Source organism: Dermacentor variabilis, chromosome 1 (genome assembly GCF_050947875.1).
Source record: "Dermacentor variabilis isolate Ectoservices chromosome 1, ASM5094787v1, whole genome shotgun sequence".
NCBI classification, from domain to species: Eukaryota; Metazoa; Arthropoda; class Arachnida; order Ixodida; family Ixodidae; genus Dermacentor; species Dermacentor variabilis.
In genome coordinates, this window is record NC_134568.1 from 45,263,397 (window position 1) to 45,407,575 (window position 144,179).

At 47.2% G+C, this 144,179-nt stretch overlaps 1 protein-coding gene and 1 long non-coding RNA gene across 2 annotated transcripts; one reads left to right on the top strand and one right to left on the bottom strand.

Moving 5' to 3' along the window:
• Positions 1-15,940: 15,940 nt before the first annotated feature.
• Positions 15,941-90,390, top strand: LOC142576843 (nose resistant to fluoxetine protein 6-like). Its single transcript, XM_075687053.1, has 7 exons — positions 15,941-16,109; positions 18,259-18,341; positions 46,144-46,266; positions 51,212-51,332; positions 66,750-66,939; positions 88,516-88,658; positions 89,798-90,390. The coding sequence occupies exons 1-7, from the start codon at positions 15,942-15,944 to the stop codon at positions 90,086-90,088; spliced, it is 1,119 nt and encodes a 372-aa protein (XP_075543168.1). The 5' UTR covers position 15,941; the 3' UTR covers positions 90,089-90,390.
• Positions 90,391-103,849: 13,459 nt separating this feature from the next.
• Positions 103,850-108,953, bottom strand: LOC142571102 (uncharacterized). The gene is made up of 3 exons (XR_012825754.1): positions 108,892-108,953; positions 108,080-108,309; positions 103,850-104,250 (listed from the first exon to the last, which is right to left on the bottom strand). It is a non-coding gene; the product is annotated as an uncharacterized LOC142571102 (long non-coding RNA).
• Positions 108,954-144,179: the final 35,226 nt, after the last annotated feature.

The window sequence follows — 144,179 nt, forward strand, 5'->3', positions numbered from 1 at the left end:
GTCGGCAGCAGCGAAATTGACAAGGATACGTGACAGCGACCAAGGCGGTAGCAGCAAATCGTTCGAAACATTTTAACAATAACATTTTTGATGCAATGCAAATCATGTCATTCACAACCTTACGCGATTACAAAATAGCTCTTATGGTTAATAATATTATAAATACCAACTACCCCTTACCTCTTGGTGCATTCAGTATTCCCGTCCGCAACACTAGACAAGCCAGCAATGGCAATTTTAACCTTCCTATTTGCCATAATGCGTACGGAGAAAGACGAATAGAATTTACAGGAGCGAAAATTTGGAACTCGTTGCCAATTGAAGTAAAGCAAGCTAGGAATTTCAAACTGACATGCAAGAAACATTTTTTGGGAATGGAAGCAAGGCTATAAAGTTAGTTTTTCTTCAATGTGTTTGTGATTGCTGTCCTATATGTTATTTTGTATTGGACCGCTTACTAGCCTCATTGGCTATCGGTCCAAATATCTGTGTATACATTTTGTTTGTGTTACTCAATAAAGACTTCTTGATTAAAAAAAAAAAAAAACAACACAGTAGTTTTCCTCTGGTAAAGATGTGTCGGCAGCGGGGGCGAGAAGCGCGCTATTCAAAGTAATTTCGCCCGTGCAACAGTTAACGGATGCACAAAATCCTGAAGAAAGTGAATCCCGAGAATCACATCATGAGTGTACCGCGATAGTACGAGGAATTATGTTTTAAGATTGTCTCGTCCGAATAAAACACTTGCAACACAAATACCAAAGGGAACTAGGCACTCTCCACTGACACCACGAAACGCCACACCATCATTCCACGGAAACATAACTTTCCGACCCAGCGTCTCTTTGAAAGTCACACTCATGATGGAAATGGTAGCACCAGTATCCACTAATGCTGTTGCAAGTATACTATCAATTAACACGCGCACTTTGTTCTTCACCATCATAATAGACGGAGGAGTATTTCGCAAAGACTCGGACTGTCCGGCAACCTTACCTCCAACGGCCGCGCTGGCTAGTTTCCCGACGGTGGTGGCGACCTAGCACGTCGCCGTGGTGACGGTGAACGGCGTTGGCGACTGGTTGGGAGCGTCAGGCTGCTGTCTGAAGCTGGCGAGCCACTCCTACTACTATACTGACGGAAGGTATTCCGGGGTGGCGCGCCTGTGGTGTTTGCAGTATCAGGGTCTGTTGGCGAACGGCCGTCATAACTGTCACGTTCAAAATTAGGCCAAGCTGGCGGTGGGCCATATGTTGTTGTCTGTCGGCGCCGGCTACAAAAACGAGCAATGTGTCCTGAGGCGCCACAGCTGTAACACACAGGTGATGCGCGACCGACGTTGCAAGCCTCGGGGTCAACCCTGCGGCGCTGAGAATAATAAACGCGAGTTTCCTAATTCCGATTCGTGGTGGTAGCTCGACGAGTGCGTTGATAGTCCGTCATGTCATCGGGAAAGGAACGTCGGTGCTGCCGCAGCTGATCGACTCGACAGTCTGCAAAGCCTGGCATGGCAGACAATGCGGAAACAGCAGATGCATGTTCTTGAAGTTGGTTGGAAGCGCAACCAAGCTGTTCGACATCCGCCCCTTTGGTGTGTCGTTAAAGTTCTTCGCGGACAATTTGCTTTATAGTTGCCGCAAGGTCAAATTGAAAACTGTAGTTGTCGTTATCGTCAACGCTTGCCCCAGTTGTGACATTCGCTAAACTGCGGAACTTTGGCGTGATACGGCGCAGCTTCAAGGCCTCAAATGTGCGGCAATGCTTGATGAGGTCGGCGACCGAGGCGAGACTCTCCTTTCCGATTAAATAATTGTAGACATCCTCGGCTATGCCTCTGAGAAGGTGTCCAACTTTGTCCTCTTCGGACATTGGAGGATTGCCCGTTTTGCAAAGCGTCAGGATCGCCTCTATGTACGTAGTACAGGTCTCACCTGGGACTTGAGCGCGCTGAAGCAATGTCTGCTCCGCCCGCTTCCTTTTCGTGGTGAAATCGCCAAAGCACTCTGTGAGGTCAGTAACGAAGCTGTCCCACGTTGTGAAGGTATCTTCATGGTTCTCGAGCCATATTAGCGCAGTGTCTGTGAGGAACAGAACGGCATTGTCGAGCTGAGCCGTGGAGTTCCAGCCGTTGTACTTGCTCACACGCTTGTAGTGGGTGAGCCATTCCTCCACGTCCTCTCCCAATTTTCCTGAGAAAGGGCGGGGCTCCACCTGACGCATCTAGGCGCCGCTTGTTCACACTGGAGCAGCCAGAGAAGTCCGTCGGTTGCCGCTGTGGGATATCGGGATCTGAAGTGGTGTCGGAGGCAGTCTAGCGGAGCGTCTGCTCCGGCGTGGCACTTACTGCAGCAGCTCCGTCGTCTTAGTCGAAGTACTCCGCACATCCACCCCAAAACTGTTACAGTTAAGGTTGAACCGGCATTAATTAAAGGACGAGGTTGATGGTGAAGTCAAGATGGCGTCCCGAGGCTGTGCCAGCTAACGACTTCCTTCTCTTCTTCTCGCCCGGCTCATGCCGTAGCAATATATATAACGACATGCATAACCCCTCTAGCCATGTATCCAGCATTTCCAAGTAATTCTGCAACGACTGTTGTAGTGAGTTGTGGATGTAAAAAATTCGATATCGTCTGCATAAACACAAAGATGTAGTTCCAGAGACAAAGGAATTGTACTTTGGGAAATGTTAAATAATCTAGGGTAAAGAACGCCACCCTGTGGTAGACCTCTTTTCTGCTTGCGTTTAGATGTCGAAATACCGTGTTGATAACAATCAAACTCTCTAGCTCTCATAAATTAATAGATCCAAGCGGTTGTATGCTTCGGGAAATTCGTTGACTGAAGCTTATCGAATAGACTATAATATTCTACAGAGTCGTATGCTTTTGATACATCTGGCGTTACCAAAGCTACATACTCTCGTTTGCGAGAGAAAGTTTAATGTGGCTCTCTATACCTACATGGGTGCACCATATGGAGTGCCTGGGAGGAAATCCAATCTGACAAGGACTGAGAAGTGTATTATTCTGCATAAAATTTGTCATACGGCTGTGCACAACCCTTTGTAATAATTTGTCGACCTTGGAAGTAAGAGAAATTGGCTTATGTTATCTATGTCAAGCCCAGCTGCTATCTTTCTTCATCAGTGGGATAATTTTATCTACTCTCCACTCTCTTGGAACCCATGAATTTTTTAGAGAAAACTTTACTATATTCAGTAGCTCCTGAGGTGCATTATCAAACAAAACTTTTAGCATTCCTGTTGTAATGCCATTTGGACCTAGGTATGACGCCGATAATGATCTAATAATGCCCGCAAGCTCTGTCGCTGTTACTTCTACAAAGTAGTCTTCCGAGGGAGGTTTTGGCAGTACTATCGACGTTTTATGCATAAAACGTCAGGCTCACCCTTGAGCAATTTTCCGAAGTGACTCTGATAATTCTTTTGTTGATAGCACTACAGAGTCGGTATTCTCGGGCACCGGTATAACTTTGCGGGATTGGAGTAATCTGAGCAGGGCGTCTTTATTGCTTGACTTCGAAAGATATGTGTAGGGCATTGAATCATAATCGATCTTAGCTTTTGAGACTGCTCGCTTAAATGTTGTGGCTATATACGTATAATCAGGCCAATGAACAGGGCATTGGTTATACAAAAGTTTTTGTTCCGTGCAGCTTCTTGACGTGTAAAGTCTCGCACGAACTGTTAGTACTACAGTAAACAGTCTTCCAGGTGGTGACAGAAATGTTCGAGGTAGCAGACAGAATATCTAGGGCAGATCGCGACTGACCCCGAACGAAAGTATGTGCTCTCGAATTTAAACAAGAGAATTAGTTTGGTAAAACCCAATCTCACAAGCATTTGCCACAAGTGTCCGTTCAGAAACCCCATGATCAATCATGAGAATTAAAATCACCCACTAGTATGACCTTCTTCTGACTGCAATCGATAGAGGTATCAAGATAACGGGTATCTTGCACACCAGCGATGAAATACGTTTTAATAATAGAATAAGCCTTGCAACCAGGAAGTGTTATATCCAATGCTAACAGTTCACAGTCCGGGGACATTATCTGGTATGCTATTGTAGCTTTATGGCAGATCTTTGCTGATACAAAAAGAAAACTAAACCACCGCCTCGGGAAAGGTGATCCAATCGAAAGCATGGGAAATTTTCGAGATGATAAGTTTGACCGGCAGCAAGCCAAGTTTCCTGTAAAATAACAATAACTGGAAAATATTTCGAAGCAAGATATAATAAATCTCTTCCAGCGGAAAGTATGGAACGACAGTTCCACTGAATGACTGTTAAATTTCCTACGGTGAATAAATCCGAGCAGCACAGACTGCTTGGTCTAAAACGCTCTCTTTAAGGAGTCCTTCTTAGTCAGAATCTCTCTCACGTACTTTTTTGCCTTGGAGTTGGTGGGAGAGCTAGACTGTTGCCCTACCTGGGTCTTTGTACGTTTAAGAGTCGGAGGTCCATTTGTACATCTTCATTTTTCAACCCATCTGTGTCGGAGAGACAGATGTGGTCAACTTTTTCAGAAGTGGATGGCTTTGATAAATTGTTATTATTCAATGGCGGCGCCACTTCACTAGGTGGATTCGGTGGTAGACTCGGCACCTGATCCTCAATGTTGGCTTTATTTGTAAGTTGACACCACGGAGCGACTGGTGAAACCATCACCTGAACAAGGGAGTCGGTGAGATTTGTCACAACGCGCCCTATTGCTTTTTCCGACGCTTTTATACGCAAGCTGCAACAGCCTGAGAGATTGAGTGTTCCATACACGATGTTTGACAGGCTGTTATACCAGCATACCCTTGAATCTTGATCTGCATTTATTCAATGGCCGCGTCGAGAGCATCAACGTCCATCAATTACTTCAAAGATTTGCAGTTGTTTTGACCTTGCAGGACAGTTAGGCTCATTTACAGGCTGAAAAGCACTGCAAGGGCAGCAGGACTCATTACGGGAAGAACTGCCATTTGGATTATGGCCTTCTCCACAAATACGGCATATTGTATTGGACCTGCAACCTTTTATGGAGTGCCCAAACCGTCAACATTTTAGGCACTGAAGCACATGTGGTGATGAGGCCCAACTCGGTATATCAATGGCCATCCCTTGATTTCCGATGGACGGTTAATTCCAGCAAATGTAGCAATGACTGTTTCTGTGCACATGCGCCCATTCTCAACGACACGACTGCAAAGGTACACAAAAATCGCGCCTTCTGCTGAAAACATTTGCAAAATTTCTGCTGGACTTAGATTTATGTCGACATCCCAGACTAGGCATTTAGTACATGCAAGGAGCTGAGGAATGAGACTGCTCACCGGATGTGTCTCAAAAACATCATCATCTCCATCATCATCATCATCAGCCTGGTTACGCCCACTGCAGGGCAAAGGCCTCTCCCATACTTCTCCAACTACCCCGGTGATGTACTAATTGTGGCCATGTTGTCCCTGCAAACTTCTTAATCTCATCCGCCCACCTAACTTTCTGCCGCCCTCTGCTACGCTTCCCTTCCCTTGGAATCCATTCGGTAACTCTCAATGACCATCGGTTATCTTCCCTCCTCATTATGCGTCCAGCCTACGCCCCCCCCCATTTCTTTTTCTTGATTTCAACTGAGATATCATTAACTCGCGTTTGTTCCCTCACCCAATCTGCCCTATTCTTATTCGTTAACGTTACACCTATCATTCTTCTTTCCATAGCTCGTTGCGTGGTCCTCAATTTAAGCAGAACCCTTTTCGTAAGCCTCCAGGTCTCTGCCCCGTACGTGAGTACTGATAAGACACAGCTGTTATAAACCTTTCTCTTCAGGGATAATGGCAATCTGCTGTTCATGATCTGAGAATGCCTGCCAAACGCACCCCAGCCCATTGTTATTCTTCTGATTATTTCAGTCTCATGATCCGGATCCGCAGTCATTACCTGTCCTAAGTGGATGTATTCCCTTACCACTTCCAGTGCCTCACTACCTATCGTAAACTGCTGTAATGTTCCGAGACTGTTAAACATTACTTTAGTTTTCTGCAGATTAATTTTCAGACCCACCCTTCGGCTTTGCCTCTCCAGGTCAGTGAGCATGCATTGCAGTTGGTCCCCTGAGTTACTAAGCAAGGCAATATCATCAGCGAATCGCAAGTTACTAAGGTATTCTCCATTAACTCTTATCCCTAATTCTTCCCAATCCAGGTCTCTGAATACCTCCTGTAAACACGCTGTGAATAGCATTGGAGAGATCGTGTCTCCCTGCCTGACGCCTTTCTTTATTGGGATTTTGTTGCTTTCGTTATGGAGGACTACGGTGGTTGTGGAGCCGCTATAGATATCTTTCAGTATCTTTACATACGGCTCGTCTACACCCTGATTCCGCAATGCCTCCATGACTGTTGAGGTTTCGATTGAATCAAGCGCTTTCTCGTAATAAATGAAAGCTACGTTGGTTATATTCCGCACATTTTTCTATCACCTGATTGATAGTGTGAATATGGTCTATTGTTGAGTAGCCTTTACGGAATCCTGCTTGGCCCTTTGGTTGACGGAAGTCGAAGGTGTTCCTGATTCTATTTCCAATTACCTTAGTAAATACTTTGTAGGCAACGGACAGTAAGCTGATCGGTGTATAATTTTTCAAGTCTTTGGCATCCCCTTTCTTATGGATTACAATTATGTTAGAGTTTTTCCAAGATTCCGGTACGCTCGAAGTCATGAGGCCTTGCGTATACAGGGTGGCCAGTTTCTCTAGAACAATCTGCCCATCATCCTTCAACAAATCTGCTGTTGCCTGATCCTCCCCAGCTGCCTTCACCCTTCGCATAGCTCCCAAGGCTTTCTTTATTTCTTCCGGCGTTACCTGTGGGATTTCGAACTCCTCTAGACTATTCTCTCTTCCATTATCGTCGTGGGTGCCACTTGTACTGTATAGATCTCTATATAACTCCTCAGCCACTTGGACTATCTCATCCATATTACTAATGATATTGCCGGCTTTGTCTCTTAACGCATACATCTGATTCTTGGCAATTCTTAGTTTCTTCTTCGCTGCTTTTAGGCTTCCTCCGTTCCTGAGAGCCTTTTCAATTCTATCCATATTATACTTCCTTATGTCAGCTATCTTACGCTTGTTGATTAACTTCGAAAGTTCTGCCAGTTCTATTCTAGCTGTAGGGTTAGAGGCTTTCATACATTGGCGTTTCTTGATCAGTTCTTTCGTCTCCTGCGATAGCTTGCTGGTATCCTGTCTAACTGAGTTACCACCGACTTCTATTGCACACTCCTTAATGATGCCCACAAGACTGTCGTTCATTGCTTCAACACTAAGGTCTTCTTCCTGAATTAAAGCCGAATACCTGCTCTGTAGCTTGATCTGGAATTCGTCTATTTTCCCTCTTACCGCTAACTGATTTATCGGCTTCTTATACACCAGTTTCTTCCGTTCCCTCCTCAGGTCTAGGCTAATTCGAGTTCTTACCATCCTATGGTCACTGCAGCGCACCTCGCTGAGCACGTCAACATCATTTATGATACCAGGGTTCGCGCAGAGTATGAAGTCGATTTCATTTCTAGTCTCACCATTCGGGCTCCTCCACGTCCACTTTCGTCTAACCCGCTTGCGGAAAAAGGTGTTCATTATCCGCATATTATTCTGTTCTGCAAACTCTACTAATAACTCTCCCCTGCTATTCCTAGTTCCTATGCCATATTCCCCCACTGCCTTGTCTCCTTGTCTCCAGCCTGCTTCTTGCCTACCTTGGCATTGAAGTCGCCCATCAGTATAGTGTATTTTATTTTGACTTTACCCATCGCCGATTCCACGTGTTCATAGAAGCTTTCGACTTCCTGGTCATCATGACTGGATGTAGGGGCGTAGACCTGTATAACCTTCATTTTGTACCTCTTATTGAGTTTCACAACAAGACTTTCCACCCTCTCGTTAATGCTATAGAATTCCTGTATGTTACCAGCTATATTCTTATTAATCAGGAATCCGACTCCTAGTTCTCGTCTCTCCGCTAAGCACCGGTAGCACAGGACGTGCCCGCTTTTTAGCACTGTATATGTTTCTTTTGGCCTCCTAACTTCACTGAGCCCCATTATATCCCATTTACTGCCCTCTAATTCCTCCAATAGCACTGCTATACTCGCCTCACTAGATAACGTTCTAGCGTTAAACGTTGCCAGGTTCATATTCCAATGGCGGCCTGTCCGCACTTCAGTAAATCCTGAACACCAAGCCTGGTCTGACGAACAACAAAGTATGCCCCCTCGGCCAAACTGTCGAACTTCACTGATTTGTTGAAAAGTGGCTGAGGCCATCCGTAGTTGGTTTGGATTGCCTTGGAATTCGTCATGCGAATCAGTCCGGTACGTTGCTCGTCCCACTGAGTAAGAAAAGCTTCACCGGCAAATCAGGGGAGCTGACCAGGAAGGAGCCTCCTGGCCTGGCGATGAGAGAGGCATTGTAGATAAGTAGAAAATTATTCTAAAAAGGTAAGAGATTTTGGAACAAAAGGTCAAGATTAATTAGGTAAGAAACGAAAACCAAAAGAAAACCGCCTGCTATTTGACCAGAAACAGCGTTCCAAGCGGAGCAGAGCAAGAGTCGAACGAGCAGCTACGAGCAGCTTCGTGAGAGCTCAGGGTTTTGTGAGCCTTATGGTTTAGCCGCTTCGTTCTCGTTGAAGCCACCCTCTTACGTGAGAGACGGACGGTTTTTTCTCGTTGGGTAAGGATAGAACTGCTCATGCATTAAAAATAGAGGTTTTATTGAAGAGGAAATAATAAGGAAAGATAGCTCAGATAAGCAAAATACTAGACTGCAATAGTTGTTTGTGTATCTTAAACCTGTGCCAAAATTACAATGCAAATCTCCAACTCATTCAGCCAAAAGATTTGCGTCATTTTGTCTCAGATATAGCGAAAGGGTGGCACTTTTTGTTTGAAATGTGCGACATGATGTTATGCACATCGCTTGGTTTTTTGATACTGTGCATTTGTGTAAAAATTGCGTTTGTATGTGCATTCTGATATTCCTTTTTGTCTGTGCTCATATGCTTGTACTATTTGCCTTTTTTTTCGAAAAATCATGTGTATGTATCGGGGAGGCGAGAGCCCGTCAAGCTGGAAATCTAGCTTTTTCTCTCTGCCTCCTTAATCCTTGGGATGGAAAATAAAGGCATTATTATTATTATTATTATTATTATTATTATTATTATTATTATTATTATTATTATTACCACCATCATCATCATCTGAAGAGCTAACGCAGGCTAGTTGACTATGTGTCGTCGCCCCCTTTCAAAATAAATTCCAATAGAAATCATCATCTTTCTCGGGTAACGCGATGCAAAAGCTAGCTGCGCACAAACGAAGAACTGCGTTAAGATTTTCTCTTGGAGCGCAGCTATTAGGCGCCCGTTCCTGCAACGAAGTTCGGCATTGGCGTCTGTGTAAGCGAGCGAATGTGCACAGCGAAGGATGAAAGAGTGAACTCGAAGCGTAGGAGGAAGGAAAAAATCCGCGATAGCGAAGAGAGCGCAAGGAGGAGGGTATGTTAAAAGCATGAAAAGAAAAGCGTAGTGCGGCGACGATAACTACGAGATGGCGCCATAGTAGCGCGCGTCGTCTGGGAGGTCTGTGTGCGGCGGCGGCTGCTGTGAATCGCGCCCGCGTGTCTCCCAAGCGCTGCCTCTTGCGATCTCCGGATTGGCGAGACAGCCGCTCCACATTTCGCTCCGTTTGCAGCGTGCCGCACGAGATAGATTGTCTGCGCCAGTCAATATATCACGAAATGAAAACACGCATAGAGCTGCGCTCAAATTTAGTACTAGAGAGTATCGTAATTGTCGGTTATCTTCTGTTTCACCGCGAGTTCGCCAGCGAGATGTCTGCTTTCTCTAATGCAGCAATTAACGTTATTCATCGTTGCCGCCGTCCTGCACGCACAAGTAGTGGCCCAACAGCTATTGCAGTGTATTGTGAGCGCGTTGCCGCAGCACTTTCACGAAAGGTTGATAAGCCATGTGATTACTGATAGAAGTGAGCAGAGGTCGTATTTCGTAATGATCTATTTGATTTTCCATACTTATCATTTGTAGTGTCATTAGCCCCATCTTTGCTATAACAGCGGCTGCGGTTCGTCTGAGCCAGCGACAAAACGAGATAGGAATGTAAAATGAAATAGATACTATGCAACTTGGTCCCAGGAGGCAAAAGAATGACTGCGCATGTAGATTAGTTAATCGCGGTAGCGGTTAAACCACTTGAATTTTCGGGTTTTAGGTGGCAAAACCACGATTTGGTTATGAGGCACGCCGTAATGGGACTCCGCATTAATTTTGACCACCAGCGGACCACCACGAAGGCACGAGACACGGGCGTTCTTGCATTTCGCCCCAATCCAAACGTCGCCGCCACGACCGGGGTTTCATCCCACGACCTCGTGCTTAGCAGCTAAGCTACCGTGGCGGGAGGTTAGACCACTTGTGCCGATCGTATACAGGCTCTCTAAGATGCACCTTTCCTCCACGTGCCACAAGCCACTGCCTCCGCTCTCACGTTTCGTGTAGGCGTAAAAGTAGACGCGGTACACAACCTCCGACTCGAGAGACTAAGATGGAGCGTTTTGTGCGCACAGAGCGCCGAGGGGTGTGTCGCGAACGTCTGTCACTGTCATTTGACCCCCGTTTCTCAGAAAACCACTCACCTCACCTTGCCTCCACGTGGCGGTCATTGCACCTGCTCCTTCTTGAGAACTGAGGTGGCTGCCCGACAGGGGCGCCACCACTGCAACTCGGCAAACCTGTTTTACTGTGGAATGAAGCCAGTCTACTCTTCCTTCTCAACCTGTCGAAACGTGCGTTACTTGCTTCCGCTAAACCGAGCTCCCGACAAGTACATGCGTGAATCGGTTAAAACGGCGGAGTGCGGTGCGCAGCTGTAGCGATAGAGGGCACGCGTGGCCGCCGACTGGCACGAGGCCGGTTTGGCGCGTTGCCCGTCGACAGCTTGCGGGAGTTTCGAACAGCTGACTCAGATGAGTTTCAAGCAGCGTCAGGCATAACCGGAGTTCGGCGTAATCGGTGTAAAATGATGAGTAAATATTGATTGTTAAACCATACAATGTTTCTTATATTTATTCGAAGCAACAAAATTTTGCTTTGTTAAAAGATATTTTAGATGATTGTATTTCTATGAGCACTTCAAGGGGGAATTGCTGTCACTTTTTTTTTTACCGCATTTTCCCGAGCTGTGCCACAGGCTTCCGGATGCGAAGGAAATTATGTAATCGCCTGATATGGCGACATTTGGCTTGCTCGCATTAGTAGCCGTTTCTAACCCCTCTATCCCCTTCGCGTGAAGCGAATGGTGTTTCTAATCCCTGTTGTGATTTCGGGGTGTAGGACGAAAGACAGACTCGTTCCGTAGGCGAAGAAGAAACGAAAAGCTTTATACAATATTTACAGATCGTGGATTATATAGTACAGGTAGCAGTAGGAGCGCATCAGACCAACTGGGCGTCTGCAAGCGACTCTCTGTTCTGACAATGGGCCGGTTCCCCCTTAAATCCCTTCAGCGACCCTTCGTCGGCAGGAACCGGTTCGGGCGAGTTCTCGTCAGTCAGAGCCAGGTGGGGCAGGGTGATGATCTCGCTCGTGTCGAATTCTTGATTCGTCGCGGAGAAGTGGTAGCTCTCGTCGCCTCGTGGTTGCCACGTGGTGCTCGTAGTATGGCACAACGCCCCTTTACCCCTCGGCGGCAAAGTTTAGTAGTTACCTAGGCGGTCTTTCTGAGATCGGTTCCTGATATCGAAGGATTAAGGCCTAGTCTATGGTCGCACACAGGTAGTACACTGTAACACAGGCAGGTAGCGATGCTTCAGGTCATGATGATGATTATTTCTTATTGGCATCCCCTTTGAAACGGCGTGGTAACAAATAGTCACCTAGCCTACTTCAGTTACTCAGGTATGCTGCACATTTTTTTTTCATTCTCGCATTTATGTACACGTATCTTGAATATCTTCATCTTACTCAAAACTTGTGTGTCTACATTTTAAAGAAACCAATGCCTGTAACGGATCCGGTCGTGTCAATCTGTTCCCTGCTTTTTTTTTCACCAATACTCCAAAATTCCCTTGCTTATCTCGACTGCTGACCGGTTGATGCTTCCGTCTACTTTAACTCCAAGTGCTCCGCAAGTGAAGGGTGGCGCCATCCGTCACCGCTACTAAAATCGCCGAAACACGTCACGTGGTGACAGATGGCGCCACCTCCTTGTTGCGGATATAATACTATTGATACTATCTTTTCAGTCAATATTCACTTGACATTGCCTTGGATTAGCGTTTCTTCGTGCAGCATAAGCCTGCATATATGCGTCCCTCGTCCGTGCATCAAGACTCGGAGGCGTCTGATAGGTCTTATCAATATTTCATGAATCCTCAGCGCATCGGACATGCATAATCTTCTCGTGGCTAAACTTTATGCTTCAGTGACGCTTGCGACAAGCTCTCATGCATCCGTGAGCAGAGACGGATACATCGAAGAGAAAGAATTTAACGGAGTGCTCTAGGTTGCGGGGCCTTCCATAATGCAGCGGGGCCTTCCATAAGAGCAAGTAATGCTACAACCGGGATAGTGGCTCAAACTGTGCAGGTCGACTACCACGCGCTAATACACATTTCAATGTCATATATTTGCAAACCTATTTGTGACTACTTTCACTGTTCGTAAGTACCCCAGTGGTTGGGCGTTTCGACGCGGTCAGGCGCATCGCGCTTTTATTACTTTCCTAAACAAAACTAAGGTTCACTTTTGTAGCCTATATCTGTTTACGGTGACGGGACCTCAAACACAATTCTTCTATTTAGACGTTCTTTAGTGACGTGACCGGCAGTGACCTACTATGTGGGACCTGTACTGTGTGTTGTGCTTAATTCTTTGAGATTTGTCTTCTTGCTCTTTCTTTTCTCTTCCCTTCCCTTCTTCCCATCTTCCATATATATCTTTCTGCCTCCTCCTTTTTGAAGAGCAGACAGGCGTTCGGCCCCTTCGGGTGGCACTTGCCTGCCTGCTTCTCGCTTTCCCTTTCCTGTCTACAGTATAAATGATTTCAAAACAAATAACAATAATGTCAACCAGCGGCAGCAAGTTTCGCAGTAATTTATCTTGGTTCTAAAATCAAATGAATTCTGAGATTTTACGTACCAAAACCACGATCTCATTATGAGGCACACCGTAGTGGGGGACTCAGGAAATTGGGACCACCTGAGGTTCTTTACCATGCAAATAAATCTAAGTATACACCGCTACAGCTTTTGCTGCTACGCACCAAACATTCCACAAGCCCCAATGTCGTAAACGCGTTTGTTAAATGAATCTTCCGTTACGACGACCGATGGCTTTAACGGTGCCTTGGTCAACATGCTTGGTCAGAATATGGGAAGAACCAGTTGCTGAGGTAAACACAAGCTTCTGCGTGGTCTCACTCTGCGAGTGTATGCAAAATCTTCGCTAACACCGATTCATACAGTGCGTGCGACCTGCATAATTTTCCCACGGAAAGTCACCTCCGCCAGCAATATCAAAAGTAAATTTTCAGTGAACGACACTGCGTCTGCGCGATTTGTGCACGTCCGTCGTGACAAACGTTATTGCCGACGGTCAGGCGCACGACTTCCTCGCCTTGTGGTCTGCTCCGTTCTCCTCTGAGAGAGCTGCGTAGGCGCCGGTTCTGCACGTTGGCTTCTCTGATTGGCCCATACACTTCGTACCTTTCACTGCACTGCAAGTTCATTTTGAGACGGACAATAACCTTCCAAGGTGGGAAATATATATTAACTGGTGCACTCTAAACCGGATACTATCATTCTCTCTCATGCGTACTACAATACTCACTGTTGCCCATATCGTGGGCTTCCTGTATCGGCTAGCACTTCAAAAAACTGAAGCAATGCCGGTTAATGAACATGAGCGCTAATAACTAATCATTTCCTGTTGGTGGAGGATCCTGCTCTTCATTACTCGGATAAGCCAATTCAAAATCTTGGAGACGTTTGCTACTGTGCCACTTCAGCGGCTCGTTAAACGGACCCATCGAAAATGTTGCTTATGCACGAGCAGTTGTAAATTGCGCTGTGCAGGGACCGTTCTATCGCAATAATATTTATATAGAGTTTTGTAGTAGCCAACACAATTATAAGCTAACGAAGCGTTGCGAACGCTTCTCAGGAGCACCGCCCGTATGCGATTCCTCTGCTCTCTTTCTGCCATGTCTGGCAGACTGCCCACGTGACGTTTATGTCACACTCCGCCTCCTATTTCTTTCGTCTCCCTTCTCTTACAAAATGGCCGATTTCTGTCTCATTCGGATCAGTGACAAACCTTCCTTCGTGCGACAGTTGCGTCTGTCACAAGTATATCGAACAACATCTCTGCGTCTCTCCCCGCTATGACGAGCTGCGCCTTCTACTCCGTACCACGTTAGATTACCTGGTTTCAAGTCCGTTCACAGTTACGAAAGTACTTGGACCGTGGCCACAAGCCTCTCAAGCCCAGAAAGCGACACGCGCGTTACTACAGATCTTGAAGTCGATAGTTCTCAGTGAGCGGCTGTTCACTTCCGGATGACACGACCACTTCGTGTTTTCTACCAATTCTTTGTTTTCATCCTCTGACAGCGTTTTCCCTGCCTGGGGTAGCAAACCAGACTGTTTGACCTCCCTGCGTTTCACTTCCACGTTCTTAGGCTCTTCTCCTCTTGATTTGCGGAGTATTGGGAGAGGCGGTATTGCGCGCACTCGTTTCACGGGAGCTGGTCGCGCTGCAGCAGGCTATTTCTTTGGCGGTGCCATGCATGTGGCGTTAACTCTCTGGCCTCCTCCGTGAAAGATGTGCAGTGTGATCAATCTGCGAAAATCGTCACTGTCTGGTCTGGGCTTGAATTTCCCGAACTTAGTGAGATATCCATTAACGCCTACCTTCCTCGCGTGTGTCACCGTATGTTTTTAAAGCGAAGCATTCTTTCCCAAGAATGTGCCGTTGCTTGCCAGGTTACGTACGTAGGATCAAATTCTGGCCGGAAAGGTAGTGCCACTTAGTGCACCTCTTTTCTGCCTCATATAACAGCAAATCACGACAAAAAAGCTTCTATTATAATGTCACGTGGTGGTGACGTTGAAGAACACAGTAGCAATACTGTGAAAGACAAAACTAACTTTTATTGGGCGAACCTGTGCCCACGAAACAGGCTACACGTATAGCACAACGATAGCGGCGAACACGGTCGGCGATCATCGAAAATCTGATCTGCGGGTCAAGCGCGTCGGCTTTTATACATCAGTCGTCGAATGTTCCAGAGTAATCGCTGTGACCCGCGTGCCTTCCACAAAGTTCTACATTATTCGCGTCGCGCACACTTGCAATCAGATTATACAAGGTTCGGTCACAAACAGCAGATGGAGGCATCGATAGCATTCCAGAAACTTCCGATACATGCAGGCGCGTCCTGCGCTGTGCGATAACATTTGTTAGGCAGTGAAAGCTGTCGCCCGATCAAGACAAACAAGTACACGTGTCAATAATGTCCGCTGATAAAAATCTCCTAATTTAAGCACACAGCTAGGCCTCTTAATAGAATAGTGCATGATATTCGACGGTTTGTTGGATTGACTTAATCCCTTTTTATCTTTGGGCTACCTTGTTTAAGGGCTATTAAGTGCAACTGGGTATGCGCCCTTTAGGAGCAACGCAACAGAAAAAAGGCGCATAAACAATTTGTAGCGTTGTTTACGCAAAAAGCTTAGCTTCACCTAAATGCTAACACTGCATTGGGCGTGCATAGTATCTTTTTCGTTATTTCATAGTTTTCATAGATGCTGGTCTGACTATCAATGACAATTCACACTCTTCCAGAACCATGGTTCCAGTATTCTTTCTGCTCATGTGCTTATACCTACTGCCGCTCATCACGTCCGGACCGAACGCAAAGGCCTACTTTGAGAGTGTGCACGAAGACTTCCGAAACCAGTGGCTGTTTCTGCTGCTACAAGTGCAGAACTACCGCTTCGAAATTAACCCTGACACCGTAAGGGTCTTTTTTGCTGTGCCTGCTAAGTTGTTGCCGTTGCAACACTCGAACGTTTCCTTGTTTTCGTTATCATGGGTCTTTGAGTGATAGCTTTCATTTTCGTTCCCGCCGCGGTGACTTGGCTGCTATGACCTTGCGCTGCTAAGCACGATCTAGTGTATCTGAATCCTGGCCTCGCCAGCCGCATTGTGATGGGGGCGAAATACAATAACACACGAGTACCATACATTAATCCTAGGTCTCCCACTACGGCATGCAGCATAATCATATCGTGGTTTTGGCACGTGACGGATTGGAATTAAATTTCTTTACTCTTCGCCACAGAGGTCTCAAAAGAATCACTCAGAAAAAGGGTAACAATTTACGTCCCGGAAGCACGAAAATCGAATTCTGGAGTTTTACTTGTCGAAATTTCGACATGCTTACGAAGCATGCCGTAGCGGAGGACACCGGATTAATTTTCACCACCTGGGGTTCAGCACCCAATTCACGGTATATGGGAATTTTAGCTTTCGCACACACCGAAATGCGTACGTCGCAGTCGGGATTCAATCCCACGCCCTCGGACTTGGCAGCGCAACGCCAAATCCACCACCTGGGCTGTCCCAGAAATATGGCTTTCAATTGGGGATATCACTCGATTGTCGAATACATGGAGTCCTTTGGTCCTTGCTCACATGATCACCTTCAAAACGTCGGTGACTGTACGAGATTATCTTGAAAAATATGGGTAACAGCGCAAGCAGACGACCACAAGAAGGGTGTGTGTACGGGTCTCCCTTCTTGTGGTCAACTGTTTGCGCTGTTACCCATATGTTTCAAGACGAACCAACTCGCCCAAGAAGAAGTATTGGTGTACAAGATTAGCCCTGAGAGCCCGTATTTGCAACGCCCTTTTCAGAGCAGGTGACACGCAGTGCGTTACACCTGCACGGTTAGCAGCAAATGGTTCAGAAACTCTCATTTCCTACCTCGCGCCTATAAGGCTGCAGAATTCAGGGCCCTCGTTTACTGAATACCGAGGGCCCCCAGTTAGTAGTCTTGATGTCATGACCTTCAGTGAAGGAATGCGGAAAGCAGAAACAATCCGAAGATGCGCAAACCAATTGTTGCTGTGTACATTCATATCACAAAGGGCTTAATAAATTCTTCATTTTTATTTAGTTATGGCTCTTTTAATGTTACTATATATAACTTGCGCTAAATTTTCCGAATAATTGAAAAAGAAGCAATGTGCATAACAAATTCTAAACAAGTTGCAAATTCATGTTACATTCCCTAATAAATTTAGCTCCGAGTTTAGGACGGATGTCTATATCGTAGACGTGAAGCCTGTCATTTTACAAATGATATCATTTTGCAATATATACTGCTAGCGCAATTGCGAGTATATATATATATATATATATATATATATATATATATATATATATATATATATATAAAGAACACCCTGTTCTTTTTTAAAGAACAGGGTGTGTCGCGGCCCTTAATTGAGGTAATTCGTAGCAGCCATTTATTTTCAGCGCGCGCGCTCATGCAATCAATTGCATGTACATTAGTGGGCTTCAACTTTTCAAAACTTACTAACGATCCGCAAGCACTTATTACCCTGGCGTGCTATAGACGTATTGGCGCCAATAAATGGTTATATGGGACGGAAGAGTGGTGGAGGTGTTCCAAGTGTGTCATAAACAGCCATAAAAAAACAAGATGTGGAGTGAACTCGGCGAATAAGATCGCGCACATCTTTCGTACACAGGAGGATACAAGGGAGGACATTAAACGGTAATTATGCCGGTGCACTTATAAACTTCAGTAGAACGCAAGTATCTTCTTGCGCCATAGACGGGCGTTGTCAGGGTGAGAGAATATTATAAAATTGGCTAAAATCCAGCTAGTTTTAAGGATTCTGCAGAGATAGGTTCCGCACGTCTTACCGAAGAGAGGTATAAAGCGTGCCCGATGGTTTCGTCGCATATGTAGCAGAGCATGCAGTAACGCCTACAAGGTTACACGGTGAACATAGAGCGCTTCTAAAATTCATGAATTGCACTAAATACTCAGAACATACTGCCTGTAGAACGTGTAAATACTCGCGAAAATCGCGAGAAAATGTTGCCAGTGACTTGTTTTCCTATCGCAGCGAATGTTTCCCCACCTGTGGTACCTATCCGTAGACTTCCAATTATTCCTTCTGAGCCTGGCGATACTTCTGCTGCTGAAGAAGTAAGTAATTTTGTTGCGCAGTGCACAATTTTTGTTTGGCCCGCGTTCAGTCGGGACAACGCTCTTGTTTGCTCATTTGCGTAGAAGTTGTACCCAAGACGAATTGATGGTGAATAAAAGTACGTCTAGCGTTCCAGTTCGTTTCTTATTTTACAGCGAAGTTGTGTACTTCTTCCTTCCAAGGAAATTTTCGCGTCGTTGGTGTGGTAAGCAAAAAACTCCCCATACGTGGGCCTATCCTGAATATAGTGCAATAGTGGCCCGACTCGCGGCGGAGGTGAAGCAGGCGTTAAGCCCTCCCCATACGGGGGCCGATCCCGAATATAGTCCAATAGTGGCCTGACCTGTGGCGAAGGTGAAGCAGGCGTTAAGTCCTCCCATACGGGGCCGATCCCGAAGATAGTGCAATGGCGGTCCGACCCGCGGTGGAGGTGACGCAGGCGTTAGGCACTCCCCATACGTGGGCCGATCCCGAAGATTTAATTATTTATTTATTTATTTATTTATATATTTATTTATTTATTTATTAAGTACTGCTAGCCCGAATTCCAGGCCTTAAGCAGGAGTTGGTTGCACTTTGGTACAAATGTACTTGAACAACAAAAAGAGCACACACACAAGCAAATGGAGCTGGAGAAAGGCGACTGGTGTGTCAAGTACGGCACCGAATTATAGAATTTCAAATTTTAAAATAGTAGATATATGAACACATATCATATCGAAATGGCAGAAATATGAACGCACATCAAGACACATTAGACAAGAGCGTTGCTCAACAATTGGCAATGTGAAAAAAGAACAAGAAAGAAAAGTATTTGGTTCGATGCGTTAGACATGTCATTGCGATGCACAATATGAAGAAAACATAACTGTAAAAACATCAAAATAAAGAAAAGCAGGACATAAGTTCGACGCTTTCATGAAACGTCGCTAGACCATTGGTGATAAGACACTATCATTTCACATTTTGAAGTGCCGCAGTGAAAGCGGCAACAGAAGAGCTCTCGATTACTTCTCTGGGCAAACGATTCCAATCACGGATAGTACGGGGGAAGAAAGAATTCATGTAATTGTTAGTTCTGCAATAAATTTCGCTAACTTTTTTTGAATGGAAAGAACGAGTGGGACGCTGCGTAAGAGGTTCCAAGTACGTGCTTTTGTCGATCCCAAGGTTGTCATTGTAGATCATGTAGAATGTTTTTAGCCTTTCACGGTACCGTCTTTTTTGTAGGGATTCTAGATTTGCAGAAATTAATAGAGCAGTTGGCGACGTTTTGCTGCTGTACGAATTAAAAATGAATCTAGCTGCCTTTCGCTGAATGTTTTCTAGTTTCCTTATATTAGTATTTGTGTGCGGATCCCATACTGCCGCAGCGTATTCGAGTGTTGGCCTTATATACGTTTTATAGGCCAAAAGTTTTACATCGCTTGAAGCTTTGGGAAGTGTTCGCCGTAAGTAGCCTAGTTGTCTCGTGGATTTCTTGTGTATGTATGTGACGTGCTCATTCCATCGAAGATCAGATGTAATAGTTACCCCTAGGTATTAGTAACTTGAAACTACAGACAGATTGTCACCGCCGATACTATAAGTGAAAGTGAGTGGATTCATCTTACGCATAAGTCTCATTGCTACCGTTTTGCTGGTTTATTTGCATCTGCCACGAAGTGCACCAGTTTGTAATCTGGGCTAAAGATTTGTTAAGAGAAACCTGGTCATCAGAACTGTCGATTTCGTTATATAGGATGCAATCGTCCGCAAATAAGCGGATTTTTACCGCTATGTCTTGAGCAATGTCGTTTACGAAGATCAAAAAGAATAACGGCTCAAGAACAGAACCTTGGAGGATACCTAAATGAACGTAGGCAGAATCTGAATTGACATCGTCGATGGACACTGATTGCTGCCTAAAAGACAAGTATGTTGCGATCCATGCAAGGAGGGAATCGTTTTTAAGTAGAGGTCTTAGTTTCAAAAGAAGTTTAGGATGCGATACACGGTCAAAAGCTCTCTCGAAGTCGAGGAATGTGATGTTAACTTGACCGGATTTATCCAACGCTGCGGCAAAGTTGTGATTGCTCTCTAGTAGTTGCGTTTTTGTAGAAACTTCTCGTCGGAAACCATGCTGGCGACTTTCGATTATTTTATTTACTTCATTGAAGCTGGAAATGTGTTTAAAAATAATGTGTTCGAATACTTTGGCACAAATGCAGAGAAGAGAAATTGGTCTATAAGAGGTAACAATGGATGGATCACCCTTTTTTTTTGGTATTGCAGTTATTCTGGCGCATTTCTAATCACAGGGAATTTCGGTGTGTGACAGTGATTTCCTAAATATTAAACATAATAATTTTGCGCACAACTCAGCATATCGGTGTACGAAAGGGTTAGGGATTCCTCCGTCTATCCCAGATGGCTTTTTGACGTCTAGTTTAAGTAAAATTGATAGTATTCCCTCCTCACTGATAGTGAGGTCATCAATGGGTGGTACTTCTTCAAGCGTCAAAAAATGTGGAACGATACCATCGTCACCAGTGAACACCGAGCAGAAATAGTTGTTAAGCGCATCAGTACTAGCCATACCGCTAATTAGGAGACATATCCAGCTTTTCTGGACACGTACCAACTAGCGCCCCAAGCGGCCCCGGCACGAAGCTAGCGCGTTTTCAATGGAACGAGCGGGTTTTTCGCGAATAACAAAAGCTGCAGGTCGATTATCAAAAAACGCAGGTGACAGACGTGTTCTGGAAGACAAACCACACGAGCCAAGTGCAGTGATCACTCTATGGCACGTAAGAATTTTGTTCCCACAGCGGTTAAAGATTTAGCAATGGAAGCCTATGGAAACGACGACAATTTGTACTCCATTTTCGAGGCAAGAACCGCGGCTGTGATTACACTACGGCTTCTATCGCAATACGCAGTGCAGCGTATGTAGTCCGGAGACTCAGCTTTCGACTGATGCCTAGCTCGACTCTCCACACACGGCGTAACACTGTTCCCAAAAGCGTTTTTTGTAACACTGTCGTGAAAATTTACGTGGTGTCTATAAAAAGACGTTCGTACGCCTGCGCGAACCCTTGGAAGCCGTGGCCGAGCGGTAGAATTGCGCGCACCTTTAGTCACGCTTCGCGGTGGCCGCGGTTCGATTCTCGCTTCGGTCTTCTTTTTTTTTCCGCATAGGACCTAGTTTTGTAGTCTCTCACTAGATGGCAGAAACACAAAACCCAACATTTGCTTTCGGTTCTGGTTTTTCAGCGGCGCAGTTTTTTTTTACAGCCGCATAGGACTTAGTTTTATAGTCTCCCACCAGATGGAAGAAACACAAAACTCATGATTTGCTTTCGGTTCTGGTTTTCCAGTCGTTCTCTTGAAATATTATGTTTTCTATTTTTCCTTCCTAAAACACAGCAATGTCGTGTTCATTTGTTAGGTCATCGCATTTATGAAGGTTTTATTCATTGGACATCATAACTAGAAGCTTGCGCAAAGCTTTGTGCTACGCAAAAAAAAAAAAACTTTCGTGCTCTGTAGCGTGGCACCTGGGAGAACAAAATGGCCATTCTTATTGCGTCCTTCTGGAAGGTGCGTTTTCTTCGACTTTCCCATGTCTTTAATACTCCGAGCGAATGAGGTCAACCTGGGCCACAATGCCACCCGGTGGCCAGTGCCATTCCTACGCAACATTCGTGCGGAACAAAGTGTCTGCTAAGCTGAGTCGCTGCCCGAACGTTAATTATTTCTAAAGATTCATCCAATTAAGAAATGCACCAAATAGGAGATGTGCAGCGTGTGGATTAATAGCTACTGGTAATGTGTCCCCTACAGCCAAGTGGTATGAATCCGTAGGTGTGGCCGTAAAAAAACAATTTGAATAAATGTCCCGTGCGGTGTCTGCCCCGGTCGCTCTACAGAGAAGCTAGCTTGGCTAGCCGTCAGTATTTAGGATCAACATATGGCGTCACTCGTTCGGTGCAGTTGCTTTTAATGCGAAGCATTCTTTGGTGAGTGCCCCAGTGATCTGGTAGCAAAATCGTGCGAAATCGTGTCTGTAACGCCAAAAAACTTGACGCATTTCCCATATGAATACATAGGTCTTTATAAAAGGGGGTGTGGTGGCCAACTTGAAATTGGAAGTGGCGTCAGCACAAATTTGGCCGTGATACAGGGATTGGTCAAGTTGAATGTGGTAGTGATATGGGAGTGGCCCAACCTAAATTTGGGGTGAAATGGTAGTGAGCCAAGCTGAATGTGAGGCTGATATGGGGGTGGCTCAACCTAAATTTGAGGTGATATAGGGGTGGGTAAGCCTAAGTTTGGGGGAATATGGGGGGTGGGCCATCCTGGATTTGGGGAGGATACGGGGGTGGGAGAACCTAAATTTGGGAGAAATATGGGGGGTGGCCCACCCTAACCATGGGGCTGGTATGGGGCTGGGTGAAGCTGAATCGGGGATGATACGGGGGTGGGCTAAACTAAATGTGGGAGTGATTTGCGGTGGGCCATCCTAAATTTGAGGTGATAGAGGGCTGGGCTAGGCTAAGTTTGGGGCTGATATGGGGGTGGGCGAACCTGGATTTGGGGATGATATGGGGGTGGGCCAACCTAAATTTGGGGCTGACATGGGGTCGGGCTAACCTAACCATGGGGGTGATGCGCGGCTGGGCCAAGCTGAATTGGAGGGTAAAATATGGGTGGACTAACCTTAGTTGGTGGGCGATTTGCAGTGGGCCATCCTAAATTTGAGGTGATCGAGGGTTGCGCCAGCGTTAGTTTGGGGCTGATATGGGGATGGGCCAACCTAGATTTTCGGGTGGTATTGGAGTGGGCCAATCTAAATTTGGTGGTGTCGTGGAGGCGGGCCAATCTATATTTGGGGGTGATCCTACCTAAATGTGGGAGCAATCTCGGGGTCGGCCAATCTGAATTTGGGGCGATATAGGGGTGGGCCAACCTAAATTTTGGGATGCGTCGGCTCGAAATTTGGAGGACGATTTATGGAAATTCGTCTGTGGACCAACTTGAAAATTAGGGGTGGCCCAATTGAAATTCGGGTTTAAGCCAACTTGAGGTTTAAGGCTGGGCAAAAAGAAAATAGGGCGTGGCCGACTTTAAACTTGAGGATGGGCCAATTTAAATTTGATGGTGTGCCAACTTGAAATTTGGGGGTGGGCCTACTTATTGTTTGGGGTGGGCCAATTGAAATTTGGGGGCCTGTTTACGAATAGTTAGACAACACCAGTGGTGTTTCTGCATATTTTTCATCATCGCAAAGTACGTACGTCAATACTTGTTACCTATATCCCTCAAGGTGAGCTACCACTCGAGCCTTCCCAGCCCACTGAGCTAATGATGTCATGGGTGTGCTCTCATCGTGACGACTGCGAGTTCATTGTGGAGATCCACAAAAACAAATCGCAGACCGAGCTGACCATTTTCACACCAATGACATCGCTAACACTACTCGCTCGTGCTAGACGCAACACAAGCTTACAACGATCATAATTAAACTTTCAATCGCACGCTAGTCGACACGTTCTCAGTGCAGAATTTCGTCAATCATCTGGGTAGAAACCATGCTGGATGTTTTACTGTTATGTTGGGCCGTTTTTCACGAAAGCCTTTCCCACAAAGACAATACATTTTTGAGATTGACGAGGCAAGCTAGTACATAACTCATACGAAGCAAACGTATAAAGGGTTATAGCGATTTCTCAAAAAATATGTTAGGTAAATAAGATTTCAGATGGTATTATTTAGACCGGGCATGACAACGATTTCTTCCCGCCTGTCACAGCGCTTTCACCGAAAACCTAATCATTTTGCTCAAACGCGTTGCCCGAATACTACATGTGCTGAATGTAGAAAAGTGCGGTGCGTGGTCACAGCTTCAAAGCCAGTCTATTTTGTGTACTGTTGTTGATATTGTAGAAATGTGGAGTTTTCCTCTTCATAAGAGCACAAAAAGAAAAAAAATATTACAGATAGTAGCTGAGCGCAAAGTACATTGGAAGATCTGAAACCAGCAATTATTTTTAATTTGCGGGTTGGTCTTCCCTGCTGGTAGATTGCTGTCCGATCACTTCAACGAAGTTTGCTTGTGTGCAACTGCAGCAAAAACAAAGATACTACCATTTCATTGCGTGGACCTTTATGCCATTCACACGCACAATAAGGACACCAGATAATTGACACTGTCAGTTTATAAACTGATTTTGTTTTGCTAATTTCAGTGTAGCGTGGTGTCTGCGAACGGAGTATTTTCTTAGTATCAGTCCAGTGTTAGCAGTGCGAAGCAGTTCGGTCTATCATCTCCGTGAGGCCATACTAGCCATTGTAGCGCTTGACTCCAGGCCAAGTGCTAAAAACTTGGTGTGCTTCGTCCTATCCGCAGGTGGTCCATCCATTCTGTTATGGTGGCCTCCTCCTCATTTTAGCTTCACCATCGCGAGAGTGCCCAGAGAAAGGAAGCTTTCTTCACTATCAGCCCCAGCGGGGTTCCACCACTCGTAACTGCTGCAATTTGCAGCAGTTACGGCTGGGCATGCCAACTACATCCTTAGTTTCCCAATGGCTCATCATAATCATCATCAGCCTGGTTACGCCCACTGCAGGGCAAAGGTCTCACCCATACTTCTCCAACAACCCCGGTCATGTACTAATTGTGGCCATGCCGTGCCTGCAAACTTCTTAATCTTATCCGCCCACCTAACTTTCTGCCGCCCCCTGCTACACTTCCCTTCCCTTGGTATCCAGTCCGTAACCCTTAAGAGGAAGCTTTAGCTCGAGTGCTCCTATCTAAATACATGTAAAAGGAGAATTCGTTTTTTTCGGCAACCACTGCACCAAATTTGACGAGGTTTGTTGCATTTAAAAGAAAAACATAAAATCTAGTGACTGTTGGTTTCGAATTTTCGAGTTATCTCGTCAATTTTTTATTAAAAATTGGCGAAAATCGAAACTTTTCAAAAAACGAAACTATCAAGTTTACAACTCCGTAACTCAACCACTAAAAATGATAATACAATTCTGTGAATGCCATCTAGTAGTACATCCAAAGCGAACAAAATCGATATGTTGCACATGAATATAAAAATGTATTCATAGGGAAATACAACTTTTGCAAAACCGTTGTAACCAACGTAACAAATTCACGTAAGATGGAAAATGACATATTGAATTTGTCCGCTTTGAATGATCTAATGGATGCCGTTTACAGAACCACGATATAAATTCTTTATGCAGATCTCTGAATTTGTAAACTTCGTGCTTCTATTTTTTTCGAACGGTCAAATATTTTAAAATCGTTTAAAAAAAATTCAAGCCTTAAATCGAAATTCCGATTCCAACAGTCACTAGAATATAACTTTTTCTTTCAAATGCAACAAATTTCATCAAAATCGGTCCAGGGGTTATCTCATAAAAACGTTTTTGCGTTTTACATGTATTTGAATAGGCCGCGACGGAGTTGGGCCCGAGCTAAAGCTTCCTCTTAATGACCATCGGTTATCTTCCCTCCTCAATACATGTCCTGCCCATGCCCATTTCTTTTTCTTGATTTCAACTAAGATGTCATTAACTCGCGTTTGTTCCCTCACCCAATCTGCTCTTTTCTTATCCCTTAACGTTACACCTATCATTCTTCTTTCCATAGCTCGTTGCGTCGTCCTCAATTTGAGTAGAACCCTTTTCGTAAGCCTCCAGGTTTCTGCCCCGTAGGTGAGTACTGGTAAGACACAGCTATTATATACTTTTCTCTTGAGGGATAATGGCAACCTGCTGTTCATGATCTGAGAATGCCTGCCAAATGCACCCCAGCCCATTCTTATTCTTCTGATTATTTCCGTCTCATGATCTGGATCCGCCGTCACTACCTGCCCTAAGTAGATGTATTCCCTTACGACTTCCAGGGCCTCGCGGCCTATTGTAAATTGCTGTTCTCTTCCGAGACTGTTAAGCATTATTTTAGTTTTCTGCAAATTAATTTTTAGACCCACTCTTCTGCTTTGCCTCTCCAGGTCAGTGAGCATGCATTGCAATTGGTCCCCTGAGTTACTATGCAAGGCAATATCATCAGCGAATCGCAAGTTACTAAGGTATTCTCCATTAACCTTTATCCCGAATTCTTCCCAATCCAGGTCTCTGAATACCTCCTGTAAACACGCTGTGAATAGCATTGGAGATATCGTATCTCCCTGCCTGACGCCTTTCTTTATTGGGATTTTGTTGCTTGCTTTATGGAGGACTATGGTGGCTGTGGAGCCGCTATAGATATCTTTCAGTATTTTTACATACGGCTCGTCTACACCCTGATTCCGTAATGCCTCCATGACTGCTGAGGTTTCGACAGAATCAAACGCTTTCTCGTAATCAATGAAAGCTATATATAAGGGTTGGTTATATTCCGCACATTTCTCTATCACCTGATTGATAGTGTGAATATGATCTATTGTTGAGTGGCCTTTACGGAATCCTGCCTGGTCCTTTCTTGACAGAAGTCTAAGGTGCTCCTGATTCTATATGCAATTACCTTAGTAAATAGTTTGTACGCAACGGACAGTAAGCTGATCGGTCTATAATTTTTCAAGTCTTTGGCGTCCGCTTGCTTATGGATTAGGATTATGTTAGCGTTCTTCCAAGATTCCGGTACGCTCGAGGTCATGAGGCATTGCGTATTCAGGGTGGCCAGTTTCTCTAGAACAATCTGTCCACCATCCTTTAACAAATCTGCTGTTACCTGGTCCTCCCCAGCTGCCTTCCCCCTTTGCATATCTCCCAAGGCTTTCTTTACTTCTTCCGGCATTACCTTTGGGATTTCGAATTCGTCTAGACTATTTTCTCTTCCATTATCGTCGTGGGTGCCACTGGTACTGTATAAATCTCTATAGAACTCCTCAGCCACTTGAACTATCTCATCCATATTAGTAATGATATTGCCGGCTTTGTCTCTTAACGCATACATCTGATTCTTGCCAATTTCTAGTTTCTTTACTGTTTTTAGGCTTCTTCCGTTCCTGAGAGCATGTTCAATTCTATCCATATTATATTTCCTTATGTCAGCTGTCTTACGCTTGTTGATTAACTTCGATAGTTCTGCCAGTTCTGCGCGTGCTGCCACAATGGCTATCGCGCGCAGAAAAAGTAGAGCTGTGGTCGCTATCACTACCACGAACCCATGTCAATGCAGATGTAAGTACCTGGAGGGGCTGGGCATGCTAACTTCTGCGCTACGACCCGCCGGCGCCAGCTCAGATTTTCTATGCATACCAGCTTCTTGTTTCTATTGCACACGCATGCAGGACAAACGCGGATAAGTAATTGGATTAGATTGGGAAAACGTTTATTGAGCCTGCAGTAAAGCGCGAAGGCGCGCTTCGGACGTGACCTACGTCGTCATCGTGGTGGTGTTAGGAATGGCCGTACGGGGTGGCAACGTGCTAGCTTTCAGCCCGCAGCACCTGTTCCAATCCCACCAGACAGGGCGCACTTCAGAGAACTGCGGATGACCGGCAGCCACGTGGCGCGCGGTCAACTCAGGAATGTGGTACTCGGCTGCGCCACCCGAGACAAAGCAGAGTTCTACGAAGCCCTCTGACGTCGGCTCCGGACCCTTTTCCCCTGTGCGTGTGTGCGGCACGTGTTTGTGAGCCCTCCGCCAGAAGGGCTGGTCCACGGGGACATCGAACTATGACGTCGAGCGGAGAGCTTATAAGCAGAGTTTACCGGCTGCTAGAGCGTGCTCGTCGTCGGGAGCTGAGTGCTCGTTGTCATGCTAGAAATGTACTAGTGAGCTGTGTGCTCGTAAGCTGTTTGCTGTATGATAGTCTTGCGGGCTCCATATGGGAGTCGCGCTAAACTGCCAATGTATCTTCCTTAAAATGTTAATATGTAAATAAATCCTGCTCGCCTAGTCCTGTCGCCACAAGGTCCTCCCTACGGCTACGACTGCCGACTCTTACAGCGGGTGCTCTGCGAGGATCCCCGCTCGCCGTTGCCGGCTCACCAGGCTCCTGCCTAGCCATCGCCTCGATGACCTGCTCGACGGCCTGTAGTTGTATTTCTTGGTCTTCGCTCCACGTTGCTTCCTCAAGCTGCGGCGGTATATGTCCTGAGTTAGCTTGGCTTGGATGTTTGGAGCAATCCCATAGCATGTGCTCGAATGTGGCCTTCTCCCTGCAGCACGCTCTGCACTTGTCATGGTGGTGCGATTCTGGTTACATCCTATGCAATAGCGCCGGGCTTGGAAGTGTTCTCGTTTGTAGTTACCTGAACAGCACGGCCTGCGACCTGCTGAGCCCTTTGCAGGGCGGCGGGAGAAGTCTACGGGGCAGGCGAAAGCCTTCGTCAGTTCGTTATAGGTGGTCATCCGGTCTTTGGCGCTGAAACACAGCGGGCAGCCATTGCCTTGGGGGCGGTCGGTTAATCCTCGCGCTCGGGCGTGTGCCGTTTCGTTGCGATTGGCATGCTTCTCCGACGCTTGTCCTGCGTGCTCCGGGAACCACTTGATTCGAGTCCTCTTGTCGCGGTATGCCTGTCGGAGCAGGACGCGTGCCGACGTTGGGGCAATTCTTCCTTTGGCGTAGTTCTTCACCGCCTGTCTGGAGTCGCTGAGGATCATGTGGCATTCTCGGGTTACGATGGCCAGGGCGATGGCTATTTCTTCTGCTTCCTCCACTTGCTTGCTCGATGTGCTGGCAGTCGCCCGCACGGAGTCGACCACCGCGATCGCGAAGCAGTTGCGGCCGGCATATTCGGCTGCATCCACGTATCTGGCACCGGTGTCTTCCGCGTGCAGGTCCGTTAGTGCCTTGGCTATAGCGCGTCTTCTGCCTTCGTTGAATTCCGGATGCATGCTCTTCGGCAAGGGGTCAACCTGCGCGTTTCATCGTACGTGGTCGGGGACGGGGTATTTTGGTCCCTGCTGTTCATGATAACCGATGCCTAGACTGCACAGGATCTTTCTGCCGGCCTTTGTTGATGACAATCTTTCCAACTGAGCGGCTCTTTGCGCTTCGATGACCTCGTCGAGCGTGTTGTGTATGCCCAGCTGGAGGAGACGTTTCATGTTGGTAGTTTCAAGTAGACCGAGGGGTGTCTTGTAAGCCCTCCGGATTAGGATGTCTTTTCACCCACTTGTGGAAGGCTGCCACGTACACTGGCAGAGTACGAAGGAGTGTATAAGCCTGATGAAGTTTTCCTCCTTCATGACTCCCTTCTTGGTGGTAACGCGCTTGAGCAGTCTGCTGGCATTGGACGCCTCACCCATGCTGAGGGTGATGGTGTCTACGTTCCTGCCGAGCGCTTCGATCGTCATGCCCAGGACTCGGATCTTGCTGACCGTCAGTATTGTGTTACCATCCCTGGTGCGGATCTTGATCTTTTCGTGTTTCCTTTGCTTCTTGATTCTGTGCGTTTTGATCGGTTGGTAAAGCAGGAGCTCCAACTTACTTGGGGAGCAACGCAGTCCCGTACCTTCCAAGTTTTCTTCGATCGTGTCGACTGCTGTCTGTGGCGTGGATTTTGTGCGGGCATCACTGCCCCCGTCCACCCACAGCGTAATGTCGTCCGCGTATATCGTGTGCTTCAGTCCTTCAAGCTGGCGTAGTCTTTTGGGAACGAATCATAGCAAGAATAAATAGCATGGGTGAGATGACGGAGCCTTGGGAAGTGCCCTGGCTCCCTAATGTCTTCTCGTCCGTCTTCAAGTCGCCGAGTCTGAGCTCCGCCATCTGCCGGTGAGGGTGCCTTTGAAATATTCGTACGACCTCTCGCCTAGGTTTAGATGCGATACCTGCGCGAGGATGGCAGAGTGCGTAACTTTGTCGAAGGCGCTTTCTAGGTGGAGCCCGAGGACGGCTTTGGTGTCCCTAGTTTCGCCGTCGATGACCTGATGTTTGATAAGTAAAAAATCTCAGTGCCCTCCCACTCTCTGAAGAAATACGACCCGCAAAGCTGTGTATGTGGGCCCCTTAATGGCGAACTGCACCTCCGCCGTATGTCGGCACCGCGTTGCACTGTCTTCGGGATCGGCCCACGTATGGGGAGTGCTTAATGCCTGCTTCACCTCCGCCGCTGGTCGGCCTGGCATGGCGTTACATTCGGGATCAGCCCACGTATGGGGAGAGCTGAACGTTTGCTGCACCTCTGCTGCGGGTCAGGCCGGTATTATGCTATCTTCGGGATTTTTCTCTATACGCGGACGCGATAGTGGGGAAAGTAGCCCTTAAGAGGAACCTTTAGCTCTGGTGGTCCTGTATAAATACATGCAAAAGGAGAACTCGTTTTTCTCCACAACCACTGCATCAAATTTTACAAGGTTTGTTGTACTTGAAAGAAATACTGAAAATCTAGTGACTGTTGGTTTAAAATCTTTTATTTGGTTCATCATTAGTTTATTCAAAATTGGCAAAAATCAAAAATTTTCAGAAAACGAAACCAACTTTACAACTCTGTCTTTCGGCAATCAAAACTGATATCACAATTCTGTACATTGCATCTAACAGCACATCTAAAGCGGACAAAATTGATATAATACGCACGAATCTAAAAAAATTTAGTAATGTGGAAATGCAGCTTTTCCACAACCCTTGTTCACAACGTAACGACTTCACGTAAGATATAAATCGGCATATTGGATTTGTCCGCTTTGAATTGTCTAAAGGATTCTGTTTACATAACCGCGATATCAGTTCTTGATGCGGAGTTATTAATTTGTAAACTTCGTGCTTCTGTATTTTTCGCACTTTTGAATTTTTGAAAATCTTTTACCAGAATTCAAGCCCTAAATAGAAATTTGCGCTTCTAATAGTCACTAGAATTTACCTTTCTCTCCCGAATCCAGCAAAATTTATTAAAATCGACCCAGGGGTTATCTCAGAAAATCGTTTCGGCGTTTTACATTTATGTGAATAGGCCACGTCGGAATTGGGCCCGAGTTAAAGCATACTCTTAACGACTTCGTTGTAAAAAAAGTAATAAAAGAATAAAAGAAAAAAAAATCGCCTCAGCCGTCAATATCGCCGCCTCAGATTTTGTCATGATGGCACCGCCACCATCGGCACGGCTTCCTGAGCAGCTACCAAGCTGTTCCCTTTCGTTATCTTCCTTCGCTCGGCGGCAGTGCACTGTCTTGATGCCGACGACACGCTAAATCTGCACCATCATTCCGTCATGCATCGCTTCTGCGACCAAGCAAGCTTTCGGCGGCACACGTTCACTGCCGTATTGACACTAAAACTTTAAAATGCTTGCCTTCGAGAAAGCAGCGTGAATAAAAATGGAACGCAACTATGTGACCATGGGGAACATGTTCACGGGGCCATACTATTGATGACAGCACCACAAAAGGCTAGATGTGTTCAGGTTGACTTTACAGGTTTGGAAGGAAAGACTGACGGGCTAGTTGCTTCATTATCACATTAAGAACAGCACTTAATGTTAGCGCAGTTTGTGTGTGGTTCCCCCTGTGTGTGTCCCGTCGTGAAGTGCTGTTCTTTCTTTGACTTCACAGATGTTCTTTTTCTGCGTCAGTTACGTCTTCCAAGAGTGTTTACTTGGAAAATTTTTGTTCGCATTGCTCTTACAGAAGCATATTTAGTCGAAATTTGTTCGTTTGGCTGCTTAATCTCGAGGACGGGCTCCAAACTGCTCATTTTCTTTAACCACGTAAAAACCCTTACTGAAAATTTAATTACGTAGCTTTGTTAATTACGCAAACAACTTCTCAACTTACTCCGCATCTAGAGGTTACCAATCTGAACACTTGAATGATAAAATGATGTTAACATTGTTTGCATCGTTCGAATGGTTTTGTTTTGTGCAGTTAAAAGCAGCCGGCATATTGATAGTGCTGTAGACTTCTTATAAAGTAAGTGTGAAAGTTTGGACAGGTTATCTTGGCACAAATCAACTTCATGAGCTTAAGCACATGACCCAACCTTGCACGTCTGTCTTTACAACCGATTCTCATACATTATAGAAGAAGCACCTCAGCGCTACGGTACATCCCACAAGGTGTGCGAGAACATTGTGCGCGCTCCCGACTAGGTTTCTGAGCGTTGGTGGCATCAGACTCGGTTTCCTGGCATCATAAGGAATAAAACAGCTTCCTGGAGGAAAGCATTGGGTACATTTTCAGCACTTTGTAACATATGGATCAGCACGGATATGTACGTTAGAACGAAAAGTACTGAAATATTAAGGTGATGGTTTCGCTGCATGTATTTTGGCTGTCTAATGTTAATATCTAAAGAAAAAATGCTTTGATTTTGTGACAAATAATGCTGACATGAAATATGAGCTCCGACACAGTACCCGTGTTGGAACTGGCCCCTGGAATACAGGGCTACATTAAACCACGATATGCTGGTTTGATAAATACCAGTAATTGTAAAGTGGTTCGCTCTTGAATTTCCTGTATGTCAATCGGCGCCGCTGTGCAGTGTTGTGGGCCCTTTTTATACCACCAGCACTATGTTTCAGCTAATATTGAAAGCAACTGTATTCCTTCTTTTAAGGGGGGGGGGGGTTTAGCGTCTAACCACAGTTCCAATGTTATCAGTTAGCTCAAGATGCGCCTGCATGTGTTTCTAATATCCAGTATGTTGGCACGGATTCAATAGGGAAAGAGCGCTATCTTATCAGATTGCGCGCGTGAAGCGAATACTGGCGTACATTCTCCATCACATTTGCCGACCCGAGATTGCGCTGCGATGTACGAGCATTCCAATCTGACGAACCGACGCCTTGATCCGTAGATCGGAATCAGAGGAAGCACTTTGCGCGCAGCCATCGGTATCTTTGAGTGTTATTTTCTTTTCCAGCGCAAGCTCATCTTATAATGAGTAACATTCGTGACTGACTCTTTTGGAAGTGTTTTGTTCTTCACATCACTACAACGTGAGAGTATAGAGGTGCTCCATCTTCATTGAGAGAATACTAGGAAATGGACTAGGCCTTTTCTTGCGTATGCGTTTACACATTACCCACACCAATTTATTTTCCATAACTTACGTTTTAATTTAGGAGGCTGTAAAGCACAGCAACCTTTTACTAACAGGACGTTTTGTTAACAAAGAAAATTTAAATGCTTATTAGTCGGCTTTCACTTCATGGTAAAGAATTCCAATAAAGATCTACTTACGATAATTAAAAGCCTATCTGTTTGACAGCGTTTCATCTGAGTTCCCCTTTGCAAGGTAATACAGACTTGCAGATTGTTCGTATTGGGCACCCTCGACATATGTCCAACCGACAAAGAAAGGGTCATTCCGAATGTTTCATTTCAGGAAGGCGTGTTACCCTCCTGTCTTTCATTCCCGTTCGCAAACACGCATAAGACGAAAGTGCTGCGTGAAGAGCGTCGTTAGTCCAAGCCAACTAGCTACCGTAACTCACCTCGCCTATATCGCTGTCATTTAGGCTTAGATAAGAAATATTATTATTTTAAACCGACGCATCACGAATCCAAAAAGAGCTGCGCGCGACCAGCCCAGCTAGGTTTCTTTCATTTCGTACATCGTCGTAGCGGCTAATAGTAGCTCACGAAGCAGAGCACTGAGTGTGGATATGGCAGAGAAGGTGTTCTATATAATGTCTCGTCACCCACCGAAAATTGCCCGCCGTGCTACTGGCCTTTCCTAGAAAATTGTATATGTGACGCCCAGCCATTTGGAACACAGCAACTTTGTTTTGCGATGGGAGAGTCCAGGTGAGAGACGGGGTGGTTATGGAGATAAAGACACGCTATTTTCTGCAGTAACCTAGGCATGCATGAATGAATGCCTTTATTTATTGAGAAAAAGGAGGAGCAAGACTCAGTGGAAGCACGTCTCAGCAGACTGGGAAAGAAGCGGGGGACAAAGAGGAAAAGCTGGGGCCTGGGTGGCAGGCGAAGTCGCAGCTTAGAGGCGAGAGAATATAAGCAAGAGTTGGCGAAACCAGTTGAATTCCAGTGTAGATGTGTGATGTGCCGAGTAAATGATTGGAGTCACCGCCCAGCATCCGTCCTTCGCGGCAGTATAAGCTCCCACTGTTCTTGGTAACAAACCTTTACTGAAAACCAACCTTCGCAATTACTTATTCATCAGCCATGCCTAGCCACGTATTCCTTAGTGGCAGGGTCTGTGGATTACATCTACGCTGTCCCGACAAGTTACGACCATAACGTGGCACTTGCGGTTACGGATGCCATACTCGTGACTCTTACTATACTACTACTATACTGCGCGAATACTATAAACATGGGTTTACTGCACAAGTTAGTGAACAGACATTTTAGAACCGCGTTTTTCGCCTTACATACGCCCAACGCAAGCACCATTGTAGCATGTCACGGTGTGAGTCCCTTCAAGACAGAGACGCGAACGCAAACATAAGAACGTGTTAGAAGACAGGGTCTTGGGCCTCGTGCCAAACATATCCAAGCCAACAATATGTTAACAATCATGCCGTCGTTTCTATGCAAAGAGGTTGTGTATTTAAACTTCTGGAGTGACAGTCCAATCCGCCACCTACGGGAGCGCGTGAAGCCGCCGGGGGCCACATGGTTAGAGGAAAAGGAGTGCGGCCACAGTACGTGGCGGCGGTATACGCGCGACGCAACCTGTGCTTGCGGTTCTGCGATGAAAAAATAAAGTTAAACCCCTTTAGGAAGTATATCAGTCTGCCATTTGGTGTCGCAGTTGTCAAAAATAAAATGTCATGGTAGTGGCTGCCTAGTGTGCTGTGTACAATATTGTTACGAGGAGTTGCGAAGAAATGGTTTTATTTACAGGAGAATTGGACGATGATGGTAGCGTGATCGTAGTGCAGCCCGGCCTCTCTAACTCCTCGTTTTCTTCGTCCTCTCTTTCTTCTCTTCCTGTCCGTGCCTTTCGTATCTGTTAAATTTCCCCGCAAGCAGACGAAGCCCGTGGGGCGAGTCAGGAAGTACAAGCAGGGTAGAAAGGCTTCAGGCGAGCAATATGAGTCAGCTGAGTTCTGCTTGATCGCCGACCATTGAACAGGAGGCGAGCTATGACGTAAGTGAGTTCGCTCAGGCGGTCCACAACTACAAATGGGCCTGAATATTGTGACAAGAACTTTTGGTACAATCCACGCTTGCGTTGCGGTGTCCAAAGGAGGAATAAGTCACCTTTTTGCAGCGATACTTGTACGTGACGGTCGTCGTATCGCTCTTTCGAATGACTTTGCGAGGCTAGAGTACGAAGACGAGCTATTCGACGCGCTTCTTCAGCGAGACACAAAGTCTTCGATACAGAATCATCACTGTGCAGAACGAAGGGTAGGAAAGTGTCCAGAGGGCTTCGCAGTAACCTTGCATACAGGAGGCAAAATGGGCTATAATTCGTGGTTTCGTGCTTCGCAGTGTTGTATGCATAAGTGATGAAGGGCAGCACGTCGTCCCAGTTCTTATGATTGGAGGAGACGTACATAGCAAGCTTGTTAGTCAGCGTTCTGTTTGTCCTTTCAACGAGGCCATTGGTCTGTGGATGATATGGCATGGAATGACGGAACTGTGAAGTGCACAAACGAAGTAACTCTTCAATGGCATCAGCCGTGAACTGGCGACCACGGTGACCACGATCGCTGATGATGACACGTGGTGGGCCATGACGAAGGACCACGGAACGGAGAAGGAAGGCCGCCACGCAAGCAGCGGTGGAAGACGGTATGGCTGCAGTTTCTGCATACCGTGTAAGATGGTCTACGCAGACAATTATCCAGCGGTTCCTGTTGTTAGATGGCGGGAATGGACCCAGAAGGTCAATGCCTACTTGCTCAAACGGCGTACTGGGCGGTGTCAATGGCCGAAGGGGACCCGGGGCTGCGGTGGTCGGTCGCTTGTGACGTTGGCACGTTTCACAACTAGCGACATAGCGACATAGCGCTTGGTTGCTTCGTACATCTTGGGCCAGTAAAAGCGCTCCTGCGTGCGGTGCAGCGTTCGTACGAAGCCGAAATGGCCGGTTGTCACATCGTCATGCATGGCGCGTAGAACCTCGGAGCGGAGACTCTCGGGGACAAGAAGCAGAAAACGCGCTCCATGACCGGAGTAATTAGTTTTGTACAGCAATTTATCACGGACAGTAAAGCGACCGCTGCCTTTAGAAGTACGGGCGGCGACAAAAAGCGGATCAAGGGTAACATCATCCCGTTGTTCTCGCTGAAAGTCTGCCGCGTCAGGGAACGTAGGAGTAACAGCAGCGAGACAGTCGTCAAAATTCTCAGCATCGCAGTCGGTAGTCGCAAGAGGAATCCGAGAGAAGCAGTCTGCGTCAGCGTGACGACGGCCACTCTTGTACCCACAGAGTCGTATTCCTGGAGGCGCAGCGCCTAACGTGCGAGGCGACCTGAGGGATCACGCAAACCGACCAGCCAGCATAAAGAATGATGGTCGTTGATAATCTTGAATGGTCTACCGTAAAGATAACATCGAAACTTTTGTACGGCGAAAACGGCTGCCAGGCATTCCTGTTCCGTGACCGTATAATTGCGTTCAGGTTTGCTCAGACAACGGCTGACATATGCGACAACCTGTTCTGCACCACTGTGACGTTGTACAAGCACCGCTCCTATCCCGATTCTCCTCGCATCAGTGTGAACTTCAGTCGGGCAAGATGGATCGAAGTGACGCAAGAGGAGTGCTGACGTTAGTATAAACTTCGGTTGAGAGAATGATGCGTCACACTCTGGCGTCCAATTGAAGGATGCATTTTGTCGCAAAATACTTGTCAACGGGTAAACGATGTCGGCAAACCGGGGAAGAAAACGACGAAAATACGAACATAGGCCAATGAATGAGCGGAGTTCTCGTGTTGACTGCGGTGGCTTGAAGGAGCTCACTGCTTCAATCTTACCAGGATCGGGTCTGACGCCATCCTTGTCGACTAAGTGTCCCAGGACCAGTGTTTGACGTTCGTCGAACCGACACTTTTTTGAGTTTAGGACCAGTCCAGCTTTCTCAATGCAGTCGAGAACGAGGCTGAGGCGTTCGTTACGTTCTTCAAACGTGCGGCCAAAGATTACAACATCATCGAGGTAACACATGCATATCTCCCACTTTAGACCGCGTAGTACTGTGTCCATGAATCTTTCAAAGGTGGCAGGAGCATTGCAAAGGCCAAAAGGCATAACATTAAATTCGAATAGGCCATCTGGAGTCACGAAAGCGATCTTTTCCTTGTCGGCAGGGTCCATAGGTATTTGCCAGTACCCCAATCGCAAATCAAGTGTTGAGAAGTAAGAAGCAGCGTGTAAGCAATCACTGACGTCATCGATTCGCGGTAGTGGATAGACATCCTTCTTCGTCACTGCGTTTAGATGTCTGTAATCCACGCATAATCTCCAGGAGCCATCTTTTTTTCGGACCAGGATTACTGGGGCTGCCCATGGACTAGATTACTCTTGAACGACACTTTTGTTCACCATCTCCTTGTCTTGCTCGCCAATAACTTTGCGCTCGGACGATGACACTCGGTAGGGCTTCTGGCGGATGGGGTGTGCTGAGCCAGTATCTATTCTGTGCCGAGCGCAGGACGCGGTATGACGGTAAATGAAGGGGTGCATCTCCATGCGTGAAATCAAATTCGGCCTCATGCCTGGCAAGGACTTGTACCAGTGCTTGCCGTTCCGATGTACCGAGAGCCTTGCTGATCATGCCAAGCATTAGCTCTTCAGAATGGCGATTATCGCAAGGAAAGTAAGCTGTAGAAACGTCCGTAGTTAGTGCCGCTATTGAAGTACATGCGGCTTCATCGAAAAGAGCGATTTTCATACCGCGAGGAAGGACAACCGGCGTGGCGGAAGAGTTCAGCGCCCACAATGTGGCGACTCCTTTCGTCATTCACACGACAGAGCAGGGCACAAGTATATTTTTTAGCACCGTTTATGCGGAGAGGCCTAACTACAAGGTCAACACAATCAGTATCAACAGTAGTTGTAGAAACACGAACGGGCGTCAGGCACCACGATGGTACAATCACTTCATCAAGAACACTGACTGTGTCTGTGTCCTTGTCTTCACTACCCAAGCTTTGTTCAGAATGTGCTGATATAAATAACTTTTTCAATGAGATTTCGCCACAACCACAGTCCACGGAAGCGCCGCACTGTTCAAGAAAATCGATACCAAGAATAACGTCGTGCGAACAACGAGAAAGAACAAGGAATTCCGACACAAACACTTTCCCAGCCAACAAAACACTCACAGCACAAACACCAAGGGGATGAAACCACTCGCCGCCTACTCCACAAAAGGTAATACCGTCGTTCCAAGAAAACATAACTTTGTGGCCTTGCCGGTTTTTCAAAGCGAGGCTCATCACAGACACAGTCGCCCCAGTATCAACTAACGCCATGGTCGGTATTCCGTCAATCGAGACATTCACTGTGTTTTTGAACATCACAACAGGCAGAGGTATTTCTTGCAAAAACCGTCCGGCGACCACACATCCACTGGCCGCGGATGCTAGTTTCCCGGGGGCGGTCAGGAAGAACGGCGCCGAGGGGACGCAGAGCGACGGGGACGGCTATTTGGAGGCGTGAAACTCTGCTCAGATGCTGGCGAATCACTGCGTCTGGTCTCGTGTGAGAAGTGATCCCTTGGAAGCAAATCGGTCGTCCGAGGGTCATATGAAGTACGGGTTCTGGGTGGCGAGAACATCGATGGTGTCCTACGTGATTGACGGGCTTGGCGACAATACCGAACTATATGGCCTGTGGAACGACAGTTGTAGCACACGGGAGGGTCGCGGTTCACAGCGTCTACCTCGAAACGAATGGTAGACGGCTGCAGGCGGCGAGAAAGTTCGTGGTCATGTGGATAACGTGTCTCTGCTGCTTGCTGAAATCCGTTATATCTTTCATAAGTCGCGTCGTGGTAGTAGGGTCGGTGCTGTTCTTGTCGTGGCCTGACAGAAGTCGCAGGGCCTCGGGGGTAAAAACGCGGCTGCTCTTGTTGTGGCCGAGCGCCATAAGTAGGGCCTCTGTCGTAGAGACGTGACTGCTGTCGGGGCGCGAGTTCATAATCCTCAGTGCCCCTTGCCGCAGGATACGGGGAGAAGGATGCCACGTTTGGCTCAAAATCTGGTGGTAGGCGGAAGCTACGAGTGCCTGGATATGTCACTTGCGCGTGCAGGCTGAGTTCTTCCCGAACTATTTGTCGGATCGTTGATTCAAGATCAAGGGGCTGGTTGCTGTCCACGCTTGCAACTGTCGTTACATTGGCTAGCCTGCCAAACTTCGGCGTTATGCGCCTCGTCTTTAGTTGCTCGAAAGTACGACAGTGCCGAATGATGTAAGCGACGGAAGCCAGGCTGTCTTTTGCAATGAGGAAATTGTAAACATCCTCGGCAATTCCTTTTAGGATGTGCCCGACTTTGTCTTCCTCGGACATTCCAGAGTCCACCATCCTACACAGCTTTATTACTGCCTCAATGTAGGTCGTGCAGGTTTCGCCTGGTACTTGCGCACGTTGCAGTAGCGTCTGTTCTGCCCTTTTCTTTTTCGTCGCGGAGTCACCGAATCGCTCTTCGATTTCCGAAACAGGTCTTCCCCATGTTGTGAATGTTTCCTCGTGGTTGTCGAACCACACCAATGAAGTATCGGTTAGAAAGAACACGACGTTCGAAAGCTGAGAAGCGCTGTTCCACCTGTTGGCGGCACTCACCCGGTGATAATGGATGAGCCATTCCTCGACGTCTTCGTCCGATCTTCCGGCGAAGGGACGCGCATCTCTCAGTTGCAGAGCAGAACTTGGGGCAGCAGTCGGAATGGGCCGCTGTTCGTCTGCGTCGTGGGACATATTCAACTCCGGTAGATTCGGTGGGAGTCCAGCAAGGCGACGGCTCCGTCGAAGAACTTGTGGTTCAGCCTCCGTCTTCGGGTGTCGATTACGCAGCACCTTTCACCACAACTGTTACGAGGAGTTGCGAAGAAATGGTTTTATTTACAGGAGAATTGGACGATGATGGTAGCGTGATCGTAGCGCAGCCCGGCCTCTCTAACTCCTCGTTTTCTTCGTCCTCTCTTTCTTCTCTTCTTGTCCGTGCCTTTCGTGTCTGTTACAATGTGTTGCGAGAACTGAAAAACAGTCGCTTCCTGATTTCTTCATTCAGTAACCTGCCGCGTGCATCGGCATTGTGATGCCCTTTCGTCGATACGTGGTGCCGGCCCGTACTGACACAACGACATGACCCGAAATGTAGTATCCTTATGCCATTTCTTAAAAAGATCACTATTTGTGTAAATCAGCGTTTTTGGTTGAAACCAAGAAAAAAATATTCAACGGTAGGTATCATTTTTGTCCGGCATTTGAGTTCTAGCTGAAAAGAGTCGGTGAAAGCAAATTTACAATAAAGCTAAGGCGACCCACAATCTGCACACAGCCGCAAGCCTACATGCGCTCCACTGAGAATAACCTGCCAAAGTTAAGGTCATGTGTCAGCTGGCCGCTCAAGCAATCTTTACTTTTTTTTCGTTTCTGCATCCATTCTGCCTGCGTCTACGGCAAAAACGTGAAGTGGGATGGTGGTGGTGGTGGTGGTGAATTGTAGCAGCAGGCGGGTTTAGCCTGGCGAACAAGTCCGGCAATTGCTCCAGGCAGGTAGGTAAACAGAAATTGGTGGAGGCAGGTGGTAGCGTAATGGTTAGCGTGCCCATTTCCCAAATGCAAGATGGAGCATTTGGGAGATGGGCTCGAATCTCGGTGGTTTGTTTGTGAAGACAGCTTTCTGTGGTCTCTGGTGACTGCGAAGCTCAGAATGAGGCGGCATCCTGACGACAACGGTCGCCGTCAACGTAACAGAATAAGCGGGCGTGCAAGGTCACGTCTAAAGCCGAAAGCACATTCGGAGGAAATACACTATACTCTTGCCGACAAAAAAAAACGTGATGAGTAACGAGCGGTGTTGTTGAGCGAGGCTGTAGACGGATAATGTCACCATAGACAGGACAACGCTCCCATCCTGGTGCTCAGCGGAAATATACGTCGACAGTGTGTCAATTAGCGTGTAATTGATACTTCATTAAGGTCGTTGCGTGTTTGTGTTGTGTCTAGCAGGAGCTAGTAGCGTAAGAGAGGACACTGGAGAGAAGGCGGTGAGCGAAGTCCGCGAAAAGTAATTGAGGATAACCATATAGAACGTCGACGCCATGTTGAATAAAGCCTGCGACTTCAGTTGCTCAGCCGCCAGAAAGGCTTGTGTCGTAGCATACCGCTGGGCGTATTTGGTAACCACAGCGATAAACACACATTTTGCGGAAGTAAACAGAGGAAAGGGACGTAGTGAGTTGGCCGCCCTTTTCGAGCTCTGGCATAGTTTGAAAAATGAATGTGGGGAAGTATGACGCACAAAATAGTATATATCAACCCAAACGAATCAGCGTGGTCATACTTGCGCGACACGCCATGGTGGCCTGCCACCAATACATCATGAACTTGCAGTGATGAGAGTTTTCATTGCGTACTTGAGAATAAAAACGAGCACGTCAGAGACGTCCGAGGGACATTTCTAGGGTACAAGAGCACAACCCCCCTCCCCCCCCCAAAAAAAAATCACGAATTTAAGCTTACGAATATGGGCGTCGTAAGATCGAGCACTTCGGCGCTTGTTGATCTTCTTTAGGATCACGTCAGCATTACATTCAGCGTTTCTTTCTGAGAAAAAGAGTTGAAGGCGCCCGTTTATTTGCATCACAATGACAGGCGTAACCAGGCAAACATTGACAGCATTTCATTAGAGAGTGCCTGCGTACTCTGTGGAGATTACGCATGACAATGACATCAAACGCAGAAAGCTTTGCTTACATCGATTCGCACATATATAGGATTCGCATAATTTTTTCACTCATTGAATACAGTGCATTCTGCGGTGTCATTCTTCGACAAAACAGATGGTACCGATTTTCGCGTAATGAGGATTGGAACAAATTGTCTCACCTTCCGGCTGTCACCTTTCTCCTACTGCCAACATTCCTTCCCCTCCGTAGTTGCTTAGCTTTTATTGGGTTCGGCTGCTAATCACGAGGTCTCGAGATCGAATCCCAACCACGGCAGCGGTATTTCAATGGGTGTGAAATGCGAAAACCCGCGTACTTAGGGCTAGGCACACGTTAAAAAATCCCAAGTGGTCTAAATTATTCTCGAATCCTCCACTACGGTGTGCCTCCTAATGAAAGCGTGGTTTTGGCAAGTAAAACCTCATAATGTGTTATGTAACATTCGTTAAGGATGTCCTGGGCAGTAGCACAACTCTTGAGTACAATTAAGCGTCAGGAGTTGTGCGCGAGGTCTTTGAGTATGTGGATAGCCTTTATGGCGTTCGATAGCTGCTAGTCTACATTGCGGCTATATAATAAAGGCGGAACGGCAACATGGTAGAGAATGGGGAGAACACACAAATCCCGCATATATTACTGCACAATAATTTTAAATATCGTTATTGCTTCACGCACGTGGACAACCGCCATAGGAGACTACTTTGGAAACTAACTGCAAGTACTGTATATGTCGTACCCAATGGTGTACCTGGCCTGGTGGCCAGTAAATGGAGACGTAATATTGCGAACAGCTTCGGCTATAGCGTGCTAACGAACAACGACACAAACTGAAGTGACTAGTGCAAGAGTGGACAGGGAACACTAAAGACGCTACAAGGACAAGCGCCCAGTTGGATGTTTGCGCGCTTATCCTTGTCGCCTCTAGTGTCCCGTGTCCACTCTTGCGCTAGTCACTTTAGCATGGAATACCAACTAGCCCGGTCTCACAGCCTGCGACGACACAGGGACAGTTTGCTCAACTCTTGTATCGTGACTTTTGTGTTAAAGTGAAAAACCAACTTATCCATGCATATTTCTTAATGCTTAAGCACATCTAGATTTGCAGCTGCGGCGGTGGCCCATGTTTGCGCATTGCAATGTCGCTAGTGAAATAATTTTGTGCACCTTAACGAATTCGATAGTGGAAAATCAAAATCCGTCCACGACGGCGTCTCTAGTAGGCGCTGTGCGATGTTCGGACGTTAACAATGTATGCCGACTGAAGAAAGGCTGCCCCGAAGTACTTCTGACGATTAGGCTAGCTTCTTTACTCCGTAGAATGAAAAAAAGAAAAGGAACAGAAAAAAAAAAGAAGAAAAAAGAACCGCATCAAAAGCCCAGAATCAACCATTGCTCGTCGCGACTAAACGCTCTTAGGATGACGAGTAATTTCTAGGCGACGAGCGAATACGCTTGATCAAGAACACTGATAACACCGGCGGGACAAGCATTGTGGCGAAGTTCAATGCGCAGGGATAGCTTTTATTTTTTTTTTATTTTGTTTGGTTGACGTCATCACGCGTCACCGCGGGAAGTTTGAAAAGCTTAAGGTTAGTACGCCACGTGGTGGCACTCACGCGAACTAAACCCTCATGTCCAGAAAAGCTGGATACGACTCGCGATAGATTTCTTTTCCTTCAGAGATGGGCGTCGCAAGAAATTTTCCGGGGACGTAGAAAGAAAACGTTTTAAGGACACATTTTGATAATAGTGCAATGCCGGGCCTATCCACGGCGGAGGTGCAGTTCGCCATTAGGGGCCCACAAACAAAGCGTCGCTGGTCATCCTTCACAGAGTGGAGGGGCACTCGGATCTTTTTTTTTTTCATATGCTGCAGCATGAAAAGACCGACCGCGCCAAAAGGCTATAATTTGAAATAGTGTAAATATATAGCGTCTCTCAGAGCAAAACGTTACATATGAAATACGAGGGCATGTGTGACAAAAAACACGCAATATACGAGTTTCCGATGCGGAAACTGCAAAAAAACGCCGCCATTACTGCTCGCCAGAAATGATGCGCCACTCAGGATGTCAATAAGCAGCGTGGCTCCTTGGCATGAACTGCGAGATAAGGCGCTGGAAATTTCTGAGGCGGTAAGCTGGAAATTGTGTCGCATCAGCTAAACACGCGGTGCAAGCTTTGTCTGATAGTATCAACCTTTAAATAGCACCCTAAGAAAGAGCGGCACCTACTACCCCTATACTTTTGCCACGATTTCTTGAGTATTACACACACTATAACCAATTTAGTCAATGGGAAATTTGCTGAAGTTTATTTATGTATTTATTTATCTATTTATTTATTAACTTCATACAACCTTACAAAGAGGAATGGCGACTAAAAATACAAAATCAGAAAAACAGCAAATATACATATAAAAATAGAAGATACAGAGGACCAATTAATAAAGAAAAAGCTGGAACAAAAGTAAGCCTTATTTACAAAGTTAGCTGGTATTAAAAAAGTCAAATAAGTAAGGGCTGTACGATTAATACGGAAAAGTTTACAGTGACTTTAGCATACGCTGAAGAGGAAGGCGAGAGCCAGCGTGCTAACGAGGCATTTAATAAATTGCTTTGACAGTCGAATTCAAATGGGCTGTTACTTCCTATTACTTGTTTTCTCTTTACTTATTCTCTTTTTCCGTCGCCTAGACATAGCCAATGGTTGTGCGTGGTTAATGGCAGGTTAGAACTTCGTTGTAAGTCCGTGAAGACCATTAAGACACTTAGCATGCAGGTTCACTGAATGACCTTTTTTTGTTCTAGCACTTCAATCGACGAGTGTAGGTACATGAGGCTTGTGTAGATGGTGCCTTCTACTTTCTTGTAGCGCGGGCACCATGAGAGGAAGACGAAAAAGAAATTTTGTCAAACATCGTAAGACACGTGTACATTGCTTGGCAAATACGAATAAGACCGGGGAAACTACACGCAAACACTTTCGTGGCCACACTGATTATGTAGAAGGGTGTCCATTCAATGCTAACACAGATAATCGAGCTCTTTTATTCCTAAAGAAATTGATGGCTTACTGGCGCGTGCACTTGAATTTTCGTGCGATAACGCCGGACCGTTGTCGTATTTCTCGACCCATGAGCCATCTATGGCTTTGGCCTTAAAAATAAGCTGATACAGACACGAGTCTCATTCATACAATGTTACATAATTAAGACGTTCTTCAACTAGTTATGGTTTTGAATCGTAATTTCCGCAGGGAGGTGACGAGATTTGACCGGAACTGCAGAGGAACAGTCCCTAAGGCCCTATTTCGAGAACTTACAATTTATAAAGTTGATATTTCAATTTCAATCTCAATTTTTTTCACCAGATCGTACTGGATATTGTACGCAATAAAAACCACCAACTTCCAAATTCGCCTTATCATTCGCCTCTCTCACAAGGTGTGATTAAATCTGCACATGCCCACATTCTGACGCAGCAGTGGCACGAGCAACTACGCAATGACTAGATACATCTTGAAGGATCACTCATGCGCAATGTATTACATATGTGCCTCAGATAATCTTGACGAACAAGGCGTCACATAACATAATGTACATGCTCTTTGCATCAGCATTTCTTTTTTCCTATTGGGGAAGCAGGAAAGAGCCAGCAGCCACAGAAACAACAGGCTGCATCACAAGCACTCGCATTTCATGCTACGTAATGCACGCTGCAGGTGATGAGACGCTGGCAAACTGACTGGTAATGTGAGCGCCTCGCAAATGGACATCGGAAGGGTTCAATTGAAGATCGATGAATAGACAGACTATAAGCAGATCGTTAATGTTTATTACTGGCCCTTGGCGGACAAGCGAGTTTTAATTTCAGAGCCAACTAACCCGTAAGAGGCGTTTGTTCCAAAAGCCAGCAAATTCGATAATTTCTCAGGTGTTACTTATAGCCTTCCTGTTTACGTAATCTGCTAGGCAGCAGTTCAGCACTTCACCTTTTTTTCTTTTTCTTTCTTTTCTTACAGTCGCCCTAGGATTGCTGTCGCTATATTTGCACTGCTATCGCTGATAGGTTGTTCGATTGCAACGTGGCAAGTGGCCGGTAACGACATGACACCTTTCATAGTCGTGGTGACAGAGTCGCTATCGTGAGTACGAACCATTTTCTGTTTTCATTTCGCTTGTATCCCAAAGTCTTGTTTATTTGTGGGCTTAAAAGTGCAGGGGTGGCTTGTACGCACATTTAATAATGAAAATAGTAACAGATTTAAGAACGGGTTCTTAAATGTTCCACAGACAACGCCAAGTACGCACAAGAACGCGTTCTTAAATTCGTTAATAATTTCGGTATTAAATGTTCGTGCAAGCCGCCCCAAAAACTGCGCATTAGGTTGTGAGGGAATATTGAAGGGGCCCGGAATATATTTTGACCCCCAGGCACTTTAGCTATATAATGCAGCATTTTTTGAATTCCTTCTTTAATTATGTTTTGAACATCTGCTGTCGAAGCCTCACTCACATTTGTTCGTCACTCTTGAACGTTTTGCACTTATTAGTAAAAAAAATGGAAACGAAGGCTTAAGCCCACACACCTCATAGCGATTGCATCTACAATCGCAGTTGAATATACGACATGCCCCAGGTGAAGTGCACATGCCCAATGTGAAGCGTAGAGTAATGCAATTAAGGCGATTCTTAGCAGGGATTCATCGAGAACGTAAATTTTAGTCTTCTGACTGAAGTGCCAAAGGCGTGCCGCTTTGTTATTAGAAACAGCACTTGTTTAGGTTTGAGTTACGATATGTGGTAGCGAGTTCACGCGCATGCAACTATCTCAGTGTTAATCTAAACACTGTAGAGGTAATACACTGGAAAATAGAGGTGTGAAATGATCGACAGTGTTGCAGCCGGCAGCGCCTCAGACTTCAGTCGACGATTCGATCTCAGACTGGGGCCGACTGCTGTCCTGACGTTCACGAGTCACCGTCAGGACCGCAGTCGAAACATTTTTTGTTCTATTACCCTTGATTATCTCACTGGGAGTAACAGTTCTATGCAGCCAATAACTGGGGAAATGCTTCGCACCAGTGTATGTAGAAAAAGAATACGCGAAAGTCGTAGATGCCGTTCACGAAGACTTAGTAAATATCTACTGACACGTTCCATTTTCACGCACTTTGAACGGTGTGATATAATGCTGATGACGTCTGCTAACATAATACAAAAGCATTTAAACTTATACTATCGTAGTGTTCTATTCTGTAGCCAATAGAGCATAGAGAGCTTATACTTCTGAAGTGAGGTCATAGTACAAACTAATTATCATGTTATTCTCAATACACTCGTATTTAGAAGTGCCTTGAAATATTGTATGAAAATATCTGCTAAAATCTGTTGCTAACAAGTTTTTTTTATATTCCTGATCTTCTGCCATTTACACGCACTGTATTATTACGTGGAGTGTGATGGCAGAAAAATGTTCTTTTGCTCGTGAGAGAAAGAGACTGAAGCATTCTGTCTTACTTTTAATCCTGAGTATCAAGAATTACGGCACATACCTTCTTACAATGCAAGTCGATGTGAATGCGATTAGCACTGAAGCAATGTATAGCGACACGCCGTATTGCCAACGCCGACGCATGTATGCAGGCGGGCTCCTCAGTCACGCTTCCTACTGCACACGCTCCGAAAACTAGCGACGTTACTGTAAGGACGGCGCATGGCGCGGGTTCAATTCCGTCGAGTTTTAAAGAAATTTTAAAAATCATTTTTCTCATTGCAGAGCGACAAGTGCCAAGTGGCACATACCTAGCTACCAAATCAGGGCTCAAAGAGTTTCATTGAAGAGCTGCACACACCGACTGCAATGCACCCAACAACTGAAGTTGGCATCAGAGAGCTTAATTAAGCCAGTCCTCGAAGTTGGAGTCAAAAAGGCTCATTTGAGAGCGGCACATGCCCCCTGCCGCAAATTCGTTGCTGCATCCCCAGTAACCCATGTCGTCGTGAAAAAGAGTCGTTGAAGAGCGACATATAGTTACAGAGTGCCACATACTAAGTGATCCAAGTGTCTCCGGCTGTTGGTTTCGAATTCTGTTGCCTCGTAGTACAAAATGATGCCTGCGGCCTTTCTGACGGTAGTGTTGCCAGGTGGTGGGAACGGGCACGGGCAACGTGTCTAATGTGCACTCTCAACACTTCCACCGATATGTGTGTTTGTATAGGTTGGTCCCGGGCAATCAATATAGTCCCTGCTGTCGATGTGCATTTTGGCAAACCAAGACAAACCCTAAGAGCCTATTACACCTATTACACCTGCCTTCCATCAGGCTTCAACCCCAGCAACTAAGCCATCGATTCCTCCATGGTGTTTGGCGCGACCCGCAGTGCACCTCACCGTACCAGGAATCGGGAAAAAATCTGAGCTGTCATCACCTGCTCTTAAACAATTAACTGCTCCTTTTGCACGAGAGGTACGCCGAACACGTACATATTTATACTGATGGATCGGCAACTCTCCAGTGTTACTCTGGAGCCGCGGTCTTCCCAGAGAAAGCCACCACCATCAATTTCAAGACATGTCACCCAAGCACACCGATGGCTGCGGAACTTGAAGCTCTTCGCGCTGCATTTCGTCTCGTCAGCCAAAAACAACCTCGCAGATGGTCAATATTCAGTGACTCGAAGGCAGCACTGCAATCTTTGCTATCAGCCTTGTGGCGTGGACCACACGAACAACTGGTATTTGAGATTAGATAATTAATCCATGCCTTGACTGAGAAAGGACACCACGTGACATTTCAGTGGCTTCCAAGTCACTGCGGAGTCATGGGGAACGAACACGCCGATAACGCTGCTCGGTCAGCTCTTCAGGGGACGAAGAGGAACCGATACCGTTATCAAGGACAGATGCCGCTAGAAAACTTCGAATGCTCAGTCGTGACATCACGTTCTCCTTGTGGAACGTAGGAAGTTTTCGAAACAACCGACTCCACAATCTTGACTCCTCTCTACGCCTTTGCACTCCAGCTGGACTCTGCCCTCGCGAAGCTACCCTGCTTTGTCGAGTATGGCTAGGGGTGGCTTTCACCAAGTCTTTTGCTTTCCGAATCGGATGGGCCGACGACGCCTCATGTGATCACTGCGGTAACGAGGAGACTCTTCAACACCTTCTTTGTGACTGTCCTCGCTATAATTTACACAGACGATCACTACCAAACGTGATAGCGCCCTTTGACCGAAGTCTTCTCACAGAGGAACTTATTTTAAAATGCCGCCATCACAAGCCATCGCAGCAGAGGGCGACGAGGGCACTGTTGCCGTTTTTTGAGGGCGACAAAATTGGACAAGCGGCTGTAGCCTGAACAGATGTTTATAGTGCTGCAAGTACTACTGTGTTGTGCGGTGGCAGTATGCGGCAACAGTGACCGACTGTGATTGTATGTCTACGCTCCTTTCTTTCTTGATCTCTACTTTGTTACCACTTTATCTCCCCCTCCCGTCTCTCCCCAGCGTAGGGTAGCAAGCCGGATCTTCCCCTCTGGTTAACCTCCCTGCCTTTCCTCTTTCCTCTGTCTCTCTCTCTCTCTCTCTCTCTATCTCTGTTGCTTCAGCGCAGCAGCTCCGTGTGCTACCAATTCCACCATGTCTACCATTCTACCAGTCACACAGATTGGTGGGTAATCGGTTAGACACATAGCTGACAGGTCGCCCCTGAAAACTGCGTGAAGTACACAAAGAATTCGCATTGAATTATATTAACTTATAACAATATTGAGATATTGATACCTTTGATTTCCATACAGTCCGTCTGATCGTAGATAACATGATTCGAGGTGTGGGTCGTTCAACGATCCCATAGAGCCGTTGCTTTCCTGACCTGGCGCTTTATATGAAGTTAGGCGAAAACAATGTTAAAAATTATGGGGATTTTACGCGCCAAAACCACGATGTCATTATGAGGAACGCCGTAGTGGGGGAGTCAGGAAATTCGCACCACCTGGGGTTCTTTAACGTGCACCTAAATATAATTGCGCCAGTGTTGTAGTATTGCGCCCATATGGAAGTGCGGCCGCCGTGGTCGGGATTTGATCCCGCGACCTCGTGCTTAACAGCCCGACACCATAGCCACTAAGCAACCACAGCGATTACGCGAAAACAGTGTATCGGGTGCTTAAACGACCACGTCTGGGAATTCAAGTAAAATTCCCCCATTTCACCGTAACCGTGAGAACAAACATGTCGAGAGTGGTGTTGCTGTAAGAATTACAATGGCCACACCTTAACCCTTCATGAATGACAGACTTAATTTCCGCATGTGCCACTTATTTTCTAGACCAATTAATTTAAACTGATGTAATGAGTTTCATTAAAAAGATCAAATATCTAAATTCCTTCAGTGCGCGGGCACGAATACTGCGCCGTCGAAAAAAAAAGCAATTTATATTTACAGCGCCATTCTGACGTATCGCTTAATGCCGATAGTACGTTCGTGTCTGTTCCGCAGAATAATTTGTTCTAAGCAGGCTTCATGCGCATAAATCTTCTACCACTTAAATGTATTTCCAGAATGGCCAGTGTTCGGACACCCGTTACGCATGAGAGCGATATGTATGAGAACTAAGCGACCGCTGCGGTGATTGCCGATCATGGATGGCCCTGACGTAGGAGGAGCTTGATAATACCGGCCCCGAACCTCAAAGATGACATGCTCATACATACATCGTACGTGTCACCTCTGCAGTGATCATCAACTAAAGGTCTTTGTGTATTCTTGGCGCGCCGTCATTAACTCCGAGTCGTTTATAATGAGAACTGCCGGTGACTTCAACCACCTCCCTGCCCGCATCACTGCCGTCCGCGAGCTGTTCTTAAAATTCCCGTATGCATATATTGGCTCTTCCCTCTGCTTTCTGTGGAGTACTCGGAAGCTAGATAAAGTGGTGATAAGGATAAATTATCAATGAACCAATCATTTTTTAACACCTTCGTTGAAACACCTGGCATATGCAGCTCATTTATTGGAATACGTCATTCAATGCTTAAAATAATTTTTTCTGATATTTTCTTGATTTTTCCTTTCTATTCTTGCAGAACATTATTGAGGACTGGTTACCGCTACTACTACCACCCGTTCTACCATGCCGTGTGCTATTTTTCCGGGTGCATAACGTTTTACTTGGTTGCATGGTTCAGGGAAAGAAAGATACCTAAGGTGAGTTTGATATCAGATCGAGTACCGTACTTTTCCTTTGTAACGGGCAATGAATGGCGTAAAAATGTAATTGTGCTAATGCATAAATGACTCGTAGAGTTCATTTAAACATAAAATGACCTTGTGCACTAATGTGAGAGACTTCAAAGGAGTAATCCACAATCCAGCCAAAGCCAGTGTGAAAGCATCTACTTCCCTTGCCCTTTGCGATTCAAATGTTTTCTTGAAAGTCTCGCAACGTTGTTTTTTAGTAATTAGGCCTTATACGTTCGGCATTACTTAAGCTGCGTGATTTTAGTGCGCAAATAAATCAAGATATTTCTGCAGTATCACAAGTCCTTGCAGTTGGGTCATGTAGCAGATATTTGTATGACAGTGGCTGTATGTTCCCGCAGTGCTCAACCCCACATGACGGTATTTTAACAAAGGACGGTAATGAAGCGCCCAAACTGGAGGCACCACACCACAAGATATCCCTGAAATCGGGAAGATGCGGAGCGTTTGTTAGCAGATTGTAAGCGAAGGCCTCACGCGCTGGGACACCGCTACTTCTAGGAGAAAATGACCCACCCGCTTCCGACGTTCCCCCAAGAACGTCTCACAACACCTTCCTATAAACGGGACGTCTCACCACGTCGCATTCTCGTTTGCAGCGAGATATCACTAATTCCTGTTAGATGACTTTTTCCTGTCTCGTCCCTAAGGAAGAAATGTTTGAAAGTTACATGGTGTCTCAGAATAATAACATTAATTAAACTGTGATTGCACTTGAACAAGTAGATCCACCTGTTCTGCCATGGTGGTAACCGAAAGCTCAATTTATTTAATATTGGAACTGAACAGAGAAGCTCGGAGCACAGGTTAACGGAATAAGTCCATGCTATTTTCTGATTAAAAGCAACACCGCAAAAGCAAACTGAATCTGCTTGCTTAAGAGGAGTATTTCGGAAGGTGGAATTAGGTTTAGCGTCAAATATCTTTTTCCTTGCTCAATAAAAGTAGCAACCTGGACGAGTTCGTTGTGTACACATGTATTATGGGTGAATGATATTCCTTTTTAACTCCTTTGTTCAATTCAGCCAGACAATTGTATCTTTCATCATGGAGCCTATATTAGGTCCAGTGAATAAAACCCTTGTTTAACTTGCTTGCATTAAAAGACCCATCGACGATTACGATACTGGCTAATGTGAAATTTGCGTGCATCTCTATAGACCCTTTTCTCCGCTTTGTGCGTTCAGAACCCCAGACAACTTGACGTCCTGCATTTGTGGCAGTTAAGTTAGCAAAAAAAAAATGTGGGCAGTTTGCACTAGTGGTGTGTTGCGTTTCGCCTGCGACACGCGGTTTTGCCGGCGCGACTGCGGCGAGGCGGCAGACATTTTGGCCCGTTCGGCGTCGCCGCAACGCTCCCCGCCAGGCGTTTCCAGGCGTTTCCAGGCATGTTCCGATGCCACGTGTCTTCATGTGCGTGTGTGAGTGTATGTGCCATGGTGCCCGAACCAGGCGATGCGAAAGCAGGGGTCACCCTCTCCTTCCAGTCATTGTGCCCGAACCAGGCGATGCGAAAGCAAGGGGTCACCCTCTCCTTCCAGTCTTTGTGCCCGACCGGCGGCAGTGTGCGTCACCTTAGCCCATTGTACAATCACGTGCTCGTCTATTGAGGGGTTCCTTCTTGCCCTCAACTGCGAGAGTATAAAAACAGCTGCCCCCGGACGCCAAAAGGAGGGCTCCGATTTCTTCTGTTGAGTAAAGTGCTCTCCCGTCTCTCTACTTCGGTCAACCTGACCACCAACTCTTTGCGATGTTAAAATAAACAAGTTGTTTTGTTGTTACCAGTCGACTCATGCTTTGCCGGGACCTTCGGATGCTTCCAGTTGTACCCCAGGCCGCCAGGCCAACGCTACCCTTGGGGCTTGCGACCCAGGTACAACCACGGGCGTCAGCGCCGAGTTCCCAACAACCGATCGCGCCAGCGGTGCGTTCCAAATAACTGGTGGCAGCGGTCGGTGGGTTCCAAACATCTGGTTGGCAGCGGTGGGATCGCCTCCGACTTCAAACAACTGTCTGCCAGCGGTGAGATCGTGACAACGGAGGCCAGCAGCGAAGAGATGCAGTTGACTGTATACTGAGCAGCTCAGCATCGATCCGGGAGCAGTGCAACGAGCCCTGTGGGATGACTGGTTGCCTGCAGCGGAACGACTGCGCTGAACTCTTGACTGCGAGGTTTGGTGAGTGCGGGACTTTCTTCTTCTGAGCTTTGCCAGGCTTTTGTTAGTGTCAGAAACAGAGCTGGTAATTGTGGTTGTCGTTGCTGCCGGGTTAGTTTGCGGCAAGACAATAGTAAGCAGTAGAGAAAGCAGCATTCAGAGCAGCCATGGATTTGAAGTCGTTGCGCAAACCGAAATTGTTGGAGCTTGCAAGAGAGTTGGGTCTGGATGTCTCAGACAAACTAAGAAAACCTGAACTGCTAAAGGCTATACTTGAGTTAGAGGCTGACGATGACGAGCTGTCGGAATGCCTTGAGACCATTGAAGAGAGGGAGACTGCAAAAGAAAAAGAAGAGCGTGAACATAAAGAACAGAAAGAGCGAGAGCAACAAGAGCGTGACCGTCAACACGCTTTGGAAATGAAGCGTCTTGAGGTAGAGATGGAACGCGCTCGTAATGGAAGTCAGGCACACGGTGCAGGAGAACGCGTATTGTTCAAAATGACTGACCTGATGCGGCCGTTTAAGCTTGGAGAGGACATTGGTTTGTTCCTGGTTAACTTTGAGCGAACGTGCGAGAAGCAGGGGTTCTCTCGGGAAACGTGGCCACAGCGCTTGCTCACTTTGTTACCCGGCGAGGCGGCCGACGTAGTCGCTCGCTTGGATAGAGAGGAGGCAGAGGATTTCGACAAAGTAAAATCGAGTCTGCTAAAAAAGTACCGGCTGTCTGCGGAAGCGTTCCGTCGGAAGTTTCGGGAAAATGAGAAAGGCAAAAGTGAGTCATATACAGAGTTTGCGTATAGGCTTATGTCAAACATGCAGGAGTGGCTCAAAGAAGAAAAAGCATTTGGTGACCACGATAAAGTTCTGCAGTGCTTCGGGCTAGAACAGTTTTATAGTCGGTTACCGGAGAACGTGCGATACTGGGTCTTGGATAGGCCAGACGTTTGTACGGTGGCTAAAGCCGCTGAGCTAGCCGAGGAGTTTGTGACGCGTCGGGCTCGCGGAGCTAAGGACGGTCAAAAGGGTGAATTTGGCTCGAAGTTTGAGAGGCCGAAGTTCACACCTATGAGATTAAAGGGGGACACGCGTAGTGAGGATGCGAGTGAAAGCAGTCCGACCAAACGTAAAGAGACGGCGGCAGCCAAACGCAGAAAGCGGTTCGAGATGAGGCGAGCGCGCGTTTGTTATACGTGCCAGAAGCCGGGTCACTTTTCGGCGCAGTGTCCGGAAACAACACCAAAAGTTGTGTTTTTTTCAATAGGCAGCACTGACGAGGACATGAAGCTTCTCGAGCCTTACATGCGAGACCTCCTCGTGAACGGGAAAGAGTGCCGAGTGCTTCGCGATTCCGCAGCTACGATGGATGTAGTTCACCCGTCTTACGTAGAACCCCATATGTTCACGGGCGAGTGCGCGTGGATCAAGCAAGCCGTGGAAGCTCATAGCGTGTGTCTGCCGGTAGCAAAAGTGCTTATTGAAGGACCTTTCGGAGCGCTTGAGACGGAGGCGGCAGTGTCATCTATGCTGCCACCCCAGTACCCGTACCTATTTTCAAACAGGTCCGATCACCTCCTGCGCGAAAAGGGGCTTTTGTTTGGTGAAGCTAGTGTTCAGGCCTTAACCAGATCGAAGGTTCGGGAGCTCGCTGCAAAGGCGGTAGTTGCGGGGCCGACGTTATCAAACAACGAAAAAGGGTCAGAGGCGCAGCAAGCTGATATTCAGAGCACGCCCGAACTGAATAAAATTGAGTCTGTAGCGTTGAAGGCGCCAGATACTGGAGAGGAAATGCCCGATAAGGGAAAGTTAGAAGAGCTATCTACAGATTTGCTCATCGCGCCTACGTCAGACGGACTTAATAGGTTGCTAAAAGTCAGCCGGTCGGCTTTGATAGCCGAGCAAAAAAAGGATGGCAGCCTGGAAAACGTGCGCTGCAATGTCAAAGAAGGTATCGCCAGGAAAACTGCGCGTTTTGTGGAAAGAGGTGGAGTCCTGTACCGGAAGTATCTAGACCGCCGAGGAGTAGAGTTCGATCAGCTGATCGTGCCTCACTGCTATCGTCAGGATCTGTTGCGCTTGTCACACGGGGGTTCGTGGTCCGGACACCTTGGAGTTAAGAAAACTAAGGACCGTCTCTTGCAAGAGTACTATTGGCCAGGGTGTTTTCGGGACGCAGACCATTTCGTGAGGACATGTGACACTTGTCAGCGGGTGGGCAAACCAGGGGACAAATCAAGGGCGCCGTTGAAATTGGTACCTATCATAACGGAGCCTTTTAGACGGCTCGTTATTGATACAGTGGGACCTCTGCCGGTAACAGCCACGGGGTACAGACACATTTTGACTGTGATCTGCCCAGCGACAAAGTTCCCTGAAGCAGTGCCGCTTAAAGAACTCAGCTCAGTTGAGATAGTTAATGCACTACTGTCCATATTTGCGCGAGTTGGTTTCCCTGCGGAAATTCAATCAGATCAGGGCACAGTGTTTACTAGCGCTTTGACGACAACTTTTCTCGAAAGGTGTGGGGTAAAGCTGCTACACAGCTCAGTGTACCACCCACAGTCGAATTCCGTTGAGAAGCTCCACTCCGTCATGAAGCGCGTGTTGAGAGCGTTGTGTTTTGAACATCGAACTGAGTGGGAGCTGTGTCTGCCTGGGGTGATGTTTGCTTTAAGGACCGCGCCGCATGCGGCTACGGGGTTTTCGCCAGCTGAACTGGTGTACGGTCGCTCGCTTCGATCTCCGCTTCGCATGCTTCGAGAATCGTGGGAAGGTAGGGGCGACGACCCAGTCGTGGTGGAGTACGTACTTAAGCTCCTCGAACGCTTAAGAAGGGCACAGGAGTTGTCAGGTGAAGCAATGACAAAGGCCCAGCAGAGGGCCAAGGTTTATTATGATCGGACAGCCAGGGCCCGTCGTTTTGAGGTGGGCGATGAGGTCATGATATTGCGCACATCGCTAAACAACAAACTAGACGTGCAGTGGGAGGGCCCAGCACGAATTGTTCAGAAACTGTCGGACGTTAACTACGTGGTAAGTCTGCCAGGAAAGCGGAAAGCACAGCAAGTTTACCTCTGTAATCTGCTCAAACCTTATAGACAAAGGGAAGCAGTGGTGTGCATGATGGTAAACGTTCCTGAAGAGCTTCCGGTCGAGCTTCCGGGACTAGGCTCAGTGACGAACAGGGAAGACACCGGTCAAGTCATTAGTGACCTTATCAGTAAAGCACCGCTGTCGCCCGAACAGAAAACCGAACTACACCAGCTATTACAAGAGTTTCAAGGTCTGTTCTCTGAGAGGCCTGGTAGGACTTCTGTACTTACTCATGATATAGAACTTACCTCCCCAGAGCCAGTACGATCCAAGGCGTATCGGGTGTCACCCCGCCAGAGCGATATTATGGAGGCTGAGGTAAAGAAAATGCTACAGCTCGGTGTTATTGAGGCAGGTGAGAGTGATTATACCTCCCCTTTGATTTTAGTTGAGGTACCGGGCAAGGAACCTCGTCCTTGCGTCGACTACCGCAGGCTTAATTCCATCACTAAGGATCAAATTTATCCGATCACTAACATCGAGGAGCGCCTTGAGAAAGTTAGTAGCGCTCAGTTTATTTCCACCCTAGATCTTGTCAGGGGTTATTGGCAGGTTCCACTTACAGAAGAGGCTAGTAGGTATGCGGCGTTCATTTCACCAATGGGAACATTCCGTCCTAAAGTGTTGAGTTTTGGTTTGAAGAACGCGCCATACTGTTTTTCAAGCCTCATGGATAAAGTGTTGCGGGGACAGCAAGAATTCGCTTTACCGTATCTAGACGACGTAGCGATATTCTCCGCATCCTGGTCTGAGCATATGGCACACTTGCGGGCAGTGCTAACCCGCCTGCGCGAAGCGGGCTTGACAGTAAAGGCTCCTAAGTGCCAGTTAGCACAGGCCGAGGTTGTCTACCTCGGTCACGTGATTGGTCAGGGTCGTCGCCGCCCCTCTGAAATAAAAGTGGCCGCTGTGCGAGACTTTCCGCAACCGCGCACCAAGACCGATATTCGGTCGTTCTTGGGTGTCGCCGGCTACTATCAGAGGTACATCCCTAGGTACTCTGATATCGCGGCTCCCCTGACGGATGCTCTAAGAAAGACAGAGCCTCAAACAGTCGTCTGGGACGAGACAAAGGAAAGAGCTTTTAGCGCCCTAAAGAGTGCCCTAACAAGCCAGCCTGTGCTACGATCGCCAGACTATACAAAAGGGTTCGTTGTTCAGTGCGATGCTAGTGAGCGAGGCATGGGCGTTGTACTGTGCCAACGGGAAAATGGAGAAGTAGAACACCCCGTCCTGTATGCTAGTCGTAAGCTGACCAGTCGTGAGCAGGCGTATAGCGCCACCGAGAAAGAGTGTGCGTGTCTCGTGTGGGCCGTTCAGAAATTGTCATGCTATCTAGCCGGCTCGAGGTTTATCATTGAGACGGATCACTGCCCTCTCCAATGGCTGCAGACCATCTCTCCCAAAAATGGCCGCCTCCTGCGCTGGAGCCTCGCTTTACAACAATATTCCTTTGAGGTGCGTTACAAAAAGGGGAGTCTCAACGGTAACGCCGATGGCTTAAGTCGAAGCCCCTAACGTAGGAATCAGCCTCAAAATTGTTGGTTACTGATGTTTTTCTTCCTGAGGCAGGATTTTTTTTAACATATTGCTTTTGTTTAGTGTTTCAAAGTGATGATATGCTTTCTAGTGCAATTTTCCAATTTGTGGACGCGTTCTGAGTGATGCTAGACTACTGTAAGGAACTAGGCAGTGGTATAAAAAGGGGAAAGAGCCTGGCAGGGCTTAGTGAGGGTTGTGCCGTGCTTGCTGACTGAGCGGTTGAGTTTCAGCGTAGTTCTAACGCTTGCCGGGAACGAGAACAAAAATGTGAACTCTCCCGAAGTCACTTTGCAGTGTCCCGTGCGAACCTGAACGAGAGAACGAGGCCTTCTCTGTGCGCTGCGCTCAAGAAACGTCGAGGGACGCCCGACTTCGGTTATGAGCATCATCGAGCGACATCCCTCCGGACAGCGGATGCAGTCCCCTGTCCATCGGGATCTCCTTCCCCCGGCGGGGCGGTCTGTTGCGTTTCGCCTGCGACACGCGGTTTTGCCGGCGCGACTGCGGCGAGGCGGCAGACATTTTGGCCCGTTCGGCGTCGCCGCAACGCTCCCCGCCAGGCGTTTCCAGGCGTTTCCAGGCATGTTCCGATGCCACGTGTCTTCATGTGCGTGTGTGAGTGTATGTGCCATGGTGCCCGAACCAGGCGATGCGAAAGCAGGGGTCACCCTCTCCTTCCAGTCATTGTGCCCGAACCAGGCGATGCGAAAGCAAGGGGTCACCCTCTCCTTCCAGTCTTTGTGCCCGACCGGCGGCAGTGTGCGTCACCTTAGCCCATTGTACAATCACGTGCTCGTCTATTGAGGGGTTCCTTCTTGCCCTCAACTGCGAGAGTATAAAAACAGCTGCCCCCGGACGCCAAAAGGAGGGCTCCGATTTCTTCTGTTGAGTAAAGTGCTCTCCCGTCTCTCTACTTCGGTCAACCTGACCGCCAACTCTTTGCGATGTTAAAATAAACAAGTTGTTTTGTTGTTACCAGTCGACTCATGCTTTGCCGGGACCTTCGGATGCTTCCAGTTGTACCCCAGGCCGCCAGGCCAACGCTACCCTTGGGGCTTGCGACCCAGGTACAACCACGGGCGTCAGCGCCGAGTTCCCAACAACCGATCGCGCCAGCGGTGCGTTCCAAATAACTGGTGGCAGCGGTCGGTGGGTTCCAAACAGGTGCAAGGCTGGGTCACAGCGGAGCTAGTTCCGGCTTTGCCTAATTATTGCTAGGTTTTTTTTAAGTTTTGCGAGGGTATGCATGGCTCGGGTAGGTTCATACTAAGTTCATGTTGCTAGGTTTTGCTAAGTTTTGCGTAGTTATGCATGGCTTGGTTAGGCACATACAATCATTGCTACGTTTTGCTAAGTCTTACGAAGTTATGCATGGCTTAACTATGCTCATACTGATTGGCTAACTTTCGCGAAGTATTTGCGAAACCATACACGGCCAGTCCGGTAAGCCACACAAGCCGCAGCATGTTACATGTATACAAGCCACAGTACGTGCATCACAATTTATGATGTACAGTGCTTCAGTGCCAGTCGTCATCATCGTCGATCCGGTCCTCGTCCTCCAACCGTCGTTGTGGTTGGTGGCGTCGGGGAAGGCTTTGCGAAACACTTGCAAGACAGTGCTTCGCGAGGTTCAGTTCTGTTCTTCGCGAAGTTCTGCTTCGCAAAGTTCTTATGTTCAAAGTTCCGCACCGAGCTCACCATGGAGAGATTCACGTCGAACCAGAGCCAGTCACAGACGCGGCAGCATATGCCCGATCTCTCTGTCGAGGAATTCGCGCTGGAAGCGGCCGTTCGCACCTCCCATGGATTTGCGGGCTTGGCGTTGGAAGTGCTCGGTGACGCGCAGGCCCGGAAACGATTCCCGGCGGCGCCGAGCATTCAGTCGGCAGCGTTCGTTGTTTCTTGCCCGAAACTCTGGATCCTCGTCTCAGCGAAGGCATTTGCCGGCGGCGGCCTCGGCCCGATGGGCAGGATCAGCTCTCCTTTGATCGTAGTCCCCCTGAGCCGCGCGTCGTACTTCCTTGTAGGTCACAGACGCGACAGGTGTGCCCAAACTCCATGCCCACAAATTCGTGCGGGAATCGGCCGTTCGCGCCCGCCGTTTCTCGGTGGTCTTGACGCTGGAAGTTTTCGAGCAGTCGCAGGCTGGGATCGCTTTCTCGGCGACGTCGAGCGTTCAGGCACCGACTCTCGCGTTCCCCGGAATGAAACTCGGGATCCTCGACTCGGCGCCGCCTTTTCTCAGCCGCAGCTTCGGCGTGGTGTTACGGATCAGCTCGGCCTCAACCCATCGCTCCTCGCTTGGCAGTATGGCACTTTTCCTGGTAAGCCGCTTTTGCGTCGGGCGTCCGGACTTTCTGCGGTTTTCCAATGGCAACAGCACGTAGAGGGCAGAGTAGAGGAGGCAAGAGGTGTGCCGCCGCGCTGGCCCGAGCTTCTACTCGCCTGTGATGTCACTACTCCGCCCTACGCGCGTGGGGTGCGAGGAGGTTACGTGGCTCTGTGGACTCGCAGGTGGTTGCTAGGCAACGTGAGGGGGCGCCGAGCATGGCTGAGTTTTCTGGTAACGCTCAACAGCAGAACGAAAGCTGAAGCAGCTATTCTGTTAAAAGAAGTATTTTGTGGCATATTATACTATAGGCACATATTCTTGATGTGTTCAGATAAAAAGAATCTACGCCATGCGTCGAGCTCATGAATGGACTATTTTTCGCGGTACTTCACAACAAAATTCACTTGTCGAACACTCCAACTGTACAGCAGATCTGGTGCCAGCTGGAGAGCTATATAAGTTTAACAGCTATAAGCTGCAGTTGCCACGAAGCTTATGCAAGCCTAATCTTTACCGGGAAACACCTGCAGCGAACACTATGCGAGAAGGCGAGCTTTCTGGTTCTTTCTTTCTGCATTCTCCTGCTAGGCCGACGCCGCCGCTAACGTGGAAGAAGGCGAGCTGTCCGTTTTTCTCCCTTCCGTTCCCGGTCCTCCCGCCCACGATCACTTGGAGGTCCAGGAGTGATCATTACAAATAGTTCTGAACATATACGAAGGATATCTCATGTGTTTGTGATGACGAAGCAATTATGTCAAAATGAAATACATATTTGAAAATACTTTTTTCTCTTATTTGCAATGTATGCATAAAATAACTTCACTTGGGTTTTGCTCCTTTCACAGAAACACTGCGACATGTATGCGTAGTGTACTTCTCAGGACGAAACATTTTTCATATTGCTTGGCTCCCAGAAAAATGTTTCAATTGAAATACGTACATTTTCATGCAGCACTTTCATTCTTTCTTTTAAGAAAGCTGCGAGTACTTAGCTGTCCAAATTCTTCATTAGATAACTTACGCATAGAAAATGTAGCCTTACAGCAAGTTTAGGACGTGTGTGTGTCCTGTTCCTGATGTTGTACTTATCTGCTATTTTACACATTTTTGTTTATATGTAAAACTTTTTAATGCACAAGAAAACAGCGAAGTGAGAAGCCAAACTTTTGTTGGTCACAGCCGCAGGAAGTTCATGCAAGTTCATGCGTTATGCTTGTTTCACATTTTAAATGCTGTAGGCGCGAACACTGCCTGTCTGCGTTTGTATTTACTGATGCAGTTGGTCTTACTTTTTACTGTAAGGGCTTGGTATATAAGTTCTCATTCTGTCTGAAGAACCTTCAGTGAAACTATGCTGCACGCTTTGTTGTATTATAAATAAATCATTCTCATTTGAAAAATATGTTCTTTGTCTACAGACAGTTTTAATTTAGCCTACGCTATACCACTGCCTGCGCTATAAAATAGCGGGTCGTCACTGCGCATGCACAGAACGCTTAACTGCACACAACGTATAGCGCACCCACGCTATTTCTTAGATTTAGCGTTACCGCTTTCGTGCAATTTACGTAGTTTACGCAGTTTATGTAAAACATGGCGGCAGTCCCGGCTGCCCACTTCGAATTGAATTTAACATTACTTTTATAAAATTCACTTCGTTCGTAGCAAATGACTGTGTAAGCGGCTTTCGCTTAGTCTCAGGCGGCTTCGACGACAGACTATTATAGCTAACCTTGTGGAGTGGAGTAGCATAGCAGCAATACGTCGAGTAATAAGTCAAGTAATTACTCGACGTATTGCTGCTATGCTACTGAAGTCACTCTTTCAACTCATGTTCTTTTGTTTTTGTCTTTCGTGTTAATCGCGCACTGACCGCCTGACCGGCTCGTCTAATGCCACAAAAACATGCCGCCAACGACACCCCTGAATGCTTCCTAACCTCTCGCCTCCCCAACGCCCTCCCATGCCCCCGTCTTTCTTTTTTTTTCTTTCTTCTTCTTTCCATTTTTTTGGGGTCTTGGTGTCGACCTGGCTTTTTTTCTCTGCTTTTCTTTCTTTACTTTTCTCCCCGCGTTCCCACTCTCCCGCTCTTGTCCCCTCGTCTTGGGAACGAAGCTCACAGACGTCGGACGACAGCGCTCATTACCTCTGAAGTCACTCCCTTTAAAACCAGCCGCCAGCGACAACACCCGCACGTGATGTCATTGCACTAACCCTTTAAAACTAACATGCCGAGGATGACGAGGCCGCCATTGACGAAGATAGGTCCTCCTATCGAAACGTTGACTAGCCTTTCTGAGGCACCTTATCCCTGTTTACAAACTTTATACCACAGTGTGCTATTCCATCTGTCATCCCCTTTCTTGATTGTGTATATATGGAGCAGTTTATATAATTAAGGTAGAGGGATTCAACTAACACACGCGATACCTAAATCTTAATTTTATCTCCTTCTAGATAATTAGATATGCAAGTGTACAGCCCATCTGACCTTCTTGAAACCACTTACTGGCACACACCTTACTTTGCCTGACACTCAGTACAGTATAGCGTTGTGCCCGCTTGATACAGCGCGTGCACTTTTATAGAGTCGGTATGGTGCTTTCTATTTATGTTTACATAACTAAAGGTTGTTAGGGCATGAATACGGCTCGTCTTCCGCGCCGAGAATTCCTTGCATTCCAGATTGCAAAGCGCTCAATGCAGTGGTGCTGATCATATAAATGTAGTACAAGAAACAATGTGCAAATCGCTGTTATTCCAGGTTCACTTTTCTTCGAAGCCATTCACTTGCAAGGCTCGGAATGGAGCCCTTGTCAGCTTCGATACGCCGGCAAAATCCTGCCAGGTTGTACAACATTCTTCAACAGCTCAATCGTTCTTTCGACGACAGTCGCTCTTTATCAAGGTGGTTGTAGCGTTTCGGCAGAGCCTGTCACATTCCGGTGGAAATGCAAAAACCTTACTTTGAGTGCATGTTAAATAACTCCTGGTGGCAAGAATTAATCCGGAGCTCCCCATTACTGCGTCTCGTAATGCACAGCAGTTTCGGGATGCTAAGTCCGATAATATGAATTCCTTTACCACGCTTCGATTTCGTTGTTCTCTTTCTTCTTATAAAGTCGACTGTACTGCGGGCGTGGCAGCTTGTCTAGCCAGTGTGTCGCTGTGCTAATCTAGCACAGTGTGTCGCTGAGACAATTTGATCACAATGGGCCGACAACGACGCAACCAACGGGCGCGAGTTGTCGCACGATGGGCTTTCTTGTCGACGGCGCCAGTACAATCAGCGTGCCGACCTCGATCGCTCGATGGAACCCCGCGCGATCGGCCGTCAAACCGACAACGCGATATCCGCAGCGCATTCGCTTGTACATATATTTGTTCGTGCTCAAAATGCATCGACATTCCTTCGAAGTTGAAATGCGCGAGCTTCAGTCCTCCCAAGCCGTGCACGTTAAGTTTGAGCCTATATATATATATATATGTTGATCCTGTTTAGCGAAGCTTGGGCTAAGCCTGGCCCCGTCAAGTTCATGCACCCGCTACTAGTGGACCTGAACTTAAAAAATAGGCAGGTAGGACGAAGGAAACCGCTCTTATTGTTCAGTTGTGACCCTATAGCAATTCGATACCAACTACTCTACACTTCGCATGGCCCGTACACAATAAGTGGCAAGCGGCGACACTGCGCTGTGCCAACATCCTGTACTTCCGTCAACGTTCCGGAAGGCTGCCGGTCGCATTCGCTAAGTACAGGGTGGTTCTGTACTTATTGTTATGCTGGAACATTTCTTAACTCCAGAGAAGCACTATTTACCTCTGCGTCAAACAGGAAAGAAGAGACAGTGCATTCGGTACAGCAGCATATACTCGCTCAGTTACCAATGGTGTCAGCGATGGTATCCGCGCTTTCGCGCGAGAACTACACAGCCTATAAGTGAGGGCTAATACCAGGCACAGTTTTTCTAATAATATTTTATGGCACGACAAACTGAAAGTATGTGAAATTAAACAAAAGCGAGAATCAATAATAACAGCCCATAATATATGTGTCTGGATCACAGTTGTTGTTTAAGTGTCTCGGCCGCTCATATTGACTCGTCTCAGGGTGGAACAACGCGGCTCATATGCGCAGATTTGTATGTTTTGCCAGCGGCCGTGGTTTTGCTACGTTTTGACACTATTTCGTATCACTGACGCACCGTTTCACCAATATCCGAAAGTAACAGCGATTTGTGGCAGTAGATGTCGATGTAAACATATCCATCGTTTTGGCAAATCCGACGTGAAGTGCTGCGATAGAAAGCTTGAATATGCGAAATGTTTGATGAATGTGTAAAAGGAATACAAAATGCGAGGTGCTCTCAAGCGCACGCATCAGCGACAACAAATTCCAAGACAGCCGCGTCGGTAGACGGAACTCAGCGTGCCTTTATCGGCCGCAGTGTTAGCACAACAGTGCACTCGGGTCTGTTCACCCAGTAATCGATGGCTGAACGACATGCCGCCCAGGAGTAGCCATTGATAATTGATCGCAGTCCACGAAGGGCACAACCGACACACAGTCAACTTCGGCGCAGATACACAAATGCGTTGGGGGCAGAATTGAGCTGCGTCGACGGCTCTTAGCTTTGTGCGTGCTGTGTGTTCTCGGTGCTGAGTTTGCGTTGAAGCGATACACGGCACGAAGGTCATTGCTCGGTGCTGCTGCCGCGCTTGCTCACGCCAGCATTTCGACAGAGAGTATCCGCGGTCATCCAATGTAATGTGTTCAGGTTTGCCTTGCGCGCTGATAACATGTTTGTTGATTTAGTCATTAAGTGAATGTTTATAAGTTGACACGGCCGATGAAAATACTATCCTCACTTCGTATGGATGTCTGATAATTTGCTATGCCATTCGATGCTTCGCCTTTCTGGCGAAACTGCGACTTTTTTTATTCAGACGGATTGTGACCGAATATAAATTATCTGCAATATCCAATGGAATGACCCGTCTACCATATAACAGTAATTTACACTACGAAAGCTTTTAATTAACATACTTCATGCTTTTTTTTATATGGAGGAAAAGTCCAACGTTACGAGTTTGTTTTACATGTTCTTATTTCACATTTCGCTTGAACTAAAAGCATTTCATCAGATAGTTCCTTCTTTGAAACTAAGATGTAGCACTGTAAATGAACATTCGCGGTAATATTCGGCTTACATGTTCTTAGAGGATCTCGATTGCCGTCGACAATCTAAGTTGCTTTGAAGACAACTTTAAAAAATTGGGCAGAAATTCTGGACATCGACCACCAACGACTTCACAGCCATGAGCTGGAATGTAGCGATGGAACGGTACATTCCGCAAAGATCGAATCACAAAGCATAAAACTGGAATAGAGTCGGGGAAATGGATCCTACAGGGCAGAATACTACAGAAAGTTTTTACTTTATGATAAGTTTGTAAGGAGTCCTCGAGGCGAAAAGCTGCGAAATGCAGCCTAAGAGTGCCAAAAGGCTCTCATACGGCCGCAGTACACCTTCCATCGGCATACAACCTAGAAACTTTCGTCCTTTAACATGTACCAATACAGACAAGAAGGATAGATGGCGTACAATATTCATTATGAAAAACACTCGTCTCGTAACGTCTATAATTACAGCGTAGTTGTAAAAGAAAAATAAACGATACTACGCCATCAACACACCTACGAAGCATTAAGAGCGCATCCCCGTACTTACTAGCCACGCATTCCCCATGTGTCGGTACTGGTGTTTGCGTCCGTTTATTTTACTTTTAACAAAGCCCTCAAACTTTCAAACTTCAATGTTTACGCGTAACGATAAATCTTCTCCGAAGCAGATCTATTTGCTGGCACAGTAATGCATGAATTGCAATATAAAAGTGGATATATAAACTAGGTCCCTGGTTTAATTTCCTCCAAACAGCGCCTCTTCAAAATTCATGCATATCGAAGAAGCATGGGGAATCGAACTCGTGACCTTGGACTCCACTGCAGAGCACAACATATATGCCTATAGCCACCACGCTGCGTATGCGCATTAAATGTAAATCGTTATAGCGAAGAGAGACGGCGCCTCCAGGCACGCACATTCAATTACACATCAAAGTCTTTAAACAGAAAGTGCACACACAGCTCCGAGGGAGTACATAGACAGAATTTTCATGCTTTTGAACAACGAGAACAGCAGCGTTTTCTTTTTCATGCAACGACCTGCTTTTTCAGATGTTCCAGATAGCAGCCTGGCTTCTTGCCGTCGCAAGTGGGCTCACCTGCATCTTCGTGAAGACAGTATGGTACCGCACCGATGACCCCACTACCGAGTTCGGCAAACTATTCATGGCCTTTTTCGATCGCATCCTGTGGTCCATTTTCCTCATTTGGATCACCCTCGCTTGTGCCACTGGAAGAGGAGGTAATTATGAGAGGCCGTTTATTACGTAAAATATTTCAAACAAATCAGTTATTTTTTTAAGTGACGCTAGTACTGCGCTTATAAATGCTCTGAAGGATGTGCGCTTGAAAGTACGCTGCAAAAGACGAACAAGATTTATTGACATACACATTCGAAACAGCACAGTGAAGTTTTTAGGTGATTGTGGTACGTTTGTCAAGCTGGACAATGTTTTATTCCAACATTCAGAAGGGCAACCTGTATGTGTAAAGTAAATGTATGCACCTATATATGTCAATAATTATATGGTGAAAATGTTCGAAATGTGGTTTAAGCAAATAGCCTTTTAGAAATGTTCAAAACCAATAAATTATCTTTTAAGAACGCTTAGAATCAATAAATTACCGAAATACTGTTAATTCAACTTTGGAGCTTTGTAGAATATTCAAAAGTGCGCAGTTTCAGAACTACTGAGCGTATCAAGGAACATAGTTCGTAAGACGACAGGGCGTCTTAGGAGCAACGCGCTGGAGAAAGTGCGAAGTTGTCTTATTTTGTGGATACCTTGCGAAATTATGAAATTGGTACTAATTCAAGTTATTCCCGATGGTTCACGCAGGAGCACAACTTCAGCCGTTCGATAACTACCAGGGAAATGGGGATGAAACGTCGTAAAACTAAAACGCGTGCTCCTAGAGACGTGTTTCGCAGTTTTAAAATCTGTATGTTTATATTGGCCGCGCTGTAGCAAACTTCTAAAGAGCTGTCAATTAAATTTTAGAATGGTGGCTGCGAACAAAGCGGGACTGTGTATTTCTCCTTGAAACTTTGCACATATATACCGGATACATTCAGCACTGATAGCACCGACCATTGCAATTATGATCCAACTGTTACACGTATAGAATAAGATTTTATATAAGATCGTGGTGAATAATAGCCATTACACCATTACACAGATCAACGCTGCCGCCACCAGTGCCGCCATTGTAGCTTGAAGTAGCACGTGAATTTGGTGCACAAGGGCGTCGAATAAGTTCTACTGGAATCGGAGACGCCTCTTTTTCCGTGCTGTGGCACCAGTGTCTTTGTGACGCCAGAAAACGCTCGTTTCTTGGCAGAGTCCCGTAGTTGATTATAGGTACATGTTCTTGATGTGTTGAAAAATAGGTCAAACGCCGCATGCGTCGAGCGTGTGCATATAGCCTTCTTGTCTATTTATGAGTCAAATTTATTTAGGAAACAGTGTTTTAACCATGTAGCAAAACTGGCGCCAGCTGGAGCGTGCTATACGCCTCGTGCACCGCCTATAGAGGCGCCACTGATAGCCACCTAGCGAGCGCTTCCAACAGTACGCGGGGGAGCAGTAGCAGACGACAACCCTTTGCAGCAAGGATGGCTGAAGTTCGCGGCTGCGATTTCTCCTTTGTTCGGGCGCCAGACTACTTCTCCGGTGACAGCTGTAGGGAAGACGCTGACCTCTGTGGGAGCGGGTATGAACACGATGTTACCGGTTTTTGGGACAACATGGTCCTCATACGTGCCAGGTGCGTGCCGCAGACAAACGCCATGAACCCCATTTACACGAAGTGGAGCGCATGTTAACTTGGCGATAAGTTTTGATGAGTAATGCGATGTCTCGATCGTGTTTTTAGTTCTACCCTTGCCGTAATACTGCTTCTGTACATCAAGAATAAGCACCCATCATTAGTGGAGACATATCAAACGAATTCACATGGTGCGATGTCTGCATATGCCGTTGTGATTTTTCTGCCGATGAATACATGTGACATCGCCGAATAAGTGCAGTAATTGCGAATTTATTGATGGAAACGCGTACACTAGTCAACGAAGTCACCAAACGCACGGGTTAATAAAAGCGGGTGTTAGCGCTGTACCGCCGATGTAATTCGCTGCATACTCCGATGAACTGCCATTCCCGCTGCAGTTGTTGCAATTTTAAGTTCCCCAAGGGAGCTGCTTGGAAACGTACAAAGCTAAACTCTAACTTTTCAGTACTTTTATTAAATGTTACTAGAGAGAGGTGCCACATGATACATACTTAAAGGCAGAGCAGCGCCAGTCAAAGTAGACGAGCGCTGGCGGCAAGGCCGGGTTTAATCCTCTGCGGCATAAGCATAATAAGGAAGAATTCAATTGAGTACAAAATTCACATGCAACAAGAGACTACGTTGTGAAACAAACAAGTCACTCAGGCTGTTAAGTCTGCTCAGACAGCATCAAGGTGTGAAGACTTCCCAAACGCGACGCGAACTTTTCAGCAGAAAATGGAACAAAAATACCATATGCAGCAACTATTAGCAATTCTCGCCCTGTACTACCTATTTTCTAAACACATTTCCCAAAAAGCCACAATATGAAAGATGTCCTCGGGCGAAAAGAATAAAACCAGTAAGGAAGCACTTGCTTGGCATCATTTCGATAGGACACAGCGTAATTTATACCCTTTACAAATGAGGCAGGGAGAAAAACTCGCAGCTCAAAAGAATCAACAAGGGTTATGCATGAAGCAACTGGCAACAGTCAAACATGTGCGAAGCCACCCATAAAATAGATGTAAAAACATGAAGTGCACGACAGCTGCTACGAGGATTTACCGAGCCACATAAAACCAACAGTTTCAGTTCTTGCAAACTTCAGTAGCTTTAACATACAACACAATGCGCTGGTGCAGTCGTGCTGTCTAGCTAGCACAACGCGGTAAAGAAGCGGACAACAACATAGGCGGCAAATGGCATTCCGAACTTTAACGGAATGCCTTTAAACCGCATGCTGCACTGTAGACGAACTTCGTCGCTTACGTGTCTAACTATGATCGAGTACAAAAGAACACTGACGCCACAAAAGAAAGGATGAGAACAAGAAATTTCCCGCTGAAGCGACGATCCATTGCTACCGTTGCTCCCGCTGATGACACTTTGCGGGGAATGATTAGAACCGTATCGCCGGCACGTTTTCGCCGGTATTTGAGCCCCCCACCGTGCAACAATTCTTCTTCGACATTCCTTGAAGCTTTGGCCACCCCACACATGCGAACGGTGCTGCCCATTTTGCTCTGAAAATGTGAATAAGATGAAGACTACACAACTAACTACGGCGCGCGCCTGGCTCCTCTCCCGTGGGATCTGCGCAAGGCCACCACCAGTGGCGCTTCCATCGGCACGCACTACGCGTATATACTTGCACACTATTGCACCCTTGTATTGCTTGTATTCTCTTCATTCCACGAATAACATAGCAAGCTGTTAAAGAAGGCGAAACAGGAAGTATTTTGGATCCTACGTTTGCAAACATTTAAACTATAACATGAAAGCTCGCCGGGCCTCTGCATCTTGAGCTCTGCTTGCTTGAATGTTCGCTGTTATTCTGCATGTCCGCTCAAGTTAGCCTGCATAATATGTTCCTCCTCGCCGATAAATGCCACATTGCAAAATTCGGCAAGACGTCACGCGTTAACATATACTAAATTTCATGAAGCGAAATTGCTTAATACCTTGCGAGAATGAGTAAACCATGCTAAAATTATATTCGCCTCGTTTAACATGACCGCCACGAGTATGTTCAATTTATACACAACTCATTGGAGCGCAAAAATAAAACACACACGCACACACGCAAACGCACATTTTTTTTTAATTTTGCGCTCCGAAGAGTGGTGTATAGTTTCTTGGTTTCAAGTTTTCTTACTCAGTGACACCACTTTTATAGGAGCGGAAAAAAACCACATCAACATTTGCACTCCGGCCAACCTTCTTAAGGTACTGCGAGATGCCATGAAAATATGGAATAACTGCCTTCTTTGCGTTGTCCCGACTTTGTCCTTCTGGGAGCTGTGTCCGTGCATGACCATGTCTTAACTTTCTTTAGTATGCCTTCCGCGACACGAACGTGCAAAGTAACGCATATTCGGCTTCGCTGAGACGGAATAGCTGCGTCCGAAAGCTTTCTTCTGTCTTGTGGACACACTATTTCCTCAAGGCATTTGTGAGGCAGAGACAACAATATTTCTCTTCACCAGTTTAGAGCGTGCAGACCTAAATGGAAGCAAAGGCTTGTTCGCACTTGGCTCAAACATCCAGCACACGTGCTGTGTCAAAAACAAAAGGCACGGGTAAAATAAACATATTTGTTAAATGTGAGCGCTGTGTCTCCGTCAGTTCCCATGCTGTAGCCTTCCACCATTTATGTTTTACTAGTACAGCTATGGGAGTATTAGCCAGCGCCATCACTCACAAACCTTGACGGCGGATGGGAAACATTCCTTTTTCCGCAGGCCTCCGGAGTGCGTGATCTATTCGGGTGACGGCAACTGGTAAATAAACCCACACATGCTACCTGAAGGCATCAATGCTGCCGGATTACGGACCCTTGTAATGTAATGTAATGAATGAGAAGAGAGCGAACCGAGCGACCCGATCTTTATTAATCTTAAGAAGCCAACAAACAAAGACACCAAAAACAACGCAGGGGAAATTACTTGTACGTACTAATTCAGTTAAAGAAATGATAAACAAATGGAACTGAAAGTGGAGGAAAAAACAACTGGCAGCAGGTGGGATAAGAACCCACGTCTTCAGATTCCGCGTGCAATGCTCTTATCAATTCAGCTACCACGCCGTTTTCCCATCTACTTTCTGGGCTATTTATGTTTATCTGCAAGAACTAACCCTGGAAGTGCTAGCCAGCGCTACCACTCACAAACCTTGGCGGCGGATATGAAACATCCTTTCTGCTGCCAGCTTCACGACATCGTGATCTGTTTGGGTCGGCAGCTTTGAGGCCTTCAGGTAGCATGTGTTGGTATATTGTTCAGTTGCCTGCGCCTGCGGCAAAATGGATGTTCCACATCCATCGCCAAGGCCTGTGGATGGTGGCGCTGGCTAACGCTTTCAGGTTCAGTTCCAGTAGTAAAACATAAATATCCCAGAAAGTGGATGGGAAAACGGTGCCGTAGTAGTACAATTGGTAAGAGTTCAATTGGCAAGTTCAGTTGGCACGCGTAATGCGAAGATGTGGGTTCGTATCTCACCTGAAGCCAGTTGTTTAGTCATCCACTGTCATTCCATTTATTTATCAGTTCGTTACTACAAATTAAGAAGTGCATATAATTTACCCTGTGCAGTCCTCGGTGTCATTGTTTGCCGACTTCTTATGATATGGCTAATAAAAATAAGGCCCCTCGGTTTCCTTCCTGCTTGCTCATACATATATACATTACATTAGACATACATACACACACACACATATATATATATATATACATATATATATATACATACATAAAATCAGTGAAGTGGTTAAGCACAGAATCCGGAATTAAACGAAACAGGCCAAATAATAGAAAAATATCATGAGTTTACTGACGTTTCCGCCGGGGACCGGCCTTCCCTACTACGGTGGCCGGTCCTCGGCCGAAATGTCAGTAACATCCTGAAATTTTTTTACGTGCTCCTGTGCTTTGACACACACACACACAATATATATATATATATATATATATATATATATATATATATATATATATATATATATATATATATATATATAGCGCGCGACACCGGGGAACTTATTGCAATTAATAATTGAATTTGATAAATTAATGCAAAAGAAAAAGGGTTAAAAAAACTTGCCGCAACTGGGGAACGATCCCACGCCTTCGTATAACGCGTGCGATGCTCTACCAATTGAGCTACTTCGGTACCGCTTCCCCATCCACTTTCTTGGGTATTGTTTCTTACGAGAACCCTGATAGTGTTAGCCAGCGCTACCACTCACAAATCTTGGCGGCGGATGTGGAACATCGTTTCTGGCGCAGGCGTCACGAGTACGTGACCATTTTGAGTGAAGGCAACTGGCCAATAAACCCACGAATGCTACCTGAAGGCATCAATGTTGTCGGATTACATAACGTGGGTCTCAAATCTGTGAGTCTTGAAGCGACTGACCAGTTTCCGACATTTCATCTAATACCGAAGTTTCTGGCGACATTACGGTTACTGTTGACGGCCATCGAGTAACTGCTTTTTTCGACACCGGTACCGATGACTCTTTTATCAGTGGCACATTCGCAGCTGCACTGCGGAACGTTACGACGCCTTGGGAAGGTCCCCAGCTGCTGACCTTCCTGGTCATGCTGTAACACCAAGAGGGCGATGCACGGCCAGAATTCAAATCCACAATTCTACCTTTGTTGACCCTTTCGTCGTACTGCCTCATTGTTCGCGGGAAATAGACTTGGGGTTGGATTTCCTCGGGGAATATCAAGCCGTGATCTATCTGCGGGACCAATATACTCGTTACATTTTCCAGCCAACGCATCGTAACACCGTATGAATAACCCTCAGAGCGAACACCATTGCCTGCCGTTGATCGCACAGTTACAGTACCACCACGGAACAGCATGTTCGTTGTCGTCGAGTACGAGTCCGACCAAGATGTCCCCGGAATCGTCGAAGGGAACAGTTCCGTCCTACTTTGTCGGCAACTCTGCGTTGCAAGAGGTGTTGTTGAACTTCACCGCAAGCAAACAGAAATCATGGTGATGAATTTCAGTGGAGAGTTCCAGCATTTGTTTCAGCGCAGTGCTATAGCGCACTTCCAACCCCTGGATGCATCAGAAGGCTGCGCGTCTTTGACAGAACTATCGGTTAGCAGTACATATGACGCAAAGGCCGTCAGTGCCATTGATGTCAGCCCGCACCTAGTGCTGGCGCAGAAGGAGAGTCTCCTCAGCCTTCTGACTCGTCAAAGAATGTTTTGCGTCCATTTCCGAGTAAAACAGACTCCGCTCATGAAACAGCGCATCATCACCGAGTCGACTGTGAAGCCCGTGCACTAAGATGACTACCGAGTTTCCCAGAAGGACCATGATGCCATTTGTAGCCAAGTCAAAGAGATGCTCGAGGACTAAATTATCCATCCTTCCACTACTCCGCGGGTATCACCGATTGCATTGGTGAAAAATAAAGACGGCAGCCTACGTTTCTGCTTGGATTACCGCAAACTCAACCACGTGACGAAAAAAGACGTCTATTCATTGGGCCGCATTGATGACTCCTTAGATCGCCTCCGGTATGCCTACTATTTTTCGTTCATGGACTTGCGCAGTGCCTACTGGCAGATTGAAGTGGATGAGCGCGATCCTGAAAGGACTGCCTTTATTACACCGGATGGCCTGTACGAGTTTAGGGTTGTACTATTCGGCTTGTGTTCTGCGCCTGCAACTTTTCAATGAATGATGGACACTTTTTTCTGGCCTAACGTGTCAATTTTGTCTCGTGTACTTAGATGACGTCGTAGTCTTCTATACGACGTTTGAGCAACGCGTGGGACGACTTAAAACCGTCCTTCAGGCCATCCATACCGCTCGTCTCGCCCTTAAACCTGAAAAATGTCACATCGCCTATGACGAACTCAATGGCCATGTGGTCAGTAACGCGGGAATTCAACTTGACCCAGAGAAAAGTACGGCTTTTGCCTATTTGCTGATACCAATAAACAAGCGGGAAGTCCGGCGCTTTCTGGGGCTTTGCGACTACTACCGTCGCTTCGTTGAAAATTTTTCACACCTCGCTGAACCACTAACTTGACTTACGAAGGACGACGCCCCTTTTGTTTGAGCGCAAGAACAGCAAGACTTCTTTCGCAGGCTCCAGACCCGCCTCTAGTCGCCTCCAATCCTGTGCCACTCTGACGCGGATGCCGACACAGAACTACACACGGATGCAAGCAACGTTGGTATAGGTGCTGTTCTTGTGCAGCTACAACAAAGTGTGGAAGAAGCTACTGCGTACGCCAGCCGCACTTTATCGGCCGCGGTGAGAAATTATTATACAGTCGAAAAGGAGTGCTCAGAGGTCGTGTGGGCGATCACGAAGTTTTGCCTTACCTGTACGGCCGACCTTTCAGTGTATAAGATAACGCCATTCTCTGTGTTTGCTGGCGAACATAAAAGATTCTCCAGGACGCTCAGCTCGATTGAGTCTTCGATTGCAAGAGGTTGATGTAACGATTGTGCACATGTCGGGACAGAAACATAGCGACGCGAACTGTCTTGCTCTCCCATCAGCGCAGGCAGCATCGATCTCGAAGAGGACTGCGGTTTTCTAGCTGCTCTGGCAGTATCTGAAATAGCCCAACAGCAACGAGAAGACTTACAGCTGCGACCACTCATCGCTTACCTTGAGGGACGCACCTCATTGTCTTCTCGAGAATTCGCACGTCACGTGGCATCGTTCTGCCTCCGCAGCGAAGTACTGTACAAGTACAATTTCCAGTCAAATGACACCAGCTACCTCCTTGTGCCCTCAGGGCTCCGCGAGGAAATCCTACGCGCTTGTCACGACGACCCTTCCGGCCATTTGGGCTTTACACGCACATCGATCAGAATTCGCCAGAAGTACTGCTGGATTAAATAACCGAAGACTGCGAAGGTCCATGTGAAGACGTGCCGTGATTGTTAACGCCACAAGATTCCTCCTATGCGACCAGCCCGTTTTCTCCAGCCTGTTAGTTCTCCAAAGGTTCCCTTTGAACAGGTTGGTATGGACTTACTCCGTCCATTTCCGATGTCTTCTGCTGCGAACCGATGGATTGTGGTCGCCACGGACTATCTTACTCGGTACTGAGAAACCAAGGCAGCCACCGCCTTTGACATTGCGTTATTCTTTTAGAACATCTTTCTCCGCCATGGCGCGCCAGCCGTAGTCATCACGGATTGCGGCAAAGCCTTTGCAGCACAGCTTGTGCACGAAGTCATGCAACGAAGTGGCACTGCGTACCGAAAAGCTACTACGTACCATCCGTAAACCGGCTAAGTGAGCGCTTAAACAAGGTAATAGCTGACATGCTGTCATGTCTGACGGAAGGACAGCGCAACGGTTGAGCGAAACAATACGGCTTTATTTAGCCATCAACTTAACAACGGCGGGCGAACTACCCGGTTCTATGTTACAGGAATGAAAGCGCGCGCCAGCTTGAATATCGACACTTTTAAGCACAACCACAGAGAGATAACGTTAGCGCGGCTACTACAGCGCATGCCTAGTTGTGAAGCCTTGTCGCGTGGCATATCTCCCCCACACTTATTTACTGTCCCGAAGTAGGATTAGGTGCCGTAGCGGTCGGCAAGTCCGCGCTGACGTAGTGGGTAGCGGCGACCCGGTTCGGCGATTTCCCTGGGCGTCGTCGGCTGCTCCACAGGCTCAGTGGGGCTGCTAGCGCTAGTGCCAGCTGTGACGTGGTCTTCATCGTGGAAGTTGGTGGCTGTGATCACCGTGTCGTCAGAGTCCGGAGCACGTACGATGTGGTTACGGGGACGCACCCACTCACACACACCCCGGGGGTCACAACGCTAACACGATGCGACACTGGACCGGTGCGGGCGAGAACGGTAGCATTGGACCACCTGGCATGGTCCTCGCGAAAATTGCGGACACGCCCGAAGTCTCCTTCGCTGAACGTAGTCGCACGATGCCTGCGGCGAGGGGTGTTCTTAAACTGTTTGTGGGCGACCCGCTTCTCAACAGAGGGCCTGACGAGGTCTAGCCTAGACCTGAGGCGCCTTCCGAACATCAAAAGAGAGGGTGCCTCTGCAGTAGTCGCTTGCGGGTTGTTGCGGTGCGACAGGACGAAGTCTACGGGCTCCGACGGTGATGTGGGTCGGCTGGACTTTCAAAGTGCACCCTTCAGCGTCTGGACGAAACGGTCTGCCAGACCGTTGCTGCTGGGATGATACGGAGCTGGTCTCACGTGTCTGGTTCCTGCCCGCTGCAGGTACTCCTGGAAATCTGCAGAAGTGAACTGAGTGCCGTTGTCGGACACTAAAGTCTCGGGAAATCCGCATCTGCAAAACAGTTCATGTAGGCATGAAATCGTTGCTTCATTGGTGGTTGTCCCCATTGGGAACACTTCTGGCCATTTTGAATGTGCATCAACCACCACGAGGTACGTCACTCCGTTTATCGGGCCAGCAAAATCGACATGCAACCGTTGCCAAGGGCGCGTAGGCCATGCCCAAAGATGCAAGGGCGCTTTAGGCGGCAGATTGCGATTAGACGCGCAAGCGGTGCAAGACGAGGTGTAACGCTCTATGTCACTATCGATAGTAGGCCACCAAACATAGCTCCTTGTGAGTTCTTTGGTGCGAACAACACCTGGATGACCTTGGTGCAACTCGTCCAAACTGAACGTGCGGACTTTTTCGGGAACAAGTACGCCCATTCCCAGCATAATGCATCCTCGATGGAAGGACAGTTCTAGTCTTCTATGAAAGAATGGTTTGATTTCATCCGGGACACTACGAGGCCAGCCTGACAGGATATGATGAGTAACAGTACGCAAAGTACCATCACGTGAAATTTCACGCGCAGTATCATTGCTGTTTATCGGCATAGTGTCAAAGCGTAGGTCATAAAAGATTGTTATTGGCAGCCTAGACAAGCAATCTGCGTCAGCGTTCTCTGCAGAAGGCCGAAACTTTAATGAAAAGGAATAGGCCGACAAACCGATCTCCCATCGTTGTAGTCTTGCGGCTGCAACTGCTGGTATGCCATTCTTGGGACCAAGAAATGTAGCCAAAGGCGTGTGGTCCGTGATCAAAACAAGATGCCTTGCATATACGTAGTAAGGGAATTTTTCAATGCCGAACAAGAGAGCTAAAGCTTTTTCTAATTGACTATAGCCTTTCTCAGCACCACTCAAGGTGCGCGGGCCATATGCTACTGGCCTTATCTGACCATCGGAAAAATGTGACAATACTGCACCTACCCCGTAGGCGGACGCATCACACGATAACTGCAGGGACAGGCCTGGATCATAGTGCGCCAAGATCGGAGCTGACGCCAGCAGCTGCTTGTTCTGAAAGGTGCGGTCGCAAGCCGTGTTCCAATTGCAGGCGACGTCTTTCTGCAAGAGCCTGTTTCATGGGAAAAGAACGGCGGATAAGTTTGGAACGAACTTTCCATAGTAGTTGATGAGGCCCAGCCGCGATTGAAGTTGGTGCTTATCAGTTGGCGCCGGTGCCTGCCGGTGCCTTGGTTATAGCGGCCAATTTTTCGTCCGTTGGGTGGATGCCGTGTTTGTTGATTATATGGCCCAGATAAGTCAGCTCGTCGCGAAAGAATTCGCACTTCGATGGCTTGACGCGAATTCCACGTTCTGACAGCCTTTTGAGAACTGCGCCAAGGTTCTGCAAGTGTTCTTCCTTTGAGCGACCCGTAATTAGGATATCGTCAATGTATAAAAACACGTATATAGTTGAGGCCCTTCAAGATATTATCTATTATTTTTTTGGAATATTGCAGGTGCCGAAGCTACTCCAAAAAGTAGACGATTCACGGCGTAAAGACCATTGTGGGTGTTAAGCGTAAGGTACCGTTATGACTCTCGGCCCATTTCTAATTGCTGGTACGCCCTGTTAAGATCAATTTTAGAGAATTGCTGTCCGCCAGCGAGGGCTGCAAACAGCTCGTCGGGCTTAGGTAACGGGTAATGTTCTACGTCAAGTATGGGGTTCAGTGTCAGCTTGTAATCACCGCATACTCTTATTGACCCGTCCCGTTTCAAAACTGGCACCACCGGAGTGGCGTACTCGCTACCGGTGTTAATATGCCCATCTGTTGTTGTTTAGACAACTCTTGCTCAACAGTACCTTTTAGAGAAAACGGAACGCTTCGGAGCTTTCAAAAATTTTGGCGTCTGCCCATCTTTCAAAAAAAGAGTCGCCTTCTCACCGCGGATGGTGCCTAGCTCATTCCTAAAGTCCTTATGGCGGTCACGCAAGGATTGTAGCTCGGGAAGTCGTTAGTAATGTCTCCCCCTGTAGCTGATACAGGCCGCGAACTTGGTTCCGATCGACGCGCACTTGCTGAAGCCAGTTGCGCCCGAACAGTGCTAGCCGGCTCTGGGGAAGTACGTACAGCGGCAAGCGCTGGCACTGATTGTTGTGCTCAACTCTAAGAAAACAAACACCGCATGGCTTCACAGGTTTGCTCGTTTAAGCCCTGAGCGTCAACTTAGTTTGCCTCAGAACTACTGTGGGAAAAAGAGAGCGGAACTGACCCAGGGACAATACCCAAACGGCGGCTCCCGTATCAAGCTCCATTTGCAGGGAACACCCTCGACGATTAAGCTGAAAATGATGGGGTCTCCTGTCTCTACCTCTTTCGTTAGAACACCTTGCGGAGGTGTTCCCGATGCTTGTAACACCCGAACGTTCTGTAGTGGTCGCTTTCGCTTCGTCCGTAATTTTCCTTGCCGCCTTAGGCAGGCTTTCTGAATGTGCCCTTTCTTGTTACAGAAAAAACAAGTCGCATTGACATGCGGGCACGCATTGGAAGTGCGAGTTGAGTTACAGCGGAAACATTTCGTTGTTCCCTTGGCAGGCAACTGATGCACGCCGAACTTGGTTTCAGGCTTCGAATGAGCAGCTGTAGCTTTAGCAAGCGCAGCTTCCAAAGCTGTGGCGCGGTCAACGGCTCGTTGAAACGCTAGATTCCTGCCTTCCGAAAACAAGTGTCTTTGAATGTGGACTCTGAGCAAACCGCACACAAATCTGGCTAGAAGCGACTCGTCAAGAAACGCACCAAACTCGCATGCTTGCGCCAATGCCCGTAACTCCACCACGTGTTCCTTCTGTGTTCCTTCTGCCCTCGGCGATGAAACTTCGCTCGCTCACCTACGACTGACCGTTCAGGGGCAAAATGTTTACGAAGAAGCTCGCACAAGCTTTCCAGGGTCTTCGAGGACGGCTTATCTGGACCGGCGAGCGAATACATTTGCGGACCCAATATGCTGATGAACGCGTGTACCCTCCGGTCCTCCGGGACATTATCGGCTCGAAGGTACGCGTGCACGCATTCTTCGTAGCTAGTCCAACCGCTCGTAGAATTGTCGAAATGTTCTACTTGCCCCTGTTGCAGACTCGCGGTCGCCTTCACCATACTGTCCCAAGCGCCTGCTCCTCAGCTGTCCGTGCGTAATCCGTCATCCGGTGAATTCCGTTGCTGTCAGGCAGGAGCTTGTTCCTTGCTGGCAACGTCCCATCCTCGTCGCCAGTCTATGTCGTGTCTGACGGAAGGACAGCGCAACGGTTGAGCGAAACAATACGGCTTAATTTAGCCATCAACTTAACAACGGCAGGCGAACTGCCCGGTTCTATGTTACAGGAATGAAAGCGCGCGCCAGCTTGAATGCCGGCGCTTTTAAGCACAACCACAGAGTGATAACGTTTGCGCCGCTACCACGGCGCGTGCCTAGCTGTGACGCCTTGTCGCCTAGGCGCGCGACATATCACATGCTGTCCATGTAAATACGTCGCCAATGACCACAAGAAGTGGGACGATGTGCTTCCATTCATCACATTCGCTTACAATACGGCGTTTCAGGAAACCACAGGATTTAGCCCTGTTCGCCTGCTGTAGGGACGCGAAGTTACCACTACCTTGGACGCAATGCTATTGCCTGACACATGCACACCTGCTCTCCCGGACGCGGACTCCTTCGCCGAAATGGCCGAAGAAGCTCGTCAGCTTGCGCAGCTACGTATTCATCGTAAGCAAAGTTATGATGCCCACTGTTACAGCCTTCACCACATGGAAGTCATGTACAGCCCTGACAGTCACATCTGGGTGTAGCGTCCTATATGTCAAAGAGTTCGCTCCGAAAAACTCCTACACCGTTACTTTGGTCCACACGTGTTTTTACAACGCCTGAACGATGTCAACAAGACTAATCCCAGGAGACTTTTCACGGTGCTCCCACCGGTTCTTGTGGTTCTTGTGCCTGTGGCCGAAATTATGCACGTAGTCCAGATGAAGCCCTATTACTCGCGATGACTTACCTGTTCTTTACTCTCGTGTTGACACTACTGATATGTTTATTTCCGTAGTTTTTTTTTCTTGTCCATTTGACTTTTTTTCTAACCTGACTCAATCGTGTTTTAGCGTTGGGACGATGCATTTTCAGGGGAGGCAATACTGTCACGCTTGTTTCACATGCTTATTCACTAATCATCATGACCAGATAGGGCGCCCATTACAACGCGTGTTTTACAGGTTTATTTCATAAACATCATCATCAAATCGGGCGCCCAATGTCGAACTGATTGTGGGTAGAAGACAAAGTGAACGAGGTTGGTTTTTATGGCCATTTCAGTAAAGGCGCCGTTCGCTGCCGGTGGACGTCTCTTCCCTTTCCTCTCGCGACAATATAGACAATAAAAGTGGTCCTTAGTACAAGTACAGACTAAACACACTTGTCTGGAGTCTATGAGTGGCCAGCTGCAGACTGCGCCAGCGTCCGTAGCTCCTACCCCGTGGTAAATGCTAGGTTCCACATATGTTTCGCCTATAGCCTAATGATCCGACAAGAGGCATGACCATCCGTGGTTTCATTGCAGTGTCGGCCTGTGCTTTTTTTTTTTGCAATAGACCATGGGCAACTCGGCCTAAGTGCGATTCGGCCTGTACATGTATTCAGCATTCGTGTTCATCTTATGCTCATGTGTTTGTGTCATGTTGTGATTGTTGTACTTACAGTAATGTAAGCGTTTTTTGATATATTGCACCACAGTCATTTAACCGACTCGTGTTGAAACGTACACAATGTGACCATCCAGTAATGGCCATGATAGCCAACCGCATCGGAAAAAAATATGATGCAGATCGCATGCACTTGTTGGAATCGACATGAGGCGAATCGTTCACGCAACAGTCCAACTCTATAAATCTAATTGCAATGTCAACTATCCTCATTTTCATCCGATGCAACACAGACACCTATGCAATGTTTGCTTATGCATCACGCAGGTCATAAGTTTAATGTAATGTAATATAGTGTCATGAACTCGAGTCAGCTCACTAAGTCTTGGACCGAAACATGAGGCCGAGTTCGTGTGACCCCAGCTGAGTGGAGTTTTGGTGAATATGAGCCGGAGAAAATTCGGCTGAGTAAAATTTTACGGAGTCGGCACACTCATGCCATTAGATCACACCATGGAATAAATCAGCAAGCAGCTGCATCTTACAGTCTAGTAAAAAGAATGAAGGTATTGCGGCGCAAGGCACATTAACACACGGAAGAAAAAGGAGGTGACAAAAAGAGTGCCAGAAAAAACGTCTCGCGTTGTTTCTTCCGGCTGCCTTTTCTTCCGTATATTATTTAACATTGCGCAACATTACCTTTATTACTTATGCACCCACTCGCCTAGTACAGTACTCGGCTAAAATAAAAAAATGATTCCCACACGTAAATGTCATGCTGTCTTTGTATATCTCGGAAGTTGCTTGATATTTTAATTATAGAGGTAGCAACGACGGTATGTGGTTGCACGCGTGGTTGTAGTAATACGTCTAATCGCAGACTTATAAGAAACTTCTTTCTTGTTGGGCATGGCTTATGCCTTGTGGTACGTCTGCACAGGTGACTATCTGTGTACGTGGATGCACCGTGCGCACTTAAAAGGATGCTGTCATTCGCGGGAAGGGATGCAAGTGGCTGGCTTCACTGCACAATTTTGATTTACTTCTGTTTAATGTGTTATTTACTGTTTGTGAATTCAAGGCGCTTGCCTGCTTTTCACATTGCTGCATGTGTTTTACAGGAGCTAGAGAGAGAGAGAACCAAGGAAACGCAGGGATGTTTACGGTGAAGCAGATTTTTGGAGGACTCACTTTCACGTTGCTAGCAGTATTAACTAAACAAATCCAATGCACTGAAGTACATTAGTGATAAATAGCATCGCGTATAGCGCGACATGCATTGAAACATCTGATACTATGCTATCATGTCAACAGTCCTCGACACAGCATTTGATCGTAGTTACGCATTCTTTAAATTGCTCCGTCCGTAAAAAGCATGCCGCGCTACAACTATGGCATTTTTTGTATATCGCGAGTTGCTTCTACGCAATGAACCAGAAAATTGGTACGAGATCTGAGGGTCATGTCTTCTCGTGAGTGACACCTCGTAGTGTTTACAGCTAGCAGTCCCTGCAGTTAACTGAAAGGCACGCAAAAGCAAAAATACCTACTACCATCAAAAAAACACAACTTGAAAAAAAAACGCTTGATTAGCAACATAGTGCGTCAACAAACGCATAGCAGTCACTGAACGGTATTTGCCCTGCTAGTTTGAGAGCGCAGCTCTTAGGCGCCCATTTCTGCGGCGAGCGTCGGCGATTTCAGACGGCGTCACCGTAAACGAGCGAACGAGCACCGCAAAAATGAACGCAAACGCGGAGCGCTGCGGAAGATGAAAGAAAGGCGATAGCGCAGGGGGAGGGTGCAGCGGAACCATGAGGCGGAAAGCGGAGGTGGAGCGGAGGGAAGACGGCCTGCGCATGTGCTGAGTTGCCGGTGGTCTGGGCATCCGCAGTCGCGTGGGCGATCTCATCTGCGCTTCCGAGGTGGGGTCGCAGTGCCGTGAGGTGGGTAGGGCTGCGCTCGTCCGTCGCGTCAGTTGCTGAGGTCACTTAGCGGTACAAGCGTAAAGTGGATCACTGTTCATGCAAGGGGCGATGGCGAGCGGCTACGAGCAAGACTTGGGGTGCGATCGGAGATGATTGTTCGGCGCGTTAGTTCGGTTACCGGCGCGCGCGATTGGCCTACTCCGCGCCGACGTCGCCAGCCGCGGGGCGCGGCCACGTTTTTGGTGACGTCAAAATGACGACATGCTCTTGTCAATCATCCTCCCACCGAGCATTTCGTCTGCTAGGCGCCGAACCCGACGGGAGCTGGGAAGTTTGGAGCGATCATACGGCTTCGCATGGCGCGTCTGGTGGATTGGATTGGATCCAACAGGTGGCTGCGGCAATGGCGCTTCCGTTGGGAACTTAGGTCGTTGCGCTGGCGTTTCTAGAGGAAGGAGGGGAGCGGGTGGCGGTGCGAAACGCGTTTGAAGAAATGGCAGAAAGTGAATTCCGGCGTCGCTTTTGTTTCTCGAAACAAATAATTCGTTGGTAGTAGAGAGAAATCGACCCATCATCGGTGCCAGCGAGCCACTGGAATGTTGCAGCTGCCTCTTGAAAAGTGCGCCGCTCTTCCCGTCGTTTTTTTTTTCTTTTTTCTTCTCGCTGTGCGCGACACCACCTAGGGACGACGCAAAGAAACTAATAGTTATAAACTTCAGTAGTCACACGTACTACTATTTGAAAACGTTTTTGGGCTTGAGAAGAAAAAATACAATTTTTAGATAAAGACTTAATTCATTTGGAAGACGAGAAACATTTCGTTTTGTAGTATATTGTCTGCAAGCAGACGACAAACGACGGAAGCAAACTTCCTGAGTGGCTGCTCTCTCCGCCCCGCTGTCACAAATTTTGCATACTGCATCTTTGGGAAGTTCCAGCAACTGAACAGAACGCGTATCGAACGAAATATCTCCGATCGCGCCCTTGGGACGCTATTCCGGACATTCCGCCATTTTATGTCTACGTCGCCATTTTATGAATATGTCCTCATGACATATTCCTTCAGCCAATGAGCAAGCTGGCATGGCGCACATCTTGGATCGCCACCACATATTCGCGCAATTGCAGATGCATTGCACTGGCTTCTGCACGCTACCGCTCACATTCTTTTTGAAGCGCTAACATCACAATATATCTGCCAAGGACCAAAAAAATGTGTTAGTCCATAAAATTTGCAGCTCCACGTCACGTTTCGTCATCTTGATGAAAACGCAAAATGACATTTCGCAAGACTTCCGTTTCCCGGCACAAATTTCAATGCACGTGAGCTCTCCACAGCCAATCAGAGAGTCAACATGGCGGATAATGGCGGCCATGCATCCGCCATGCGTGTCGAGAATAGCACCCCTGGTGTGGCTGTGGCGACACACTCCGCGCACATTTCTGCGCGCCCTCCGTCGTCTTATCATCTGGCCCAGCATAACGCAGCTGCACGCTGGACTGCATGGTCGATAAAACATAGCGCCACCGCCACGTCACCCGAGGTATGCGTCACCGACGGTGGCTATAAAAACAGGCTGCCTGGCTGAGAAAGACCGCCTTCTACGTTCCGCTACTGGGACGAACGTAGCGTTTATGCCCGTCCGCTGCCATCGTTAGTCGAATAAAGAAGCGTTACGTTTTTATGTTGGGATTCGTCCTTCGGCAGGCACGACATCCCACATTGCGTTCCATGGGGTGTTATCGCCGCTGACACTGGTGGCACGACTTCCTGGCAACGAAGGGCCGCTCTCGTCGTTGGTGGAACGAAAGGGTGAGAAGAAAGGCTTAGTGCGGCGCAAGATGGGCTGTGCGGCGATGATGACTACGAAATGACGCCAGAGTGGCGCGCGTCGTCTCTATGGAAACAAAGCGCTGCATGAGCGGAGATCTCTCTGCGGCGGCTGCTGTGAATCGCACATACGCGTCACCCACGCACTGCTTCTCGTGATCTCCCGATTAGCGAGGCAGATACGCCACACTTCGCTCCGTTTGGAAATTTCCCCATGCGACAGATTGTCCGCGCCAGCCAACATATCGTGAATTGAAAACGCGTATGGAGCTGCGCTCAAATTTCGCATTAGGGAGTATCGTAATTGCCGGTGAATTTTTTTTATCTGCCTTTTTCGCGTGCGCTGATGAGGGCTTGATGAGCGACAGACGGCATTTCGCAAAAAAAAAAAAGACGCGAAATAGCACTCTGAATCTTTTGACGAAAAATCGGTGCGATCGCTACGACTTGCGAGCAACGTACCGCTTGGTCGCAGTCGCAGATTATGGGCTTCACACCTGATATTGTGATTTTCATTACATGCAATCGAAATCGTATTTCCGGTGCGATGACACTCGTATCGTGTGAAACATGCTTCACGAGTGCGATGCTCTTCGCCATATAACGGCGGACTGGTGGGCGTTCCAATTTCTGCCATGGCTGTGAGTGGCGCTCGCTAAACCTCCCAGAGCTATGCTATCAATACATCTACCGTACGCACAAGACTAGTGTATGGATGGACACCCATCGAAGTAGCTCAGCATATCGCACGTGCCATGCGTTGATTGTGAGTTTGGCTTCGTCGTTTGTCTTCTCTGGAACATTTATTATTCTTGTCTCTTATTAAGAATGTGAAGGCTATACCGGGTATTTCAGCGAACACTTTCAGAAGTTTTTAAATGTTTCCTGTGGCAGATAGGACAATTCTAGCTCATGAGCTGGTATACACGAAGAGGCGGACATTACTTGCAAAAAAATTGAAATGCATAATCGACTAATTAACAAAAATCACTAATTAAGTTTTTAACTAACCACCTTAGGCTCATATTTCAATTTACATATTCTAGCCTTGGAGCTCGCAAGGCGGATTCACTTGGAAGGAATTCTCAGGATGAAAACAGTGTCGAGACGTTAATTCCCGAACATTTCGGGGAAATGCATGGGCGTTCCAGTTACTTTCTTAACAATATGTCGTTTATGCACTCAAGCACAAAGGTAACTGGAACGCCAATGAATCAGTCACAAACCTTTCTAAATATGCCCGGGATGCTGCCCATTCAATCCTGACCGGCTAACGCCAATTTTAGCTTTGACAACGCTGCATGGTTTTCATGAGAGCAGGCGTGCTATTTGCGTGCGCGTGGGCATAAGTGGGAGCCAAGGGCCGCAGTTCTGTGGGCGCTTCCTTGCGATGGTAAACCTGTATTCATTATTCAAACCACGTCGGGCGAAGACGACTTCCTTTTGATGATGGTCGCCAGCCGCCACAGGGGTATACACGCTTATCAGGATGTAAAAGAGGCGACAATAATTTTTCCCGGCTCTCTGGAGGTCATCACTCGTTTTATTTATTTAGTTATTCTTTTAAAGTCAGAAGGCCAGGCGCATTTCCTTGCAACTGTTCCTTCCCGTTGTTATTGCTCGAGCGTCGCTGCACTTGAATAGGGGATGAGTTACAACTATAGTCTACTGCTATGCTATAACCTGCTTCACCCAGAACGAAGGTTTTCTTTTCCTGGTTTCTCTCCTCTTCTTTTAGCGTTAGCCATGGGCAGCAGCAAGCTTTCACGTTGCGTTTCAGAAAACTCGCTTATGTAAGTTTTAATCAGTATGCAGCTTCGGTTAAATTCATCCCTGTAATTTGCGTGAGGAAGCTTTGTCATTCTTTTCTGTTTTTTTAAATAGCCCCCTCAATTTCTGAATAATCACGACGTGCTTGCAGTGTGCCTTTCATTGGTACGCTGCGCCCGTTCTCTATAACAACGAAATATTGTGCCGTCGTGCTTCACTGGGAAAATGACGCCGCAGTCGATTACTTCTAGTGCAATAGACTGTATATGCGGCTTGACGATTCCTGGTGTCAGGAATCCGCTGCGGCTATGGTAGGAAACAAATGGGAAATAAAGTGAGATGCCTCCTTCTTCTTGGTACGCGTGAAAAGTCCGCGATGGGATGTGCTAAATAGAAGCAGTGCCGCGATCCTCTGATTATTCTTTACAACTGCTCCGCGTATTCTACTGACTACCAATCTTGAAGCAGCGCGTAAATATATACTCCATGGCATATGCAGTAATAACAAAGCACAAGCACATAAAGAAAGTCATAGTTTCCTCATAAAGGAAAAGCATCGATTGCGATAGCAAATTAGTCGACAGCTATTAAGAAGTAAGGATAGTAGCTTTATCGGCAGTATAAGCTTGTAAAGATAGGCATGCTACCCAAATTAACAAGCGTGGTGTGATGCGCGCACAAGCAAACATGAACACATCTTATTCGATGACCGCAGAAACTCGCTGTGAAAACGCTGGAGTGAGGAAGCGTGGCAGCAGCAGCGAGCGAATTGACCTTCGCGCTGCCTGCGCGACACAGCGCGCGGCGGACTCTGCCCATCGCAAATTGCTCTCAAGATACAGCGGCCCGGGTGGGCGCGCGCGGCCGCACGAGCCGCCGAGATTGTAACGCGCCCTCCCCCCTCTCTGCCTGACCCCGGAGCGTTGTGCGCGATGGAAGGCGGTGCGTTTGCTCTCCGACTTCCTCCCTTTCGTGCGCGAGATTGAGCCGCCATCGCCGGCTCACCCTCGCGCGCTTCCACTCGCTCATACAGCATACGGCGCGCCGCGCCACGATAATTTTATCGCCCTTGGACTTTATAAGGAACCGCACCGCGACGGCAGAAAAAAGCTTGGATGGTCCATATAACTGCTATCACAATAAAAAAAAGTGCCGTGTATGACGACCACCGTGGTGGCTTGACGGCTATGGTGTTGCGCTGCTAAGCACGAGGTCGCGCGATCGAATCGCGGCCGCGAAAGCCTCGTTCTTATGGGGGCGAAATGCAAAAACGCCCGTGTCCCGTGCACTGGGAGCACGTTAACGTTACCGCGATGCTCAAAATTAATCGTGAGTCCCCCACTACGGCATGCATCATCAAATCGGGGTTTTGGCACGTAAAACCCCAGAATTAAATTCAATTCAGTATAACCTATCATTACGGAAGTTCTGTATCTTGTGAGCTTGGATACCAAAGCTTTGTTGTAAAGAACTAGAAGCCTAAAGTAGCAGCTATGAGCAACAATTGCCAAAGGTTTACTCAGGCCTGTGGAGAGTTTGTTTATATTTTGTTTTTCTGATCACGCAGGCTTCCTGTGCACGTTCCTGTCATGGAGTGCCTTCACGCCCCTCAGCAGGCTGGCCTTCGGCGTGTACATTGTCCACTTACCCTTCGCACAGCTCATGATGTACATATCGCGGGAACGGATGCACTACTCGCATTTCTTCATTGTGAGTGAACAGCGTTAGTTTTCTTTAGCTTCAGGCGGAAGCAATATGCCACGGTTCGGTAGTAGTAGCTCTGATTATTCATGTAAAATATGGATATGCTATAACCCACACACTGACTCCACGCTCTGGAGCAAAGATCTGCAGCAAAGGCTAGTGTCAGCCGATCGGCGACGAGAGCCGGCTGCGTTTTCCAGAGAAGGGAGGAGCGTATCGCCCATTGTGCACGCCAAACGCTTCGGTGGCGCATTCATTCAGTCAGCGTCACGCACAGAGCGACTACAGGCGAACAATGAAAGAACGCTAGTTCTCGTTTGCTTTTATAGTTTGCAAGCGGCGCCCATAGCTTTTGCTGCAATACACAGATGAGGTGAGCCTACCTGTTTTTGTTTTCCTTTTTTGCTAATTCCGAGGCGTTTGCTATCTTCCCTAGCATTAATACTACGCTCAGAATTGCACTACGTGATACTTTTATATAGAAGTACTTGTTTAATATTTCGGCCAGCTGAGGAAATAAGACACCCTGTGTATCAAACAGCAGAACCGCACCCTCTTTTTGTTGGCGTGAAACGTCTTTAAAAAGTGTCAAAAGGGGCAACTTGCTGATACCTGTGTTGCAAAAACATGTGAGCACATATAATTTTGCAACCAGACTACCCACGCACCTTACCATGCATGGATTGTGGGCGCCGATGGTGCCGATGGTGCCGCCGTTGCGCCACGCATGACGCAGCCGGAGCCATATATTGTCTCAGACGCGGCGTTCAGAGAGGCGTAGCTGGGCAGTACGTTTGTCCATTTGAGCATGAACGGTCGCGTTTGACGGGGCTCACTATGCCATAGTCAATATAAATTGTCAAACTCAAAACTGACGTTCATCAGGCCTGCCAGTGCGGAATGTGCTGCAAAAATTTCACGTTTGCTCGGCTGTTGACGATATGTGACGCAAAGGTATGAAATTCAGTCCTCGCCTGTTTTACGTGTGTTGTGCACAGGACATACACTCCTTTCTTATAGAAAGGCTTACAGTCAACATGGAACGGGCTGTTTGAATAAACGGACTCTTACGAAAGTTTTTTTAACTGTATGTTTAATAGTCTTTATTATCTCACGTACTGTTGTCTATCCTGTTATTCTTGCAGGTTTCGTTCTTCTTCACCCTACTCGTTTGGAGCTTCCTAATCAGCTACTTCATGTTCATTTTCTGCGAAGCTCCAACGGGCAGACTGGACAAACTCATCTTCGAGGCTCGACGTGCGACAAAAAAGAAGGAACTCATGGACAAAGTTCCGAATGCCAACGTTGCGGAGGCAATGATGTCGCAAGTGGTCCCGACGTTACGAGATTCCAATGTCGTGCAAAACAGCAGCGGCAAGGAGACCTTAAATGGTTTGCATAACGATAATGGTAGGCCCACAACCTCTTATCTATAACATCAGTGCCAAAAGCCGCTTATTTCTGACAAGACCTTTTTATTTCCCAAATCACCAAGTCTATTCTATACCCGTTCTATGGGCACAGGAAAAAATGCTTTGTTTTCCCATCATTAGACGCAGAAGGGCCCTCGAGAAGTGTGTCCTTGTCGATGTTTCTGTAAGATTGGCCTCCTGTAGTCTCTGTATGTGAAAAGTGGTTATGGTACTACATCTGTCCGGACAGTTATAACAATTTTATTGTGGATAGCAAGCAGAATAAATTACGTCTATGAACCTACACTTGTCATATACATGTTCGATCGAGGTGTCGTGCTCCTCTTCTTCTACCTTTATCTCGAAGTTGGCTGAATGCTCAAATACGGAAATGAAGTGGCACACAATGTTGATTTTCTTGGCTGCTACGATGTGTTGACTCTATGCTGTCATTTGGTCTTCTTCATGAAGGTGTTCAGTGAAGCGCAATGAGCGCACTGACACCGAGGTGCGTGTGTGTCCTGTTTGTCATCTTTGTCCGTGTGCTGGTCGCGCTACATTGAACGCAACTTATGGCTTTGTGCGATAGCTGTTTCATCGGAGGAGGAGAAGGCAGGTAGGCTTCACAGGGTCCCTTTAGCGAAAGTGTCTGCGAAAGTGATCGGTCAATGTCGCCGGCCCCAGTCAACATGGTGGGTGTACACATACTCTAGAAGGCGTTGGCTATTGTGCAGCGTCCGTACCTCCGGCTTGTGGTGGTGTGTTTACCCGCCGTCGACGCATACTACTCTTCGCTACTGTGTTGTTTACGCTATACTTCTCGGCTCTCCACTCGATTCGCCTGGGCTGTACGCATAGTGGTCTATCTACAGCTTGCTGCACCGTTATCTGCTGATCGCATCCTCGGCTTCACAAAAGAAAAGACCACTAACGTAACGTATTTCTTGCGATATTTCTTACCCGCGGTGGTTGATTAGCGGCTATGGTGTTGGGCTGCTAAGCACGAGGTCGCGAGATCGAATCCCGGCCACGGCGGCCGCATTTTGATGGGGCGAAATGTGGAAACGCCTCCATACTTTGATTGACGTGCACGTTAGAGAACCTCGTGTGGTCCAAATTTGCGGAGTCCCCCACCACGCCGTGCCTCATAATCAGATAGTGCTTTTGGTACGTAAAACGCCATAATTCATTTTTTAACATACTTCTCTTTCTTATTTTTCTGCCACCTTTTTGTCTTCCCGCACTTCGGTCTGACATGTTGGGATTAGACAAAACGTGAAAATGCGCTAGGTGACAGTTTTTAACGCTGCTATAAGACGAAAAAAATATCTCTGCAGCTTTACTATATCCCTGACGTTTGTGCGCTAGCTTTGGCTTCACATGTGTTTACTTGCTTCCTCTATAGGGGCGGAGGTTGATCACGAGTAAGTGCCAGAAACACACGGCTCGTCGAGGACAGACGCGGGTAGCGATCGTGCAAGCGCGCCACACGACATGCAAAGGAAGGGCACCAACAACTTTTTTTTTTCGGTATAAGTGTTCCGCATCCGGTGCACTATAGAACGCACGCTACTGCAATGTCATCCATTTCTCGGTGTATCTGTTTTCAATTCCATTTCAAGCGAGCAAAGAGCCCAAAGCTGTGTCGTAGTAGAACGTGCGTGATTTTTCGATTAGGTGATTTCCACACAGTTCAAGCGCTCATATGAAGGAGGGGAGCCAGGCTTGTAATTTTCTCGCCGATGCGTCCAAGTCTTCTGGCCTTCGCTTCATCCGCTGGTTTCCCACGCCTCCAATCCAAGTTTGCGAAAATCCCTGAAAGCACTTCTCTGGGCTGTCAACTCAAACGAAGTGAACAGCGTTGAAGGTTCCGGTGGCCTGGGCTTGACGGGGCGTATTTTCCTCTGCTGCCATTCAACTGCAGGTGACACGCCCTTGCCTTCCTCTGGACATCACATAAGCGAAAACACAAATAAAATTGCAGCTCGATAGGTTCGAGTAGACCGTCTGACCTTCTGAGGGCGTTCATTCACCACCGCGCCCGCATGTCCACACGACCCTTCTATTGGGAAGGACGACGCAGATAATTACTCCCCCCCCCCTTTTTTTTTTTAAACACGGGCGGTTCGTATTCATGACGCCACTGTCGCTCTCCGCTCTGTTGTAATGACTTCAGGCTTGCTCTCTGCAGAGCACGGATGCCGCAAATGGCGCTACAGGAACAAATTGGTGTCACCACAGCGTTGGAAACTGTCGCTTCATGGTCGTTTTGCAGGTGTGCGGCAACGGTATAGCCCTCAGACAAAGATATATGTAAAGTTAAATTCCAAGCGAATCGCTTCGCCATTCGTCTCACCGGTACCTTATCGCTTACTATATTTAAACTAGTCGTGAAAGATTTGAAGCCTTTTTTAATCATACACTACGGTCCCCAGACCCGTCCTCGCATAAGAAGAGTTCTCACATGAAGAATGATAGGCGTAACGTTAAGAGACAAGAAGAGAGTGGTGCGGATCAGAGAGCAAACGGGGATAGCCGATATTCTAACTGGTATTAAGAGGAAGAAATCGAGCTGGGCAGGTCATGTAATGCGTAGGTTAGATAGCCGGTGGACCATTAGGGTTACAGAGCGGGCACCAAAAGAAGGAAAATGCAGTCGAGGACGGCAGAAGACTAGGTAGGGCGATGAACTTAAAAAATTCGCAGGCGCAAGTTGGAATCAGTTGACGCAGTACAGGGGCAATTCGGGATCTCAGGGAGAGGCCTTCGTTCTGCAGTGGGCTTAAAATAGGATGATGATGATGATGATGATGCATTTGCCTAAATTTCGGCCTATATCTTCAAACGACTCCGCAACTTTGTAAATTCGTCATTTTCAACAAAGTACTGTGTAATAAATAATTAAACATTATTAAAGCTGTCCGACGGCACGATTCGAGGACATAATTTCTAATACAGAAGCCGGACATTTAAACCATTACGCAACGGGCGCATGCATCGACAAGCGGCTTAGAACACCCTGATGAATTTCTCGCTGGCAAGCGAGTGCCTTAAGACGCTTTGTGCGTTTCGATTTGGCCACCTCGACAAACTGAACTATTGCAATCAGTAGCAATTGCGCATGTTTACAGATACTTCTGCACTTCGAAGACTATAGATTGCTCTGAAATTTACGACAATGAAGGCAGACAAAGCGTGTAATAAACAAAGCCATTTGAAGGCAGAAGGCCGAAGTTTAGGCAAATCCACGGGCTTCCCATAATTGCCATGCTGGTTCAACCGCTCTCATTTCAGCTCCCTTAGACATTAGCGCCAGAGTTCCCTCTATTAATTAGTATATGAAGCTGTATGGTTCATTAGGTGGACACCTGCAGAAAACTACGCACCACCCGCCCCCCCCCCTCCCCGCCCGTTCCTGGTGTCGATTATATGATACCGCTGTCATGTGGGAAAGCCCATATAGGGCAAACCGGGAGGTGAGCTAAAGAACGAGCACGGGAGCTAGAAATTGTCAACCATTAATAGAGGCAATGCGCATTTGCCCGCGCATTGACTGGCCTGCAAGGGTGAAGTACGGCTGCGTGAGCTCTGCTCTGGCTTCTGCTCTGGGCAGAAGAAGGGATACTACTGCTCGTGAAGCTTGGAAGCTTATCACATTAAAGGAAGAAGCAAGGATTGCGTCAACAACACGTCGATCTGCTTATTTGATAGCGAGACACGCCTTTTTTAATTGTCCTTTTTTTGTAAAAAAGAAGGTGTACGCATGCGCTATACTGTGTATATATATATATATTATCCTTTTCCGGAGCGACCCAATAAACCATTTGTGAGTTAGCGCCCGTGGTGTCCTGTCCTCTTCTTTTACAGCGAACCTGTTATGCGGACCCTGTGCCGTCGTTGTCGACTTCGCATAAAAGGGGCCACGTGACCTAGCGGCAGAGGAAAAGAAGAGCTCAAGAGAGAAAAGGGGTGGGAGTGACTCCTTTGCCCATGTGAGAATGCTATCTTACACGCGAATGTGTAGTGGTCGGTAGTCGGACCATCTTCCGTACTTACGAGCAAGGATCCTTGTGTCAAGTAGTTTTTGATCCATTGATATACTCGCCCTCCTAGTTCAATTGTCAGAAGTGCGTCTAGAATGGTTTGATGGGAAACGTTGTCGTAAGCGCCTTTCACGCCAAGAAAGAGTGCTACTGATAATCGCTTCCGCGAATTTTTGTTGTTCACGAGGTCGCGGGATCGAATCCCGGCCACGGCGGCCGCATTTCGATGGGGGCGAAATGCGAAAACACCCGTGTGCTTAGATTTAGGTGCACGTTAAAGAACCCCAGGTGGTAAAAATTTCCGGAGTCCTCCACTACGGCGTGCCTCATAATCAGAAAGTGGTTTTGGCACGTAAAACCCCAAATATTATTAATTTTGTTGTTCTGCAGATGATACTAGATCGATGACACTGTCAATCGATGAACGACCGCGTTGAAATCCCGCCAGAGAGTCAGGGTAAATTTTGTGGTGTTCAAGGTACCATTCGAGACGCATGAGGATCATACGTTCCATGAGCTTCCCGACGCAGCTGGCAAGAGCTATAGGCCGATACTATGCCAGTTCGAGTGGTGACTTTCCTGCTTTTAGAAGCGGTACCAGGCGGCTGCGTTTCCATTCCTGTGGGACGACACCATCTTGCCATCAACTATTAAAAAGGCTGAAAAGTTCTCTTCGAGCTTCTCGATTTAGGTGGCGCAAAGCAGTATATGTTATGCCATCGGGCCCTGGTGAAGACGAACACCTGCAGAGCGCCATAGCAGCTTCTAACGCTTCCATAGAGAATGGAGCCGCCATACTTGCATCTCGAGGGCTGGTGACGTTGCCTAAAGTCATGTCAGGGACCAAAACTGTGCCGCCGGTGACTTTCGCACAAAATTCCTCTGCGACGTCTATCTCACGGCGGTTTTGATAGAGGCGTTCCCCAAGGCGGTGTTCTGAGTCCAATTCTTTTCAACCTCGCGCTTCTTCAGCTGCCCGAATCCCTACCGGAAACAGTGAGTGTCTTAATCTACGCCGACGACATCTGCATCTAGACATCAGTGGTCACTCTCCTGCAGGTTCGCGCACGGCTACAGAAAGCAGCAACACAGGCATCTGACTACCTTCCCACACAAGGCCTTACCATCTCAACAGAAAAATGTGCCTTAGTCGCTTTTACGCGAAAAGCGATGACTCGTTATCCAGTATGCATCAATGGTCAGCCTATCTCCTACAGGAGAAATCACCGGTTTTTGGGCGTCATTGTAGACCGGGACCTCACTTGGAGCCCTCAGGTTGCCCACTTAAAGAAGAAGCTCACATCTATTGTTCACGTCTTCAAGTTCATCGCCGGCTAGACATGGGGATCGTCAGTGGCCTCCATGCTACAGTCATATCGAGCACTTTTCATCGGATTCCTACTCTATAGCTCTCCCGTGCTTGCTAAAACATGCAAGTCAAATCTTCGAGAACTTCAGAGCATGCAGGCGCAGGCACTACATGTTTGCCTAGGCCTTCCGCGGAGCGCCTCAACAGCAGGAACCATTATAATGGCTCAAGACCATCCGATCACGACTTACATTAGCACCGAAACGCTTAGAGCCCATATTCGTCATGTTTCACGGATGCAGTCAAGCTCTCTTGCGTGCCTGCCAGAACGACGACCACAGGCGTCCTTCTCCAACAACGTCAGCATCCATCGTGCCTCCTTACCATCGGGCTTCACACCCTCAGCACGTTCAACCTCAGCTTTGTGGTGTTTAAAACAACCTCAAGTGCGTCTTACGGTTCCAGGAATAAGAACGAAAACCGACCTGCCTACCTTGGCCTTGAAGCAAGCAGCTCTGGATTGTTTGCACACTTTCTACTTTGATCTAGTCCACATATATACGGATGGTTCTTCCACTCAGACCAGCTCCACCAGCGCAGTGGTTATACTATCACTATCACTAAGCATCCAAGCTTTCTCACTTGACAACATCGACCGGTTCTGAGCCTGTTGCCCTCCGAGGTGCGGCTGATTATATTAATAACCAACCGGCTAATCGGTGGGCAATATTCTGCGATTCAAAGGCGGCCTTACAATGTCTTCTGTCATCTCTTCGTCGCGGGTCATGTGAACAACTCGTGTCGGAGATACGAGAAACGCACCATCACATGATCACGAAAGGACACGACGTCGTGTTTCAGTAGCTGCCTGGTCATTGCGGTATCTCCGGCAACGACCTCGCTGACGAAGCTGCTTGGAAAGCACACGAAGGAGCAACCCTTGTTTCTATACCTTTATCACGGACCGACGCAGCCCAACACGTAGGCAAGCTAGCGCACTCTTTGACATTGGAGGAGTGGCAGACACCTGAATTGACTCAACATCGATTGCATTCCCTCGATCCCTCTATGCAACTGCGGCTGTTACCAGGTCTTCCACGCAATGAGGAAACAGTGCTGTGCCGCTTACGTTTGGGCGTCGCATTCACCAATGCATATGCATTTTTGATTGGAATGACTGATAGCGCCAAGTGCAATGTCTGCGATGTCGAGGAAACCATAGAACACCTACTGTGCTACCGCCCATCTTTTGAAGATGAAAGGCAAGACCTCTGCACAGCTCTCAATCAGCTAGATGGAAAGCCGTTCACCTTGAACAAGATCTTGGGACCATGGCCTCGCATATCGCAGCTACAAAAGGCCACGAAAGCGCTGCTGCGATATTTGAATGGTACCGGATTGAGTCAGCGTCTGTGATCCGGAGGGAGTGACCGACTGATATCCCCAGTGGACTTTCTCTTCTTTTAATCTTATCGCCTCCCTTTCCCTTTCCCAGTGTAGGGTAGCCAACCGGGCTCAGTCCTGGTTAACCTCCCTACCTATCATTTATCATTTTCTCTCTCTCTCTCTCTATACGCGAATGTGATACGTTGTCACACGGTGCATTTTCGACGATCGAGCTAGATCGGCATCGAATTTATCGACCATTGATTTCACCCTGCCGCGAAAGAAACAAATGGTGTAATCTTGCTGGCGATTTGCGTCCAACGAACACTGCTCAACAATTGAAGCTCGATACTAGGAGCACGTGGCTGACGGCGCTTCTTGCGCCAGCAAGAAGGGCGGGCAGGCACATCAATCGTTAAACCGATCCAACCAGTCGTCAAAGCCATTGCAGCGCCCGCATCTGCAGCGGTGAATGTTGCGCCCAGTATACGGAGCTTTGTATTAGTGGTTCCGCACATTCCATCCCAGCTACAACTACGGGAAGACTCCGAGTAGTGCGTACTCCTGATGGAGAAGCTACCTACCGCGAGCGTCAGCGAGAGTGGGCTCGTGAACGTGCTCGTCGTTGTAGGGCCGACCCTGAGCTGCGTGCCACAGATGTCGAGTTTAAACGGCAGCGCAAAAAAAAAGAATACTGGGAGAAACGCAAAAATGAAAAGCACTCCTAAAGCATGCTCGCCAAGTGAAGCCCGCAAAAGCGAAAATAAGGTGAAAGAATGGTGAAACAAAAGATTTACAATGTAGACTGCTTGCGAAGTTTGACTTTCATGGTGTAACACTCGGTGTAACTAACAGAGATTCGCTGTTCGACCATCTTCACTGACTGGAAGGGGTGATGATTTTTTCTGTGTTTATTCGCGCTAGAATGACCTCAATACATATTAAACAACTCGCCGAAGAATAAGTTGTAACATCGTGTTATCTGTGTGTCCGGATACCGAGAGTAATTCTGCGCTACGCCAGCCTATCTGCAGGAAATTAGAATCACAGAAAAGCAGGATTCGAGCGTTTGGACGGGCTGTTACTAGTTCGCTTATGGCGCTGTTAAGTTGACAACAAAAATCAGAAGTGGTGATGAGGGGGGTCGTCACAGACACCATGGGCATGATCGGCGATCTTTGTTCGAAACGCGTTCTGTTCAGTTGCTGCAACGTCTCAAAGTAGGCAGTATGGAAAATTTGTGAGAACAGGTGGTAGAGAGCAGCCACTCGGCAAGCGGTGAACTCACCGAAAGGTTACGTGCCTCGTTTGTCGTCTGCTTGCAGACAATATACTAGAAAACGAAATGCTTCTCGCCTTCCAATGTATTTTTTATAGGGTTTTACGTGTCAAAATCACTTTCTGATTATGAGGCACGCCATAGTGGAGGTCTCCGGAAATTTCGACCACCTGGGCTTCTTTTACGTGGACCTAAATCTAAGTACACGGGTGTTTTCGCATTTCGCCCCCATCGAAATGCGGCCGCCGTGGCCGGGATTCGATCCCGTGACCTCGTGCTCAGCAGCCCAACACCATAGCCACTGAGCAACAACGGCGGGTTCCTTCCAATGTATAAAATCTTTATATAAAAAAATGTACTTTTTCTTCTCAAGCCTAAATACCTTTTCAAATAGTAATACGTATGAGTACTACAATTTATAACTATTAGTTGATTGGCGTGGTCGCTAGGTGACGTCGCGCACAGCGACAAAAAAGAAATAAGAAATTACGGGAACAGCGGCGGGCGCTTTTCAAGAGGCAACAACGGCATGCCATCAACACGCTGGCACCCGATGATGGGGTCGAGTTCGCCGCAAAACCAACGCACGGTTCTTTTCTAGATACGAAAGCGACAACGGATTTCGCTTTCTTCCATCTCGATCTCCTATCGCGCGCCATGTAGCACTTATTTTTTTTTCTTTAGAGGCACGGATAATCACCCATAATATTTCAAGATCTGACGTAATGTTAATTAGCGAGCATAGTTCACAACTTCTTGTGAACTGCGACTAGTACACCACCACCACGGATTCCTGCGTGGTCGTTATGAGAGAGACAGAAACCCGGCAAGTCTGTCAAAAGTTCACTATCAGTAACGTCACTGCCAAGCCACGTTTCAGTTGGTAAAGGTATGTCGCTACCGGTTGATAAGACCATGTTGAGCACCAATTCGCGCTTTGACAGGAAACTGTGCATGTTCGTGTATATTATACAAAGCGAAGCGCTATTTGGAGCAAGTCTGTGTTTTATTTTTCTGTTTGTATTTATGTAACTGCTACGCTATTTTGAGGCGGCACTATTTGAGGCGGCTCTTTGAACCAATGAACAAGGTCTTAAAGTGGAGAGAAAACGTAACGCCGTTACCTTTCGCGAATACAACGAGATACTAATACTACTAATAAATAGATTCTTTATCTGTGTATTTACAGGGTACAAATGGGGGCCTGCCCAAGCCAACAGATGGCGTGTGGGGCAGTGCCTCGTCAGAGCATACGCCACTGTTGCTTTACATCGCGAAAGTAACTGAACTAAGCAGGAAGAAAAGGGAAAAAAGTCAAGCATGCAAATCAAAGATAACAGACTTCACGTCTTTCCCACTGCCTAAAGAGAACACACTAATTTGGAGCTCATTCGGAACACTTGGAACATAGAGAGCATGAACACGTTCCCCATATCCAGTCCACACTCTGGGAAAGATGAAATGATCTCGTGAACGCAAGGTTCGAGCAGGGATATATGGGAGGAAAATTTAATTATTCCACAGATACGTCAGAGTACCACTTTCTTTAAATAACAACCTGAACGGAGGCATACGTGTAGAATTCTACAGAGTAGAATAGTTGGGAATTGGAACACCCCACATCATGGCAAGAATTAGATTTTAGCGAGCAATGAACCTCATTGCGCCAAAAGCGCTGAACAAAAGTAAAAAGAACAAATTCCATAGCGCAGCACACTGTATCCCAATGCTTGGGCTATCATTTTCCTTAGATAAATTGGCCATAATGCTTTGATAGAGTATAGCAGCCACACTATTTTGCGCAGCTGTTCCCAAACGTTAGCCAAATGGTGGTCCCAAGAGATGCTGGAATCAAAACGAGCACCCAGATATTTGAGAATTGAAAGGTATAGAGTAGGAGAGCAGTTACAATTATTACACTGAGGAGAATTACGAAACAAGAGAATAAGGACAGGAATACGTTTCAGGGGATTGTAGAAACATACGAGTTTAGTTTCCTTTTTATTGATAGAAATTAAGTTATTACAGTACCAACTCATGACATTTACAGCGTCAATTTGTAGTTTGGTTACGGCTGATCATAATTGGAATGACGATACCTAGAAGCGTGTCGTCAGCCCGCTGAAAAACTCGGCAATGAAGAATATATTGAGTGAGATTGTTAACATATAAGTTAAAAGGGCTGCTAAAATCAATCCCTGAGGCACTCCACTGCACAACTGTGTGGGCCTACTTTTAATAATACAATTACTACGCGTACAACGTGACACGGACCATGCGAATTTTTCGCAAGGAAAAATAAAGGCCCTCGGAAGCCATAGGTATGAATTTTACAAAGTAGAACATCATAGTTCACGCAATCAAAAGCTTTCGATACATCTAAAAATAATGCGCAATAGAATTCGCTGTTTTCAAGCGCATTATTCAGGAAGTCAGTTAGTTAGCCTAACGCTAACATAGTGCCGCACCTGGAGGTAAATCCATATTGGTGGGGGTGATAGGAGATACTGTGCATCAACGAAGCTTTGCATTACATGAAAAATATGATTTTCAAGTATCAGAGCAATGCATAAAAGTATGGAAATAGGACTATAGTTGGCGACGGAATTAACCTGTCCGCTTTTGAAAAGGGGAACTACAAGAACTTCCTTGACGCCAGGTAGCATGATTTGTGCTGCTATGATGTCGGTCACGATTTCTAGCAGAACAGTCTTCGAGGCCTCAATGTTTCTGCGAAAAACGTCCGCAGATACGCCATCTAACCCCACTGACTTGCACTGTGTTAAGTTGAATAGGATAGAATGAATATCGTCTTCAGTGCACTCCGGCAGAAAGGCAGATTCCGCCGCCGATTGCGGCACAAGGCGACTGGTCGCATTAGGAGATAAGTTTGCTGCAGCAAAGGAGAAAAATTATTAAATAAGTCCCCTTGAAGAATAGACGGAGGCCCAAAATTTTTAGCAATGGTTTCATACACACCTTTACGGGGAGAACCCCTTATTTCGTTAACAACTGACCAAGCCTTACGTGAATTATCCCTAGCTTCAGGAAATTTATTTAGGAAGTGTTTTCGTCTTCCACCTCTGAGCACGGCAGTAACTTTATTGCGAGTCATAAGCTGCACGAAGAAGCTTATCTTTAGGGGAGGAACGGTAACACGCCCAAACCGATTCTTTTTCTGCTATGACGGATAAACCATTTTCATTTATCAATGGGCAACCCGGTTTTCGTTGTCTTATGACGACCACCCTTTTACATGTGTGTACTGTCGGTGCGTACACATTAGTAAAGAGTCATACAGTTTACTCGCGGGAACTTCCGCAAGGAAAGATCGCCAGTCGTAATGCTGTAGCGACAAGTCAAGCTTTCTGTTATCCACCACCTCTATTTCTGATATTGGTTTCTGGACGGTAATATGCTGTGAAGATAAAAAAGTACATCCCGCAAAGTGGTCTGACAGCTTTTGCTCAATAATAAACGGACAGACCTGGTCGTCCTTGTTACGCACATTCCCGTGATCTAGAAATGAAGACGCGAATGATGCGCCCAAAACTTCGACACCTGTTGGAAGGTTGATAACGGAAGGTTGATTCCAAAGTCAACAAGCCTATTCAAGTATTCAGCTACGACGTGCTGTTCTTTCTTCAGCACGCCAATGTTAGCGTCACCTATCATGCATATACTTGACCAGAGAGAAAAGTAAGTAGACGTAACTCATCCACAAACATTCTGACGCTTTGGTTTGGAGGCATATATATAGCAATCAAAGTGAATGGTAAGATAATATGTGTGAATACGAAGAGCTACCGATTCATCAGTTGTAAAGGTTATGCTCAGAGGACTCGAAATACAGCAATCCTTTATATATACAGCAACTCCACTACCCCCCCCCCCCCCCCACCACGGCCATCTTTTCGCGTAAAGAAAAATGATTGTGGCAACCTTGGAGGGAAAACAGACTAATATGATCTTGCCCAATACTGATTTCAGTTAAGAAAACATCAACTTTGTCACGCACAGCCCTTACTTGGAAACAAAATTCATTCCAATGCTTACGAATACTGAGCACGTTTACATAAAAAAACAGTGAAACTACTCCCGCCAACTTTTGAAAAGATATTTGACAGAGAAAGAAGATCACGGAATTGTTCGCACACAGCCATGAAACAAAGACAAAACTACAATAGACAAAGCAGAAAAACAAAAAGAAAAAGAAGCTGTCAAGCTAGCTCAGTCAAGTCAGAAGGACCCATTATACGCACACTAGGGTCACCCTCCCTCTTCCGAGCCTAAATCTTGCCATGTTTCACCAACACGAACTTGAAATTCACTTCCTTAGCCTTAGACTTCATCACCCAGAACAATTCTATGTCGTATTTTGTTAAGTTTTTGGGAAAGAAAATCAAGGGCTCATTTTCCTGCGCCAAAGCATGAATAATTTCCGCTTTTTCAGCTAGCTGTCCCGTATGTCTGCCGAAAGAAAGCGCACCAGAATTGCCGCTGGTTTCTTGCTCTGCCCAAGCAAACGGTGTAAGGCTACGACGAGACCTGGAAGGAATGAGTCAATAGAGACTTTTAGCTTGTACGCTATTCCGGTAAACGGGAGCGGTTTGGGAGGATTACCGGATGGTCGGGGCGTAAACGTGAGCGGTGAAGCCGCCTGGTGTTGTAGAGCTCAACCAGACAAACGCATAGCTAAAACTGCAGTAACTCACCATATCCTGCTTCGCCACTCGTGCAAATTTTTGGCAGCGCCGTAATTGTGAACACGATTACGCCACTGTCGAAAATTTACGCCAGCAGCTAAGCAGAATATAGTAATTAGCTCTGTGTATGTGTGGTTGAACTTTGCGCCACCAGCTGGCGCCACCAATCTGGCCGCTCACGTTGACGCCCCCGCTAAACCGGAAAACCGCCCGCGCTTGCCCGAATACCGGACACGCTAAAAGTCTCTAATGCCAAGCTTAGGGGCCAGTCCGGAGACAGCAGCAGTCAAGTACTCGCTGGGAGTTTGGGATAATCTATGAATTTCGAGGTTTGAGGACCTACTATACTGCTCAGAGGCGTTTATTTCACTTCGAAGGCTTTGAATCATAGCTGCTTGTGAAGCGACGTGAAACTTAAGTATCGCCACTCTCGACGACAATGCAGATACGTTTTTGTCACGAGTCTTGCAGCAAGTCGATTCTTGCAGCAAGCAATCATCTTTATTTGACAGGCATTTAACCCAGTCGTGTATTTCTTCCATTTTTGTATTATGAATAATAATAATATTTGGGGTTTTACGTGCCAAAACTTCTTTCTGATTATGAGGCACGCCGTAGTGGAGGACTCCGGAAATTTTGACCACCTGGGGTTCTTTAACGTGCACCTAAATCTAAGCACACGGGTGTTTTCGCATTTCGCCCCCATCGAAATGCGGCCGCCGTGGCCGGGTTTCGATCCCGATTGTATTATGAAGTCTGCCATCACAGACTTCAGTCGTAGCAACTCGTCTATCTTAGAGGGAATCAAGGAAAGAGACTCGACTTTCTCGCGAATGGAACCCAGCAACGATAGCTTTTCAGCAATGGCTGTTAACTGACTAGAACTACCTTGGGGCGCATCCACTGATCTGCATGTATTGCGTCGCCAGTTTTCTCTCCTTTACGCGACCATGGATGAAAAAGTGCCTTCAGCCACACCCGAGCAGTTATGACCGAGGTGATAAAACGATGCACAGCTAGAGCACTCCATATATCGGTCCTCATCAGCAAAATCATCTCCACACTGAATGCACTTCGTTTCCTTCATCACACAAAAATACAAAAATGCAAACACACAGTCGCACAATCAAAGGGCAGTTTTGCAGTCAGCGGCACAAGAGGGGCACAGAATTGCGGTGATAGCGAAACTAGCTCACCTGCAGTAACAAATGAATAGCTTAGTGCCGGCTTTGAACGTGCATCCAACTGCACTTATTGACACTGCTTGCTGCTTGAAAGGGACGCCATTTTAAAGGCAAGATGACGGTCTGGGTAGAGCAGGGCAACACCTTGCTCTGCGAACTGAAGTCACGAAGAACCGGAACAGTTCTCTGTATTTCCAGTAAAGCTGTCACGCCCACTCGTGCCGAAGGATATTCGTCGCCCGTAGCACCACTTGAAAATGTAGTGACGTATTGACGCACCTGCAGTAACAAAATGAATCGTTTAGTGCCGGATCTGGACATACTGCCAACTGTTCTCGGTCTGCCATTATTTGCAGCCATTTCTTCTTCTTCCTTTTTTATTGATACTATTAACCCTCGCTTGAGGGTTGTTAAAGGGAGGGAAAATAGTAGAAAACAAGCAAATGTGACATTTCATAGTATCATGTTGGGTGCCCACGACGCAAAATATCAATCGAGCATTCAAGTTTGCGCACATCTGTCAGATCTACAATAACAGCAGGTAAGGTATTCCACATTTCAATTAGATCCGGGAAAAAAGAGTAACGAAAAACATCAACACGCGTGTTATAAGGTTTGACCGCTGTGCTGTGGTTTATTCTCTCGCTAAGTTTTGCAGGGGACTGGGCGCATTTTTCCTTTTTTATCTTCAAAAGCCTTTGAAGTATCTGAAAAAAAAATCTTAAGTCTGGCTTTTTTCCTTCGGGTTTCCAGCAACTCAAGCCCACACGAACGCAGAATTGTTGTTACCGAGTCCGTCCTTCGGTACCTTGAAGCAATAAAACGAGCGGCCATTTTCTGAATTCTTTCTAGTTTGTCTATTAAAACTTTTTGGTGGGGGCTCCAGACAGCACAAGCGTATTCTAAAGATGGACGTATGAGAGTTCTGCAAGCAATTAATTTGGCATCCTTCGTTGCATGTTCCAGCTTTTTCTTCAGTGAATACAGTTTTTGTGAAGCTGTCGAGCACAGGTTATCGATATGTTTACGCCAGTCTAAATTATGTGAAATTGTGACCCCTACATACTTGAATTTATCTACATTTCTAAGTTTGTTACATGCAATGTTATAAAAGAATGGCGCCGGACTTTTTTTGTTAGTAACATGTGTAAAAGTCGATTTGTTGTAATTGATCTCCATGTCCCATTTTTCACACCAAAGGTGCAGAGAATGAAGGACCCGGTTAATTATGATTTGGTCCTCAGCGTGTGTTACCATAGAATAAATTAAACAATCGTCAGTAAAAAGCTTCAATTTTACAGGAAACTCGACAATCTCTGTAATGTCATTAATATAAACCAAGAACAGCAACGGGGCCAAAAAGGACCCCTGGGGGACGCCGAAAGCACTTCTAACGGAGGGGACAAGCACTCGTCCACACGCACAACCTGCCTGCGATTGTGTAGGTAGGCTTCAATCCATTTTAGAATCGTATCATTTATTCCTGCTTTATGCAACTTGAAAAGTAATTTATTGTGTGAAACTTTGTCGAAGGCTTTCGCAAAGTTGGCGCAGGTGATGCCAATTTGCTCTTGGGCGCACATAGCTGAATTAAAATCACGAATAGTTTCTATGAGCTGGATTACTGTAGACAGTCCCTCTCGGAAACCATGTTGGTGCTGATAAAGAAGTCGCTATTTTCAAGAAAAACGAGAATATGCTTACTTATGATATGCTCTAAAACTACAACAGACGCTACTCAGGGAAACTGGGCGATAATTATTTTATTACCGCTTTTAAAAGCAGGAGTTATGACTGCGCAACGCCACTCTCGTGGCGACAAGTGAGTTTGCAATGACTTCACAAAGATTATATTTAAGAAAAATGACACCCATCCGCGTATCGCGTTAGAAATTGGGTTGGTATTCCATCCGGCCCGCTAGCCTTCTTAGAATCTAGAAGTAGCAGTTGGTTAAACACGCCTGCTTGAGTGACAAGATTTTCCATTCCACATGAAAAGGAAGACGGCAGACAGGCGTCTGCGCAATTGCTGTTAGGCGCTGAGAAAACTGACTGGAAGAAATTATTAAAATGACTCGCAATATTTGCTTTTTGCGTTACTATTACATTGTTAACTTCGATCTTGGTTATTTGTTCTTTTTTGTCCTTCAGATAAAGCCAGAATTTTTGAGGTGATGTTTTGATAAAGATATTTAATATTTGGTTAAATAACCGCTCTTTTGATTCCTTCAGAGCCGTTTTGAATGCCCTTCGCGATTTCGACCCCTCAGCGGAGATACCTTGCCTTTTGCGTAAGCGCTTTATTTTGCGCTTAATATGAATGATATGTCAGTTAATCTAAGGGTTCCGTAGTTTTATATTTTTAATCGAGTTGGGATGAAACTGTCAACGCAATATCTTATGATTTTCTTGAGGCGCTGCCATAGTTCGTGAACCGACTCACAATCGCAGACAAGTTCAAACTGGTCAAATGACAATTCTAAGAAATCGAGAATAGATGTGTCGTCAGCCCGACTATAGTCCTTAACTTGCATAGGTATATACGGCTGAGAACGAGTGCTTGCGCTAGACACTATTCGTACAAGAACCATTTTATGATCGTATAGACCATCTTCCACAGACACTGTATAGTCACCTATTTTATTCGAAAGAAACTCCAAATCCAACAGTGACCGATATTTCGTGTTTGCTTTCATGATTTGCTTTAGATTGTGCGAGATCATTATTTGAAGCAGCTTTTCGCTACTAGAAATTTTTACGTGCCCAGGTAGTAAACTGTCCCAGTTAAAGTTAGGTAAATTGAAGCCCCCGGTCATTATTATTCCGGTGTTACGGTCCAAATTATTGCATAGGAAATCATTCAGCTTATCCAAAAACTCGGGCGCAGTGGCACGTGGCCTATATACTGTGCCAACAAGATATACAGTGTTCGCGTAAGTAATTTTGCACCACGCTGTCTCAGGGATAGTACATTCAATAATTACAACATCAATGTGCTGTTTAACAATAACCGCAACGCGTCCACCGCGACTGTCTCTATCCCATCTAAACATTCGGTAGTTTGATGGCACTATACAGTGACTAGGTACATTGCTGTTCAGCCATGTTTCGCTTACCACTAGCACATGAGGGGTCTCCGTCAGCAACATGTATTCTAACTCTGTTACCTTATTAACAATACTACGTGCATTTAGCGACAAGATTCGGAGCTATGAAAGGGTTGAAGTACACGGTAAATCGCTGGAACTGCCTGAAGGACCAGAATCATCATGCGTGTCATCTGCCCTTTGTGCGCGGTGCTTGTTCTTATCTCGGTGGCTTAGAAGTAGACGTGCGTTATTTTCGTGGTCATATACGTAAAGCTTATCGTTTAACTTGAGCTTGTCGTCGATTAAAAATACCTTCGCGTCCTTCGCCCTTTCGGTAGAAGCGCTCGCCCAGAACTTCCGTCGCACATCTACTGTTTCCTTTGCATAATGATTGCGGATACTAACTGATCTTCCTTTAAGTTTTTTTGCAGTTCTTCAGTATCTGATCCTTTTCTCTGGTATCATAAAACTTCATAATAACTGGTCTCGGTCGTTTACTGCTTTCTTTTTGCCAATGCCATGAATTCTTTCTACAGTTTTAACTTGAACCCCCAGTTTTTCATGAAACAGTTCATCAAGGACAGCTGCCCTCAAGTTCGCCTCTGAGTCACCGCTTTGCTCCGAGATTTCAAAAACCAACAAGTTGTTACACCGGCTGCGGTTTTCATACTCGATCCATTTTTCAGCCTGGTGCCGAACTGTAGCCTCAAGGTGTCCAATTTTCTTGTTCATTTCCCGTATCATGACAAGAAATTCAGTCAGTCGATCTGTTATTGCGTTTAACTGCACGACGCTCTCGCTTATTGAGCATAGCCGGCGATCAATCGCCGCCTGATTCTCTATAATTGTTTACAGCAGCTTGCCCGATTTAGGCCCGGGATTTTCTTCTATGTCTCCTGACACAGCAACACCATTGACCAACAGTCAACAACAATGCAACAAAATCTGCGAGGGCACGGCAGGATAACCAAAAATCTGGTGTCACTTCGGTAGGAACAATCAGTGCACTGATGACCAACCTGCACAAACAGCAGAAGCGGGTGAGCCATGCTGCCCGCCGGCCAGGTGCCGTGACCTCTGATCCGGTCGTAGCTGTGTCGCTCCGTTAGTACATCACACCTTGCAGTTCGTAGCTCACGAATGACAAGTTCATTGTCACGTGATCAGAGTGAAACACCAAAAACGGCATCATTCCAGTGCTAGTCGCCGTTATCGAGGCTGGCGTTTCATGCACGATCCACGGCAGTACCTGCACAAACAGCAGAAGCAGGTGAGCCATGCTGTCCGTAAGCCAGGTGCCGTGCCCTCTCGTACTGATACACCATCGTGCTGCCACGTGCTGCCAATGTTTCCAGGAATTCCGAATTGGCCTTGAAAAGTCTTCTCTAATGCTGTAATCGCTGCCCTTAAGACCCGCCGTGGTTGCGTAGGGGCTGTGGTGTTGGGCTGCCAAGCGCAAGGTCGAGGTAGCAGATCCCTGCCACAGCGGCCCCATTTCGATGGAGGCGAAATGCTAAAACATTCGTGTACTTAGATTTAGATGCACGGTCAAGCATCTCAAGTGATCAAAATTATTTGGAGGCATCAAACTAAGTCTCAGATTACGCTCAGCATACGTCAACTGGTCAGTTTTACACAAAATTTTTTTATGAACTTGCTCTACCACAATACACTTACCACCAAAGCCACGCACACACAAACGCATGGAGCTACGAAAAGGAGCGCTAACATCGCAATCAAAATTGTCGTAATATACCTTTCTACGTCTTCCTCCTTTCTTTTTCCCGCTTTTCTTCTTAGCAAATTTCGTTTGAATCAATGCAGTAGTTACCTTGTGTCCCTGTAGGAAAATTGTCAACGACTACACGGGCCGAGACTTCCTCTTGGGCGCACATTTGAATTACTTTTCGCTTCCGCCCCACGGTGGCCTTTTTAAATATGCATGGACAACGCTCCTGGCTTTCCGCCAGAGCCTCGCGCCAAAGCGCAAGGAAGTGACGTGCGCTTGTTAAATTTACTTCTTTTCTTTTTCGATCAGCTCGTGCATGTCAACGGGCACGTGTGGAGAACCAGGCAAATTATAAACAGCCTTTGGCAACATCCTTTGCATCTCGAAATAAAAGGTGCAGAGCTGTCGAGGTCGGAGCAGTCGAGGTCGATTCACAACATCTCCGAACGGGAAACATAGGCGCGAAGATAGTAGGCGTAGTTGCTGTGCAAGAGAAAGAAAGAAAATGATTAGGTCCCACGCACGCGAGAATGTTACGCGATAGGATGAATGGACGGACGGACGGACGGACGGATGGATGGATGGATGGATGTTATGAGCGTCCCCTTTAGAACGGGGTGGTGGGTTACGCCACCAAGCTCTTGCTATTATACTGCTTAATGTCCTACTTAGGTTTAAAAAAAGGAAGAAAGAAGAAAACCACGATGAACTCCCACAACCAAATTTTCTGACCCCGATCGGGAACTTTGCTTTTGTGCGTCTGTTTTTTTGTCGTTTCCCTACTTTTCTTCCACCAATCTTCCAATCGCCTCTTGCTTTACTCTATTGCGGACATGTTTACTTTTCCCCTGATCTCGCTGTACCAAAGGGCTTCAAGGAGGCCAGTGGTGCCTAAATCGACCGCTGGGCAGATGTCTTCACATTCTAATAAAACACGCTTCATCGTTTCCCTAGCTTTACCGAAGCCCAAGCACATCTTTCTTCTTCCTTCTTCCTTCTCGCTTTATAGATGCGTGTTCTAAGGCATCCTTATCTCGCTTCAGGAAGTAATGAGCTTGCCTTTGAGTTATCATAAGTTGTTTTTTTCCTGATCTGGTGGGCAGCTTTCTTTTGCATTGCCGCCCCCCGTAGCATTCGCGATGGGGGCACCCTCCCTTTACGCTGCATTCCACTTTGGAAACTTGTCCTGAATAAAGTGTTCTCTTGATTAGTTGTCGGCCCCGGAAGTCGAAGCAAGTTGTTTAACCTGCTTCTTAACATTCAATTTATTTTGCCCAGTCGCAACGCATACGTGCAACACATGTATCTTTCGCTACAGGCATACCTCCGGCAACGCTTCACTGCTACAGGAATTAACTCGTGCTGGTATGCCGCTGTCGTCATGCCGTAGTGGTGCCGTTGTCATCCATCACCTACGTGTCATTGTCGACAGGTCAAAGAATTCTGCAACCGGTGTCTTAGCCTACGCAGATTGTATCGCTAGAGCTCCGTTAGCGTAATCACATCCTTCAAAGGGGTCCTCGGCTATGGAAACGTGACATGCAATACTCGCCTTGTACTATGTATATAATACATCAAAATGCAGTTAAACGTCACAATTGACACTTGTCATTCAATGGTGCTAATAGTGGGCTATTAAATAATGCCGCCTGCTGCACTGGATATGTTGTTAAATTTTCGTGTATGGCATTTTGAGAAGCACGAAAGTGAGAATTTGATTGGAGACCGCGGTGGCAGAATTTCGGCAGGCTAAATACCGAACAGTATGAGTGCTTAACGTTCGGTGTGAGATTTGTAGGGCCCTTAGGCCCTCTCTGTAGCGCGCACGGGGGAAGCCTTTGAAACGCGCGCCACAACGGCACTCGTCGCATGGAGCATGCGCACCGATCGCGTTATCGTAAGAACTCGCGCAGGGACTGCCGGGGAGGGAGCTGCCCGATAAGAAGGCAGCGAAGACGGCACTCGAGGCTTTTTTGCGGGGCGCGGGCCTGGGGAGGCGCTAGTGGGGCGTGGCCCGTCTAGGTTTCTGTCCGAGCGTGCTACAGAGCAGGGGGAAAAGCGTCTTTGTATTGTGTCTGCATGAAAGAGTGCTCTTGTTGTTCGCTTTTGGGACTATCTGAGCGCCTGGTTCGGTGCTTGCTTGCTTTCTGCGCTTTATGCATTCTGCTATCGCCCGAAAGATTGTGTTGTTTGATGGTTTGTAGCGGCCGTTCTTTCGTCGCTCCCTTTGGCTTGTATATTTTGTTGCCTCGCTGTTTTGCTGCTTGCTTCCTTGCTTTTGCTGCTTTTTGCTGCTTTGCTTCTTTACTGCTTGCTTCTTTGCCTTGTTCTTTTCTGCTATTGGCCGCGAGGCTGCGGTAATTTTGAGTGTTACATTCTATCGTAAATTAAAGCGGTTCTTGTTCCTTGCGCCTTTGGTCCTTTGTCGTGCTGGTCGCGGCTCACGGACCTCCTGAGCGAAGGCGAGGGACCTTCAGATTCAAAGAAAGAAAGAAAGAAAGAAAGAAAGAAAGAAAGAAAAAAGAAAGGAAACGCAAGTAGTCGAACTGAATCGAAAGCCCTGCGTCACTGCCACGTACGGTAGGCGTAGGCTTTTAATGTGGTAAGCAAATATAATGATTACTGTATAAGTAACGCCAAAATCGCTGTAGAAATAGCATCATATACTGATACTAATTGATACACGCACAAATTAACAGCCATAATTTCATGCACACTTTAAATAAAAAGTACAAGAACCAGGGGCCGAATTCACTAAGTGCTTCGTTCGTAAACACTCTTGTCAATGGCTGGCCACCGTCAATGTGTCCACCATCATTACTGGATGCAATTCACTTTTTAGGAAAAATTCTAGCGTAAAGGCTTTTTGTGAATACGGGTCCAGGCCTGCCAAAAGCCGCATGGGATGTCATAGGTAAGGCCTGGTATGCAGCGAACACCTAGTAGACGCGAAACAGCCGGTATATAATACAGTGCACCTGATAACGTAAGAAATAACAGATAAACTAAAACAAAAGGCAACCAAAGGACTAAATGTAGTAGCCATTTATACAAAAAGTTCAGTACCCGTCTACTCTGTGAAGAAGCAGTGATGACCAGCGAAGCTGTGAATGTGGGCCCCTTAATGGCGAAGTGCACCTCCACCGCGGGTCCGCCCGGCATTGCACGATCTTCGGGATCGGCCCACGTATGGCGAGTGCTTAACGCCTGCTTCACCTCCACCGCGGGTCGGCCCGGCATGGCACTACCTTCGAAATCGGCCCACGTATGTGGAGTGCTTAACGCCTGCTTCACCTCCGCCGCAGACCCGCCGTGGTTCCTCAGCGGCTATGGTGTTGGGCTGCTGAGCACGAGGTCGCGAGATCGAATCCCGGCCACGGCGGCCGCATTTCGATGAGGGCGAAATGCAAACACACCCGTGTACTTAGATTTAGGTGCTCGTTAAAGAACCCCAGGTGGTCCAGATTTCCGGAGTCCTCCACTACGGCGTGCCTCATAATCAGAAAGTGGTTTTGGCACGTAAAACCACATAATTTAATAATAACCTCCGCCGCAGGACGGCCCGGTATTGCACTATCTTCGGGATCGGCCCACGTATGGGGAGTGCTTGAGGGCTGCTTCGCCTCCACCGCAGGCCGGCCCGGCATGGCACTACCTTCGTATGAAAAATTGTTGGTCGATGTTATAGTGAACTAGAACATATTCAAGTGGCACGAACGGCTCCGCGCAGGCGGCCCGTTTTCGCATGAATGCCGCGTGATGGCACCACTGCAATTTCCTACTGCTATGGCGAGGCGCCCTACGGTTTCTGGGGCTTTCGCGCGCGCAATAATTACAATTTTCAAAAATATCCGTGCTGTTATCTAAACACACTCATCTTACACGTGCAATTACTCAATATTTGCATATTTCTGGTTGTGAATATGCTGGTAAATCATTTAAGCCCGAACATCACGTTACGCATTTTCAACCCAGTACAAGCTAATCGTCGGCTGGAGGTAGAAAAAAAGTTCATTCGGTTGCCTTTCCACATCAGGTCGAATGGGTCACTTAATTACACTGTGCTGAACTAGTACAAGCTATTCTGAGGCCCTGTAGGCTGGAGACACCATGTGCAATGCTGGCTGCTGCAGCTCGGTGCTTTATCGTCAGAGAGTGGGAAATCTGACTGAAATCCTCAATGTTCATGGCTCATTGGCAAGCATAGCTTGCATGTGCATCTCTAAAGATATTTCTTGCCTCAGACACAAAATTTACTGCTTTTTCAGCACATAGCACATCTTTTATGTACACCTTCGCAGTAATTTCTCCTCCTGAGGTTGTAAAAACACAGCTTTTTCATGCCGAATCTTTAGTCTTTTCTCCATTTGGTCATACGTTACAAACATTACGGCCTTGAGACTCCCCAACTCAATTCGGCACCAATCCTTGGACGGAGCTTCCATCGTCCGGAGTTACTCTAGAGAGAATGAAGTACGGTCGGCTGCGAGCGAATCTTCATGCTCTGGCGCTCCAGCATCATCCTCGCCGCTGCAGGACCGGCCCCTATTTTGTTGGCACGCCCTCTTCTGCTGCACTTCAGTAGTTGGTAAAACTTTCTTCCTCTTCCTTTCTGGCCTTCGTCGCGGTGATGCGGTGGGAATGTAAGTTGGACAGCCTGGAAGTAGCGTTGGTACCGCATCCCGAGCAAGCGACGGCTTCCCTCGCGGAATCAACACTTCGTTGCCGTTTATCCCGTTCACATAGTCGCGCAGAACTAAGTGTGGTTCTAAGTGACGCTCACATACCGCCGAAGAAACGGTGAGAGCTTTATCCTGCCTGTGAAGGTTGCGCTCCCTCTTCTTGTGGAGGCCGTCGTGTTTCAGCACCGCGAACAGCGAAGCTTTGCGTCCACTTGAGTAGCCCGTGCCGCCGTGCGGAACGAAGCAGTGTGAATGTGTCCGCCTCTTCGCCACGTCGCGGGCTGCACGCGGCGAAGACAGGCACGGCACACGGTCCGCAACGAGAAGGCCCTTCGACAAGGCCAACAGGTGCACACAACACTCACGACAGCCTTGCCAAATGCAGGAGAGGCAGGCCGATGAATGCCTATCCGGGCCCTTGCAGGACGACGTCCGCGCCGCAGTATGAAAGAGAGCGGCAGCGCCTCTGGCGGCTTTCCAGAGTGTAACGGGACGCCGGAAAGCTAGGCGCGCCCCTGCGGTCGAGTCAGTATAACATTGTTAAGCTAACAAAGGATTGAGACTGCAGAGTATTTACAAAGTATATTTACAAAAGGTAACTGCAGCGCTGGCCAGTTCAGCCGACAGCTCGAGAGCCAGAGAGCGTTCGTCGCCTTCGTCGAGGCGCCCGCGTGCATCGGCCACAAGAAACACGCAATATGCATGTATCATTACCCCCGGCGGCAGAAACACCGTCCCGTGGCGTCCAAACATCGGGGATAACAGGAGAGAAATATGGATTGAGGCGTGCGACATGCACAACGTCAGTGGAATTTGGGGCAGATGAGGCACTGGTACTGACTGGGGTGATTTCGTAGGTAACTGGAGTTACGGCCCGCAGCATTCGATATGGGCCTGTGTACCAAAACAGGAGTTTTTCTTTGAGGCCAACGTGACGAGTCGCGGACCACAGGAGTACCAGAGATCGAGGCGAAATGTGGACGTGCCTGTGTTGGTGAGAGTACAAGCGCCGTTGCTTGTCTTGAGAGGTCAGGAGGCGAGCGCGGGCAATTTCACGTGCTTCACGTGCCCTGGTGATGGCATCAAGTGCGTACTCGCTGGTCTCTGCTGCAGCGGATGGAAGGAGGAAGAGGAGAAGTAGATTTTAATGAACATAAAGGAGGAGAGGTCGGCCTGGAGAGCGTGTCTCTAGCCTGCTACTCCTCACTGGGGAAAGGGGAAGTGGGGATGTGTCCAGTGACAATGTGGGTTCTGGCGGAATAGCAGAAAGATCTTGACGCGAAGAATTATATGCAAGAGTGACATAACGTAGAACAAGATCCCTATCAGTATGGTCGGACGAGACGCACTTTACAAGCATGTTTCTTAGGGTGTGATTCAGACGGGCCGTGAGACCATTAGTCTGTGGATGGTAAGATGTAGTCAGCTTGTCTTTGGTTGAGCAGTTCAGCAGGACTGCAGGATGTCGGCGATGACTCGAGAAAGAAATGTCCGACCACGGTCTGTGAGCAGTTGGTGTGGAGCACCATGCTGCAGAATCACGTCGCGTAAAAGAAAATCGGTGACAACTGTGACGCAGCTTGTTCGAAGCGCTCTGGTGATGGCATAGCGCGTGGCGTAATCTGTTACCACAGCAACCCATTTGTTGCCAGACGTGGATAACCGGAAAGGGCCAAGTAAGTCCAAGCCAACGCGAAAAAACGGATCCGAAGGAATGTCGAGTGCTTGCAGGCACCCGGCCGGGAGCGTCGCTGGTGTTTCTCGGCGCTGACATTTTTCGCACGCCGCAACGTATTTCCGGACGAAGCGGGCATGGCCTGGCCAAAAGAAGCGTCCGCGGATCCGATCGTAGGTGCAGGAGACGCCAAGGTGACCGGCCGTTAGTAAATCTTGAAGTTCTTGGAGAACAGCTGACCGGGGCTGCTTAGGAACGATGAGGAGTAGAGCAGGACCGTCGGGGCGTACATTGTGGCGGTATAATACACCATCCCTGAGAACAAACAGGGGAAAGGACGAATCAGGAGGCGAATATTCCAAGCCATCAATGATGGCGCGCAAGGTGGCATCACGGCGTTGGTCGTCGACAATGTGTACCAGCTGAGAAACGGAGAAACCGCAAGCGTCGGTATCGGGGTTGAGGTCGGCGGGTGGTTCGTCCACTGGATAGCGTGATAAAAAGTCTGCGTCTTGATGTAATCGGCCCGACTTGTACACTACTGCATAGGAATATTCTTGCAGCCGCAGAGCCCAGCGACCAAGATGGCCGGTAGGATCCTTGAGTGAGGAAAGCCAGCAGAGCACGGGGTGGTCCGTGATTAGAGAGAAGTGCGTGCGATACAAGTACGGGCGGAATTTGGAAACCGCCGGACGAGAGCCAAGCGTTCACGATCTGTAATCGAATAGTTGCGCTCCGCTGCTGTGAGGAGGCGGCTAGTGTATGCGATAACGCGATCTCGACCCTGTTGGTGCTGGGCTAAGACGGCTCCGATACCGTGACCATTGGCATGGGTGGGCACCTCTGTAGGAGAGGACATGTCAAACTGGGCCAGTATAGGTGGCGTGGTGATAATGTTGGTGAGGTGGCTAAACGCGGCCGTTTGAGCGTGGCCCCACATAAACGGCACGTCCTTCTTCAGAAGATCAGTAAGAGGTCGGGCAATCGCTGCGAAGTCTGACGAAGCGTCGGAAGTAGGAGCAGATACCTACAAAACCTCGGACGTCTTTGACAGACTGAGGTACAGGAAAAGACGTGATAGCACGAATTTATTCCGGGTCTGGTTGAATACCGGAAGCGTCGACGAGGTGGCCCAGTACTGTAATCTGGCAACGACCGAAGTGACACTTCGAGGAATTTAATTGGAGCCCAGCCTCGCGGAAGACTTAAAGAACAGCTGATAGGCGCACAAGGTGCGTCTAAAATGTTGGCGAAAATACGAGCATGTCATCTAGGTAGCAGAGGCATGTTGACCATTTGAACCCTTGAAGAGTCCTTCATACGTTCGGACGTTGCTGGGGCGTTGCATAGACCGAATGGCATATGATTGAATTGATATAGATCATCAGGAGTTACAAACGCGGTCTTCTCTTGGTCTTTTTCATCCACAGAAATCTGCCAATAACCAGACGGTCTATTGGTGAAACCAATAACCAGTCTATTGGTGAAAAGTAGTTAGTACCGTGGAGACAATCGAGGGCGTCGTCAATGCGAGGCAACGGGTAATGCGGTTTAAATGGCGATAATCTGCGCAGAAACGCCATGGTGACATCTTTCTTTTAACAAGCACCACGGGCGATGCCCAAGGGCTCGACGAAGGTTCAACAGTGCCCTTGGCAAGCATCTTGTTCACTTCATCTTGAATTACCTTACGCTCTGAAGCAGAAACTCGATAAGGCCTGCGATGAATAGGAATGGCATCATCAGTATTTATGTGATGCTTAACAATTGAAGTCTGGCCCACTTAGCGATTGCTGAGGTCGAATATGTCGTGGTATGAAACCAAAAGCCGACACAGAGGTGCGGCTTGTTCAGGCAGTAGGTCCGCAGCAACGACGGGACGAAATTTTGCGTCAAGGCAAATAACATCCTGTGGACATGGTGAAGAATGTGAGCAGACGTCTACGGAAAACGTCCTGACGTGATCATCTCCGACAGCACGGAGCGTTGCAACCGATATGCCTTTGGGTAGAACTTTGTCAGGCAAAATTAACGACAGGGAGGCATGTCCGGTTATCGGCGACGGTGATGATGGAGTGGGGCACAGTGATATTGTGGATCAAAAGGACATCAGGAACTGGTGTGGCGACGTAATCACCATCGGGCACAGGAAAAGATTATAGCAAATCGACGAAATTCAAGGCTTTAAGTGGCAGGCGGACGAAGGCGGTCGTTCTAAAGTTGTTCGGCAGTTCGGCACGAATATGGGCGAGTAGAGGAAGGGTACCGGCAGAACAGTCGATCAAAGCTGAATGCGCCATCAGAAAGTCGAGTGCGAGGATTAGGTCACGTGGACAATTTGTCAGCACTGTAAAAAGAACAGGAACGTGGCGGTCGGCAATACTTATATAAGAAGTACACATTCCAGTGACGTAAACAGTGCCGCCATCGGCCACGCGTACGGCTCGAGTAGTAGGAGGCGTGAGAACATTCCTCAGTCGTTGACGGAGGTTACAACTCATTATGGATACCTGGGCTCTAGTATCTACTAACGCCGTCAAAGGGACACCGTCGACGTGAGCATCAAGTAAGTTCTGGTTCGTTTGGAGCGTCAATGGAGGATTTAGACACGACGAAGATAATGCAGCACTACATCCAGGAGCTGCATGGTCTAGTTTTCTGTCCGGGAGGGTCCATAATTGGTCGGCGACGAATAGCGGCGTGGCTGGGGCGACGGGGACCGACGACGCTGAGTTGACGGCGAGCGAGCAGGACGACTGACATCGACGAATACGTCAAAGGTAGGAGCCATACGGCGAGGCGAGTAACGGCGCGGGTCGGCATGTGGGCGAGGAGACGGGGAAAAGGAGCTCGAATACGGCGACGTCCAGGAGGTGCGGCTGTGGCGAGCGATGTGGCCAATGCGGAGGCAACGGAAGCAAATGGGCTTGTCGTCCGGAGTTCTCCACTCGGTAGGCTAGCGGTATCTGGGAGGGGAATACAGATCGCCGTGAGGCGGAGCAGTCGGCACCGGTCGTCTGTCAGGTCGGGAGACGGAGCAGGCAGCAGGAAAACCTAGGTTTGCAAATTCTTGCCGTACAACTGGCTGAATGAGAGAGATCGCAGGGGCTGGTTGGTCAATGGTGGGTTCAAGTGGGCGTGAATGAAACGAAAATTACTTGTGACGTGCTTATTTAAGGGTGGTGAAGCGGTACGGTCAACGCAAGACGACGTCGAAGCCGTGTTAAGCAGCCGGGAGAACTGTGGAATGACGCGGCGACTTTTGACGAGCTCAAAGTGGCGGCATTCCTTGACAATGACGTCGATGGTGGACACATTGTTGAAAACCAACAAGTTGAAGGCGTAGTCCGCGATCTCTTTGAGTACGTGGCCGACTTTGACAACCTCGGCCATTTTCTCGTCAACTTTCCGGAAAAGAGCGAGCACGTCTTGTATGTACGAGACATACAATTCAGTAGAAGACTGAACTCGGGTAGCATGCTCTTTTCTAGCAGCCAGCTGCCGACCGGTGGGATTTCCAAAGAGGTCAACGAGCTTCTCCTTGAAAGCATCCCAGCTAGAGATCTCGTCCTCGTGTGTCCGGGACCAGACACAAGGAGTTCCACTCAAGTAGAATAGGACATTGGCTAGCATAATGGTTGGGTCCCAGTGGTTGTTTTGGCTAACACGCTCATACAGGTTAAGCCAGTCCTCAACGTCGACATTATCTTGGCCGGGGAATATGCCAAGATCGCGGAGATTGGTAACCGTAACGTACGTTGTTGTCGAGGTCGCAGGAGTAGAAGGAGACGAGGTGTCGTCACCGGGAGCCATGTCGGAAAGCCGGACGGTGCGGCCGCTGCGGAGCTCCGTGGCGAGGACGGGGAACGGCACCCTCCACCAAAATGTTAGGTAACCAAAGGATTAAGACTGGAGACTATTCACAAAGCATATTTACAAAGGGTAACTGCAGCGCTGGCCAGTTCAGCCGACAGCTTGAGAGCCAGAGAGTGCTCGTCGTCTTCGTCGGAGCGCCTGCGTGCATCGGCCACAAAACACAAGCAATGTGCGTGTATCAATATATTCTAGTTTCCTATAGTCTATGTCTGCGGAGACGAGATCCGCGAGAACCTAGCCGTTAACAGGTTCACTGCAAAAGTAACAGGCCTGCGTGGCGCAGGCAGCGCATCCAAATCCTAAGCCGGAAGAGCTGCTTCATAGGAGCTCCATTTTCGGCAACCTGCAAAAGTGGGTCTTCTCGGCGAAGTCTCCTGCGTCTTTTTCGAGAGAACGCACTGAACTGTCCGCCCACCGTCGACGGCGATCTATGCCTTGTGTTGCTCTCTGCACAGCGGTCTGCTGAGCACGACTTTGCCTGGTTGCAGCCGCGGGTGCAGCTCTACGATTCGCTTCTTCAGCTGCGGTCAGTACTTTGTGAAGTGGGGCCATAGTCTGTACCGAAGAGTAAACACAGGTATGGAGACTAGGTGGCGCAGATGCCACATCCCTTGACACGTGGCACGATGCGATGCAACTGTTACATGTCGTGACACCTGTTGGAATGGAACACAGCTGCAAACAAAGTTTGCACGTATCGAAGCTGCGCCGCGTGCACCTCGCATCGCGTGACAAGTGACCCGATACGATGCTGCTGCTGTTGCTGACAATTTATTAGCATCCGTTTGAAAAGAGGCGGTGGCAAATAGTCACCTAGCCTGTTTGATTTAATCAGGTATGCGGTATGCGTTTTTCATTCTAACGTTCTTGCATACATTTCCTTAATCTTCTTTTTCTTCCCAAAACCTTCTCTATCTGCCTTGTGCCACTACCTATGCAAATGCTACATGGCGTGGCACTTGATACAATAATGTGCAACTGCAATGCAAAGTGCGCACTTATCGACGCTACGCGGCTTGCATCTCACGCAAAGTAGATACAAATAGGTCGCGAAACTTCCGTCGAAAAGCGGTTCAGAACAAATTGTCAACGAGGTCAGTAAGGGTGGTTATGGGAGGAACGATTGAAGCGCCACTATGTGAGGAGGGAACAAACATTGGGAAAGAAGAAAACCGTTCTTTAATTATAACGAGACACACAATAATTCAATAAAAATAAAATTCCTAATCAATCATAAGGGCGCGTGACGACAAAAGAAAAGTCAGCCCTGGTTTAGTTTATCATTATAAATAAACCACTTTTTTCAGTGCCTCCATAAGAGGCACTGAAAACGTTGACGTCGTTGACGTCGCTAACACTTACAATGCAATGCAGCTCTTGAAGCGTGGAGAAAGGCGCGCTCGTAACGTTCACGTGTTACAATACAACCCCACCACATGTTGTGTTGTTTCGCTTGTCGATGCTTGTCTGAATTTGATGACGCGGGTAACTTCATCGTTTCTTAACCTGGTTAGTAAAAAGTAGTGAGTTACGACCACCAGATAATTTTTACTTTAGCTGTTTTCGTGCGACTGCGCTGTCTGACGGGCTCAGTGTCCGACGATGGGACCAACACTCTACACCGAAAGCTTTCCTCGGCCTCCAAAGAAAGTATGTTCTGTACAGGGGCGCGATTTCGACACCCGTAAAGCTGACATGTCGCTGCATCGCTTCCGCGCTGAAAGCTCGAGACGCCCATCAAGCCGAATGGTGGGGCATTTGAATATATAACTCTAATGGCAGGCCACCAAAACAAAATGACGTCACTTCTATTTATAATGGATATGGCGTCACATTATTTTGTCTTTCGCCGGAAGTGTTCCGTCCTCAAACAGACGGCGCTAAGCCCCATGCACCGCCGATGAACCGCCATGTTTTGAACGTATGGGCTTCTGTTGAAGCTTCGCCACCAGGTAAATTTAGCTTGTCTCACATCGCGTGGCTCCTCGCGCGCTATAGGATGAGTGTATAGGGCAGGTTTCTGCAGCTAAATTCCCTCAATAATTTCAAAGTATCGACAGGCATTGATCCAGCCGACGACGCCAGTGATAGGCTGAACGGTGACATGTGACCTTGCTCCGCCCCTTTGCCGCCATGAAAGTTCCTGCGCGCCGGGCGAAGTGCGCGCGTTTCGCCTGTTGTGCTATGCACATTACTGCGATAATTTTGTTCCGGGAGGGCCGAAATGCCTTGTTGCTGTGCGGTTGAGTGCCGAAACCGGACGAAGGATGGCAAGAAGTTATTTTGCATCCCGCGCGGCAACCAGAACCTAACCAGAAGAAAAGTATGGTTCCACAGAATTTAACGGAAAGACTTTGAACCGTCGCTAACTGCACGACTATGCGAGGCAATTGATTAAGTAATGTAGGGCGATACGAAGGTGCGATAGAAAATACACACGTGCGTGTGTCGAGCTGTGATAATATTTCACTCGCGTGTATGAATGTTGATGGCCAAAGTTTGTAGTGAATATTTATTTTAGTTCGTTATGGAGCCCGCTGAATAGCTCAGTATGATCTAGGATGCGAACGACCGAAATGCCTTGTTGATGTGAGGGTGGGTGCCGAGATTAGACGGAGGACGGCAAGAAGGTATTTTGCATCCCACGCAGCAAAAAAAAAAAAAAAGAAACCTAACCAGAAGATAAATGTGGTCGCATAGAATTGGACGGAAAGACTGAACCGTCGGTAACTGCACGACTATGCTAGGAAAGTAACGTAGAGCGATACGAAGGTGCGAGAGAAACTATACACGTGTGTCTGCAGAGCTGCGATTGTATTTCATTCGCGCGCATGAATGCTGACGGCTGAAGTTTGTGGAGATTATTGATTTTAGTGCATTATGAGCCCGTTGACTTAGCAAGTGCAGCATGACCTAGCATACAAGTAAATAGTGTGGCAGAAGTCCATTAACTCGCTGACAAATATCCGCATTGCGTTACGTGCGCAATTTCAGCAAATTTCAGCAGCGAATTCTACTTTTATACTTTCCTATGTTTGTGCGCGCGGTATTACCTGCGCTTCACAATATGTCCAAAAAGTCATCCAACTCTGCATATCCTAATCGTATTTGGTGCTTTGCATATGTGAATAAATATATTCCTAAGTGCCTGCATTACTCTGCTTTTGAAAACAAATTCTGCATAGCCACTGCTATCGGCCATCAAATAATAAAGTGTAATACAATATATCAAAGTAGATTACATACAGCTGTGAGCTCGTTCCTTCCACGTTTCTCTCACACTCGAAGATGTTTCAATAATCGGCGAAGCCATTTTACTGATGAAAAACACACAATTGCAAATTAACATAAGAAAAACGCCAGAACCGATAGAAGGATTGCCAGCAAAACACAGTGCAGTAATAGCTAGGCCAATCCGCGTGCGTTTCGTATAGGGGACCTCTAATTCTTACGGGGCTTTAGCGGTGCACGGAGGCGAAAAGGCATAAACACAACAATGCACGTCATGATTCAAGTTTACGTGGCGACGTCGCACGGTTCACGAGAGCAGTCAACCGCATTCACACACGCGCACACACTACGCTCGATGTCGGTGTGCCGCGAAATTACATCGCTCTGGCAGCCCGAACATGATCGAGGAGACTCGCTGACACGATACCACCGCTTCAGAATGTCATGACAGTTGCACTGCCTCGTAGCATTGAACCGCAAGACACAACAGTCGTCTGTAATCGTTACACGTGTCGTCGTGTAATCGCTACACGACAGACACACTCAGCGCCAAGAAGACTGTTGGCGCACTCGTTTCCATACACACACAAACACATGCACAAGATGCTTAGTTACCGTGAGGGTCGCACGTTTCAGCGACGTTATGTTGAAAGTTTTTCGGTCCAAGCGACTGTCAGCCTTCTTTTTTACACGAATTCTTCGTTCAAAGTAACCGCTATGCGTACGCAGCACACTTACAAGCAAAATAATTAACAGAGCAAACGGGATTAAGCGCAAGCAATCACCAAAGCTCGCGCGGTGGTTGAGCGCAAACGAATGAAATGTAAACATGCGGAATCGAGGCGATTAAGCCCTCATTCAGCTCTCTTGAGCGTTTTTCTTTCATCGCTCATTTGAAATTAAAGGACTAGATTTAGCAGTTCGGGCCCTTCTTTCGTTTTTCGCCACAGTCAGGCAGCAGTAGGTTTTATTTCCGCGCTTGTGCAGATATTTTTTCACCTCACGAATGCCTCGGCGCCGCAGTTTAGAGTGGGCGCCGTCTATTACAGGAACTTCCTAGGTGGCGCGCGCGGCAGATGTCGCTACCTTAAAAATTATAGAGGGACCTTATCCGCAGCAGTTAGCAAGCGCCTCCCCTACCGCTGATGATGATGATGACTTATTCTATCCCTTTTGAAACATGGTGGTGACAAATGGTCACATAGCCTCTTTGATTTAATAAGGTATGCTATGCATGTTTTTCAATCGCTCATTTTTATACATCTCCATAATCTTTTGCTATTTCAAAACTTCTCTGACCACCTTGTACCGCTACCTAAGCAACTCCTACATGGGGTGCCACCTGGTGAACTAATGTGCAGCTGCAATGAAAAGTGTGCACGTATCGACACTACGCGGCGCGCATCTGATATCGCGTGAGTCCTCGCGCGCTAGGACGCGTGTATGGAGCTTGTTTCCGCAGCAGCTAGCAAGCGCTGGCGTGGAACAGTGATAGCTGACTCCCACACGTAGTGCTCGGATTCGATCCCGGCTGGAACTGTCTTTTTCCCCCTCATTTTTGGCGACAGGCGTGACGGATAACGGCGGCGGCGGTGGTGCACAACATCGCCAACCAAAACGGCTATTGGAGTGTTCCCATAACAGTTTCCGTTATCAAAATCAAATACAACTCTGTGAAGCTGAAATTGGACGTGTTGATAGCATATAGAGATCTGACTAAAAGGCCTGATAGGAAATACAAACTGTAGCGAAAGCAAAATCAATCATAGACGTGTAATATTGGAGCAGTATACCTCAAATAGTGAACGAGGAGGGGTTTGCTTTGAAATAGAGGCGGTCGGGTAGTTCTTGCATTCTTGTTAAATCTTTCAGCGCAAAGTGATAGACAGAAACAAGCGAAAAACAGAGAAGGACGAGTGATCATCCTGGCTTGTTTAGTTTCTTGTGCCTGTCTGATATTTTGGTGCTCATATATACCACAATCGAAGTTTTATTGTCTGGCTATAAAATAGACGGCAGCATCAAATAGTTAATGTCCAGCCATCACCGCGACCTAAGCGGCTATGGCGCTCTGCTGGTGAGTACAAGGTTGGATGGAGGATGGCGGACTTTGATAGAGGAGGAAGGCAAGATCACTAGGGGACCAAAAGTTTTGTGCAATAAAAGTACTGCAGCTGGTTAAAATTTATCTGCAGCGTCTACTAAGGCGTCCCTCTTTAGCGCCCAGCGCATGTAGTGTTCGCACGTGAAAGTCCCGCATTTCTTGTTGTATTGATATCCCTATACCATCTGTTTTCTTTTTTTAATAGCCTAACACATCTTTAATTACCTGTGCCAGGTTAAGCCGTTGCGCATTTTATGGTTGATTTACGGAAAAGATTTACAAAATATAATTATCAGGTTTTCCGTGCCAAAAGCACGATTGATTATGAGGCACGCCGTAGTGGGGGACTCCGGAAATTTGGACCATCTGGGCTTCTTTAACGGGCACCTAAATCTAAGTAGGCTGGTGTTTTCGCATTTCTCTCCCACTGAAATGCGGTCGCCGCGATTCGATCCCGCGACCTCGTGCTTAGCAGCCCAACACCATAGCCACTAAGCAACCACGAAGGGTACGGAAAAGATGGACGTTGCTCAAGTGACAAATCACAATTACCAGGTACCTAATGAAAAATGTTCACTAATTTACTTTAGTACAATCTTGAAATCACAAACTTGAAGCCAAGCAGCAAGGAAGTCATGTTTGCTTAGAATAAATGGTTAGTCTGCCACCACTTTCCAGATCACTATTTCAGTACACACTAAACAGCATTTTTCTTGCTTCGGTCTGTGAATACAAATACTTAGGAATATTACTAACCTCTGACCTTAGATGGGATGCTCACGTTAACAAAGTCACGGCAACCGCACTAAAACAGTTATTTCTTTATTAATAGACGCCTCAGACTAGCACCATCTGATATAAAGCTATAGAAAACATTTGTCAGACCGGTACTAGAGTATGCAAATGTCGCTTGGTTTCCTTTCACTAACAAGCTGATTAAAAAACTTGAAGGTGTTCACAGAAAGGCGCTCAGGTACATTTTTAACAAACGTAGGCTAACAGACTCGCCGACAGAACTACTCAAACAAGCCGGGATGCTAACTCTTCAAAACAGAGCAAAACTAGCACGCCTTAAAACCATTTACCAACTCGTAAACAACCAATTAAATCTGGATACCTCATGATACATAACAAAATCTCAAACGAGGAAAACACGTCATAACCCCTCCCGCACACTAAACGAGTATTCATTCGGTACTGACACTTTTAGGTATTCTTTCTTTCCACAGACTTTACGCGATTGGAACGCTTTGGACGCGAGCTCTGTTAATAGTTCATCACTAACTGCCTTTATCACACTTGTTGAAAACGATCTGCTTACTCAGTAATTATTGTTGCTTATTGTCAGTATCACTTTGTTACTACCTTTGTTTTTCGCATTTTGTGGCACAATTATTCTGCCCAACCCAAATCCTGCAGCATGAACCTCATTATATATATATATATATATATATTTTTACTCCTGCTGATGTATAAGCTTATTCTATGTATTAATGTGTATTTCTAAACCGTTTTAGATTGTCATGTTTGTATGTCCATATACTTTTTGAATGCCCTTTCTGTTACGATCCCTGACGGGATTGGCAGTATTGCATAAATAAAAATGAATAAATAAATATCCGGCCTTAAGCTGTGCTAAGAAAAACCTGGGCGTACTACGTAATACCTTCGCACAGGCGTGTCTTGTGGAGTTCGAGATGATGTGAACTAGAATGTCGATGCATTGTTTAACAAATGTTGGTGGCGAATATCTCAAAAATGACGCCTACACCGTAGGCCGAGAGTTTTCATACATCCGGGGGGGGGGGGCGACCTGCCTTCCGAAATCCATATATATATATATATATATATATATATATATATATATATATATATATATATATATATATATATATATATATATATATATATATATATATATATATATATATATATATATATATATATATATATAATTTTGCATTTGAAGAAACTTCGTGTGACCTCGAAGAATTGGGTGCTGAAGGGGCGGCGTTATATGAGTTTATACAAGGCCTCGTAGCAGGAGACAGTTCAATTTCATAGCCTAAGTCCTCTCGGTGGTGTAATCTTCCTTCGTGTAATTGTCGCATACTTACGTATCTCTAACACTGCTTCCATAAAGAAATCAACAAAATCCCAATAAAGAAAGGCGTCAGGCAGGGAGATACGGTCTGTGCAATGCTATTCACAGCATGTTTACAGGAGGTATTCAGAGACCTGGATTGGGAAGAATTGAGGATAAGAGTTAATGGAGGATACCTTAGTAACTTGCGATTCGTTGATGATATTGCCTTTCTTAGCAACTCAGGGGACAAATTGCAAAGCACACTCACTGACCTGGAGAGGCAAAGCAGAAGGGTGGGTCTAAAAATTAATCTGCAGAAAACTAAAGTAATGTTTAACAATCTCGGAAGAGAACAGCAGTTTACGATAGGTAGCGAGGCACTGGAAGTGGTAAGGGAATACATCTACTTAGGGCAGGTAGTGACCGCGGATCCGAATCATGAGACTGAAATAATCAGAAGAATTAGAATGTGCTGGGGTGCGTTTGGCAGGAATTTTCAGATCATGAACAGCAGGTTGCCATTATCCCCCAAGAGAACAGTGTATAACAGCTGTTTCTTACCAATACTCACGTACGGGGCAGAAACCTGGAGGCTTACGAAAAGGGTTCTACTTAAATTGAGGACGACGCAACGAGCTATGGAAAGAAGAATGATGCGTGTAACGTTAAGGAATAAGAAAAGAGCAGATTGGGTGAGGGAACAAACGCGAATTAATGGCATCTTAGTTGAAATCAAGAAAGAGAAATGGGGGGGGGGGGCATGGGCTGGACTTGTAATGAGGAGGGAAGATGGTGAACCGATGGTCATTAAGGGTTACGGACTGGATTCCAAGGGAAGGGAAGCGTTGCAGGGGACGGCAGAAAGCTAGGTGGGCGGATGAGATTAAGAAGTTTGCAGGCCACAACATGGCCACAATTAGTACATGACCGAGGTAGTTGGAGAAGTATGGAAGAGGCCTTTGCCCTGCAGTGGGCGTAACCAGGCTGATGATGATGATGAAAACTGCTTCAGCTTTCCGGCGAAAGTGCAGCCTCTCTCTCTCTCTCTCTCTCTCTCTTTGAGTTTGAGTATAAGCACTGCTTCGAATGACTGCTGTGGATTCTGATTTCGAGTGAATCCGGCTTGGCATTATTTCGGTTACTGGGGTAAATATACAGTGTTTCCCAACTCTAATGCACTGAGACTTTAAAGAAGATCAGTTGCGTTACTCGAAGAAAACCTAGTGCACATTGTTTACAGTACAGTGGAGTAGCCGCCTGTAATTCTTTCGTTATTGTGATATAATGCAGTAATTGCAATTAAGTATCTAACTCGAGAAGTACTGCCCTAATTTTCAAAGTGTCAATGAGGCACTTGTCAACACCCCAAAATGACATCTAAATGCGGTGTTTTCTGCGACGTACTAATTGCCTATAGTTTTTTCCGACTGGCTAAGAAACCTCGCGAAAAATGAAAAATGCAACGTGACTGCGCTCTCATCCGCATCGTAAAGCAGCGCTCTCAAATAAGCTGATCGAAAGCAACTGCATTGCCTGTCGCAAACCCGAAGGGAGAGCGCATCATCTTGATAATGGTATGGAAGGCGCACCAAAGCAGGTTTCGCGACTTCGCAGCTATTATTTCCTCTCTTTTCTACGTCACACTTATGATCCGTCTCTAAAGACCGACTGATCACATTGATAACAAAGCCCCTTGTCAATGCGGCCGAACCGCCGCTCTGACCACGCACGAAACGCGAAAAGCAATGGAATAGGCTAGGAATGTTTCAAAATGCGGGCATTTCTCGCACAGCATGTAAAAAGTCCGCACGAAGCTATATTTCGAGCCAGAAACTTGCTTCGTAACAAAGCCAAATAACGTGACCGTTTCATTTTTTATGAATGTGTATACGTGCTGAAAAAACAGGTTCGTACGTGTCATAAAATAAAAGCGAAATAAAAAGACCGGGAAGCGAAAAACATGTAGATAAAAGGCAAAGCCGATGCGTCGAAGAAAGCAAATATACCTCTTCTAATCGAGCCGAATTGGCATTCAGAATGTCAGCACAAGCAAAAAAATAACGAAGAAAGAAAAAAATGAACAATCAGAAGCATCAGATCTCAGTGTGCCCTTATTATCTATGAATTAGTAAGCTCCGTTGAACAGTAGCCTAGAGGACGTGTTCGAATAGGTCTTCTTTTGGACCCACACCAGTACTGTGCCTGTTTTATCACAACTTCAGTGGCTTTCTTGATGACCAACGCCGGAATTCCACGGGAAACATCTGTTATCCTTGCCTTGAACTAATTGGATGTCCGTCTCGATTCTGTAAGGCAGGATCTTTCACATAATAACCCCAAAGGAGGAAATCGAACGGAGAGAGGTACGGAAGCCGGCCAATTTACAGGCCCGTGACTTCCAATCTACTGCACATGAAAAGTCGCATCCAGCCAATTTCGTGCTCGGCGGCTGCTGTGTGCGGGTGCCCCATCTTGCTGATACCACAGAAGTGGAACACGTGACCGCGGGACTTCGCTGAGAAACTAATCCACCACTCCTTCAACGATTTCATTCACGTAACGCTGCCCAGTCAGTGTGTGATGGAAGAAGATGGGATCGATTATAGCACCGGCGTAAATTCCCAACCACACATTAAGCGACCACTGGTACTGGTGCCGATCACGCTTTACCCAGTGTAGTTTGGAGTCCCTCCAATAGTGTGCATTATGTAAATTTACCTAGGCGTTTCTGCGAAAATTGGCTTCATCTGTGCACATGATCTTGCTCAAACAGTCCGGTGACTCATCGGCTTTTTTGCGGACCTAATCTGAGAAATCTAGACGATTCTACAAGTCCCTATCTCCCAACCAATGGGATGGTTAAGGTGGTACGGGTGAAAAGCTGCCATTTAGAATCCTCCAAACTAATGACTTGGAAATTGGTACCTGAGCGGCCACGTCCCGCACGCTAGCCCGAGGGTTTGAGGCCGTAAATGCTAGAACGTCCATGCTTAGGCTAGGACTCATAGATGGAGTCCTATGCCGCTGCTTTTTGATGCTGCCGGTTTGTCTTAGGTTCTTATAATTTGTGATTATATATATATATATATATATATATATATATATATATATATATATATATATATATATATATATATATATATATATATATATATATATATATATATACATATATACACCGTATTTTCGCGATTCTAAGCACCCCCCCCCTCTATTTTCGCGAAATAGTTAGGAAAAAAGGTTGCATGCGAATCTAAGCATCCCCCTGTTTGCTAGGAAGCGCGCGTAGCCAAGGCCGCCAAACGCGCTTGCTCACTCCGGATTCATTGCTCGGCGGACCTGCAGGCACGCGGTCGATGCTTCTGTTGGACGCGTTTCGCGGCCACCTGACCCCGGAGGTAAAGACAAAGCTTCGGAACATCAATAGCGACGTGATTGTGATTCCTGATGGCATCACGCCAGTGCTGCAACCCCTCGACGTTTCAGTCAACAAGCCCTTCAAAGCCAATCTCCGACAGGAGTACGAAGAGTGCGTGCGAAACCCTGACCGGAAGAAGACGCCGACGCGAAAGCTGCAGAAAGCGTCCCCATCAACCATCGCAAAGTGGATTTCGGACGCGTGGAAGAGGGTCCAAGTGGACGTTGTCGTCAAATCATTTAAGTGCTCGATCACAAACAAATTCGACGGAACGGAGGACGACCTGCTGTGGGATACCGAAAGCAGCGGTTCAAGCGGTGCGACGAACTCGAGTGGCAGTGATAGTGACTGAGCAACCTACACAAGCGGTGGGTTCACTGTCTGCACCGATTTTTCTTTTGAATGTTTGCAAAATAAAATGTTTTTTCTCGCACCCATCTCGTCGTGATGTCGCAGCGAAAAGATGGAGGGGGGGGGGGGGGGCATTCTAGATTTTTCGAATCTAAGCACCCCCCTCACTCTGGGCACTGCGATCGTGAAAAAAAAAGAGGTGCTTAGAATCGAGTAAATACGGTGTATATATATACCATGGCCTTCCTCTTGTTTTCATTTGCAGATCCCAAGGCAAAGATCATGTTTGCCTTCTGCGGATTAGAGAAACGCATGGCGAATGAGACGAAACAAAACGCCCCTTTAAACCTTTGCATTGACGTTGTCAATTCGATTTTGTGGTGATAGATTTTGTGCCCCCACCAAAAAATCATCCGTGCACTTTATCTACGATACGACAACAGTTATCACAACTTCTTTCCAACTAACACCAAACGCGTGCCCGCCGTGGTTGCTCAGTGGCTATGGTGTTGGGCTGCTGAGCACGAGGTCGCGGGATTGAATCCCGGCCACGGCGGCCGCATTTAGATGGAGGCGAAATGCGAAAACACCCGTGTGCTTAGATTTAGGTGCACGTTAAAGAACCCCAGGTGGTCAAAATTTCCGGAGTCCTCATAATCTGATTCTGATTATGAGTGCCTCATAATCAGAAAGTGGTTTTGGCACGTAAAACCCCAAATATTATTATTAACACCAAACGCGACGTGTACTTCGGCCGGGGCGCGGCAGATAAGGCACCAGCTCGATCACGATCATCATCAGCCTAGTTACGCCCACTGCAGGGCAAAGGCCTCTCCCATACTTCTCCAACTACCCCGGTCATGTACTAATTGTGGCCATGTTGTCCCTGCAAACGTCTTAATTTCATCCGCCCACCTAACTTTCTGCCGCCCCCTGCTACGCTTCCCTTCCCTTGGAAACCAGTCCGTAACCCTTAATGACCATCGGTTATCTTCCCTCCTCATTACATGTCCTGCCCATGCCCATTTCTTTTTCTTGATTTCAACTAAGATGTCGTTTACCCGCGTTTGTTGCCTCACCCAATCTGCTCTTTTCTTATCCCTTAACGTCACACCCATCATTCTTCTTTCCATAGCTCGTTGCGTCGTCCTCAATTTCAGCAGAACCCTTTTCGTAAGCCTCCAGGTTTCTGCCCCATATGTGAGTACTGGTAACACACAGCTGTTATACACTTTCCTTTTGAGGGATAGTGGCAACCTGCTGTTCATGATTTGAGAATGCCTGCCAAACGCACCCCAGCCCATTCTTATTCTTCTGGTTATTTCAGTCTCATGATCCGGATCCGTGGTCACTACCTGCCCTAAGTAGATGTATTCCCTTACCCCTTCCAGTGCTGCGCTACCTATCGTAAACTGCTGTTCTCTTCCGAGCCTGTTAAACAATACTTTAGTTTTCTGCAGATTAATTTTCAGACCCACCCTTCTGCTTTGCCTCTCCAGGTCAGTGAGCATGCATTGCAATTGGTCTCCTGAGTTACTAAGCAAGGCAATATCATCAGCGAATCGCAAGTTGCTAAGGTATTCTCCATCAACTTTTATCCCTAATTCTTCCCACTCCAGGCCTCTGAATACCTCCTGTAAACATGCTGTGAATAGCATTGGAGATATGGTATCTCCCTGTCGGACGCCTGGAGTCGGATCACGATAGTTTCCATTAATTCCTTTATTTCGTTTTGGATAACTTGGAAGGAGCCTGTCTGAGGGCGCTGCTTTGTGATCAGAATGGGAGCGCAGTCACGTGGTATTCTCCATATTACGCTGGGTTTATTTATCAGTCGGAAAAGATTTGTGTGCGATTAGTACGTCGATCGCTGAAAATACCGCAGTTAGACGTCCTGTGGCTTTGCCTTCAAATGCCTCATAGACACTTTGATAATTAGGGTAGTACATCTCGAGTTGCATAATTACAATTACATAATTAAATCCTAATAACGAAACAATTACTAACAGCTACTCCAGTGTACTGTAAATAATATGCACTAGGTTTTCTTCGAGTAACGCATTGCTCTTTCTTTTAATCTTGGTGTATGATAGTTAATTGGGACCCCGCGTATATAATGACCTTTGGATGCTACTGACGATGTTTCTATCCCTAATAAATGTTGTAAATTGTTAGAAATATTTTTTTCAGGAGTCATTAGCATTGACTGGAAAGAGAAGCAATAGTAAGACGCACAACCTTCACGTGCATTTCACACACCATTGATAAAAGACTTCTGAAGGGGTCACTGAAGTCTTTGGGTGTTTTTTTTCGTGGTCAAGAAATCACGCGAAGCAATTGGAAGCGCCGTGAACATACAGAAACACATCAATTCTCTAGAGATAGGTTATCCATAAATTTAGAAATAAATTTTATTTGCCTACCTCCATATCTTTCAAACCTGTAATAACATTTGGCCTGTGGGCATACTTAAGAATATTGTTTGTGTGCAAGCTGTTTACAGAGGAAATTTAGAACAATGTTGAAGTGAGAAAATACGGATGAGGCAGCCGCCGCTAGAGCTTCTAATGCGCGTGTCCTGCTATTGTGAGTATTTGCAGAAATAAAGCGAAGCAATGAATTAAAAGCCGTGGACGTCCACTTCAACACTGATGCAGAAAGCTATTTGCCCCAGGAAAATTTCAAGTGAAAAGGCCGAGCAAAGTCAAAAGAAACCTCAAATAATCTTCGTGACAATACTCTGGTAATGGCGCTTTAGGTGTGTATGGGGAGGGGGCTCCGGCATCGCCCGGGGGAGGGGACCGGAAAACTTCGGAGGGGGCTCGAGCCCTGGAGCCCACACGTAGTCGGCGCCTATGGCCTATACCGTCTTATGATTTTTGTTCAGCAGAAATCATAACTAAGATATATATATATATATATATATATATATATATATCATACTACCGCTCGGCTGCTAAAGCGTGTTTCTTTTTTCAATTTTTTAGCTGTACCAAATTTTTTAAAACGGTCTTTGGCAGACGAAAATAGTACAGTTATAACCCATGATTTAAATTTCTCGATGCGGCGATAACTACTTCTACGAGAAATGAAAATTCTTAATTGAATATTTATTATAATTACACCAATTATCTTTTTTAATTATCGCGTTACGGCACATATTTCAATATACGAATTGTAGGCAGTGAGTATGCAAGACATACCGACTAAGAACGAATTCTGGGGATGGCACTGGTTTTGATATATGCGCCGTCAAACTTGCAGTAAAATTGCACTGGTGTTCCACTTACTGCTTTAGGAAAGCGCTGTTTTATGCAATCTCCATTGCATAAAATCTCCATTGCATTAGAGCAATTGGAACGCCAGTGTATTTAGTGGGACACCTTGAAAGTTATTATCTTGGTACTGGCGTAGTCCTGATAATTCGTTCTAAGATGACATGCCTTGCGTACTTACTATGGCTGCAATTCTTAGACGGAAATATGCGCTGTGTCGTAATTAACTGACAATTTAATTACCGTAATTATGTTAATTATTCAGCTAGGCATTCTGAGTTCTCGTAGAAGTAATGGGAGGATCATCAAGTAATTTAGACCAAGGGGTAGAATCGTTATTTGCCTCAGACAATTCTTAATATTTTGGTGCTGCTGAAAAAGCCCTGTATTTCGCAGTTGGCATACATACTTTAACGGGAATAATTTTATATAATTATCAGGGAATATTCGAAGTTAGCTACTTGGATACTGCGACTTGTACCGCAAATGTCTGCCTCTTCAGGTAATCCACCTCAATACGCTGAATTACGCTATGTACCCCGGGCGATATTTAAAAAAAATTTTAAAACAAAAAACAGTAAAAACGGTAATAATTATTCAACTACATTTGTTCATTTAGTTGTTATCGTGGTTACGTGCTCACGGACACCGGTCAACGCCAGTGGCTGTATAACGCAAAACTATTCCATTCTGACTTTATTTGATGCTAGATCCTATTGCTCATAGCATTGAAGACACGCATTTGCCTAACACGTCATGAAGATATTTGGAGCGTGCCGTATTCCGGTACGTCTTATGGTACGCAGATTCTTCGACACTCTCTCCCTGTTCTTCTAAATTATCTGCATGAGAACGAGACTGAAGTAGAAAATGTGAATAAACAAAACTTCATGAGCATCTTTGCTTATGTAACTGTAGGACACCTCGTATTTATGTTGCGTATATTTTTTGTAGTTCTCTCAAATAACACTCATTCACATTCACGTTGTTATATGCTTCATATTCTCGTTTACATCCCATTAGCTTACTCATATCTGTGCTTGTATCACACTTGTATGATAATTGCGACCGAATTGTATTGCTTAGTGCATTTTGTTTCCTTGGTCACCTTAGCTGTCTGTCATGTAAACGGGGGCCAGAACCTTCGTCAAGTGAACTAGTTTTCACTTTTTGTTCAGGCCTCCCTCCATTTCTTTATACAAAAATAAACTTGATTTGATTTGATTCGATAGTTCTGACGCCAAATTTACGTAACTGTCGACGCAAGCTGTTGTCGTCAGCTCTCCCCAGTCCCTCGCTAGTGTTTGACTATGGGACCTCCTAGAGTTAATTTTTCTGTAAAACATTTCAATCGCATCAATAAACTGAAACTTAAACTTAAACGGAAGCATCCGGCAGTGAACCGCGGCGTTGTTTGAACAGCCCAATCAAACTCTCTCCTTGTTAATGGGAGATCACTTTTGTTTTCTTTGAAAGCAACTAGCAGTTGCTTAACTTGACAGGTTTTTCTTACGAAATGGGCTGTCAAGAGATGAGGAGCATGCTGATATGGAAAGGGTTGCGGCAGGGCCGAGCTAGCGCAGTGAATCTAGATAACTGGATGAGGAGGGTGGTGCCGGCGTCTGAGGTCGGTCCGTTTTTGCTTAGTTTGCGGTGGCTTGTCGAAAATGGAATATGAACCTGGCAACGTTTAACGCTAGAGCGTTATCTAGTGAGGAGAGTCTAGCAGTACTATTGGAGGAATTAGAGGGCAGTAAATTGGATATAATAGGGCTCATAGAAGTTAGGAGGCCAAAAGAAGCATATACAGTGCTAAAAAGCGGGCACGAATTGTGCTACAGGGGCTTAGCGGAGAGACGAGAACTAGGAGTAGGATTCCTGATTAATAAGAATATAGCTGGTTACACAGGAATTCTATAGCATAACGGAGAGCGTGGCAGGTCTCGTTGTGAAACTTAATAAGTGGTACAAAATGGAGGTTGTACAGGTCTAGCTCCTACATGCAGTCATGTTGACCAGGAAGTCGAAAGCTTCTATGAAGACGTGGAATCGGCGGTGGGTAAAGTCAAAACAAAATACACTATACTGATGGGTGACTTCAATGCCAAGGTAGGCAAGAAGCAGGCTGGAGACAAGGCAGTGAGGGAATACGGCATAGGCACTAGGAATAGCAGGGGAGAGTTATTAGTAGAGTTTGCGGAACAGAATATTATGCGGATAATGAATACCTTCTTCCGCAAGCGGGATAGCCGAAAGTGGACGTGGAGGAGCCCAAACGGCGAGACTAGAAATGAAATAGACTTCGTACTCTGCGCTAACCCTGGCATCATACAAGATGTGGACGTGCTCGGCAAGGTGCGCTGCAGTGACCACAGGATGGTAAGAACTCGAATTAGCCTAGACCTGAGGAGGGAACGGAAGAAACTGGTACATAAGAAGCCGATCAATGAGTTAGCGGTAAGAGGGAAAATAGACGAATTCCAGATCAAGCTACAGAACAGGTAATTGGCTTTAAATCAGGAAGAGGACCTTAGTGTTGAATCAATGAACGACAATCTTGTGGGCATTATTAAGGAGTGTGCAATAGAAGTCGGTGGTACTTCCGTTAGACAGGATACCAGTAAGCAATCCCAGGAGGAAAAAGATCTGATTAAGAAACGCCAATGTATGAAAACCTCTAACCCTACAGCTAGAATAAAACTGGCAGAACTTTCGAAGTTAATCAACAAGCGTAAGACAGCTGACATAAGGAAGTATAATATGGATAGAATTGAACATGCTCTCAGGAACGCAGGAAGCCTAAAGCAGTGAAGAATAAACTAGGAATTGGCAAGAATCATATGTATGCGTTAAGAGACAAAGCCGGCAATATCAATACTGTCACGTGGTCGTGGCGTCAAAAAACACAGGAGCAATACTGTGAAAGGCAAAACTAGCTTTTATTAGGCGAACCTGTGCCCACAAAACAGGCTACACTTAAAGCACAACGAGAGCAGCGAACACAGTCGGCGATCGTCGAAAATCTGATCAGCGGGTCAAGCGCGTCGGCTTTTATACAGCAGTCGTCGAATGTTCCAGACTAATCGTTCGGACCCGCGTGCCTTCCACAAAGTTCTACACCATTCGCGTCACGCGATGAAATCAGATAACACAAGGTTCGGCGACAACAGACAGCCGGGTAGGAGCATTGATAACTTTATCTATCCATGCGATCCTTCTTTGTAAGCACCGAGGAAGGCCATACTTCTCTACATTATAGCTACCGCGGCGTCCCCCAGGGCGGTGTACTTAGCCCCGTGTTATTTAATCTAACACTAATTGCTCTCCTTGAGCACGTGCCAACCACAGTCAGGCTATCAATGTACGCGGATGACATCTGCATATGGACATCTGCAGTAACACGCCTTCAGCTGCGAGCGAGGATTCAGAAAGCCGCGACACAAACTGCTATCTACCTCCGTAATCGAGGCCTGGAAATTTCCTCCGAGAAATGCGCACTTGTGCCATTTACGCGCAAACCCATGGCAAACTACAGTGTAACGATAAATGGCCAAATAATAAGACGGGTCCGATCGTACAAGTTTCTAGGTGTCATAATCGACAGGGACTTGTCATGGAGCCCACACATATCTTACGTGAAAAAACGGTTGACAGGCATTTGCCACCTGTTCAAGTTTTTCGGTGGCAAGACCTGGGGAATGTCGCCTAGTGCCATGTTACAACTGTACAGGGTACTTTTTCTGGGATTTCTGCGATACAGCTTGCCAGCAATAAACAACACAGGCAAAACGAATCTACGCACAATACAAAGTCTTCAGGGTCAAGCGCTCCGGATCTGTCTAGGCCTGCCTCAGAGTGCTTCAACAGTGGCGACGATAGCAATCGCTAGAGACCACCTTGTCAAGACCCACATTGAAATTGAAGTACTCAGGACCCATATAAGGCATCTAGCCAGGACTCCTTATCACCATTTAGCCTCTCTACCAGCGGACAGGCCACACACATCTTTCAGCCAAACGATAACTGCATATGATGAATCATTGCCAGCTTGTTTCACTCCGGCTGCGAGACCTTCGATCCCTCCATGGTGCCTCGCTCATCCAAAAGTCAACCTCGCAATACCTGGTATCTCGAAAAAAGCTGATCTGTCATCACCAGCCCTTAGACAGCTCACGCTACTATATTTGTACGAGACCTACCGTGACTCTACGCATATTTACACTGATGGATCTGTCCTTCCAAGCAGCTCCGCGGCGGCAATCGTCATACCAGCGAAAGCTACAACAATCAAATTTAAGACGACCCACGCGACAACATCGACGGCAGCGGAGCTCGCAGCGCTCTTTACTGCTCTTCATCACATTGGTGATGAACCGCCACACAAATGGACAATATTCTGCGATTCGAAGGCGGCACTGCAGTCTCTACTGTCACCTTTACGACGCGGACCGCACGAACAACTGATATTCCATATTACAGAGACATTACACCATATAAGTGATGCAGACCACGAAATAACCTTTCAGTGGCTTCCAAGTCGCTGCGGGATCAGCGGCAATGAACGTGCAGATCACGCTGCCCGCTCAGCCCATACTGAGGAGTGCCATGTCCCAATTCCTCTTTCTAGAACTGACGCGGCACGGAAGCTCCGCCTACTTGCTCGGCAGTGCACCGCGTCGCAATGGAATGAGCCACATTTAAGAAATCCGCGACTGTACTCACTTGATCCAACATTAAGTCTTCGAGCACCCTCACAGCTTCGCCGTAGAGAAGCCACGCTTTTATATCGACTTTGGTTGGGCGTTGCCTTTACTAAAGCCTATGCCTTCCGCATAGGGATGACCGACACCCCAACCTGTGACCACTGCGGCCATGAAGAATCAATTGGTCATATTTTGTGCACCTGCCCGCAGTACAGTCCACAGAGGGCATGCCTTAGCCACGAACTTGAACAACTGGACGACCAACCGCTATCCGAAAAAAGAATTCTGCAACATCGAAAGGACCTACCGTCACAGAAGAAGGCCGTGCAAGCGCTTTTGCGCTTCTTGCGATCTACCGGCCTGTGTGAACGACTTTAACTGGAACGCCTTTTGTGTGTGTGTCTCCAGGTGTGCGCGTTCGTTTTTTTTTTGCGTTTTCCTCTCTGTCATCTTTCTAACCCCTATCCCCCATCCCCAGTGTAGGGTAGCAAACCGGAGACTCATATCTGGTTAAGCTCCCTGCCTTTCCTCTTCATTCTCTCTCTCTCTCTTCCAGAAACTTCGGGTACATGCAGGCGCGTCCTGCGCTGTGCGATTACATTTGTTAGGCGGCGAAACGTGGTCGCCCGATAAAGATAAGTACACGTGTCAATACCCCCCTCTTAAGAAGCATCGACCCGATGCTGCATACAAACGAAAGTAATAAAGAAAAACACCCGTAGCAAAGAAAACAACAAAATAAGGAAGTTCGTCAGCGTCCGTAAAAGGCTTTCAGACGCACCACGTGGACCACTTCAGATCGTGCGCGGCGCCGCTGTGAATGCGAAATTCCGTCTGGCACGACCTCATAGTCCATATATATATATATATATATATATATATATATATATATATATATATATATATATATATATATATATATATATATATATATATATATATATATTTATATTTGGGGTTTTACGTGCCAAAACCACTTTCTGATTATGAGGCACGCCGTAGTGGAGGACTCCGGAAATTTTGACCACCTAGGGTTCTTTAACGTGCACCTAAATCTAAGCACACGGGTGTTTTCGCATTTCGCCCCCATCGAAATGCGGCCGCCGTGGCCGGGATTCGATCCCGCGACCTCGTGCTCAGCAGCCCAACACCATAGCCACTGAGCAACCACGGCGGGTCCCTCATAGTCCAGTGCGCCAATACGTCGAATGACCTTGTAGGGTCCGAAATAGCGCCGCAATAGTTTCTCACTCAGTCCTCGTCGGCGTATCGGTGTCCAAACCCAAACACGGTCGTCGGGCTGGTACTCGACGAAGCGTCGTCGGAGGTTGTAGTGTCGGCTGTCGGTCCTCTGTTCGTTCTTGATCCGTAGGTGAGCGAGCTGTCGGGCCTCTTCGGCGCGCTGGAGATAGCTAGCGACGTCAGCATTCTCTTCGTCAGTGACGTGCGGCAGCATGGCGTCGAGCGTCGTCGTCGGGTTCCTGCCGTAAATTAGCTTAAACGGCGTTATCTGGGTTGTTTCTTGCACCGCCGTGTTGTAAGCGAAGGTTACATACGATAGGACCGCGTCCCACGTCTTGTGCTCGACGTCGACGTACATTCCTGGCATGTCGGCGAGGGTCTTGTTCAGGCGCTCCGTGGGATCATTCGTTCGCGGATGGTAGGCAGTTGTCCTCCTGTGGCTTGTCTGGCTGTACTGCAGAATGGCTTGGGTGAGCTCTGCTGTAAAAGTCGTTCCTCTATCGGTGATGAGGACTTCTGGGGCACCATGTCGCAGCAGGATGTTCTCGACGAAAAATTTCCCCACTTCGGCTGCGCTGCCTTTTGATAGAGCTTTAGTTTCAGCAAAGAGGGTGAGATAATCCGTCGCCACGACGATCCACTTATTCCCGGATGTTGACATCGCAAACGGCCCCAAGAAATCCATCCCAATCTGCTGGAATGGTCGGCGAGAAGGTTCGATCGGCTGTAGTAATCCTGCTGGCCTTGTCGGTGGTGTCTTGCGTCGTTGACAGTCTCGGCATGTCTTGACGTAACGGGCGACGTCGGCGGTTAGACGCGGCCAGTAATACCTTTCCTGTATTCTCGACAGCGTCCGGGCGAATCCGAGGTGCCCACCGGTTGAATCGTCGTGTAGGGCGTGCAGTATATCTGGACGCAGCGCTGACGGTACAACAAGAAGGTAGCTGGCGCGGACTGGTGAGAAGTTGTTCACGAGCAGGTTGTTTTGTAGCGTGAACGAAGACAACTCGCGCTTAAATGACCTAGGTACAACGTCGGTGTTCCCTTCCAAATACTCGACGAGGACTTTTAGCTCCGGGTCTGCTCGTTGCTGTTTAGTGAAGTCTTCCGCGCTTATTATCCCAAGGAAGGCGTCGTCGTCCTCGTCGTCTTGCGGCGGGGGATCGATGGGGGCGCGTGATAAGCAGTCGGCGTCGGAGTGTTTTCTTCCGGATTTGTATATTACCGTGACGTATTATTCTTTCAGTCTGAGGCTCCACCGCGCCAGCCGTCCTGAAGGGTCCTTTGGATTAGCTATCCAACACAACGCGTGATGGTCGCTGACGACTTTGAATGGCCTGCCATAGAGGTAAGGGTGGAATTTAGCTGTAGCCCAAATGATGGCGAGGCATTCCTTTGCAGTCGTAGAATAATTGCTTTCCGCTTTTGACAGCGACCGGCTAGCATACGATATCACCCGTTCAAGGCCTTCTTTCCTCTGGACTAGGACGGCACCGAGGCTTAGGCTACTGGCGTCAGTGTGGATTTCGGTATCGGCGTCCTCGTCGAAGTGTGCAAGTACCGGCGGTGACTGCATGCGTCGTTTGAGTTCTTGAAATACCTTGGCCTGCGGCGTTTCCCACTCGAACTCGACATCACATTTGGTTAGATGTGTTAGCGGCTCCGCGATGCGTGAAAAGTCCTTGACAAAGCGCCTATAGTAGGCACACATGCCAAGGAATCTGCGCACTGCCTTCTTGTCGGTTATCTGCGGGAACTTTGCGATGGCAGCTGTCTTCTGTGGGTCGGGGCGTACTCCTGATTTGCTGATGACGTGGCCTAGGAACAAAAGCTCATCGTAAGCGAAGCGGCACTTTTCCGCTTCAGAGTGAGCCCTGATGACTTGATGGCCTCTAACACTGTCGCAAGCCGCCTAAGGTGATCGTCGAAATTTCCGGCGAAGACAACGACGTCATCCAAGTAAACAAGACACGTCTGCAACTTCAATCCTGCTAACACCGTGTCCATGACGCGCTGAGACGTTGCAGGCGCCGAACACAGTCCGAATGGCATGACCTTGAACTCGTAGAGACCGTCTGGCTTGATGAAGGCGGTCTCTTCGCGATCTCTTTCGTCGCCTTCTATTTGCCAGTAGCCAGACTTGAGGTCCATCGACGATAAGTATTTAGCGTTGCAGAGCCGATCCAATGCGTCATCTATCCGTGCAAGGGACTACACATCCTTCTTCGTGACCTTGTTCAGTCGACGATAATCGACGCAGAAGCGTAGGGTTCCATCATTTTTCTTCACCAGGACTACAGGAGAGGCCCACGGGCTTTTCGACGGCTGGGTGATGTCGTCGCGCAGCATTTTGTCGACTTGTTGCCTAATAGCCTCACGCTCTCGCGTCGAAACTCGGTAAGGGCTCTGGCGGAGTGGTCGATCGCACTCTTCGGTTATTATGCGATGCTTTGCAACTGGTGTTTGTCGAATCTTTGATGACGTCGAAAAGCAGTCTTTGTATCGTCGCAGAAGGCTCCTGATGTGTTCCTGCTTACTCATAGGAAGACTTGGATTCACGTCAAAGTCTGGTTCGGGGACTATGCTCATCGGGGTAGATGCGTCTGAATCCGAGAGTACAAAGGCATTGCTGGTTTCCACAATTTCCTCGATGTGTGCGATTGTCGTGCCCTTGGTGATGTGCTTGACCTCTTGGCTGAAGTTGGTTAGCATAACTTCTACTTGCCCTCCGTGGAGTCGAGCGATCCCTCTTGCGACGCAAATTTCACGGTCGAGCAGTATATGTTGGTCGCCCTCTATGACGCCTTCAACGTCAGCGGGTGTTTCGGTGCCGACGGAAATAATAACGCTGGAGCGCGGCGGGATGCTCACTTGATCTTCGAGCACACTCAAGGCGTGGTGACTACGACAGCTCTTCGGCGGTATCACTTGATCTTGCGACGGCATTACCGATTTCGCCTTCAGGTCGATGACTGCGCCATGCTGATTCAGGAAGTCCATGCCGAGAATGACGTCTCGTGAACACTGTTGGAGTATAACGAAGGTGGCAGGGTAAGTCCGGTCATGAACGGTAATTCTTGCCGTGCAGATCCCAGTCGGCGTAATGAGGTGTCCTCCAGCGGTCCGAATTAACGGGCCTTCCCATGCAGTCTTAACTTTCTTCAACTGGGCTGCGATGGGTCCACTCATGACGGAGTAATCGGCTCCTGTGTCTACTAAGGCGGTGACTGCGTGGCCGTCGAGAAGCTCGTCGAGGTCGGTGGTTCTTTGTCTTGCGTTACAGTTAGGTCTTGGCGCCAGATCACGGCTGCGTCGCATTGACCTGTGGCTGATACGTGGCGTCGTCAGGTGGTCTTTCGTCGGCGCATTCTTTGCTTCCAGTCTTCCTCGGTACGGCGGCGTGTCGTTGTTATGTCGTCGAGGCAGTCTCTTCGTAGCCTTCGTAGGCGGCGGAGAATCTTCGTCAGTTCGACGAACAGCAACCGCACCTCCATCGGTTGTTGCTTTTAGTTTTCCGGATATAGACTCACGGATCGGCCCCGGGCTGGGCCAGTGTATGCCTGGCGCTGCGGCGACAGGTAGCGGCCTGGTGATGGCGAACGCGACGGTCGTCGAGAGCTCCACTGAGTAGCGGCGAGGTAGTCGGCGATATCGCGAGGGCGTTCACCTTGCTGCGGGCCCGGAGCGTTGACGGCGAAACATCGCAGTCCCATCTCCAGGTATAGGCATCGTAGGTAGACGTGGCCGGCTTCGCCGCAGTGGTAGCAGAGCGGGCGGTGGTCGCGGGCGCGCCAAATGTCCGTCTTCCTCGCGTAGGTGCGCTGGGCGACGGGTGGTCGTGCTAGCGGCGGCGGCGGCGGACGACGGAACTGCGGCGTGACAGCTCCCTGGCGCGGTCGCGGAGGGGGACCTTGACGGCGTGCGACGGCGGCGTAGGTCATCGCTTCTGGCTGGGGCTGCGGTAATTGAGGTTGCACCTCAGGAGCTCCCAGCGATCGCTGAACCTCATCTTTCACGATGTCAGCGATCGAGGCTACTTGAGGTGGCGACGAAGGCAAGACCTTGCCGAGTTCTTCGCGTACAATGGCCCTTATGGTCTCTTGGAGATCAACGGAGCCCAGCGCTTGGATAGCGCACTGAGGCGTGCGCACTTGGCGGTTATATTGCCTAGTGCGCATTTCTAACGTTTTCTCAATCGTCGTAGCCTCTGTCAGGAACTCAGCTACGGTCTTCGGTGGGTTGCGGATTAGTCCGGTGAAAAGTTCTTGTTTTACGCCTCGCATCAAGAAACGCATTTTTTCTCTTCGGACATTTCCGGGTCGGCGTGCCGGAAAAGACGGGTCATCTCTTCTGTGAAGACGGCGATGGTCTCATTGGGTAGTTGGCCTCGGGTTTCCAGCAGAACTTCGGCCCTTTCTTTTCGGACAACGCTCGTGAACGTGCCCAGGAAGTTACTGCGGAACAGGTCCCACGTTGCTAGGGTGGACTCCCGGTTCTCGAACCAAGTCCTCGCGGCATCTTCCAAAGAGAAGTACACGTGTCGTAGCTTATCCTCAGAGGTCCAGTTATTGAAGGTCGAGATCCTTTCGAAGGTTTCGAGCCAGGTCTCAGGATCCTCCGATGTAGCTCCACAGAATGTAGGGGGCTCTCTGGGTTGCTGAAGTACGATGGGTGAGACTGGGGCAGCCATTGTGGTTGTCTTGGCCACAATCTTCTTGGTCTTCTCAGGTAGAAGTCCGTGCTCCGG

What these genes read in the sequence shown, in the direction of transcription:
- LOC142576843 (XM_075687053.1), top strand. Translation starts at nt 15,942, where the DNA reads ATGGTTCCAGTATTCTTTCTGCTCATGTGCTTATACCTACTGCCGCTC. An exon ending in ATACTTCTGCTGCTGAAGAA is followed by an intron (nt 18,342 to 46,143) that starts GTAAGTAATTTT and finishes CTTTTCTTACAG; the next exon opens with TCGCCCTAGGATTGCTGTCG. An exon ending in GGGAAAGAAAGATACCTAAG is followed by an intron (nt 51,333 to 66,749) that starts GTGAGTTTGATA and finishes CTGCTTTTTCAG; the next exon opens with ATGTTCCAGATAGCAGCCTG.